The sequence below is a fragment of the Notamacropus eugenii genome, chromosome 2, assembly GCF_028372415.1.
Source record: "Notamacropus eugenii isolate mMacEug1 chromosome 2, mMacEug1.pri_v2, whole genome shotgun sequence".
Lineage (NCBI taxonomy): Eukaryota > Metazoa > Chordata > Mammalia > Diprotodontia > Macropodidae > Notamacropus > Notamacropus eugenii.
Window position 1 is genome coordinate 176,359,675 of NC_092873.1, and position 139,638 is coordinate 176,499,312.

The window sequence follows — 139,638 nt, forward strand, 5'->3', positions numbered from 1 at the left end:
AGTATGTCCATCAATTGGGGAATGGTTGAACAAGTCATGATATATGAATGGAATGGAATTCTACTGTTCCATCAGAAATGGTGAACAGGCAGATTTCAGAAAAACCTGGAAAAACTTGCATGAACTGATGCTAAGTGAAGTGAGCAGAAACAGAAGAACACTGTACACAGTAACAGCCACATTGTACAGTGACTAACTTTGTTAGACTCAGCTCTTCTGAGCAATGCAGTGATCTAAAACAATTCCAAAAGACTCATGAGGGAAAATGCTTTCCACCTCCAGAGAAAGAACTATGTAGTCTGAATGCAGATTGAAGCAGGTTATTTTCTCTTTTTTGTTTGGTTTTTTTCTTGTGGTTTTTCCCATTTGTTCTGATTTTTCTTTCACAACATGACTAATGTGGAAATATGCTTAATATGATTGTACATGTATAATCTATATCAGATTGCATCCCATCTTGGGAAGGGGACATGGTGGGGGATTTAGAACTCAGTCTTATAAAAGTGAAAGTTGAAAACGAAAAATCAATTATTTATTTAATTAAAGAACTAACAAAGGAGACAGAGAAGGAAAAGCCAACAAGTAGAAAGAGAACCAAGAAGGAACAGTGTCATGAAAACCTAGAGAGAATCAGGGAAGAGAAAATAAGAAAGAGGAATAGGGTAGGTGCCTGAAAGCCCCTAAGAGAAGAGAGAGAAGGGTGACATGAAACCAAGAGGAGGGCACCTGGGGGGATGGGGTCAGGTGTTTGAGGGCAGAAAGATGTTTACTGGAAACAGCCCTAGGATGCAGAAGAACAAATTTTGAACCTTAGCTTTGCTATTTGAGATCTCTGTGACTCTGGAAAAGTAACTTCATTTATCTGGGCCACTTTAAAATAAATTGAATGGCTAGATTATAAAAACAAAAAAAATCCATTCTATGTAATCATAATAATAGATCGTGCCTAGGCCAAGTAGCACTAATAAATAAATAGATAGATGGATGGATGGATGGATGGATGGATGGATGGATGGATGGATGGATGGATGAATAAATAAATGTGCCTGAGATAAGGATAGCTAGGTAGCCCAGTGGATAGAGTGTTGGATCTGAAGTTAGGAAGACACATCTTCCTCAATTCAAATTTTGCCTCAGACACTTACTAGCTGTGTGACCCTGGACAAATCACTTAGCCCTGCTTGTCTAAATTTACTCATCTGTAAAATGAGCTGGAGAAAGAAATGGCAAACCATTCCAGTATCTTTGCTTAAAGAAAAAAATCAAATGGGGTCATGAAGAGTCAGACCCATCTGAAACAACTGAACAACAACCTAAGATAAGGGGCATGAAATGTGTTTAAAAAAAAAAACAAATGGGTAATAGGTGGAGCTCATGGTAGACGTAGGTTTGCCAGTTCCGATAGCTTCCTATTTTAGCTAATTATTATTGCTAAGCAGGTACTAAATCTAGTTTCTACTTGCTAAAGGACTGCACATGCTATTAGTCCCCTCTCAATTTCAGTAGTATGGGGCAAAGACCAAGTTGTCCCTAGGGGAGTTACAACTCTGTTGCTGTTTACAAAGACAAGATCTTTTTTTTCTTTCCCACAAGAGCACACTAAGTAGATCTCACAATTATTAGCATGATCATTTAAGAATAAGGAAATTAAGACTCAGAAAAGTTAAGTAATTTCCTTAAAGACATATGGTTATAAGGTAAATAGAGGCAGACCTTGAACCCAGGTCTCCTGACTCCCATTTTCCACTACACCACATTGTGGATAAATCCCTTTAACTGTAGTAATTCCAAAAAAAAAAAAAAAACCAACCTACTGTTTTCAAAGTAAATTGTACATAAATGAGATAGACAAGTCCTGGCTTAAAAGAGCCTTCATGAAGGACCAAGAGTAAGAAAGGACTGTTCAACACAATTCAATAAGCACTTAGCATGATATGCAGAGTGCTATGGTCCTATATGGCATAGAAGGTATCCTACTTATCTTCCAAAAAAGTGAGGAAAAAAACTTTTTCTATGTTTTCTATGTTTAGAATAATAAAATTTTGGAGCTGAAAGGCATAGCAGAGGGGGAGTTGAATCTGAGGAAATATATGTTCATAACCCTGTCATGCTACTAAATGACTTTTTTTTCTGTTTCTGCTTCACAGGAAAAAAATTTCAAAACAGGAGTTGTGAGAGCAGGAAGCTTCCCTCTGATTAGCTCAGAAGCAATGAAAAGGCTGGATCTTCAACTCAACTAAACAAACGTTTATAAATTGACTTGTGTGTACCAAGAACTGGGGACTGCTACGGGAGGGATACCAGACCCATGCTTTTCTTTTATGTGTAGAACTCCCTCTCACATTGATGATAACTGCTCAGCAACTTACAGTCTTAGGGAATTGCCTAGGTAGGGCATTAAGAAGTTGAGATGCTCAGCTTCATATCAAGAGTTTGCATCAGAAATGGAACTTCAACACAAATCTTCCTAAATCCAAGGCTGGCTTTGATTCCATTAGGCCAGTATTTCTCAAAGTTTGGTCTGAGTCTTCATAATAATACCAAGATATATTCATTGTTAACATAAAAAAATATCAACAGATATTGTTGGAAACAAGGAAGTTCTGTTTCCACCGAGTTATGACCTAGCACAGGCAGGAAAAGGTCAGAAACTTGTGTGCAGGCTTGATGAGCTGTTCGAGCGAAAGCCTGTCAGAGAGGAGAACATGAAGTCACACGGCCAAGGGGTGGTGGGGAGCTGAGTTCAAAATTAGGATCACTACAAGAAGCTTCCATTATTCTGAACATGTTGCAGTCTTCCTGTAGCCCTACTGTAAACTACCCATTCATTCAAGGGAATGAACATAGAAGGTCCTCCCTCCTCTGAACTCTATTTTAATAAATTTTCCTGGATACCCTTTTGTGGGGCAAGTTCGTCTCTAACAGATATGTTCCTCATAAGCAAAAGATTTTTGGGAGGTCTATAATTTTTAAGAGTATAAGGGAGTCCTGCAACCAAAAAGTTTGAGACCCTACTATAAGATAAGTGGTCTTGAGACCACCATAACAGTCTTCTCTTAAAGATGGTTGATGTTAGTTGACCTTCCTTCTCAAAGAGGACCATGGCATCAGGAAGGTGATGCCATGACTTGCAAGTGAATTGGATTTAAGTAAGGCAGGGGCTGTGCAAAGTTGCCAGCCTCTGGAGCCATCTGGGTCCAGTGGCAAGATATAAATCAGGACAACTGGAGATGGTCCAGCTCTCTTAAGGAAAGCTGTAGTTCATAGCATCTATGCATGCCAACCATTGCTATAAAATTAGGCCATGAAAAAGTACTGACAATAATATTTTAAGGTTAATACAGCTGTGAGTCCAAAGCTAGTATCTTGCCAATTACCAGTATGTCTTCCCCCACTCCTGTACCTGTGCACCTCAAAAATCCTTTATGTGCCCTGAACATGTAAACCAGCCAGCTCCAGGCAGCTACCAAGATCAGGGTTTAAGTATCCCAGTCTCAGAAGAGTACTGGGGGAATATATCTCTCCTCTCAGGAGAGTGCCATTCCTATGCAACCATGCCTTTCTACCTGAATGGACAACTTGAATGGATCCATTCCCCTGTGATCTTCAGTACAATGCCACCCTTATGTGAATTTTATTCTATGTTTACAAATATATGTATGTCTGTTGCTTGTATATACGGTCCCCTTCTCCCTTCCTCTCCCATTTTTCTCTATTATTTGTCGATAAAATTTGAGTATTGAATTGACCCCTATTATTATGACAAGTATTCGCAGCAATCAAACTCATTGAGAGGCTTGTTTTTCTCAATGTCTCTGGCTAGCCAAAGGGACTTTCTTAGAAATAAACCTGGTCCCCACACAGGGACTTTTCCTTTCAACAGTCACACCTCAGATGGGGCCTTGGACAAAAAGGGGAACCTCCCCTTTCCCAAGAGGGACTCCCTTATACCAGAGGATTGTCACAAACCATATCTCCTATCAGGGAAAACGACCAACAGCAGCAGCTCATATGACACATATACATTTTTAAAAATGGAAGATGATTTGAAAAGGAGAACACAAGCAGCTGGAAGATCAGGGAAGGCCTCCTTGGAATAATAACTTCTCTGAGCCTTAAAAGAAAGTAAGAGGAACATAATGAGGGAGGGAGGACATTCTAGGCAAGAGTTACAGTGTCTGAGACACAAGGAGACAAAATGTCAAGTCTAAGGAACACAAGTAGGCCAGCTTTGGCTGCCTGAAGGGGCGCCATAGCTGGAAAGCAAGATAACAGCCTAAGTGTGGGAAAGTTTTAACACTATGCCAGAGCTAGTAAGTGTCTGGGGTCACATTTGAACTCAGGTCTTCCTGATTCAGGTCCCATACTCTCTAGGCGCCTAACAAATGGTGGCTGACTGACTACATAAAATAAAATACATAGGATTACAGAGGAAATATGGCTATCAAAAAAGAAATTTAGAGGGCATGGGGAGGAGAATACAATCCGAGGTCGACACTCATGGGGAGGGAAAGGATCATAAGAGAATAGAAGTAATGGGGGTCAGGATAGGATGGAGGGAAATATAGTTAGTCCTATACAACACAACTAGTATGGAAATCATTTGCAAAACTACACAGATTTGGCCTATATTGAATTGCTTGTCCTCCAAAGGGAAGGGGTGGAGAGGGAGGGAGCTAAAGAAGTTGGAACTCAAAGTGTTAGGATCAACTGTAATGTTCTTACCACTAGGAAATAAGAAATACAGGTTAAGGGGTAAAGAAAGCTATCTGGCCCTACAGGACAAAAGAGAAGATGGAGACAAGGGCAGAGAGGGAGGATAGAAGAGAGAGCAGATTGGTCACAGGGGCAATTAGAATGCTTGGGTTTGGGGGGGGGAGGGGACAAAAGGGGAGAAAATTTGTAACCCAAAACTTTGTGAAAATAAATGTTAAAAGTTAAATAAAAAAATTAAAAAAAAAGAAATTTAAATAAATTCCACAGACCCCAACTTAAGAACCCCTGTCCTAGAGGCATTAAGGAGCCATTGAAGATTTTTTGAATAGAGGAATGACAAGGTCTACCTGTCTTAAGTGGTAGTCATATGGAGAATGACTGGAGACTGTAGAGACAAGAAACAGGAAGACCAAAGTGGAGGCTATCATAACAGACTTTAGGAAATGTGATAAGAGCCTGTTCTTGTTTGGTGGCTATGATGAGTAGGAGAAATGTTGTCGAGGTAGAATCCACAAGACATGGCACTATATTGGAAATGGAGAGTGGGATTCTTTCCTGAAAGCAGGCAAAGTAAAGACTTGGCCTCAGTATGCAAAGCCATTGGAAGAACTGCCTAGAGGTTCTGTGATGCTAAGCTAAAAGCCCAGAGGCACAAGACCCTGAGGAATTTTGACTTCAAGTTAAGACAAACAGGCTGGCTTTCAAAGTTAGGTATTTTTATCAGGATCTAAATATAATATCAGATTCAGGTTAAGTTATTCAGCGGTATACTGGAACCAGCACCCAGAGAGGACTGCTAAATTTTCATGGGGAGGGGGGAGGGAAAGAGGGTGATGGGGAAAAAAGTAAAAGTGCACAAAGGAAAACAAAAGAAAACCCAGACTGAAGCATAGAAAAGCTGCAAAGCTTTGAAAACAATGTGTGGTATTTATTATACAGGTTTTCTTGAAATGGAAATGCATTGTTTTATGTTGAATCCTCTCTTACGTTCTGTTGTGTACATGGAGATCTTCCTTTTTTTCTCATTTTGTATTGATTTAAAATGAATAAAAAAATTTTCAAAAATTCACTGTGAGCATTCACACCTCAGAAATTGGCAAAGGCTACAAATCAGAGCTTATTTTATTGCTTAGTTCATTGTGATGAAAAAACCATCACTAATGCAAATTAAGCTTAAAAGCATGTCTTTGCCTTTGGAGAGCCAATCATCCAACATTTACCTGAACAACCTTGGCATTTATACCAGTTACATGATACTGAAAAAAAATCACCTAATATACTGTAAGAGTTTTTTTGGTTTTGACCAAAATTTTATTTCACTGATACAGGGAATCCCCTGGGAGGAAGCTCCATCTGTCAATGCAGATCAACCCCTAAACTGCAAATTGTAGTCTAGCCATATTGCCTGAGGCAATACTGAGAAGTTAAGTGACATGCCTAGGGTCGCATAGCCAATATGTGTCAAATAGGTCTTCAACCCAGGTGTTGCTGACCCTGAGGCTTGTTCGCTCTCCACTACACACCACAGCTACTTTTCTGAGTTGTTTTAAAAGTTTCTACAAAATACCTGTAAATTTAGTAGTTGGGTAGTTTTGTTTCTTAATGTAAAACTTTCCTTTTTATTAATACTCAAATGTACCAATGAACCTATAAGTTTATCAATGTGAGCATTCCCTCTAACAATGCAGATTGTAAAATCATCTTTTTCTTTCTAGCTTGTCAGGCCCTCCATCCATATCTTTCAGAGCAGAGAACCACAGTCTTGGACTCAGGAAAAACATACACCTTACCAAGGAGATCCTGGGACTGTGACAAATAATTGCCACTTAGTGACAGTGTATTCAAAATGCGAGAACAGTAGCAAGCAAAAAATCAGCCTCTTAATTTAAAAGTTGTGAAGTTATGACATTTATCAGACCACACCTGGGTGGGAATTAAGGACTGGACAGTCCAAGCTCAACCTCAAGATTAATGTATAGTGAGACTTGTAACTGTTCTTTTTAATTCTTTGTAGCTGGGTTTCCGGGAGCAGCTAGGTGGCACAATGTAATACTCATATTCCTGAGTTCAGTCTGGCCTCAGATACTTAGTAGCTCTATGTCAGAAACAGAAAGAGTTCTGTTTCTCCAGGAGTGACCCCAGCACACACTCCCAGCTTTGCAGGAAAGATAACAGGATGTAAGTCAGAAGTAACCAGTTCCAACAAGAGATGTGACTTAGCAGAACCATCCTTCTGATGGAGTAAAAAAGGTCAGCAGCTTGTATGCATGCTTAACAAGCTGTTTAATATTAGCCCACACAACACTGGGTGGAACAAGCTAATTTAAATACATATGTAATGTATGACAAGGAAGGGGAAACACATCTCGGAGAAAAATATGGAATAGGCAGTTCAGGATGTTGTATCCAGCCAATGTGGGGTGTGGGGAAATTCGAATCAGGAACAGGGAATAAACAGCCTTGCATTAGTCTGAGTTCCCCTCAGGGAGGGTTACCCATCTGCAAGAATGGAAAATAAAATAAGAGCTCTCCTGGCTTCAACAATGAGTGTTGTTCTTTCGAGAGCACCACAGTTCTCACCTGTGTGTCCTTGGGCAAGTCACTTTACCCTGTTTGCCTCAGTTCCTCATCTGTAAAATGACCTGGAGAAGTAAATGGCGAACCACTCCAGAATCTGTGCCAAGTAAACCCCAAATGCGGTCACAAAGAGTCAGACACGACTGAAAAATGTCTAAGCAACAACAGCTGGGTTTTCATACCTGAAAGGTGAGAGAAAGTGGCCATATTTAAATTACACTGGGTCTTCTTCTCTTTTCCCCCTACACTACTTTCCTTGGTGATCTCATCAACTCCATGTCTATGCCAATGATTCTCAAGTCTCCCTTTCTTGCCCCAATCTCTATGCTGGGCTACAATTTCTCATCTCCAACCACCTTTCAAATATCTGGAACTGGATGTCCAATAGATATCTTAAGCTGAATATGTCCAAAACCAAACTCATCATCTTTCCCCCTAAAACTCTCCACCTCCTATCATCCCTATTACTGTAAAGCAGCACCATTCTCCCGGTCTCCCAGACTCACAACTTAGCAGTCATTCTGGATCCCTCACTATCTATCATCTCCCATATCCAAGCTGTTGCCAAGGTCTGACAATTTCACCTGTTGCCAATTTCACCTTTGCAATATCTCCAGACCATGCGTTTCTCTTTTGATAAAGGCACTGCTCTAGTGCAGGCTCTCATCACCTCACATCTTAACTACAATAGTCTGCCTGCCTCAAGACTCTCCCCACTTCAATCCATTCTCCATTCAGTCACTAAAGTAAGTTTCCTAAAAAGAAGATTTGATTATGTCTCTCCCTACCCTCCAGTTCAATAAACTCTACTCTCTATTACCTCCAAGACCAAACACAAAGTACTCTATTTGGCATTCGAAACCCTTTATAATCTAGCTTTCTAGTCTTCTTACACACTACTCTGCAACCTCTACTCTTCAAACCAGTGACACTGGCCTCCTGGCTGTTCCGTTCCATCTCTTGGTTCTGGACATTTTATCTGGTGGTCTGCCATGCCTGGAATGCTCTCCCTGTGCTCCAACTACTGACATCCCTGACTTCCTTTCAGTCCCAGATAAAATTTCACCTTCTACGGGAAGCATTGCCTAACATTTATTAATTCCAGTGCTTTTCCTCCCTTATACTTCATTTTTGTCCTATCCACAGTTTGCTTTGTATATATTTGGTTGCCTGATTTCCCCTCACTAGATTGTAAGCTCCTTGAGGGTAATAACTATCTTTCGCTTTTGCTTAGAACAGAGCCTGGTATGTAATAGGTATTTAATAAACATTTAGTGAACTGAACTGAATTGGTAACCAGTGTATTAAAGCCCACTAACAGTTACAGATGAAAGTTCTCATATAGAATATATTTAAATTTCCCGATTGAAAACAAGACACAAATAAAAGGGAAAAAAAAAAAGGACAGGACAAGGACTATTGGTAGCAATGAGTGATGTCATTCCCCAAAATATCCTTAAAGGAATGTCAGGCAAGCAACTGAGGAGCATAGGAAAGAGAGGAGGAAATCAGTGCTTTTCCAAGGCAAATTTTCTTTTTAAAATTATCAGAGTTAATGTCCATTAATTTGATACCTGCATTAATCAGATCAAGAACCTTACAAGTACATAAATATCCCACCAACACAAGATCTATTCATCTATGGGATTAAGAGGATGTTGGATGTGGAAACTCATTACATGTATAATTAAAGCATTTGCAAAAGAGAAGCACATTTCCCCATTACCCAGTAAATGATCAAGAGATATGAGCAAATAGCTCCCAAATGAAGATTTACAAACTATAGATGACCCCATGAACATCAGTAATAGCAAAAAAAATACAAATTTTTAAAACAGATTTTACCTCTCACCCTATAAATGGGCAAAGTTGAAAAAACACAGGAATACTTCATACTGGAGGTTCTATAGGAAGAAAGACACACTATTACACTATTGTTGGAACTGTGAGTTGGTCCCATGATCTAGGATATCAATTGGGAATTAAACAAAAAAAGTGACTAACATTTATACTCTTTGTTCCAGTGATCCCACTACTGAGTGTATACTCCAAGGAGGTAAAATAAATAAACAAAGGTTAAATAATGTATACCAAAATACTGATAGTAGCTCTTTTGAAATAACAAAGAACTGGGGGCAGCATAGATGTCCATCAATTTGGGAATGAATAGCTGAAAAAAAAATGTGGTACATGGATGTAATAGAATATTATTACACAGCAAAAAAAGGGGAGCACAAGAATGTAACTGAATATTATATAGCTAAGAAATGTTTCAATGGGAAGACATATATCAACTAGTACAAAGTAAAATAAGCAGAACTGGAAGTCTTGTTTTCAGGGTTTATATACACAGCACTGAACACCATGCCTAGAACATAGTAAGCACTTAATAAAAACTTCATCTATCTAAGAAAAATGATATGTACAATCAAGACCATAGACATACAAAAATCAGTAAAAGGAAGACAAACTGAGCAACTGAAGAACCGAAATGGTTCCAGGAAATACATAATGAAACCTTCCTTTCTCCTTAAGAGAGGCTGAGGACTCCTAGGGTACAATGTTATATACACTGTCACACTTGATCACTGTATTTGATGTTTTTGTTGGAGGTTTTCAGGGCGGGGGGTGGGGTGTTAGAAGGGAGGTTTCTGTGAGGGCAATTTTTTCCAGAAAACCAAAATGCATCAATAAAATTTTGTTGTTGAAGTTAAAGAGCTGGGCGCATTTGAAATAAAGACACAGAACTCAAGCAATCATATCCATTAATGATCATTTACACATCAGATACATGGAGCATTGAGACCAAATATACAGATTTCCACAGATTTATATACATAGTGATCAACCTAATGCACAATTCAAATCTATTTTACAATCAAGTGTACAAGTTTAGGTATGGCTTTATAAACTAGTAGTAATAACAGTGCTAAAATAACTCATCTCGTTTAGGTCAAGGAACAAACAATGGGACACAAGTTCCACTAATTAAGAGTCCTTGGTTAGCAAAGTGTTCTTTCATGATTCTTACAAAAAGAGATTGTACAGCTGTCTGCCCAAATCACACTCCAGGCATCACAGGAATAGGGATTCCAACTAATTGCAAAATTATTGTGTCTGCTCCTTTTCAAATGTTCTGAAAACTAAAAACCTGTCCAACTTAAGGACATATGAACATACTGAATTACAAAACAGAAGACATGTATGCTAGTCAATATCTTTATGAGGCATGTCACAGGATTGTTGATTTAGAGTGGCAAGGGAGCTTAGAAGTCATCATTCATCATCTATGGAGTCCAAAATAAGTTTTCTTAAAGAGAGGTGGCTAGAAGATGACAGCTGAGATTTTTAGAGGATCCAGTCTCCATATACACTCTTGATTTAGTGTCTGTTTTGTTCAGATCAGGGGATTAAATTACAAACATCTCCAACAATGTTGAAGACATACTTAACCTGGGGTCTGAGAATTTTTTGAAATATATATTTGCATAAATATTTCACTATAATTGGTTTTCTTTGTAATCCTGTGTATTTTATTTTATTCATTTAAAAACATTTTCATTACAAAAGGTCCATAGGCATCACCATTTTGCCAAAGGAGTCCTTGACACACGCAAAAATGGTTAAGAATCCCTGCTCTAAACCATCTGGTACTAAAAAATGAAGAAGAAAAAGAATTCACAGAAGAGTTACTTCAAATCATCCCCCTCTCAGAAAAAGAAATATATTTTTAAGTGGAAAACACAATATAGAAATCCCACGTTTCCTTTCAACCAAGGTCCCATTGGTGGATCTTCCATTTTTGCCATTCCCTCAGACCACTGAACAGTTGCTGACTGACTACTTAACTGCCTCACATTCCAGAAAGGCATCTTCTTTGTTTCTTTAGCCTTAAACAAGTGACCATAGGATCTTAGATTTAGAGGTGGAAGAGACTTTATGGGTGAGCCAGCCCAATCAAAATCGCTCCCCCATTTTACAGATGAGAACACTGAGTCCTAGCAGGGAATATGGTACACTGGGGAAAGTGTTCATCCTAGAGTCAGAGAACCTGTTTCAAATCCCAGCTTTACTGCTTACTACCTATTTGACCCTGATCAAGTCATTTAACTTCTCTGGGCCTCGATTTCTTTATCTATATAAAAAGACAATTGGTCTAATTGACCTCCAAGTCCCTTTTGAGCTCTAAATCTATGATGCTATGACTGGCCCAGAGTTACCCAGGTAGTGAGTAGCAGAGCTGATACTCAAACCAAGGGCCTCTGACTCGAGATCCAGCACTCTTTCCAATGTACCACCTGACCTCACATACTTGAGGATGTCTTCAATTATCTCTCAAAGTGTGCTGCAAAATTCTCAAAACAAAAATTGCTGAATTGGATTTTTAAAAGATGTATGCAATGTAGCATTTTTAAAGGGGTAGGTGGTTATCTCAAAATCCAGTGATAAAGAATTATAACTGCCCAAAAGACTGGGGTCAGTGTTCTAGAGGTCTAGGATAAATAGATCCAAGACACAAGTGGGGTAGGCCATATACATGTGTATGTGTATATCTGTGTGTACATATATATGTGACTATTTCTATACAGTTATGTGTGTATATACATGAATATATGTACCTCTCAGGATATCCCTGGTTTCTTAACTAGTAAAAAATGAAGAATAATTACTTTAATGAACCCCTGCATTAGTCATTTATATACATATTAGCAATAACTCTACATATTAAGTACATTCATTTTCAACTTCCCAACCTGCAGGTTTTCATTTGCTTGAGAGAAACAAAATCCCAAGAAAACATGAGTGGGAGTTACCTGATATGAAACACAGACCTCAGTTTCTTCATCCCTGGAGTTCACATTGATTTAACATAATTATTCCCACTCCTTCCACTTAATGTTCCAATGCTACCAAATAAAAGACTCAGACAATCATTTTTCTGACCATCATCGTCCAGAAATCCCAGCCATCAGAGAAATTCCAGTTGTCAGGCATCCTGCACAGGGCAGTTCTTTGGGAATAACCTACGTGTGCACTAGACCTGATTCCATAAGGTGTACTTACTTACTCAAGGTAAACTCATTTTGACAGAAATAAGACGAAGTTGTCACCACTGCTGGAGCCTTATCCCTTGCAAAGTTGAAAATTGTGTTTAGCCTACTGCTGCAAAACATTTCAGATGCAATTTGTCACAGGTAAACATGAAACCAGGGGGCCATGGTTCTTGTTTTAATGAGGAAAAAGTGACTTCTCATGGAGAGCTCCAATCAAACAGAAAGGGATGTACCTCATTCTACGCAGCTCTAATTAAATAATAATAATAAATCCAAACAAAGGAAGGCCCTCTAAAAACGTAATTGTATTGTATTTCCTCTATAATTCTGCTCAGTAGCAATTAATTAACATGGCATGTCAAGGTGTTGGAGCCTACAAGAGGAAAAAGAAGCTGGTCACCATGAAATTGTAAAGCAAGCAAAAGAGATGACTGTTTCTTTCAAACGAAGATAGTTATTTTGTCCATGTACCATGCTGGATAAAAATCAATGTCTGTCAACAAGAAGAAAAAACTAAATGCTGCATAAATGCTTATGACTGTGAAGTTAATAGTGATAAATATCTATTTACTGTTTTAGATAACAAATGGCTTATTATATTCAAAGCTATAAAGAGCAGCTATTTTCCAAAACTTCATAAAGCAAGAGAAGAAGGCAGCCAAGAACCACAAGGAAAGGATTGTCCAAGCAACACTAACAAAACAAAAACAAAATTTGAGACAAAGATGTCAGATTCAATCAGCTGGTTCTTTTATCTACCCAATAGATTTCTTTCATTGTATTGGACAACTGTTTGTGGTTTCACGGACCTTGTCTTGGAATTGTACAGTTATAGTTGTTTATTTTCACACTGAAGATGTTAGCTTTTATTGTGAAGATAGAGGAACGTGGCCCGGCTTCTATGACTTAATACAAAGTGAAGTGAGAAGAACCAGGAAGACAACGTGCATAACAACGACAACATAAATGGAACCAATAACAACCACAAAACAATTGAATATGAAGAGCTGTAAGACTGATCGATTCAAGGACCATTCTGGACTCCTGAGACTCAATGACGCAACATGCTACCCATTACAGAGAGGTGAGGGATTTAAGGTAAAGAATGAGATGCATATATATTTTTGAACACAGTCATTTGGAGAATTTGTTTTGCTTGATGATGCATATGTTAGAAGAATTTTTTTTCTTTTTCTTTTTTTGCGATGGGGTAAGGAGTGGGAGAAAGAGAAAATAGATTTGTTAAATTTTTTTTAATTAGAGAGGTAATGTGAAAAATTGCATGCACTTTCCTATGAGGTTGTTCTATTATTAACTTTACTGGCTTTACTTTGTTACAAGAGAACTCTCGCAAAGTGGGGGTAATCTGTAAATGTATGTAACATAAAAGCAAAACATATCAATTAAACAGAAATTGGCCCAAAAAAAGAAAATTAAGCTTTTAAAATTATAAAGAACAAGCTTGGCCCCAAATAAAAATTATAAAAAGATATCCCCCAAAAAATCCTTTGCAAAGGTGAGGGTTGGCAAGTGAGGAATTCTATATATAATCAGATTTTTTTTTACATGTTGATTGGTTCTGCTGAACATTTTTTCTTTTTAAAAAAAATCTCTATTACAAAAGATGATTCTTGAAGAGAGGGAAGAGGTTGTATGGGAAAATATAGGTCATGTAAAAACAAAAGATGTCAATAAAAATCTATTTTTTAAAAAAGAAAGTGTTGCTTTGGTTTATCAAGAAATTTGAGAAGAGGAAAAGAACAAGGGCAATCCTTGGGATGTCTTTTTTAGGGCAATTCCTTTTATTTGGCAGAACTCCAGGGAAGGCTTTGCTCTAGTTCCTAGATTTAGTCCCAGCTTCCTATGGGCCAGAAACACTGGGGTGCCAGAATTCCTGAGGAGGCCACATTCCTAGCCCCAGTCCTGGGATATGCTGGAATCACTCCTCAAGACAGTCTTCATAACTGACACCTGCCTGGATTCCTGAGCCAAGAAACTTCCCAACAGAGCCATGAAGTAAGATCTGGGAAAGCTAGGAAACCAAAAAAGAGTAGATTCCTTTGTAGGAATGTAAAGGAAACACACACACACACACACATACACACCACAGTTTGAGCTGTCTACCAGCTAGAAAACTTGCATTCATAAAAGCATTCATCTGATACTGAGTCTAACTTGAAAAAAAAATGAGCTCTTTGAATCTAATTATTCTCCATAACCATCCAGGGTCTTTCTACGTTACACCCCCACGTACACTCTACGGTTCAGCTATTTTGGCTCCTCATCCCTGGAATGCATTCCTTCCTCACCTCGACCTCTTAGATTCTGATTTCCCTCAAGAATTCAACTCAATGACCACTTCTACATGAAACCCTTATTAATCTCCCCAGGTGCTAATGCTCTCTCTCCAAAACTATATTCTGTATGTACTTACATAAAGACGTGTTGTCTCCACCTCTGGAATATATGTTCATTGAGAGCAGGGACTGTTTCACTTTTGTCTTCATATCTCTAGCCCTTGGCATGATGTAGTTTTCTTGGCAAAAATACTAGAGTAGATTGCTATTTCCTTCTCTAGCTAATTTTGCAGATGAAGAAACTGAGGCAAAGACAGTTGTGACTTACACAGAGTCACATAGCTAGTACATCTCTGAGACCAGATCTGAACTCAAATCTTCCTGACTTTAGGCCTGGAGCTCTATCAACTGCGCCACCTAGGGCCCTTCCTCACACATGGCAGGTACTTGATAAATATTTATTAATCACCTACTTGATGATCAGGTGGATCACAGGATCAAGAACTTGAAGGACTGGATCCAACCCCCTCATTTTTCAGAGAAAGAAACAGGGGCAGAGTGAAGTGGCTTGCCTGAAGTCATCCAGGTAATAGGAAACAGCTGAAATCTGAATCTAGGTCTTCTAACTCTAGGGCTAATCCACACAGCCTTTCACTATACTATCTGTATATGTGGGGTTTTTCAAACCACGAATTTTTAAAAAGTTCAAATTCAAAATAAGCTTCTTTACTAAAATATTAAACCTGTCCTTTAAATCTGAAATTCAAAACCCCTCTATTTTCCCTCTATTATCTTTTAGGACAGTCCTCTCCCTACCCCCCAACACACACACAACTTTGCATTCCTGTTGGGTTTCATTTTGCTTAATTCTTTTCCAATATTTTTCTCCTTCCTGCATTATGGGGGGAAAGAATGCATGATGAATGTAAGTGGCACAATTTAGTGCTAAAATTTGAGTTCCATGTCTAGCCTTAAATGACTTTCTTACATAAGTGTTCTTTCCACTGTACCATGATAATACATGCTATAAATTCAAGGGATCACTGATAAACTGAAGTGGTCAGAGGTGGCTTCGTGGTAGAGAAGAATCTGGTACTGGGCCTTAAAGGATGGTTATGATTTATATAAGAAGAAAGAGATGAAGATGATCTGGCAGGGTAAGTGGTGTGATCAAAGATACAGAGGTTGGAAAATGCAAAGTGGGTTCAGAAAACAGTGGGTAGGACAGTGTGGCTAGGGGGAGAAAAGGCTCATGTAGAGGAGGAGTGATGGATTAGGAAGCACTTGGAAAGCTTATTTGGGGTCAGATTAGTACTGGGCTTAAAAATTAAGTCAAGGTTTTGAATATCTATGGCTTCTATATGGTAAAGGTCTTTGCCCAAGGGAATGACATGATCAAAGAAGTGATTTTTGGAAGATTAATCGGGAAGGACTGGAGTAGGAAAAGAGACTAGAGCCAGAGAGAGATTAGCAGAAAAGTCTGGATGTGAGACGGCCTATCAGGGCCTGAACTTTGGTGAGAACTGCTGTCCAGGCATTTCAGTCATGTCCAACTCTTCATGATCCATTGTTAGGTTTTCTGGACAAAGATACTAGAGTGGTCTGCCATCTTCTCCAGTTCATTTTACAGATGAGGAAACTGAGGGAAGCAGCATTAAGTGACTTGCCCAGAGTCACACAGTTAGGAAGTATCTGAAGCTGGATTTGAATTCAGGTCTTCCTGATTCCAGGTTCAGCACTCTATCCACTGCACCTAGCTGCCCTTTTGATAGGAATTACAAGAATATAACTGAGGGACACTGAAGAAAGACTACCAGGACTTCACAGCTGATTCAATATAGGAACTGAGGTAGAGGTTGGGAAACCAGAAGAATGTTGATGTCATTAAAGTAAACAGGAAAATCAGGAGAAAGTGATTTGGGGTTTGGGGGAGCAAGATAAGTGTAGTCTACTAGAAAAAAATTAGACTAGATGTCAAAAGACTTCAGTTACAGTCCATAACCTGATACTTTCTAGCTGTGTGATCTTGGGGAAATTCCTCACATCTTTAGGCCTCTGAATTAATCATTTATAGAATTATGAAATAGGTGCAGGTATGGTGAATTTTAGCTAATATATGACACAATTTGTAAATGATGCTCCTTTGATCTTTGGGATGGTTTGCACATTCCTTCCAGGTTCCCCTTTGCCATCTTATTTCCTGCTAAAACCCACTATAATGAATAGAAAGGGGGCAGGGGAGGAGATAGTCAGATGCACCAGAAAAAGATATAACTTTAACAGGGTCTTTAAAACAAAGGACCTCAATTAGCTGATCTCTAACATTCTTTGCCATTCTAAGAGGCTGATTTTATGCTTCCTTTCAACTTGTCAAACTAAAAACCTTGACATATTTTTGTCTTTAAATTCCACCTACTCTGCATTTGTGCAGATATCCTAAAATACAATATGTGAGAGGTATAACTAATAAACTCCCAACTGCTCAAGTCTGGCTTACAAATGTGCCCAGTGGTCCACAAAGTTAGCTCAGTCAGGGTTTACAAAATGGTAACGTTACATTTCTTTGTTAATATATGACAATTATTATGCCTAGGATAAAAGAGAAACTCATTTGTTTGGCTTTTTAAACTCATTCACCACTTGGTCTCAACCTACCTTTCCAAAATCTTTATAAATGACTCCCATTTCCACACTCTACGAAGCAGCCAAAATGGCTTTCTTGCTGCTGCTTATACACAGACAGCACCCCCAGCTCCCATCTCCGTGCCATTATCCTGGCTGTTCCCTCCACTCTGGAATGTTCTCTCTTCCACCTCAGAATCCCTTACGCCTTTCTACTCTCAGCTTAAGCACTTCTCCTGAGTCCTTCCGGATCCTTCAAACTACTAGTGCCCTTATTACTCTGACTACTTTCAATTTATCTTGCTTTATTCTGCTTGTCCTTAAATGTGTGCACCTTATCTCTTCTGAGAGAACATAAAGTCCTTGAGAGAAGGTACTGCTTCATTTTTTACTTTAAATGTTCAGTACGTAGCATGTGCATGGCACATGGTAGATTCTTAATAATTGCTTATTGACTGGATTAATTTCTGCATAAAGGAATGATGCCCTTTCATCGGTGTCTCATTAAAACAAATACTGTCCTGCTCTTTAATTTTAATAAGATGATCACAAAATTAGAGATTTAGAGGCAGAAGAGATCTCAGAAGCCGTCTTGTCCAACTCCCCTCATTTACAGAAGAGGAAATTGAAGTCCACAAAAGTTAAGTGACTTGCCCAAGGTTACACAAGTAATTACTTACTACTTATAGAAGTACCCTTTGAACTCATGTCTTCTGACTCCAAATTCATTATACCCTCCCCTCTACCAGGTTGATTGGGGTTCATTTTTGATTGTCATTGTTTTTTGCCAGGGTAAGTGAATAGAATGTAGGTTCAAGGGTCTTCTGACCTTCCAAAAGAGATCTATGGGAAAAGTCCTCCAAATGTACACAAATGATCCAAGTATTTAAAAACAGTCCCTCTTATCAGCCTCCCAAATTCCAGGTCATCCTTGAAAATATCACTTTTTCAGGAAAGACAACGAAATTCCAAACCCAGAAATTAAAAAAAAAAATGAAGTTCTGAAAAAGTATGCAAGACTGCTTCAAGTTACAGATACTTTGTGAATATTTGTTTTGCTTTAGAATTCATTTTGCAGAAGTAATATATGGTTATCTGAGTCAGAAGTCAAAGTCAGATTTCCATCTGCATGAACAACTGTCTACAGAGACATGAACAATCGCTGATGTTCCCAAACAGAAATTCTGATCCAAGTACCTATGTAAGGTAACCTGAGCAAATAATCTGAATTAAATTTGTTTTCCATCTACCCTTTGGAAGCTGGGTTTCCATTTTAATATACATCAGGTTAAAGAGATGTTCACAGTACATAGGTGTGTATGTAAGTGCATGTTTAGCACTACATACATGAAACACACATGTATATACATATACACATGTGGCACTATTCACAGACTCATTGATTTAGACCACAAAGGGACCTTAAAAGTCAGTCCAAACCTTAATTTTACACCAGAACAAACTGAATTGCTTGAGTGACTTGCCCAACGTCACGCTGCAATATGTGGCAGGCTAGCCAGATCCTCGGACTCAAATTCTTTTCCCTTCCCAATGAACCACACTGTCTTCCTCATATCGTAAGCAAACTTTCAGACAATTTTATGACCATCTCAAAGACTAAAGAAGATTCCCAACCCCACCCTCACATCATCACCTATATATTCACTAAGTTCATCTTTCCTTGTCAACAGTTTATCCATATTTCAGTCAAGTTTATCCATGACCAGCCTGCCCCAGCAGCATTTTATGCCTTTTCTGAAGGTTGATGGGAGAACAGTACCCTCAAATAAACTTCCAAAGAGAGATTCAAAATAGGGTTGGTGAAATCAGTGGTACCCCAGGCTCCAATTGCACTTCATACATTTGCTCGGTAAACACCAAAAAAGTTTTGTCAGACATGAATAGTCTTGATCAGATGTTACCCTACAATCTTTTTCAATAATTCCTGGAGGCAATTACCTATGGAATAAACCTCCCTGATCTAGCACATTCCTATTTCTGTTTTCATGACTTTAGCTATATGTGCCCTACAAAGGCACTAAAATAGTTGCCTATGGAGATACAAATGCTCTTTCCTATTTCCCTTTTATGATTCAACGGTAGTTTCCTAGGGATTTTCTTGCAATACTATATTTGAGATGTAAACTTCAGGAAAGAAGTTGGTCTGCAATCACCATTTGGGTCTCATGATACAAGACACTGCCTCTCTAGTGGCCCCCAAATCCCAAAAGAATCATTGCCTTGTAGAATCCTTATCCCTTGCACGAACCCAAAGAAGGAGAACGATTGATTAATTTGCAATTGAAGGTACTGCCTGATGGACTAGATCTCTTGAGACGATTCATCCAAACCTCTAGCTAAACTATCTGAACCAGTAACTTGAGGTGATTCAATGACCTTTAAGGTCTCTCCCGACTGTTATTCAAAGATTCTCAAACCCATGTTCCCATGAATCAACAAAAACCATCATTAGCAGAAGAGAGGATACCTTTTTAAAAATTTCAACAAAGTCCAGCATTTCAGATAGAGTCTATGGGGAGAACAAATCATTAAGAACACTAGATTAGCCTCAGCAGCTGCCCTCTCTCTTTGGGTTATAGGCTAAAATAGCAGAAAAGTCACATCTGTAGAACCATGTAGCACCTATCTATCATTGTTGTGCCTTAGATGCTCCAATACGAATAAATTGGCTCCCGTCCTACTGCAACTTTTCAGTATCTCCCACAAAGTCTTAGATTTGGTGTCTTCTTTTGTTTTTTTATGGAATGCTTTCTTAGTAGGCAAGCTCCTGCATACTCAAATCTATAAAATGTTGCTTCCGTCATCTCCCTTAGACATATGGTCTTTCTGTGCCATACTACCTCTAAATAAAAAAATGGCAATCTAATGCCCTGGGGGTGGGGGAGACAAGATTATTGAGCCCAGAGGAGAACAGACAAGAAAAAGAACATTACTCTTCAGGGACACAGAAAAATACCAGAATGTTTTCAGCTATCCTGTGGTTTACAGCATTCTTTCAAAGAAAGATTTCAAGCAAAGTCAAGAAAAGGAATGATGGTAGATGGAGCCACAAGAGCCCCCACCTGTATATACACTTCATCTACTAGGATGGTGCCCCTGACTGCCTGGACAGTTGATGAACTAAAATTCCTTTCCCTCCCTCAGTGTCTCACACATACGAATCACGAAGATAAATGATATTTTATGTCTATGTAGCGCCTTTCATCCCAAAGGTTCAAAGCGCCTTATTGTATATCATCTCATGAATCCTCACAACATCCCTGTGAGGTAGGTAGGTGGAAATTATTATAATCCCCATCTTACAAGCAGGGGAGACTGAGGCACACAAAAGTTAAGTGACTTGTCCAAGGTCACACAGCGAGTGACTGGCAGAGCTTAGAAGAAGCATATTCCTGATTAGCACCTAGCACAGTGCTTTGCACATAGTAGGAGCTCAATAAACATTTGATTTGATTTATGCTGCCTCTAGGAACATGTAATTCACATACACACAGGACAAGCAATCACCAGGGGAAAAAAAATCAAAAAACCATACACTCTTCCATTTTGACATCTTACAACCACTTCCAATATAAGCAGGTATAGGAATTTCAAGGCCTCCTCTTACAGCTAAGCCCTTGGCCTCTTCTTCAAAGAAGCTCATCATGTTTACTTTCCTATAGGCTCATCTCTCTGTTCTCCCTGCACCCAGGGCACCACCCAGATTGACTGAGATACTAGTTTTCTCATGAAAACAAAAAAAGGATTTCAGGAACCATGCTGACTTTGTTGGCTGTTTGTGTTTTAAATGGAGCCATCTGAACAGCTCTGTTTTCAGCTACTTGTGGGTTCTGTCATTGTTGTCTTGGTCTTTTGTTACAAAAAGAAATAAGGCTGACCTAGTCCAGTTGACGTGGGAGAACTGGATGGACCACAGACCGGGAGCTCTCCCTCCCTGGAGGGTGTGGTGGTCTACCTGGGAACACTGGACTGACCCCAAGAGGTGACAGCTCTGAGAAAGGAGGGCCAATATATTTGGGCATCATTTGCATTGTTCATGGTCTGTATAGTCATCCATGTCCACATCAGAATCAAAAAGGGAGTGTCCAGTGAAGTCTGTGTCAGGCGTCCGGGATATACTGTTCTCTGCACCTTCATCATCAAAGGTTTCTGTCCTTGAATAAAAGCTGAAATCCGGCAGCGGGGTCTGGCTCTTGCTGCCTTCACTGCTTTCCTCCGACTCGTAGATGGTATTGTCATCATCATGGTGCCACTCTGGCCAGAATTTCCTCCTTATTCTTTCACAATACATGGCAAGGTTAATTAGTTCTCCTGAAATTGAATAAGACAAAGGTTAATTCTCACAGTCATCAACCTTCCTGTCCCTAATGCTCCTGAGGATATTGGAGTTAACAGACCTTTTAATAGGTAGACATTTTCAAATACTGGTCATAATCCATATAAAGAAAAATATGGATGGAATGAATTAAAGATAAAATAGAGACAGACACACAAACAGATGGACAGATAGACACAGACAGACAGACAGACAGACAGACAGACAGAGATAGATAGATATATCAGTAACATGGTATACCAAATAGAAGTCCAATCTTAGAATTATGAAGACCTGGGTTCACATTATGCCTCTGAAGTATATCAACTGTGTGTCCACAAGCAAGCCTCACAGGGAAGAAATGATCAGGGGCAGGAAAGTATATTGGGGAAAAACCCTGGATCTGGAGCCAGAAAGTCTAGGTTCCAATCCTGCTTCTAATGTTCACTACACCTGTGTGAAGTTGGGCAAGTCACAACCTCTCTGCACCTCAGTTTTCTCACCTGTACAATGAGAAGGCTGGACTATATGATCTCTGAGGCCCTATGACCCCATCTATGATCCTAAAATGTAGAACAGATGATTCAAAGCAGCAGATAAATGCCTATCTGTGTGACTTTCTAATACATTTTATGACTGGGGTGAGGGGTAAATAAAATATATCTTGCTTGGGTTCCTATCTGAGCATGTTCTCTGTGAGGATTCATGGAATGCTTTAAACAAGCATCTCAAAGTATAATGCATGAATGGTTCATGATCTCAACCACTAGAGGGACTCCTGACATGGAGGAGATCACATAACCATGAAAAATATTAAAGTTAAGTTCTCAGGAAATATAAACAGAGAATCATCCAAAGAAAGCCCAGAAACATGCTATTAGGTAGGAAAATACCTTTCTAAATTAAAAGTGTGGGCAAAAATAATCCACAAATATTGACTTTATAGATATATGACCAACAGTGAATTTTCTGAAACAACCACACCCAATTACAGATGGTTATTGAATCACCAGAATCAATATCTTCATTCCCTCAATCTGCTCTTTTAAAAATATGAGTCAAAGGAAACTAATTCTAACTTTGTGCCATGGGAAAAAAAAAACAGATATTCAAGAGATAAGCAATCAAGGTTTAGGAATAAATAGTTTTCAGGAGAAATGCAGGTAATAAACTGTATTTTCTAAAGTGCTCCAATTTATGAATAATAAGAGAAACTGAAATTAAAGCAACTCTGAGATTTCTCTTCAAACTCATCATAATGAAAAAGAGGATAAAAAAACCAGAAGCAGTCGATGTTATAGGCAGGTCATGGGAAAGCAATAATCATGATGAATTCTTGGAGAGAACTGTAAAAAATAACAAATAATGATGGTGATGAAGATGATGAAAATGACGGTGATAATAATGAAATCAAGCATTTCCACACTGCTTTAAGGTGTGTAGAGCATTGTACATGTCCTATCATTTGATCCTCACAACAACCCCAGGAGAGAAGTGCTATTATTATCCCCTTTCTTACAAGTATGGAAACTGAGGCTGAGAAAGGCTAAGTGACTTGTCCAGGATCAAACAACCAGGAAGTCTATGAGGTGGGATTTTAAACTGAGGTCTTCCTGACCCCAAGTCGAGCGCTCTTAACCAACGTGTCACCTAGCTATGAACTGATTCAACATTCTAGAAAGCAATTTGTAATCAAAGAGGCACTAAATTATTTTTCCCCTTTTTTCTTAGTTGTTCCATTCCTAGGCAAGTACACCCAAGGAAGTCAATGACAGAAAAGTCTCATCTATGTCAAAATGTGCATAGCAGCCATTTTTGTGGTAGCAAAAAACTGGAAATTAAGGGAGTACCCATTGATTAAGAAATGACATCATTATGGGAAACAACTATAAAATGGAAAATTATTGCACTATAGGAAATGGAAAATATAAGGAATTCAGAAAAACATGAGAAGATTTGTATAAAGGAATATAGAGCAAAAAGCAGGAAAAAAGGAATTATATACTCCCACATATACAAGGAGCATAATAATGTAAATGAAAGCAATTTATGATATTTACTGCCTGAATGACCTTGGGCAAAGTCAGTTAATCTCCCTGGGACTCAATTTCCTCATTGATAAAGTGAATGGGTTGGATTACAGAGCATCTATGGCCCTTTCCCCTTTACATCTATTATTCTCTGCTCCTACAAACACTAAAAGGCAGCTGAACTTGGAGTACTTCGAATCAATATTCTTGGTCCCAGACAACAGAGGATGAAACCTATTTGTCTCCTCTACTAGGAGGACCCGGTGCAGCACTGCAAGTACATTCTGTGAGATAGGGTTACTTCATCAGTCAGTTTTATGTAACTTTTTTTTTTCAAAAATAAGAGTTCAATGTGGGGAAATTATATTGGGAAAATGGGGGAAAAGTGGGGGTGGAATATGCAATATACATATTTTTTTAAAAAAGGAAGAAAAAGTAGATAGCCAACTGATTAAAAAATTACATCTAGTAGTATCTGATTTTATATGATGAGATAGAAAAAGACATTCTGCTTTTGTTCCACCAGGTGGCAATATTGCTCATAGCAATGTATAGAGTGTGTTCCAAAAAGTCTAGCATCAGTACAGTTTTAAGCTACTGCAGGACAATTTTAAGCCACAAAAGCTTAAAACTGCACTAGCAACAAGACTTTTGGGATCACACACACAAACATACGCATATTTACATATGTGTACATGTATGTCTACTGTTTATATCTGTATATGCATATATACAGATATGATTTTCTTGTGTAGAACTTCACACCTGATCATTTTCTGATATCTTTATAAAAAAGTAATATGCATTTAGCATAAAACAGGTGGACACTCTAGGAGCAAGAGATTTTAAAATATATTACTCCTACCTATAGGTTAAAAGAAACATTTTTATGCCTTGGCCATCCAGAATTCAACAAACTAGGAATCTCAGATAAATAGACTGTTTACTGCACTCAACTTTTAGGAGGAAAAAAAAGATAAATTTACAAACAAAAAAAAAACTTTCAAGGATACATCCTGAAGTGAGTATGTATCCAACCCAGTTGCCTTCATCTTCTACACTAATGACCCTGAGGCACTATAAAGTCCTGAATCATCCAGAAATAATCCATATATACTCAATAGCCTCTTACTTACAAAAGCAGAAGAGTGAACGAATGCATTTTTACAATAATGCATTATTCATTTAAACACCAACAAAATTAATATATTTAGAGTTGCTTATATTTTGAAACAAATTTCTATGGATGATATGTTCATAACAGTTTATATTTTAGTTTCTTCTTCTATAGACTCTGCTCTATCTTTATATTCATTATCTGTACACAACTTCTTTTTCTATAAGTTTAGAAATAATAATTTTTAAATATTTGTTTTTAAATGTCTCAGTGAGTTAAAACAAAAAGCTTTTTAGTTAACCCTCAACCAATCGAATTTTCATAGGATTTATAACTAACCTGTATCCTTAGGGATAACCTAATCCTACCCCCTCATTTAACAGAAAAAGAAACTGAGGCTCTAAAAGATCGAGTGAGACTTGGCCAGGGTCACATAATAAGTGAGTAACAAACACAGGTCCTTAGACTCCAAATGCAGGGCTTTGTCCACTCCCCATACTGACTGTTATCAGCTATAGTACCCTGGACAAATCATTTAACTTTTCTCAACCTCAGTTTCTGAACCTGTAAAAAGGGGATAATTATTCAAAAGAGTTCAGCCTAACCAACACATAGGAAAAACTAAGTGAATAAAGAATGACTATCCCCAAGGTTATATATACAACTGAATGAACAACCTACAGAAGTCATCTAACAGAATAAATATCTCTTGAAGAGAAATTGAAAATGAACAATGAGTTAGGTCCAGAATTTAATAGGAAGGAAGTAGGCTGGATTATCTTTGGGAATTTGGAAGATCATTTTAATGATCCCAAAAGTTTGGGGCAGCTACGTGGTGCAGTTAGTAGAGTAATGGCCCTAGAGTCAGGAGGATCTGAGTTCAAATTCGGCCTCAGACACTTGATACGATTACTAGCTGTGTGACCTTGGGCAAGTCACTTAACCTCAATTGCTTTGCATTATCCCCTATAAAAAAACAAATGATCCCAAAAGTTTCCCAGGAAAAAAATGGACCACCTTTTTAACAAAAGAATTCTTTGGGTGATGCTATATAGCCGAGTCATGGAACACTACTCTTTAAATTATTTGAGGATCACCTACAGGCAAATGAGAGGCTCATGGAGTGCTTAAGAAGGCCACAACACATTGCAAATAAGAAATTATAAAGGAAAAGTATAAAGGTTACCATCAAAGAGATGTCCATGATCTTACAAAAGGCTCACTAAACAAAAGCAAGGGATAACTTACAGAAAGTCCACATTCCTCACCTGGTATCCTTGAAATATGAAGAAAACAACAGGAGGATCCCCAACATGCTGGGCAGACTTAGTATGGTAAATTTATGGGATTTGTTGTTGTTCAGTCATGTCTGACTCTATGTGACCCCACGGACTTTCTGTCCATGAGGTTTTCTTTGCAAAGATACTGGAGGGGTTGGCCATTTCCTTCTCCAGCGTGTCTTCATTTTATAAAGAACCGAGGCAATTAGGGGTTAAGTAACTTGCCCAGCTAGTAAAAGTATGAAACTGGATTTGAACCCATATCTTCCTGGCTCCAAGTCCAGTGCTCTGTCCACTGCACCACCTGGTTGCCCAAAATTTATGGGAACACATGGATGAAAGTTGCAAAGGATAGGCAAACACAGGTTGCATTCGGTATCATTGGTACAGATTACATTGATGAGATTGTAGATCCAATTAAATACATTAGAATAATACTTTTTCAAAGAGAATTTTTATTTATTTTAAGAGCCTCTTTGAAATTAAAACAGTTAGACCTATTTATTATTGGAAAATTTAGCTATCATCCTTTGAGTCACCACATCTGTTCATAGCATCCTTTAAAAAAAAAAATCATAGGATTTCTAAAACCTCTCAGTATGTATGCTGAAATAACAGGGTTTAGATCAATGAGTGATGGAACAGAATCAGAATATGTGAGCTCTGTTCCCAGGGCTAATATTCATTAGTTATGTAACCTTAAGCCAAATGTTTAATGTCTCAGGAACTCAATTTCTTCACCAGCAAAATACATCAGAGAACCTTTTCTAAAGAGGGACACCACCCTAATGGGGCACAGTAGTTCCCTAAAGGTTATAAAAACCATTTAGATTTTACTAGCTTCTCCAATTTTCCCTGCTGGGGTCTGAGGAAGACAACACTGAGGGGCTTCCGTACCCCATGAGGGGCCTCTGTACCCCATGAGGGGCAGGAGGGCTAGGAGTAGAGGAAAGTCACAGTTGCAGCCACCATCAATGTGCCACAGTATCCTTACCTCCACCTCTAAAATATCACTGGACTAGAAGGATACTTTAAAAAGCATCTTGTCCATTCCTACATTCATCAGTTCCTTATGCCACATCACACAAAGGAAATCAATCTTGATGTGCATCTGTCTATGTGTTTCATAGATGTCCTGAGAAAGATTCCACAGTCTCCCTAGATGACGGATTTTTATGTTCAGAAACCCTTCACTTCCAAGAAATTCTTCCTTATATCTGATTTGAAGCACTTGAACTGCCTTGTAAAAATCCATTGCTTTTTTGTTTTTAATTAGACCAGTGATTTCACTGTTTTAGGGAACAGCCCTAAATGAGGAAGAAATAAAGAATTTCTTCTCTCAATGGCACCAGTCAATTTAGTCTTAAAGAATTGCCTAGGGGGGCGGAGCCAAGATGGCGGAGTAGAAAGACGCACATACACATAGCTCCGAACCCACAGCCCATAGAACATCTGTAAAAAGGAACTCATGGCGAATTCTGGAGCAACAGAGGCCACAGAACAGTGGAGTGAAGGAGATTTCTGTTCCAGAGGGACCTGCAAACCTCTCACAAAAGGTCCTTCGCACCACGGACTGGGAGCCGCGGACTGGGAGCTGAGCACGGCCCTGGCCCGGCTGTGGCACCGAGAGGAGCTGATCCGAGCGGACTTCAGGGACAGGATCTCCAGCAGCCGCGTGGGTCCCTCCACCCACAGGTGATGGGGGTCGGTGAGAGGGTCTCTTTGGCGGGTCGAGAGGGGAGTGGGGTGCCCCCATAACTCAGGCCCCCTCGGGAGGCAACAGCAGAGGCGGGAGCAGACCAGGGCTCCCCAAGCAGGCAGGAGCCTGGATCCATTGTTGAAGGTCTCTGCATAAACCCCCTAAGGGAACTGAGCCCGTGAGGCGGCCCTGCCCCAACCCAGGCAGCTGAACTTGATCTCACACTGAATAGCAGCCCTGCCCCCGCCAAAAGCCCTGAGGCTGGGAAGCAGCATTTGAATCTCAGACCCCAAGAGCTGGCTGGGAGGAGCAGGAGGCGAGGTGGGTGTGAAGAGAATATTCAGAAGTCAAGTCACTGGCTGGGAAAATGCCCAGAAAAGGGAAAAGAAATAAGACTATAGAAGGTTACTTTCTTGGTGAACAGGCATTTCCTCCCTTCCTTTCTGATGAGGAAGAACAATGCTTACCATCAGGGAAAGACACAGAAGTCAAGGCTTCTGTATCCCAGCCCACTCAATGGGCTCAGGCCATGGAAGAGCTCAAAAAGAATTTTGAAAATCAAGTTAGAGAGGTGGAGGAAAAGCTGGGAAGAGCAATGAGAGACATGCAGTCAAAGCATGAACAGCAGGTCAGTACCCTGCTAAAGGAGACCCAAAAAAATGCTGAAGAAAACAACACCTTGAAAAATAGGCTAACTCAATTGGCAAAAGAGGTTCAAAAAGCCAATGAGGAGAAGAATGCTTTCAAAAGCAGAATTAGCCAAATGGAAAAGGAGATTCAAAAGCTCACTGAAGAAAATAGTTCTTTCAAAATTAGAATGGAACAGATGGAGGCTAATGACTTTATGAGAAACCAAGAAATCACAAAACAAAACCAAAAGAATGAAAAAATGGAAGATAATGTGAAATATCTCATTGGAAAAACAACTGACCTGGAAAATAGATACAGGAGAGACAATTTAAAAATTATGGGACTACCTGAAAGCCATGATCAAAAAAAGAGCCTAGACATCATCTTTCATGAAATTATCAAGGAAAACTGCCCTGAGATTCTAGAACCAGAGGGCAAAATAAATATTCAAGGAATCCACAGAACACCGTCTGAAAGAAATCCAAAATGAGAAACTCCTAGGAACATTGTGGCCAAATTCTAGAGTTCCCAGGTCAAGGAGAAAATATTGCAAGCAGCTAGAAAGAAACAATTCAAGTATTGTGGAAATACAATCAGGATAACACAAGATCTAGCAGCTTCTACATTAAGGGATCGAAGGGCATGGAACAGGATATTCCAGAAGTCAAAGGAACTAGGACTAAAACCAAGAATCACCTATGCAGCAAAACTGAGTATGATACTTCAGGGGAAAAATTGGTCTTTCAATGAAATAGAGGACTTTCAAGCATTCTTGATGAAAAGACCAGAGCTGAAAAGAAAATTTGACTTTCAAACACAAGAATGAAGAGAAGCATGAAAAGGTGAACAGCAAAAAGAAGTCATAAGGGACTTACTAAAGTTGTACTGTTTACATTCCTACATGGAAAGACAATATTTGTAACTCTTGAAACTTTTCAGTATCTGGGTACTGGGTGGGATTACACACACACACATGCACACACACACACACACACACACACACACACACACACATAGAGACAGAGTGCACAGAGTGAATTGAAGAGGATGGGATCATATCTTAAAAAAATGAAATCAAGCAGTGAGAGAGAAATATATTGGGAGGAGAAAGGGAGAAATGGAATGGGGCAAATTATCTCACATAAAAGAGGCAAGCAAAAGACTTATTAGTGGAGGGATAAAGAGGGGAGGTGAGACAAAAACATGAAGTTTACTCTCATCACATTCCACTAAAGGAAGGAATAAAATGCACACTCATTTTGGTATGAAAACCTATCTTACAATACAGGAAAGTGGGGGATAAGGGGATAAGCAGGGTCGGGGGGATGATGGAAGGGAGGGCATGGGGAGGAGGGAGCAATTTGAGGTCAACACTCATGGGGAGGGACAGGATCAAAAGAGAGAACAGAAGTAATGGGGGACAGGATAGGATGGAGGGAAATATAGTTAGTCCTATACAACACAACTATTATGGAAGTCATTTGCAAAACTACACAGATTTGGCCTATATTGAATTGCTTGCCTTCCAAAGGGAAGGGGTGGGGAGGGAGGGAGGTAAAGAAGTTGGAACTCAAAGTGTTAGGAACAACTGTCGAGTAATGTTCTTGCCACTAGGAAATAAGAGATACAGGTAAAGGGGTATAGAAAGTTATCTGGCCCTACAGGACAAAAGAGAAGATGGAGACAAGGGCAGAGAGGGATGATAGAAGAGAGAGCAGATTGGTCTTAGGGGCAATTAGAATGCTTGGTGTTTGGGGGGGGGGACAAAAGGGGAGAAAATTTGGAACCCAAAATTTTGTCAAAATGAATGTTAAAAGTTAAATAAATAAATAAATAAAATAAATTTAAAAAAAAAAAAAGAATTGCTTAGGTCAGACAGGCAACGGGTCAGAGGGTAGGTACTATCTTTTTATTTTTATGGGTATCTTCAGTACTTAGCATTGTACCTAACACGTAATAAGTGCTTAATAAATGTTTGTTGTCTGAATGGATTGCTACCATGTCTTTCCTTTCTGAGGCCAGCTCTCTACTCACTATACCACCCTATGTCTCTCATTTTCTTTCATTATTGTTTATGAACTCTCTAGGATCAAACAATGGACCGAATCAAGATGACCACTATTTTGACTATTTTTAACAAACTGAATTTCTATCTGATCTTTCTCCATTGATTTTGATCATAACTTCTTTAAAGAGTGATACATTATGTTAGTGGATTTATTCATACTAAATAACTTCAATTTTTAAAAATTGTAATTGCAAAAATTACAACATGGACAATCTTTGCTCTGTGACCTCAGAAAGTCATTTCTCTCTAGACAGAATTTCTAAGAACTTCTCAAATATTAAAATCCAACAGTTCTATAAAATTGTCCTGAATTATGAATCTCCTCCTAACTTTTGCTGCTTCTCAAGTCCAAACACAATTTCTGACTGATGAAATCAAATCAGTGATGAGTGGAATACAACTTGGACTAGTTAGCAATCTATTCAAATAAAAAGCGCTTATTAGGAGAAGGGGAAAAGAAAGGCATAATCATTTATATGGCAACTACTATGTGCCTGACACTGTGCTAAGGGCTTTTTAAATATCCTCACAACAACCCTTCAAGGTAGATGCTACTATTATCCCTGTTTTACAGTTGAGGAAACTGAGGCAATGGAGAGGCATTCCCCTCCCAAACAAGGGGGGCAAGGAAGAGATATCAACATCTTCAAAATTCCACCATTAAAATACAAATACCCCTGGGAGTGTGTTGACCTTGAACCATTATCAGGTAATATCTTAGTTACTAAGGAACACTTCAGGGATTAGATGGAAGGCAGCTGAGGGCAAAAAGTAGACCTGCAATCAGTTACTACAGGCCAGATAAGAATGGGAACCCTAAGAAGGGTTAAAGGGTACATTGACATGAGCAGGAGAGAGAACCAAAGGCAAACCTACTTTTATTACTTTATCATTTGGCCCAAGAATATACTACTGTCCATGTTTCTCCTCATCCACCTCCATGGCAAAGGTGACAAACTAGACATAAGTGCTGATCACTACACGTTCCACTCACTACTGTTTGTCTCTGTGGCAGTAGGGGATGCCCAGAAATGCGTAGTGGAGAGTGCCAGACACAGAATCCTCAGCTCAGCTGCCACCTTTGTCTCTTACTCGCTGAAGGACTACAGATAAGTGACTTAATACCTCTGAGTCTCAGTTTCTACATTTGTAAAATAGAGATATTTCAATTTTCAATGTTTAACATTATAATTATATAAAATGCAGTTTTAAAAAGCCCAATGGAAATATACAGTGTAAACTGAAATAATGTGATGACATAAAGGGAGTCATTATTCACACCAAACAGATCCTAACCGCATAGTAACTACTTCAAAGGTTGTTGTGAGATTCCTATGAAATAACATACTTCCTTTGGAAACCAGAGATATAAATGTATTATTATTATTTTGATTCAAATAGGTATATGTACTCTTGCAGTCTTTTTCCTCTTTGGAGTATTTTTAGGGTCTAAAAAACAAAAAACATAATTGCTTCTATGTCAATAATGTTCTTACTTACACTTTATTCTGCAATCAATCAGTTTATATTTTTTTAAATGTACTTCTTAGACTGTAGGCCTTTAGTAAATGAAAACTCTTGGTACTTCATTAGAAAAATCTGAATTTTACAACCAGCAGTCAGATCAGGGCTATTAATCAAATATTTTCATAGGGTAATGGAGGACTAAAGCCTTTGTTAGCCTTTAGAATAGAAGTGTACACAAACACATGATGAATTTGGTGATTCCTTCTCACTGTTCTGGATAATAGTGTGTGGTTGGCTTTATCACTGAACCACATCACTATGGAGTAGAGAGAGAAGTGATACTTAGTCAAAAAAACTGGATTCAAATTCTCCCTTTGACTTTACCACTTGTGTGACTTTAGGAAAGTCACTTTCCCTCATAAGATCATAAATAAAGAGAAAGGAACCCTAGAGACCATCTAGTCCAATCCCTTCATTTTACAGATGAGGAAACAGAGGCTCACACAGGTTAAGTGACTTGCCCCGAGTTACACAGGAAAATAAGTGAGTTTTTTTTTCCTACCGTGCTATCCCTCCTTTCTAGGCTTTTGTTTCTTCATTTGCAAAATGAAGGGACTAGTCTAGATGAGATGACATCTCAGTTCTCTATCAGTTCCAAAGTCTCTGATCCAAAAAATGTCCATGTTTAATTTTTAGATGTTTAAACTTCTTCACTTTAATATAAAAGATTTTGTGTATAAATACCATGAAGAAATGCCACTTAAAAAGAAGTGGTTCACTGAGACTTCAATTTTTGCAGTCTCTGAGAAACAGTTTAACCTCTCTTAAAGGAACAATTGTTCATTTGTCCCAGGATGTGAGGGGGGAAAAAATATTCCATCTGTTTGTCTAATCAAAGCAAGTCATCAAGCATTTATTAAGTGCTTACTGTGTATATATAATATCACTAACTTCAACTTGAATAAATTTTCTTTTAAATGCCTGTTTTCACATTTTCTATGAAATTGAATTTGCTGTTGATTAGAAGTAACTAAACTTTGGGAAGACAAACCTAAACGGTGACCATATTGAAAGGAGACTGGTTTTGTGCAGGGATGGTTATCCCTCTGTTGAACAAACTCTATTTATTGGTTTTCTCTAAAGAGATGAATATTACATTCCTACTTATAAATACAAGGAGAGTTTGAATGACTGACAATTTTGCTAATGTTAACTTTGGAGGGAGTACTTTCAGTTAAATAAGGAGATAAAGGAGCCAGACTAAAGAGTCTCAGAACATTGAAAAGCCTCCTAAAAGAGATCCAAAATCATTCAAAAGAGTTTGGTCTAACAATCTATACAGGAAAAACTAGGTGGATAAGGAATGACTCTTATCTAGCCTATGATCCACAGCTGAATGGGCAGACTCTTGAAGAGACATTACAAATAGACAATGAGTTGGACCTAGAATTGAACAGGAGGGAAATGAGCTGAACTATCTTTGAAAAATTAGGTCATTTTAATGATTCCAAAATTTTTCTAGAAAAACTGGGTCAGCTTTTTCATACAAGTATTCTTCACATGATCCTATATGTCTGTGGATAATGAATAGGACAGTCTCCAGATAATTTGAGGATCACCTAAAGGCAAATGATGATAGATGTTACCCAATATTTAAGTGCCTACTATGTGCCAGTTATGTGTATGTTTGTCCTTCATTGCTGAAGAAGACCATGCCATCAGAGAAATAATGACATGACTTGCCCTTGACTTTGTTCTGAGTGAGGGAGGGCTGTGCAGGTCACCAGCCTCACTTCCCCTCCAGAGCCATCTGACTCCAGTGACCAGATATTCATCAGGATAACTGGAGATGACCCAGGATGAGGCAATTGGGGTTAAGTGACTTGCCCAAGGTCACACAGCTAGTGAGTGTTGAGTGTTTGAGGTGAAATTTGAATTCAGGTCCTCCTGACTCCTGCACTGGTGCTCTATCCACTGCACCACCTAGCTGCTCACCAGTTACTGTTTTGGGGGTTAGGGATAATAAGACAATGAATGCCATAATCCCTACTTTAAAAAGAGCTTCAGCTCCAGAGTCTAGACTACCTGTTGGCCCTTCCTAAAGCCCTGTGCTTACCTTCTAGATTGTCAGTATTTTTGATCAAAAGAATCACCCTCCTTCCCTCGAGGGTTGACATGACCTTTAGAATTCTGAGATATGTCCATGAATTTTACTGATTCATTCTTCCCCCCACAATAACTTCAGCTCTACTTTTCGTGAATATTAAAATTTAAATTTATGTCCTATGAGCCAGGCACAAAAACTGGAGTTAGTCAGTAAATAAGAAAGTTCTAGGCACTGTGCTAAGCACAGGGAATACAACGGCAAAAGACAGTCCCTGTCTTCAAGAAGTTTAATCTAATCGAAGAGACATCCTGTAAACAACTATGCACAAACAAGTTATGTAGAGGATAACTAATAAATAAACAAGAGGAAAGACATTAGAATTAAGAGAGAGTCAGAAAAGCATCCTGTAGAAGATGAGACTTTAATTGGGGCTTGAAAGAAATCAGGGAAGCCAGAAGATGGAAGTGATAAGAGAGAGAATTCCAGGCATGAGGGCTAGCCAGTGAAAATGCCAGAGTTGGGATATAGAGTGTCTTGAGGAACAGCAATATGTGAGGAGGTGAGGGGAAAGATGGATATTAAGGTCTACGAATGTCAAACAGAGGATTTTATATTTGACCCTGAAGGTGACAGAGAGCCACTGGAGTTTATTGAGTAGGGGAATGACATGATTGAACCTGTCCTTTAGGAAAATCTCTTTGATAGCTGAGTGGAGGATGAATTAGAATGGGGAGAAATCAGTGGCAGGCACACCAACCACCAGACTATTGCAATAGTCTAAGTGTGAGATGATATAGACCTGGAACAGGGTGATGGCAGTATCAGATAAGAGAAAGAAGCATATTCAAGGGATGTTACAAAGGTAAAATCAACAGATTCTGACAACAGATGGGATATGGAGAATAAGAGATCAAGGACTCAAGGATTCATCCAGCACGGGGGACTGGGAGGATGGTGATGCCCCTTTATAGTAACAGGGAAGTTTTGAAAGGGATAGGGTTTTGGGGGAAAGATAATAAATTAGCATTAAAGTAATCCAAAACATAGAGAATTAAAGTCAAAGAATGAGGAAGGGCAGAATGAATGTTAGAGGCTAGGCGCACAGTAGATAAGAGTGCCAGGCCTGGAATCAGGAAGACATCTTCCTGAGTCTAAATCTAGCCTTAGACTAGCTGTGTAACCCTAGGCAACTCACTTAAGCCTATTTGCCTTAGTTTCCTTATCTGTAAATGAGTTGGAGAAGAAATTGGCAAGCCATTCCAGTATTTTTCCTAAGAAAAGCCCAAATGGGGTCACAAAGAGTCTGACACAACTGAAAAAAAACCAACTATCTGAACAACTAGCTGCCTCAAATCCTTTCATTTCATAGTAAGCAGAATAAAAGTCTTAAGCAAATTATCATAATCAAATACAAATACAGTTATAAATTATGTCTTTAAAGACAAAGTCCCAGTCTTCTTTAGTAATTTCTCATAATGCTTAATACAGGGAGAGCTGAGCACACAATGGACAAGCTAATACTATATATATAGACTAGGTAATAGCTGATTTCCAATCCTATACACTGTAAGGGTTTAAGTAATGGTGATTCACTTAGTATAGAAGTAGTGAAGGAGAAGCTAAAATACACACTCTTAGTTGATCTGTAGAAGGAAAAAATTTGAGTGAGTGAGTGTACGTGTGTGTGTATCCAATACCTTTTAAAGATCTGATTAGAAGAAAATTCAGCAAGTATTTCAAGATCATAGCATCTACAGCAGGAAGGGATTTCAGAGACTATTATTTTACAAATGAGGAAACAGAGGCCTAGAGAAGTAACATAACTTTCCAAAGGTAATCTAACTGATGAGCTAAGAGAGTTAGGATTTGAACTCAGGTCCTCCAACACCAAATCTACAGGTCCTTTCATGAAACTATGGCTATGGCATTAAGCCATGTCTTCAAAATTGATGAAGTACAAAATTTATTTATCTCCCAAACCACTATATGAGATGAAAAACTTTAATATAGTCATTCAGGAAACAGATTTTTTTTTTTGGCCAAAATATACATATATCATCACAATTATTAGGTAGCAAGGAACTGGTCAATGAACATAGTTCTTAAGAGCATGCACAGAGAAGCCTGCTTTTGAGAGTTGTAATAACGTATAATGGAAATGCACTGAAGACATTTGGAGACCTTCTTTAACCAGCTCTCTGCTGCTAACCAGTTAGTGAACAGGACCCTTTCATAGATAAAACTTGGGGTACACTTATAAGGCACTAGTTGACTTCATCTCTTTTCTTGGTTTTTACTTCTTCTAGTACAACAGCCTTCTAGTAAGAGAAAATATAGTTCTAAATGAGGAGAATTCTCAGGTACCACCCATCCAAGCAAGACAAGTAACCTGTGAATACACACCGTTGGTCCAGCACCTATCTCACAGAGTGGTTGTGATGATCAATGAAATAATATTTGTAATGCACTTGGTACATTATAGGTGCTTAATAAAGCACCCCTCTTCTTGGCCTTGACTTCTGTTCTTTTGTTTTAGGTAAAGATTGGAAGGTGAGAGCTTGTGAATTTCAAAAGGTCCGGAGAGCAAGTCACTCAAAGTCCAGGAGCCCAGGAATGGAGCACAGGCCAAACTCTATATCCCAAGGATACAAGAATAGCCTTGGGGACCCAGACCTATTCATTGTTGCTGAGAAATGGATTCATCCAGCAGATGATTCTGTATGACATGGACATTTTCCCCCTAAAATCAAGATAGTATAGTGGAAAGTGTGCCCCTAAGGGGTAGGGAAGAAATATTTTAACTTCCTGCTATATTCCAAAATAAAATCTCTTTGAAAAAGCTAATTGATATCTATTGGTTAAATGGAACTGGGACTCTAGTCCAAGTGTGAGGGAACATATCAGAATGTGGACTCAAACCAAAGGCATTAGAGAAGAAATAACTTCCAACCCCTCTGGAGTACTCATAGAATGGTCTTGATCTGGAAGAGACTCACTGCAGTTAATAGTAAGCACTTTTAAAGTATATATAGTACTATAATCCTGCCTAACTGGTGGAAGGAATTGCCCTATTACTAATTACCATATGTGTGTGCTGCATGGGGCAGGGGTAGGGTAGGAGATAGGTTTAAATATTTTTAAACCTATACTAGATAGAAGTCTAGAAAAAAAGGGGAAAAAAAACCATCCCTCCAGGAGGGGACTTGACCAATGAGACTCAACAGACAAACAGGAAGGTAGGTGGCCTTGGTCCCAGGGTGTGTTTGTTATCTCCATTCTGTAAAGCAAATTTGATTCATTCAATTCAACAAGCATTAATAAAAGGCTTACTATTTACCAGGCACTGAAGGCACAAAGACAAAAACAGAAATAGTCTGTACCCTCCAGGAGTTCACATTCTTTGGGGGGCATTATATGCATAAAAACAAATGCAAAACACATATGAAACATGTAGGGCAGAGTGAAATTAAAGAATTGCTGGGCCTTTGCAGAGCAGGACGGCTGTAGCAGAAAATAGTTTTTATTGAAAGGAATTTTTCTCTAATCTCCACCCATCTGCTCCCTCCAGGGAATCAGGTATTGTTGATGAATATATAAAATGTGAGCTTTTCATGCCTGTCCTTTACCCTTATTTTCTCACAGCAGAGTTGCCTAGCAACAAGGAAGAAAAATGAGGAGAAATACTTAGCATCTAAGAAAAATCAACCAAATTTTATTTTATCCTTCTGGGCCTAGAAAAAGGGTGGGTTCCCCTTGCCTATGCTTGTATTACAGAAATATAGATGTAGAGTTAAAAGGGACCTAAGAGGTTATCTAGTCCAGCCCCCTTATTTTACAGATGAGAAACTGAGGCCCAGTGAATTGCCCAGAGTCCCACAGAAGAAGAAAGTGGCAGAGCTAAAATTTCATATTCCTCTTCTACTCCACCTATGGTGACATTACAAGAGGGTTACAATCTTTGTCCCAGAAGTGCTACATGCCCAAATTTAATGGAAATACTGAGATATAAAAGGACAAGAACACTAAGGAATAGTGGCATAGGGTTCTCTCTTCCTGGAGGCTGAGATATTTAAAGATTAAGGGATTTTATACTCCTACCCACAGGTCTTCTCTTTTGGGGAACTCTGTTGAAGCTGGAATGGCAGGGGCCTTGGAACTGTGGGCTCCAAGGTCATGAAAATCAAAATTCTGTAGGGAGAAAGTCTTTCTCCTTCCTGCATTTAGTCTCTGCTTGCTTTCATGTACATTAGAATTTTTATATTAATAATAGCTAATTGCTAATGTTTAGACTGCACTCACTATATACCAGGCACTGTGCTTTACAGATAATGCCTCATTTGATCCTCACAACATCCCTGAGAGATAGGTGCTAATTAAAACATATATGTCATGCAAAGAAATTGTCTGATGGATTGGCACGTTCATTTTTTAGCAAAAATTTTACACAGTAATCTGGTACAGCAGAAAAACTCTGCAACTATAATCAGAGGACCTGTTCTTAAAGACCAACTTTCAGCTCCATATTCCTTGGTATTTTGCCACAGATGATAGCTGACTCCTGGAGGGGGCAATAAAAGATCTTTCCCCTTCCCATCTAGCTCAGGCCAGTATAGGAATGTTCCCCAAAAGGTCATGAACTGAGGGTGTGGTTTCTATGGGGAATACAGAGTAGGATCTTTATGATCTTATGACGTCAACAATGAAACCCATGGACTAGATTAAGAAGGTGGTTTATTGATTCTTAATGGGTTCAAACCTTTCCATTCATAAATAAACTAAAGTGGCTGGCCAGTTCTAGTTGGGCAGTGCAGCTCCCTCCCTCTATTCCTCCTTTCTTTCCTTCCTTCCTCCTTCCCTCCCTCCCCTCATCCTTTCCTCTTTTTCTCCCTCCCTCCTCTGTCCACACAAAGAATTATCACCTTACCTGTGGATACTTTGCCCAAAAGAATATAAATTTCAATGGCTGAAACCTCACAAGATATTTTGGGGTTTAGGGCCTAGAGTTCTTTTTTAAGGACCATGGCTTAAACACAAATCACTGGGGCTCTCACAGATTGGCCAACAATAGGTCCCAACCCAAGCCTCATTTGGTCACTGTTTGGGCTCTGATTGGCTCAGAATGAGTGTAAATAGCAATTATTTCTGTTTTGGCCAGAAACCCTGAGGGTCTTCCCCTTTCAGGTTGATATTTTTTTTTCTAACTAGGTAAAAGAGGTCATTCTTTGCCACATTTCTTCTTACCTAGCCTTAATCACTGAATGGGCATTGCCTCAGACAAACTGAGGCCTGGGAAAGACCTTAGCTTAGAAAGGCCAAGGTCTCCCACTGCATCTGGGGTCATCGCCAGTCATCCTGATCTATATCTCATCACTGGACCCAGATAGCTTTGGAGGAGAGAGTGAGGCTGGTGGTTCTGTACAACCCTGCCTCACTTAAATCCAATCCACTTGCAAGTCATACCATCTCATTCCTGATGTCGTGTTCCTCTTTGAGGACAAACAAGTGCAGTTTGCAACAGGAAGTTCTGCCAAACTTGGGAGTGGAACTGAGTTATAGCTTCACTTCCTCGCTTTGGGCCACGTACTTGAGAGCACCTCACCTAGTTTGACTGGAAGCAGTACACCTGACTTCATATTCAAGCTCTTTGGAATGTCTGCTCTTGACCTTTGATCTCTCTTCCATTTAGATGAGCTTTGAGTTAAGAGTTGTCTGAATTGGCTTATAAAGCAGTACTAGAGACTAGTAGGTAGATACCCTGACTTCTCTGTGAGCAGATTTATCTTCCAGTGACTATAGAAATGAGTAGTCTGTCTATCTGTCTGTCCCTATCATAAGAGCTGAAAGACAACTGGGAGTCACGTTCAGAGAATATTCATTGGGTCAAGGAATTGCATTAATCTACTAATAATTAGTCATCTTATGGATTTAAGATTATTGTTAAAGTTTTATTTTCATTTTATGACACATTTTCAATAGACATGTATTACTGAATTCATTACTCAATTCACCTGATAGCCTATCTCTCCTCAAGTGCCCTAGCATTTTCAAAGAGATACCAATGATCCCTTAGTCATGAAGAGAGGTGCTTCACAAACAGCTGTACCAACCCCACAGACATATGCATTGAATTTGAAATGAAATAGTTGCAATAAAAAGAAAAAATTATTTCCTAGACAAGAAGCTTTCATTGCTTACTTACCTTTGATTAGTCTCTCAGGTCTTGTTCCTGGTAAGGTCCACATTGCCTGTGCCAAGTGTCCAAAAACAGTGGCATCAAGAGTGGAAAATTTTGGTCCCATGATGTATTTTTTATCACCTATAATAAAGAAAGAGTAAAGTGAGCAGAGCCAGTCTCTGCTTTTCTCAGATGATATTAATGACTACATCTTAAATCATTTTTTAAAAGTTTATAATCCATTCTATTTCATATTTTATTTATTTGTGGATGGTCAAAAATCATTCATTTTTTTTGGAAAAATAATAAATATCAAATTATGAGGAAGAAAAGCAAAATATAATACTCAAATACAGTCAAATATGGCAATGACCCTGAAAACTCTGATCTGGATCCACACCAACAGGTGAGAACTTGAGCTAAATAGAATGAGAATTACTAAAGATGATGTCTCTAGGAGAAATTCCTTTCTTCAAACCCTGACAATTAATTCTTGTAACCAGTTATATAACTGGAGCTAGAGTGGGGCAAGCAGAGCTTTGCATAGTTAGCAAGAAAATTTAATCAAAATAAGAGATTACCAAATGGATCCCATTTTCTCTCCCTTCCTCTCCACCCCCATTTCAGTAGAATGGTTATGTTGTGCAGGTGGATCTGCTAGCAATTCTCTCTCCCTCTTCCTCAACCAAAGTGAAATGGATTTGAGAATGTGGTCATAGGGCTTGCCTGGGACATTTTGTGAAGGTCACCCTGGGCAAGAAAATTCCAGCTATGATTCTGACTCATTCTACCAGAAGAAACATAAAGAAAAATTCTCCCTAAAGTAACAAAAGCCCAAAAGATCTAAATATAAAGATGCAGATCTTTAGATGTAAGTCTAATTCATGGCCAACAATGTCTATGAAATATCACCTTGGTTTTTAGCCAAGCTATAGCCATCCTGAATCCACTTTTAACACCTGTTTCCAGGTATTCCTTTAGAAGAAATTCCAAAAGAAGAATTTTTATGATACATTGTAGGGTTAAAGGTGCGCGCACGCGCGTACACACACACACACACACACACACACACACACACACACACACACACACACACACACACACACACACACACACACACCCAACTTCACTTGCGTGATCAATATGCTTTCATTAGGAAAGGCGGCATGGCATAACGAGTATATGGAACTGGTCTGAGAGCCAAGATCTATGTTCTTTTTCTGCCTCTGATTATTATTAGTTTAGTGGCTTTGGACAAATCACTTAACCTTACAGTGCCCCAGGCACCTCTCAAACTATGAACTGCAGAGAGAATTTCCTCTAGCAAAAGTTTCCTAGTCCTAGTTCTCATCATTAAAAGAAGACTTCCTTATTTAAAGGATATTCTACAATGTATGTTACATCCTTCCTTTCCATTGCCACCATCACCCTGCTCCTTCTGGCTCTCATTCTTCATGTCTAGACTACTGCAACAACTTCTTATTGTTAAAAAGCTTCCATCTTCTTGTCCTCCACCTCTTCATACTCTACTCCCTTCTGTACACTTCCTACAATACTCAAGTACCCAAGGTTGATTGGCAAGAGCACTCTTTCTATTAATACAGACTGAAAGGTGTTCATGCCGTGGTAGTTCAAATCGTTATGGACTGATATGGCCAGGAAAAAAAATTATTACCTGGTAAATGTGAGAAATTATTATTAATAACCAATAATTTGGGGGGAGATTCAGAGCTCTCCTCCTCTTCTACAATCTTTTAGAAGTTCAGTCTGAAGGGCATTACTAATAATAGAGAGAATTTTTTTTCTTTTGGGCTACTTTTGAAAATATATATGTATGTATATGTATGTGTATGTGTGTATGTGTGTATGTATATATAAAACAGCCATAACAAACATATGTATATATAAAAATAACTATAACAAGACTGATGGAATGACAATTCACTTAATGTCCCAATGCTTCCAGGAAGCTCTTTAAAAAACCTAGTTGCACACCAGAAAACATTCATTATTGGTAGGAGTTTTCTCACCAGCATTTCTTCATATCAACAAAATCTCAGGTCTCTATCAAAATGTTAATACAGATAAATATATATTGGATAGGTGACAGATAGATACTCATATCTTGTACAATATATAAATATGGAGTACAACATTTCGATTCTCCTGACTCCAATAATGACATACTTTTACAATTCAGAATCTAGCTCTGATAAATACAAATTTTCCCCAGTCATACCAAATTCAGATAAATGGTTCTTAGGATATGTTTGCCAAAGTTGGAAAAACTTTCCAGAGAACTAAAGGTACTTATAAAAATAAATTCTCAGCTCTCTTTGCTGCCTGGTCACTTCCAGCAACCTCCATAAGCTCCATTTCTGCCCTCTGGCTACAGTCCCAAGTATTCTAATTGGCAGATAAAATAGCTCAGCCAACCCAACATGAGACACTGCGGGAGGGAGGTGCGGGGGGGGGGGGGGGGGGGGGGGGGGGGGGGGGGGGAGAGGAGTCTGAAGATTCTTTCCATTAATGGAAATTGTAGAGGCACACCAATAAGAAACGGACTTGGATTTTTCAAGGACCTAAATTCTTTTCCATTATCTTATAAAATAAAAATCAGTAATAATGTTTTCCACCGAGAGACCAAATCTTATGTCTGGATGTCAATATTATTTATAAACAATTCCAGTGACACCACTTCCATCCTTTTTTCTAATAGTATAAATGAAGAGCAAAAAGTGCCTTTCCAAGACCAATTAGGGAGTGTGAGGCCACAGAAGACTCAAGAGGAAAGGTAAAAGCTTGGCTTCTAACTTCATTTGTTAGCTATTAAATCATACACAATTCCAACACTTTCCTAAATCTGAATCACTAACATCCTCTCTTAGCATGTGAGACTGTGGTCCACTCTAAGTTTTCAATGTACATTACTATGTGGATATATTATAAGGGGAAAAAAAATCTATTTCCCATGACCCCTCAACTTCACAGATAGACCTCACTTCATTGGAAATAAGGGAACATTCCATTCCACGAGTGCATATTTATGTTCACAGTGACCTGTGTAATCATTTTAATTCTCTCTGCTACACTATGAGACTCAAGAAGGAGCAAACAGCAAATAAACAGCCTGATACTTTAGGACATTAGCTCCTCCTCAGTTAAATTTACTGCCTCTTCAGAACAGCCTAGGTGACCTATCCCATGAATTTTAGCTCATATAAAAGCCAACACAAAAATCTTCAGATGGAGAGTAATTTCACATATGTCTCCAACTAGAACACAGCATTCTTTCACTCTGTGGTCTTCTATATTTAACACATACAAAAGGGAAGGAAGAAAAAGATATTTACCCCCTGCTTTGTTGCTATAAGTACCCTAAGGACCATGGGATGTTTCCTTCTGACTTGCAGCTGAAACCTTCTATATGTGTCATCTTCCCATTGAAATGTGAGTCCTTGAGAGAAGGGACAATCTTACTTTTGTAGTTGTACTAAATACTAAGCACAGTGCTTTCTTAGTTTATTAAGTGCTTAATAAATGCTTTAGCCATTTATAAGTTGTTGCTTAACACATAACTTCTCTGAGACTCAGAAATGAGGAGGTTGTATACCAGGCTGCTTGCCATCTTGGGGATGGGGGGGAGACACAAGGGAAAGAGGAGAGGTGGGAGAGAAAAATTTGAAACTCAAAATCTTATAAAAAATGAATGTTGATAACAATCTTTATATGTATTTGGAAAAAACCAGAATACTATTTATAAAAAGAAAAAAAAAATTAGGAGGTTGGACTACATGGCCTCTAAGGTCCCTTGACTCTAAAACTTAAGAAGTTAATTAACTAGATACGTTTACCAATTTCTGAATTTTTATTTATCTGTGTGTGTATGGAATTAGAACCCTGAAGTTTAAAAAAACAAGAATGATGCTCTGCAAATAGGCCTACACAGTAAAAACCTGTTTCATTCCCCATCAAAGGTGAAAGTTAAGGAACTCTGTAAGCAGAGTAAAGATTATCGTACAACTGTCAAGGCTCTCCCTCACTTGGTGGTTAAATAGAGCTTCCTGGCTCTCCAGAATCTCAGCAGAGTGCTTTTGTTGAGTGTTTGTTAAAATGAATGAAATAAATGTCACATTTTGGCTAATATTGATGACAGGAACGAACATGGAAGGCAATCTTCTCTGCCAAGGGCTTTGCGGAGGGAATCCCTGAAGTGCACCATGGAGTCAGTGGGTTCAAACCTCAGCAGGGTCCTAAAGGGCTCAATGCCAGTATCCTCCAGTGCCACCAGGATCCAAATCATGTAACTATCATCTAGGATTATCTTCTTGCTTGAGGATTATCTGCATTAAGGATTAAATTGAGTACCTTTACTATGTGACTACTGAGCTAGGTCCTAGGACCCCTCCTCCTAAGAAGAGGAAGGATTTTCCTGGAGTCCCCTTCTTCTAACTTTGTAACTGCTTTACATTTGTTGTTTATATGTATACATTTACTTGCTGCCTCCGTCCTTGAGAGGAAGAATTGTTCATTCATGGGATTTGTATCCCCAGCATATAGTAGCTAATTCAAAGCAGCGATTTAATAAATGCTTGTTGATTTATTGACAGAATGTATGAGGCACATTTGAACCCATATCTTATGGATTCTCAAGCCAGCTCTCTATCCTCCTACCATTCTGGGCAAGCCAGCCAAGCTAAAGCATCAAGACACCATAAAGAACAGAAAGGAAGCAGTATGTTCCAGGAGGGTAAAACCATCTCCCTTCATACTCCAGGTCCTGGAGCCCAAGAAGCCCAGGAATAATGCCTCAGTACTGGCTCTGCATCCAGCTCAGCCTTAGGAGCCATCACCAAGGGGAGGAATTCTTGTGGAAAAGGTGTCCGCCATCTCTGCCACCACCAACACCAGTCACTGACCAAATGCCACCAACCGGCTCAAGAGCCCTAGGAGCTGTATCAGCATCCCCTCCCCAGACTACTGCCTCTGCTTCCTGTTTGGCCCTCCCAGCCATCATCCAGGCCACAATTACTGAAGACCCAGAAGAGAAAGTTCTTACTGTCAAAGTCCTTAGCAATGCAAATGGTTCAAAGTCAGAAACTATTATGGTTTTATTAGTAGAAATGACACTAACACTTTGTTACTGAAAGGAAGAAAACAAGCATTTATTAAGAGCCTGACTACAATATGATAGACACTGTGCTAAGAGCTTTACAAATATTATCTCATTTGAGACTCAGCACAACCCTGAGAGGTAGGTGCTGTTATTGATTACCCCCATTTTACAGCTGAGGAAACTGAGGCAGAGAGTGGTTAAGTGACTCTCCCAGGATCACAAATCCAACATCTAAGGCCTGATTTGAACTTGGTTTTCCTGACTCCATTTTCAGCACCCTGTCCACTGTGTCCTTTCTGTACCTAAGCATCTTTCAATGCGACTTGCAGCTCCACCCTCTTGCTTTTCTATCCCTAGGGCCCAGCCTTTAAGATTTCCAAATAATAAGTGCTTAATAAATTATTTCTCATTAATTCATTAACCTCCCATTAGTAGTGGTGGGCAGTTAATACTTTTAACATATTCATTCACATGATACCCTCCATTAAAAGGTAGATAGCAATATTCACGTTATGTTTCTAAACAGTAACACAGTCAGGATTTTTAAAAGGCAATTATCCCTCCTTCCACTAGTAAATAAAGGAAATCAAAATCTTCAGAAAGGAACACTTAAAGTGAGGTGAATTTAATAGTATGTGAAGTTGATTCTCATGATCAATACACACGCCCCATTTAAACAAATACAGATTATACCCAATAACAGCCACAGCATGCAAGAACTCTTTTTGATAGACAAATGTGAAAACATGTTTAACAGGAATACATGTGTAGAACCCATATAAGATTGCATGACATCTTGGGGCAAGAGTGGGGATAGAATGGAGCCAGACTGTGAAAGGGATTAAATGTCAAATTCAGAAGTTTGCTCCTGCAAACAAAAAGAAATCACTAAAACAACTTTCTCTGAACCTCAATTTCCTCATCTATACAATAATAGCCATCTGGTATACCTCATAAGTGTGTTCTGAGAATCAGTTTAAAGAATGAATAATGATTGTAGTAGTAGTAGTAATAGTAGCAGTGGTAGTAGTAGTAACCGACATATATGTAGAGTTTTAAAAGTTTGCAGTGTTTTACATGTAGTATTTCATTTTAACCTCACAAGTCTATGAGGTAAGTATTTTAGGTATTTACCATTAATAATAATACTACCTAAAAGTTATATATCCATTATGCCCATTTTACAGATGAGAAAACTGAAGTTAAGTAATTATGACTTGCTCATGGTCTTCCACACAATAAGTGTCAAAAAGGAGTATTCTAAACCTAGGTCTTCCTGATCCCAAGTCTAGCACTATAACCACTATGTAACAGTATCCTACTCTCCTGCCTTCTTCACTGTTCTCCCCACCCCCAAAAAGTCCTGACATTTATGTGGCTCTTTAAAGTTTGAAAAGCACTTTGCATATATAAAATTATTTGAACCTCTGAATAACTGTGTGATGTAAGTATGGTTAAACTGAAACTCAGAGAGACTATGACTTGCCCCAGGTATCATACCTACTAAATGTCAGAAGTGGAATATGAACCTGATTGTTCCAAGCTCCATGTCCAGCACTGTTCACTCTGCCCCATTGCCTCTCTTGGGAAGAATATGCTTTGTAAATGAAAAATTTGGGAAAAATATGCATTGTACTTTAACTGCTAAGGACACACTCACCCTGAACTACTTGCTGATGGAGGGACAACTTAGCCAATCAAGATTTCTTCTCTGGGCATTTTCAAATATGTATCATTAATGGCAGAAACTATATAGTTAAGCAAGGTAGGGAGCACTATTGTTAAAATAATTGTTTTCAAAATCTGCAGTTCACTAGCTTTTGCATAAAGTCCACATCAAAAGCTGTGGAAAACTAGAAATAAACCTGGAAATAGCTTATCATACAAAGCACTGAACAAGGAACAGTACAGAGTGTCAATACAAAAACGCACGCTAAGTAATTTAAGACATTTTGTTCCTGGGAAAGTCATAATAAGGAAAATCGACCCAGAGCACCAATACACAAGTACCAGAACTTAGGGACTTTAAACCCCATCCTTGCCTCTGTCTAATATACAAGGTCTATGTTTCCTTCTCAAATTAATAATAACTAGCATTTATACAGCACTTTAAACTTTGCAAAGCACTTTACATATATTATCCCATTTGATCCTCAGAATAAACCTGGAAAGTAGGTGCTATTATTATAGATGGAGGTTAAGTGACTTGCCCAAGGTTATTTGGTAAGTAAAGAGTTGAGGTTACATTTGAACTCAGGCTTTCCTGACTGAAGCTCCAATACTCCACTTCGCTACCTAACTGCCTCCATTCATACATACATACCTACATATATACATACATACATATAATGAATTTCCTATGTTTTACATGATTGCTTATGTATAACCTATATCAAATTGCTTACTGTCAGTGTGGAGGGGGGCAAGAGGAGAAAAAGAGGAGAGAGAATTTGGAACTCTAAAAAGTCTTTTTAATGAATGTTAAAAATTATCTTTACATGTAATTAGGAAAAATATTATTTAAAAATAATAGGATTTCCTTTTAAAGGGTTAATGCACAGATTAGAATGATAGAGCCATTAAATATTTTTCATTCAGAAAGTACTTTTCAAATAAAATAAATGTATATACAATGGATTAAGGAAAGTAAAATTTAACTATAAAATCAGAAAACAGTCATCTTTATATTACAGAGCCAAAGAACCACTGGAAGGACTTTTGAGATCATGTAGTCCACTTTTCCCAACCTACAGATTGTAGAATCATTCCAAAGGACTATGAAATCCCACACCAAGCACTGATATTTACTTAGTGTAAATACAACCTATAATATGACTCACCACGATAAATGAGCATCTTATAGACAGAACACATGTCTCACTTGTACACATGATATGTATGACTGTTTTCCATGTTTATAGATGCTATTATGATGTCAAGCTATTAGGAAACACCCTGTTTTCCAGAGCTAAGGCCCAGCAAGCAAGCTGTTCCTTGAGCTTGGCATAACAACAACCCTTTGGGCTCAGTGTCTGGGTGATCTCAGCCACAGCAAACTCCCAGAATTGTTTCATATAATTACTGTACTGCTTTGATCAGCACCAGGTCTTCCCTGAGCTCAGACAAGCACCTGCTGTATCCCATGTTCTGGTTGGGAGGCCTACTTGGACTCAAATTTGTCCCATCGTTGTGGCTACCCCTCACTGTCAGGGGTACAGCTCATTGCTATGAGTACTGAGATTTGGTCACACTAAAGCAGGTCCCCCCACTAGCTGTGAGACCCCAACATATGTGCCCTTGCTTGTAAGCCATCTCCCTCACTTTGAAATAAATTTCTGTTGTATTCCTGACTCTCCTGTCCTTATCCTGCTCTGTTCAGCTGTGGTCATCCCACAAGTCAGAGGCTGATTTGGTCCAGTTGACAGATGTAAATAAATAAAAAATAAAATAAAAATGTATGTGTGAGTATTACAGAATTCATAGTAGTTTTTCCCTCATAACATATTCTCTCAACCAACTGATACTAACAGTACCGCTACTATCATATGGTAGTCCAAGAAAGATTCTGACATTAAAAAAGGATCCTCATTAGCAATATGCTGTAGCCAGCTCAAACCAGCTTACAAGAGTTCACTGATTGTTCAATTCTCAGTGCGAGCATTTATGCCTCAGAAATCTGCAAATGTTACAAACCAAGGGCTTTATTTTTTGTTTTGTTAATTTTCTAGACTTAAGTAAGTGATAAGAGAAAATGTCAATGATGCAGATTAAACACAAAAGTATATCATGTGTAGATTTTTTTTTTTGAAAAGCAGATTGTTAAATATTTACCAGCATATCTTTGATCCTCGTATTCAGAAAGGTTGAACCATTTCACGAATGAGCAAACTGAAGCCCACAAAGATTATGTGAATTGTCAAAGATCACACTTTTAAGGGAATTGGAGACCATGTCTCCCAGGTCACACTTGCCCTCCTGTATCATGCTACCTCTCATGTGAAGTCTGAAATCAACTAAAATAGGAAAATGGCATCTAAGTGACAGTGTATAGAGCACTGGGCTTGGAACCAGGAAGACTCATTTTCATGAGTTCAAATCCAGTCTCAGACACTTACTAACTATATAACCCTGGGCAGGTCATTTAACCTCTATCTGCCTCAGTTTCCTCATCTGTAAAATGAGGTAGAGAGAGAAATGACAAACCACTCCAGTATCTTTGCCAAGAAAATCCCAAAAAGGGTCAAGAAGAGTTGGACATGACTGAAAACAACTGAAAAATACCAGGAAAAGAGTACATCTTTCCTTGTTTTCAGCTTTCAAATCCTCAGAATATAATTCTGATTCAATACTGCTCACAAAAACAACAGAGTTCTCACACATTGGAGGTACAAATCAACAAAAGTATATCTCCTCCATTTGTACTTTCTCACACTATGTCAATCTGCAGGATAATAGTTCTGGCTCAAAACTTAACATTCATTTTCAGCTAAAGGGAGCCCCTAAAGAGCTAAGAAAATTATCAGCATATCCCCTTTCCTGAAATCTTTGCTCATCGAGAAATAAAAGTATTTGACATATGAGATAAGCCAATGGCAACAAGAAAGGTAAACATTTCTTTATCAAAGACCCTCAGTCATTCTCTATTGCCAGGACCAAAGAATCATAGATTTCACACTGAAAAGCCCTGAGTCCAATTCATTTTACAAATGAAGAAACTGAGACACAGACAGATTAAGTGATTAGCCCGGCATCACAGAGCTAGTAAGCACCAGAGATGGGATCTGAACCCAGGGCTTCCTGATTCCAAGTCCAGTGCCCTAGCCACTCTTTCATGCTACCTCTAATAAGAGATGGGTCTTGGACCTACTATTAACACCTAGAGGACAAGGTATGGGCCGAGCCCATTCATTTATCCTTCAGCAAACCAAGGTGTCACTCTGCCTGTCAGGTCACTATTTTCTACTCAGCACTGCACTGACAACATGTCACAACCTAAGAGAGAGCTGGGGCAAAGGAGGAATGTTCTTCCTTTCAATGTTTCTAGTCACTCATTTTTCAGTCGTATCTGACTCTTCATGACCCCATTTGGGGTATTCTTGGCAAAGATACTGAAACCTTTTGCCATTTCCTTCTCCAACCCATTTTACAGATGAGGAAACTGAGGCAAAAGGGGTTCAGTGACCGGTCCACAGTCACACAGCTAATAAGTGTCTGAGGCTAGATCAAACTCAAGAAGATGAGTCTTCCTGACTCTGTAGCCTGGACCTGACATTCTGTACACTATGGCAGCACCAAGCTGCCTCACTTCCTTTCAACAGTCTTACCTTAGGAGCGCATCCTGGCTATGCTTATCTCTTAGCAAGTCCCTCACTTCAACCTTCTTCTATCATAAAGATGTTCTCACATCTTCAAAGGAGAAACAAAATCCTTTCAGAACATTGTATGGCTTTCAGAATAACTCAGAGAAAGACAACAAGCACGAGAAGGGGGCAGCAGGGCACATTGGGGAGAGTCCTGGCAATGGAGTTGAAAGACCTAGGTTCTACTTTTGACTGACCTGTCTATGCAGCTGTGAGCTAAGTCACTTATCCCTTCTAAGCCTCAATTCCCTCATCTTCAAAATGGGGATAATAATATTTGCCCCCTCCTCCCCTATCTCATAATGTTGTTATGAAGAAATAATAATAACTAACATGTGTACAGTACTTACTATGTGCCAGGTACTGTGCTAAGCACTTTGAAATTATTATCTCAGAGGCAGGTGGATGGTGCAGTGAATGGAGCACTGGTCCTGGAGTCAGGAGGACCCGAGTTCAAATTTGACCTCAGACACTTGACCCTTATTAGCTGTGACTATTATTATCAGGGAGTCCCAAAGTCTCAGGGTAATTTTAAACATTACTTGAACAAGAGTGAGGTTTTAAGTTTTAATAACTGTTAAAACTTAAAATTGTCCTAAGACTTTTTTTTTTCAAGCAATTGAAGTTAAGACCTTGGGCAAGTCACTTAGCCCCAACTGCTTTGCCTTCCCCCCTCCAAAAAAAATTCTCACTTGACCGTTACAACAACCCTGGGAGGCAGGTGCTGTTGTTACCCCTATTTTTACAGATTAGAAAACTGAGGCAAACAGATTTTTAATTGACCTACCCAGGGTTACAGAGCTGATAAATGTCTAAGGTCAGATTTGAACTCAGGCCTTACTGACTCCAGACCAGTGCTTCTATTCACTGTGACACTTAAGTTGCTCCTATTTCTTTAAAATATTGTAAGAAATGCAAATTATCACTGTTACAGTCTAAAAGACCAACCTGCTCTAACTGCTGATACTACCAGGATAGGTTTTTTCAGATTTCAGATCTTATCTTGCTGACTATATATCGTCTCAGGTCTCTGATAGCTAAGGTTAAAATATTTCATCAGCCAATCTATATTGCATATAACATTTTCAAATGGAAAAAGAAAGAGTTCTTGAAGTTGGTTAGTGATAATTTAATAGCAGTATGTGCAAAACTCGAATGTATAAAGCAGCTTGAAGACAAGAGTAAAACTAAATGAAAGTGTTGTTTCTAGAGTCAAAGGTTCAAATCCTGCCTCTGAGGCTCTCTGTGACGTTGGACAAATCACCCAATCTCCCTAGGCTTCAGTTTCCTCATCCGTAAAAGGAGAGGGTGGGTCATACTGGGTGGCCTCTGGGGTATCCTCCAACTCTAGCACTATAATCAGTGGCATGTTGGTAAATATTTAATAACTCTCTGAGAGAATAAAAAAAAAGATGATACATTCTTCAGTTTCATCTGCATTATTAGTATCTTCTCTATCACTTTGTTAAATCTAGATAATCAATAAAACAATATATTAAGTCCTGACTTGTAGTTCGCGAATTTCCAAGGTGTAAATATTCGTACTGAAAATTTAACAAACAAAAAGCTGGTTGGAGCTGGCTCCAGCATACCTTTATCTGTAATCCTATAATTATAACCCTTGTGCAGAAATTTAACAAGGTAGGCAATCCTTTAAAATTCTAGAACATTTTAATCTTCAAGTCATTAGTCAAAGACATCTGTGTGCTCGAGGAAAAAAATTCTGATGCTGTTGTTTTAATCAGAAGTTATCTCATGGTAAAAAAAAAAAATCTACTGTCTTATAATTACATACACAGGGTGTCCCAAAAGTCTTAACATAATTTTAAACAATTACTTGAACAAGAGTGAAGTTTTAAGTTTTAATAATTATTAAAACTTAAAACTGCCCTAAGACTTTTTTTTTCAGGGCAATTGGAGTTAAGTGACTTGCCCAGGGTCACACAACTAAGGCCACATTTGAATTCAGGCCACAATTGAATTTGAATTGAATTGAATTGAATTCCCTGACTAAAGGGACTGTGCTCTATCCACTGTGCCACCTTAGCTATCCCTGTACTAAGACTTTTGGGACACACTGAAATATGCAAGCCTTGAGGGAAGATCATAAACTAGAAACTTTTGTTTCCTATAGGCTACTATTACAATGTAAAATGATACAAACATGTCTTTTTCATTATCAAAGAGCTACAAAGATATTGAAGTGGATAGAACGTTATACTGGGAATCACAAAGTCCTTAGTTCAGATTTTCCCTTAAACACTGTCTTAATTTCCTCATCCATAAAATGAGGGAGTTGGCTTCTAAAGCAGGGGCCCTTAATCTGAGGTCTGTAAACTTGTTTCTTGTTTATATTTTAATAATTGTATCTAAATACAATTGATATGACATTTGAAAAGTTCAAGAGACATAGTTTCTGGGTAATTTAATCATTTTATTAATAAGACTAGTATGTTTATTAATAAATAGATGTCAGTGACACTCTGGAATGCCAAAGACCCCTCATGGTGGCAGGCTCACAGTTCATATGCTCTAGGAAGAGTAGCAATTCCTGAGTGGCAATCAACTCTCATTGGTTAACAATTAATGAGAGAATGAATATTATAATGAGAAGTGGGCTCATTCCAGTGAGGGTCTTGGGGGTATGTGAGCTGGATCACTGAAATATTGGTCAAAGAGAGTTATCAATTCCCATGTTACCTGTCTGATAAAAGGGAGAATCCACATTTTCCCAAACCTGTCTGAGTAAACACAATGAGTAGGAATCCTTCCATTAGCCCAAATTTAGAATCTGTTTCACTGTCTAATTAGATCTAAGCCTGGGTAAATCTTTGAGCAAAATTTCCCACACTGGCTGATTTCTGGATGAGGAAGCAGAAAAGGGAAAGAAATCTCAGCCCTTATTCAATAATTAGTCATTAATACAAGAAATAAATAATCCTTTCTCTCATTGATTTCCTTGTAATCTTATTTTATGAACTTAAAAACATTCCAAGACAGGGTCTACAGACTTCACCAGACCAAAGGGAGCTATGGCCAAAAAAAAAAAAAGAAAGAAAGAAAGAAAGAAAAGACCTGCTCTAAGGTCTCTTACAGCTCTGAATCATAAACTATATATTCTCCTCTTTTCCCCAATTCCAACTTTCTTCTAATCTGGCTCATGCCCTTCCTTTCTCAAACACTCTCTCCCTAGCTCAACTGTCCCCTTTGCACACCCAGAGCCTTCTGCTATACACAGATCATGAAGTTCAACGTTTATGACTCACATTTATGTAGAGCAATGGAGAACAGGTTTGGAAGTAAGAGGAACTGAATTCAAGGACCAACTTGACCACTGTAGGACCTTGGACAAATTATTTAACCTCTTAGCTTCAATTTCTTCTTCTGTTAGATAGCAGGACTGGACACAATGACCTCCAATGTTCCTCTCAGCTCTAAATCTATGAACGATATGCCTATGAACAAGATCAAGGGAGCTTTTGACCTTTTGCTCCAAATGCTTTCTGTCATTGTTGAGTTCATCACCAGAACTGAGGTTTGAGAGGTATCCTTCCACAGTGGACTCCCCACTTGACATTTGTTTTTTGACTTCTACTCAAGTCATTTCTTTAACATTTCAATGTGGGTACTCTCTCCATTAACATAGATCACCATCCATTTCTATTCATGCCTTCTCATCCCTAGGATTCTTGTTCGTGCCTCCCATAAATTCTCCCCAAAGGACTTATCCAATACACTAGGGCCATCCTCTACATCTTTAACATTCTATGAGTACCAGTACATTTAGGTTGTCTTCTACCACACTTCATTCTCAATGTATGACCAGCCCACTTTCTTTTTCAATAATACACTTCCATGATGATACTCCCAAACCACTTAGAATCAGGATGGTAGATTGAGAGCTGGAAGAGCCCTCAGAGGACATCTAATCTAGTTCCATTTTACAGATGAGTAAACTGAGGCCCAGAGAAGTTCACCAACTTGTTCAAGATGACTAAGGTATTAAATAGTACAACTGGTACCTGACTTTAGACCTCTGGCTCCAAATCCAACACCCATTCAACTCTATTATGTTCAAGTGATCAAGTCATCATTGAAAGTATGCTGTAGTCACTTATGCACAATAGGCATTCCTCCATTACTCTTTCGTGTCGCTCAAAGTCTTAGCCACATCACTAATAAGGTCTACAAAGTCTACCTCTTCCTTCAGTGGAAGTAGGAATTCTCAAAGATGCCCCTTAGTTTCACTTGAAAAATGAAAAGAAACCACTAATAATCACTTTCTTTGAAGCTCTAAGTCAACTATGAAAAGCAGTACATTGGAAAGGGCACTGGCTCTGAGGTTAGAGGACCTGGGTTCAAATTCCACATCTGGCACTTCTTACCTCTGTAACTGTGGGCAAGTCATTGAACCTTCCAAGACCTCAGTTTCCTCATCTGTAAAATAGGGGACCAGGTGGTCTTTAAGGTCTCTTCTGCACTAGGTCTATGATCCTAAGTTTATTTTTCACTTTTAGCTCCTTTTCTATCTCAGAAGGTCAGAAAGATCTGAGTTCAAATCAAGTCTTGGATACTTACTAGCTGTGTGACCCTAGGCAAGTCACTTAACCTCTGTCTCATTTTCTTCAACTGTAAAATAGGACCAATTATTATTACATAGCGCATTATCTCCCAGGATTATTGTGAGTATAAAATCAGATAATATTAGTAAAGTATTTTGCAAACCTTAAAACACTATTTAAATGCTAACTATTATTATTAGAAGACTAAGCAGAGAGAGTAAGTGCTAGGTGTGATTTAAGCCATCAATTAATTAAGTAGTCACCAATACTGAGACTCTACTACTTCTCCACACAGCTTCAGTCTGATTCTCCTCAGGTCTAATTAAAATTGATCCTATAAAAAAATGTCCATTGAAGAACATCACTGTTCATTACCTGCTCATTATCCATCTATTCATTAACGTCCCAGTAGTTCTTCATTATTAGGAAAATGTTGGCTTCCAACTATCTCTAGAAGATTCATAAGGTTCTATACCATCTGATATTATATACAAGGTCCCTTTAAGCAGATCATGTTTATCTAAGGCCTAACTCTATGAATTTGCTGTTCTCTATCCTTGTGGTGTTACCTAAATAAAGTAGAATAACATTTTCTAATCCAAATATTAGACTTTGTTTATTTGCTGAGACTGTTATTAGGGGTTCTTCTATGTGCACCAGTCAATGGAGAAAAGAAAAGCCAACCAAAGAAAGACTCATAAATTAAAGAAGGCAGGGGAATTTATACATAAAATTCCTTTATTAAGAGCTGAAATAATACTCTGGGAGCTATGCCCTAGCTCAAGAAGAACTTCTATATCATGGACCCTTTGGCAATCTGGCAGAATCTTTGGAACTCAGAATATACCATCCTCTTATTTTAACTATTATTCTGGATAACCAGGTGCTACATTCAGTTATTTTCACCCACTGAAAAAGCACAAATACTATAGCATCTCTCTAAATCTCAGGACCTGAGGAAAAGCCCCTGCATCCCATCCAGGTCAACATTCTGGTTAAATAATGATATCACAAAGTGCCTCATAAAGGAAAGAAATACCTCCCCCACCAAAAAAATTATGTCAAATAAAAAATGCTGCATAAAATAAAAGACATTGTACATTACCCAAAAGCCCTGCTAAAGATCGCATGTCTTTCTCCATCAACATGTAGATTTCTTCCTCAGAGAAGCGACCAATGCCATGGCCATACATTTCTCGCTTCACAATGCCTTTCGTTAGGTGGCAGAGAATCCACTTGAGCAGGTCACTAAAGGGGCCACTAAGAGAAAGCATCTTCTGTGTCTCATGGAGATTGTCCACCCACTGGCAATATGCTAATGTCCTAAAAGGATGCAAAAAGAAATTAATAAGAGTGTCAGAAAATGTTTCTCCAGAGACATTTGCCAATGATTCTTTAAGAATTTAAAACAACTTTTTCTGGCCTCAAAATGTGTGTGTCTGTGTGTGTGTGTGTGTGTGTGTGTGTGTGTGTGTGTGTGTGTGAGAGAGAGAGAGAGAGAGAGAGAGAGAGAGAGAGAGAGAGAGAGAGAGAGAAAGAGAAAGAGAAAGAGAGAGAGAGAGAAAGAGAAAGAGAGAGAGAGAAAGAGAGAGAGAGAGAAAGAAAGAGAAAGAGAGGGAGGGAGGGACGGAGGGACGGAGGGAGGGAGAGAGAGTATGTGAATGCAACGGAATTGGTCTGGTTGTTGTTTTTCATTCTCCGAGAGGACCAACATGACATCACTGTTAGAGTGAAGTTTCAGTGTGTCCAACTGTGGCTGGTCAGACCACTATCAGCCTGGAATGTTCTATCACAGATCAGGCACAGAGAGTTCATGAGAACATTTGGGGTGGATTCTCTAAGTCTCCACATCCTACATTTCTCTTGAGCTGTTTCAGTTCTGCTCTGCTCATAGGGCACAGCACCTTCTCTGATGTGGGCACACCATGCCGAGCAGTCCTGTGCCAGTGTCCCCCACGTCACACAATCAATTCCAAAGTTCCAGTGAGATTAGATTTAAGAGACTATGGAATAAAATTGAAAATTCAAATGTGACTGACAATGACCAAATGCTGAGCCATTTTGTATTCATAGACAATAACAACAAATAACATTCACGTGTCGCTTTATAGGCCATGGCACCATTTTACAAAACCTGTGCAATCAGGCCTCCTTGCCTCTCTCTTCTATATGCTTTCTGTTTCCTCTCCTGCTTTTCCAATTTTTTTTTTTACTACAGAAACATCTCCCCTCAAAAGTAATAATAATAATTTTATAGGACTTGTGATAATTCCATTTTTTTAATGAAACTCACCTGTCCATATCTAGCATATAGAGGGAATTTTTTCATTTACTAGATTTATCCAGCCCCAGATATTTTCTAACTGTGTGACCCTGGACAAGTGATTTAACCTTTGCCTCTGTTTCCTCCTCTGTAAGATGGGGATGATAACAGTACCTACCTCCCAGAGTTGTAATAATCAAATGAGATATAATTGTAAAGCACTTAACACAGTGCCTAGCACACAGTGACTGCTATATACATGTTAGCTATCAATAGCAATAACAGTAGCAAGAGTATTTATTATTCTTCAGGTCAACAGCTAATTGAGGTTTTCTTTCTAGTGTGCTACAGCCAATATGAACATAAGAGACATTTGAGTGAATTATTTGGATTGTTCCTTTAGGAGTTCATAAAAATGGTCTTCTCCTAGGGACTTGTGTTTAATTTGTGTTATCCTTAAAGAAACCATGGGATAAAATTAAAAATTCAAATGTGATTGACAATGGCTAAAAGATGTTAGTGGGGTTTTTTTTTTAACACCAATTCAATAAACTATTGTCTATTATCTATCACCAAGACATACTATTTTATTCTACAAGAGCTTGATCTAATGATAGACAAAAGAATTATAATGAGATTAAAGGTCATTCATGTGAGGTAAACTGCTTCTTTCAGAGTAGAATGACTACCACTTATGGCTGATGAGAACTGGTTTCTTGAAAAAGGTAATTTAATTAAAGGAACTCTGGTGTCCTAAAACAAAATAATTTACATTCACAAGATCTGAGAGAGACAGCCTTGTAAGCAATCTAGTTCAACTCTTTCATTTTATAACTGAGGGACAAAGGCCCCGAGAAAAGTTAAGTGACTTGCCCAAGGTCACACATATACTAAGTCACAGAACCAAGCTCATATCTGAGGCCTTTAACTCCAAACCTTACACTCTTCCTTTGTACCATGTGGCTTCCCCAGCCTATATTTACTCCCTAGGAATATCATACACAAAGAGGTTTCAGCTGAATAAATTCCCAAACATTCCTACTTTGGGCCAAAGTATTTTTAAGAGATAAGGCAGGAAGAAGAGAAGTAGCCTGGGGATTAGAGGGATGGGGAGAGAGTTTGCTTCCCCCATGTCTCTTCTGGAAACTGACGTTCTGGATGCTTCCTGTTGGGCAAACAGCCCATAGCGCTTGAATTATTGACTGTGTCTTACGTTGTGGGCCAATTTGTAAACAAATGTTGGCTAAGCAATTAACATCATGTATCATCTTGTGAGCCTATTTCAGGAAGCTGAGGCACTCATTTTCCTGAATTTTACTGATGTTTCTGATTAGCCCAGAGAAAGGGGGCCAGAGACAGAGGAATTAAATGGCTCTAGGAGTCAGAAGAGAAAGGAAAGAGACCACCACAGAGTGAAGGAAGGTGCTTAAATTTCTTAAAGGAAATAAACATCAAACCCGATTTTTCTATTATCTCTTAACAAAACTGGTGGGGTTTTTGATGGTTTGTTGTTTGTTTTTTCTGTGATTTTGGCAATGTAGGGAACCAACAGAATAGAAGCTGCTAGTCAGCAAATGATTTGTAACTTAGAGAACTGCCTGGGACATGGAGAGGTTAAGTGACTCACTGTGGGTCACTGAACTCACGACTTCTGGACTCTAAGGACAATCCTCTATCTACTATACCGCATTAATTATCTACCACAAAAGAACCGAATAAAAATCAAACCAAGGAAGGGTTTTGTTTAGTTGGTTCATTTGGATGTTGTCATTTCTTACTTTGGGGCAGCTAGGTGACATAGTAGAGTGCTGGACCTGGAGTTCCAATCTGGCCTCAGACACTTACTAGCTGTGTGACCCTGGGCAAGTCACTTAACTCCTCTTTGTCTCAATTCCTCATCTACAAAATGGGGATATAATACCACGGACCTCCCATGACTGCTGTAAGGAGAAAAAGTGATAATATTTGTAAAGTACGTTGCAAATCTTAAAATGCTATATAAGTGCTAATTATTATTATCAATTTGATTCGAATAAGTTGCCCCTGAATTCTTCTAATTTCCTTTTACCCACACTTGTCTGCATTTAGTCTAACAGGCATGAAGTGGAATGAATAAAACGGAAGCAAGAAACTAACGAAATTCTACCTTCCTAGACTTCAAAAATAGCTCTTATAATACAAGTGGTATAGAACTGCACAGATTTGAAATGCAAAAGAAAATTCATTTTGCAATTCAGTGTGTATATCTGAAGAGACTTCAAATAGAGTTTCAGAATCAAAAACATTAGGGTCACAAAGAGTCAGACATGACTGAAATGATCAAATAACGAACAACAACAAATAACAACAAATGTGGTTCTGTGGAAGAAATATTGTATTTAGAGTTAAATGAATCTAGATTCTGGAAATTATTAGCTGTGTAAATTTAGGCAAAGCATTTAGCCTCTCTAGAGCTGTTTCCTCCTTTGTGAAATGAAAGGGTTGGATTAGATCAGGCATTCCTAACCCCTTCTGTGCCATGGACACCCAAGACAGTCTGGCAAACGTAACCAAAGATCCCTTTCCAGAATAATGTTTTTAAATAATTGAAGAAAATGCTATGTCCAAGTTAGAGGTTAGCAAAAATAAAAATGTAATTTGTTCCATCCAAATTTGTGAACTCCCTGAAATCTATCTACAGACTCTAGGTTAAAACTCCATATATTAAATATCCCCTAAAGTCATTTTCTATTCTAAATCCATGCTCCTAGTCCTAAATTAGGACAGCTAGGTGGTGAAGTAGATAGCATGGCAGGCCTGAAGTAAGAAAGACTCATCTCCCTAAGTTTCAAATCTGGCCTCAGATACTTACTAGCTGCGTGACCCTGAGCAAGTCACTTAACCCTGTTTGCTTCAGTTTCCTCATCTGTAAAATGAGCTGGAGGAGGAAATGACAAACCACTCCAGTATTTTTGCCAAGAAAAGCCCAAAAGGGGTCACGAAGCATCAGATGCAACTGAAAACAACTGAACAACAACAAAGTCCTAAATTATATGAAAAGCGTAATAGAGACTGGCCAGTCTTTATGAGCATGCACCATAGGCTCTGTTGGATGCAATTCTCAAAATGGACTTTGGATCATGCCCAAGTACTGGGCTTCCAGTACACTAATCACATGGTGAAGAGATGGGTCTTCTCATTGGATACTGAATGGGAACTGGGAATCCATATAAAAGACATTTCCAGGTGGGAGTTCTCTCCCACCATGAAGCCAAGAATGTGTAACCCAGATGTTTTTGAGAGAAGCAGCTCTCACTTGCCTATCTACCCACTTGTGGCCCATTCATATGGGCCTCTATCTTTTGTTTGTTTGCCTGTTTTATTGGTGTTTTTGCCTCTTTGCATTTGTTCTTTCCCATTGCTACAATCTTATGTGCTTTAAAAGGTAGGAATGGCTAGCCACCAGGGGCCCAGGATCCAAAGTACATTCTAGATTTTGCCAGAAACAGAGAAGGGAGATGTGCCAACACTGCCCTGAGGGAGTGATCTTAGGGTACCTCTGAGACTTCAGGTTGCTGAGGATGGGACTTCAGCAGCAGCTATGTCATATTTAGAAGTGAACTCCATATGGCAAAAGTGTTTTTTCAACTGCTTTAATCTTAAGGCTAATCTTCCCAGGAATTAATGTGATAAAAGGGAGAGTTCAGAGAATGGTCTGTTTATCCTTTGTTCTTGAAGAGGACATGATATCAGAAAGATGATGCCAGGACCTGGCAAGTGAATTAGATTTAAGTGAGGGAAAGCTATGCAAAGTCACCAGCCTCACTTTCTCCTCTGGAGCCATCTGGGTCCAGTGACAAGATACAGATCAGACTAGAGATGGACCCTCTGTTCATGCTCTATATTCTCAGTAAATATCCCTTTGTAAAAGCTACTTGATGTTAATTGGCTAAATGATGTTGGAAGACCAATCATTGGCAGTTAACATTAGGGAGAACAAGAATGTGAGATCAAGCCAATAATATCAGAAAGAGATCTTAATCCCTCAGGGGTACCCCAAGAATCCTGAGGGGAGATATACATAGCTGGCCTTTTTGGGATCTCGATTTATTGGTGAGGTTTGGGATATGGATAATTATTCCTATATAGAATATATAAGCAACATGTTCTTCAGAAACTCAAGACTAGAATATATCAATAGATTTTAGGCCTGTGATTTCATTGATATAAGGAACTCCCAGATGTGGGAGCTTCTCCACCAATGCCAGTCAACACCTTCTTTGCAACTTTTAGGTTTAGACAACTGCCTAGCACCCTAAGAGGTTAAATGACTTGCATAATCATGGAACCACTATGTAACAGATGGACTTGAACTCAGCTCTTTCTGGCTTTAAGACTAGCTTGACATCCATTTTACCACATTGACTTCTACTCTGTGACTTTAGGTGCCCCAAAAAGGACACTTTAACTGGAAACAGGCAAATAAGGCAAAACTGGGAGGAAGGCTTACATCATTATCTGGATAGCTGCTTCAATTTTCCCTTTCATTTTGTGAGAGTACACATAGCCTCATATTTTAGCTTTACAGAATTAAGCAATATTTTATTATAAGACTAATTTCATAGCCTCTGGTACATCCTTAGAATCACTGGGTTGGATTTTTACCCCCTGAAGAGAGCACACATAGTTAAAATTCACAAATGGAGGAGAAATGCCCACTGTGAGATTACAAGAAGGAAAAATGACTATTATAGATTCACAGGAAGAGAACAACCCTAAACTCAGCTCCTGGTTTTTTTTATGACTCTGTCACTAAGTCTATTTGGGTTTATATCCAAGAACAGAAAAAGAAAAGGGGAGGGTGAAGCCCTCCAACCAGCTCAAATGATCCTGCCTGTGGTTACCTAGCTCCTGGGACCAGTTATGTTCATGATTTTTAATAAACAAAAGTCTTTGCTCAGTGTCCCCAGAGCCTAGTGGCAAGAGTGCTTCTTTAAAATATTCAGAAAAAGATTTTCTTCTTCAAAATAATTTCCCTCATGAAAAACAAATACACAAAAAAATTGAGTTGCATTATTTAATGGAAAACATCCAATTAAGCTTTCTGAATTATTTTTAAAGTAAAAAAAAATCAGGTGCAACTACTACCATCTAAGCAAAAGAATATATATTGGGGGGCCCTGAAAGTAAGACTTTATTTTACTCCTATCCCACTGCAAGGTGCTTCATGAGGGTACCTGTGTACATTCCTTCCATGGCGGCTCAGAAACTAAACTTAAACCAATTAAATAATATGGATGCTAAAATCAGTTGTGGCTTTCATCTGGGGTCCCCCAACTTTCCACTACCTCTAAGGAAGAGGTGATCTGTACTCTAGAAGGTGATCTGTACTCCAGTATTACTCTCTGGTCAAGCACAGATCAAAGAAAACTCTTACTTCCATTGTAAAATGTTCCAAGTTATCATTGAGGTATATCAAAGTCAGAAAAGGGTAAACTGGGACTTAGTGGGCAGAATTGACCTGCAGGTCACAGTCAAGATCTGGGTTCAGATTTTACTTCTGATACATGATGGTTGTAACTTCAGTTTGTTGCAGGCAACTTCTCAAGACTCCAAGTTGAATCTGCCTTCATAGCATGAGTTTCCTTACAGGGAGTTTCCTATGTCAATTAAATCACAAGTCACATCCAAAAAAAAAAAAAAATATATATATATATATATATATATATAATTTAACCAGTGGTTGCTCAGTGATTATCTACTTGAATCTTGAAGAGTGATGAACTGACAGCTGAATGCTCAGCTTCTCCTGAAGGGAGAAGGGATGAGCAAGAGACATCTTCTCTGAGATGCCTCAGGGAAAATATAAGCCTGCAAAGAGGTAGTAGTGAGAAGCCCCAGGAAGCAAAGGAAAAAGAATCATAACTTCAATGACATATGGAATCAAAAGAATGGCTGTCAGGCCTCACCATAGCCTCCCAGTGGCTTAAACCACAGAATGACCATTGGCTAAAAATACAAAAAAGGATGGGAGAATGGCATGCTGGCCATATAAACTCAGCAATGCTGCTGCTGCCCTAAATAGGGATGAAAGACTAAGAGATAAAAAGGGATAAAGACTAGAGATAAAAGACTAAGGCTGAATAATAAGGGACTACAGAGCCAATGTAGAATGGTGATAGAGCTGTCCCTATTTGCAGAGAATGGCAATAGCAACGGTGAGACTCTTTTCTCTGCATTTCAGAATTGATCGCTGTTTCTTAGAAGTCTATTTTGAATTTCTCTCTACCTAGGTAGTACAATGGGATAGAGTACGGGGCCTGCGATCAAAAAGACACAACTCCTTGAGTTCAAATCTGGCCTCAGACATTTAATAGTTGTGTGAACCTGGGCAAGTCCCTTAACCCTGTCTGCCTCACTTTCCTCATCAGTAAAATGAGCTGGAGAAGGAAATGGCAAACCATTCCAGTGTCTTTGCCCCTAAAACCCCCAACGAAGTCATGAAGATTCAGACCTGATGGAAAACGACTCAACAGCAATCTCTAAAAGCCAGCGGAAAGACAAAGCTCTGATTAACCCAATGTATTACTGTATCATTAAATGTCTACATATATTTCATTTGCTCAAAAGCATTTCAGAGAGAAAGAGACTTTGACTGGCCGCACAGAGAAGATTCTCCTTCCAGTTGCTAGGATTTCTACTGGATGAGGGAATTAAAACAAATCAGAGGTTTATGCTGAGAACATATATCTTAGAAACAGGGACCTGGCCTACGATTTCATTAGTACAGGGAACTTTCAGGTGAGAAAACTCCCTCTACCTATATGCAGGTCAGTGCCTTTCCTCAAAATTAATAGTCTTAGAGCTGCTTAGAGCACTGAAGGTGACTTGCTCAGGGTCACACAGCCTGCATGCATCTGAGCAATGAGCCCTCTATCCACTTACACCAAACAGCCTCTCCTAGAGCATATTATTAAACTGCTTTTAAACAGAGATCACAATGAATTCTAATCATCCCGGATTCTCCTGGGTATAAATGGGCCAACTATGTGACAGAAAAAGAAGGCCTGGTAAATGGAAACAGGAGAAAGTCCCTTTTTAAGGCAATGGGATTGGGCAACTCACCTCTCCAAGATTCTATTTCTACTTCAGATTGAAAGGAATGCACGGCCCAAAGAAGGATCTTAAAAGACTAGAAATGCTGGCCATATAAACTCAGCAATGCTGCTGCTGCCCTAAATAGGGATGAAAGACTAAGAGATAAAAAGGGATAAAGACTAGAGATAAAAGACTAAGGCTGAATAATAAGGGACTACAGAGCCAATGTAGAATGGTGATAGAGCTGTCCCTATTTGCAGAGAATGGCAATAGCAACGGTGAGACTCTTTTCTCTGCATTTCAGAATTGATCGCTGTTTCTTAGAAGTCTATTTTGAATAGACTTCTAGAACTAGACTAGAAAGAAAGCCATGCCTGAAGGTGTTAGGAACACAATGGCCCCATCTCCACAAAGTTGGGGAACAGAGAGAGGGAGTAGCTACTTTCCCTCTTCAGCCAAATGCCATTATTGTTGGGTACCTATCAGAAGTGAGAATTCTCTAGTATTCACTGGGGACAATTTTTCAGGCATCTGAAAAGAAAAAGTTCTCCATCAATGGACTTGTCAGTCACTTTCCCGAGCTACATTGAGGTTCCCCTTCTTTAAGGATAATTGGGAATGGGAGAGAAATGTTCTGAAAGAAGTCTAAACTTGTATCTGGGAGGTCAGTAAGGCAGATACATTTCACAGGACTTTTTTCAGAAGTCACATAAATGTTAATGAGGAAGGCCAGTCACAAGGGAAACATTGCTTTTTTACTGAAGTCTGTCCCAGTTGTTTCCATGCCCAGAACATTTGTTCAGTGAAAAAACTCTTTGTCTATCTGTATCTCCTCCTCCCCTCAACTTGGTCTTGTCCTCCTGGCCTCTTTACCCCTTTCATTGGAAGAGTAACATTTTGGACATTTAAATGACTCCTGAAAATCTTTCTTCATCTTCCCGTAGCCAATTCCATCAGCCTCCCCCTTCCATTCTCTAAACCAGCAACTCAGAAACCAGTCCCACATCTGTGCTTCTCAGGGGAATAGCCTCAAGTCAACCCAAAAGGAAAGGGAGCCAAAAGTAAAAACAGAAAAATTTAAAAGAGTGGGTATTTTAAAAAGTAAAAAGCCAGTAATAGCAAGGTTTCAATCCCAAGAGGCAGATGAATAGATCACACCACAAAGACTACAAGAAAATAGAAGGAAAAGATAGTTTGCCATCCTGAGCCTAAAATAACAAGAGAAGGAACAGATTCCCACCCTAGGTAATTCTTTAGGACTATTAAATAGAATCTACTTCATTGTGGTCCAGTGGATAAAGTGCTGGGCCTAGAGTCAAGAGGACCTGAATTTCAATCCAGCCTCAGAAACTAGCTGTGTGACGTCGGGCAAATCATTTAACCTTTGTCTCAGTTGCTGTATCTTTAAAATGGGGATAATAATAGCACCTACCTCCCAGGTTTGTTGTAGCAAACGAAATAATAATTGTAAAGTGCTTAGCACAGTAAGCTCTATATAAATATTAGTTATTATCATTATTGTTACAGGAATTACATTAATGCCAAACAAGTCAAAGGGCTTTTATATCTATGTCCCTAGACAAAGTGAAAGTTTGCTTAAAAAAGAAAGCTCCCAATTCTATCTAGGGAGTCAAAAAAAATGCCAACACATTCTCCAAATAAAAGATTTAAGGGAAAGGGGTGAAAAATAACAAATAAATGTATAAACTATACCAACTTCATTTATACCATAGAGAATTTAGCACAGCCCTCAGGGTAGCACAAGGGCAACTGAGAAGCATTATCTTTTGATGGAAAAACAAGAAGTGGGAGGTTCTAAGGTACTCAAGAAGGAGATGCTAAATCTGCAAAAAAGAAAAGTAATCAAAATGATCCAGGCAAAACTCATTATTAAGACATAAAATGCCATATGACCGGTTCATATAATCATAGAATTAACCAGATAATAGATTTAGAGTTGGAAGTAACCTCAGAGGCCACCTTGTTCAAAGTCCTTGTAGTCCAATACAGAAACCAAGGCCAAGAGAGATTAAGCGGCTATCCAAGGTTACACAGGTAGTAAATATCAGATGTATTGGCACATCATCTGATTCTAGGACTAGTGTTCTTTCATTTGGGGGTTTTGAATTGCTTCATGAACCCTCTAATGGTCTAATGTAGCACGCTGTATTCTTGAGTTGTCATTAGGCCAATTTCATGAAGTCTTTCTATCACCTCAACCCATTCCAGGTCTTCGAGTATGAAGTTTGGGTCCTAATTAAATTTCCCCTCCCAAATTCATATGCAGGAAACTTTTCAAGGAATGGGAGAATGTCTAGAAATGGAAACAGGCAAGCATTGAACATATTCCTTTGGAGGACCCTAGGAAGCTTCCTTTTCTTGACTCACCCTAAATCCACTACTCACCAGACATATCTCCTTTTCCTAATGCAAACTTACCAATAGAAGTGCTCCTCCACCATCTTGGTCACGGCTCGGGACACTGCTCTTTCATGGGGGCCAAGGTTTTTATTTAAGTTCACTCCAAGTTTTTCTTCCAAAAAGTCAATAATGAATTCCGTGCCAGATACTTTTTCCTGATTGTATTCAATCCAAGGCATTTTCCCTTGAGGGGAAAGCTTTCCATCAAAATAATTCTAAGCAAGTGAATGGAAAAAGAAAATGAAAATATTAATAAAAACACCTTCAACTTCTATCTGATTAAGAAACAAGCACAGAAACTATGGGATGCAATAGAAAGAGTGCTGCATTTGGAGCCAGAGGGCCTGGTTCACATCCTGACTACCATTTGCTATCTGTACAATCTTAGAAAATCACTTAACTTCTTTGGGTCTCATCTCTAAAATGGTTGGATTAGATTACCTCAAGTTCTCTTCTAGCTCTAAACCAATGCCTCTTAAAGTCTATGATCTTAGCTAAAGGCTTCACTATGCTAATAAGACAAATGAATTCAACGTGCAAGTCCTTCAAAAAATGAAGGTATGTGATGGTAATTTAAATGGAGAGATCTTTCCCATTCATTAATAGGCCCATGTGACCTGTGTAAGTCACATGGAAGCCTAAGTCACATGAGTTTGAATCACATGAAGGAGCAGGAAGGGTGGAACAGGAAGAGGCAGAGCTAGAACAGAGCTGAGAGGAAGTTATTTGAGATAGCAGTTAGAACTGAAGGATGCAGGCAAGCCTGCAGCTGGCTGTGTGTGAAAAGAATTCTGTTTAAGGGAAGCCCATTTGTGATTTATTTAAGGAAAGCTTGTTTGTGGAAAGCCTAATAGAGGGATGGTGTTGTCCCCTGCATTGTTACTATGTATAGATTTTTGTTGCTATGATGGATTTGGCTTTCTGGTGTCTGAATAAATGTTTTGGTTCTGTCTTTCATGTGGAGAGTCTGTTGTATTTTGGGATTCAGAATATTTGGGATGTTCATGGTCACCATGAGTGCTGTGAATACTGCATTGGCACTACAAGGTATTACTCATATCTAAATTATGGGATAGCTTATCTCACAGACAGAAAGAGTGGACTTAATAATAACCTAACCGTAAATAGTTACTGAGCAAGCTTGGTTGTTCATAGTGATGTTTAATATTCAATTTGTAATGAAAATGTTGAATTTAAAATAACACAATAATAATGAATGACAAGTATTGATATAGAGTTCACCAAGTACTTTAGATGTATTATCTCATTTGAGCCTCAGTAGAATCCAGTGCTACTGGACCACAAGTATTTATGACAGTCCTCACATAGGGAAGGAAGTCACTACAATGGACTGAATGCCTTGCTCTGGAAGATCAAACCCATTTCCCTAAAAATGAAGTAACATTCAATTTTTTTTTTGACAGAACCATGAATTCAATCCAATCCTATCCAACACAATAAACATTCAGCAAGTGCCTACTGTGTGCAGACCAATATGATAGGCAGAAGAAGTACCTACTGTGTGCAGAACAGTATGATAGGCAGAAGAAGATAGGTTTCAATAAGAAACTGTCCTTCCCTCTTGGAGCCTATATCTTAGAGTGAAACATGCAAAAATAACTATAACACAATATATAAATGCATGACAGATACAGCCAAAAATAAAGAGGGAGCACTAAATAAAGACCTACACTTAAGATATAGCACATGAGATAAAAGTCACTGTTATGAACAGACTTTCAAAGAAACTATAATACTGAGGTCCTGAGGAGAAAAAATAAAATCATAGACATACCAGGTGTATTAGGTGTTCTAAGAAGCCCCCATACAGCAACGGGATCATACTGATCATGGTCAAGAAGAGGGATATTAATACACTGATCCCAGCTTTGTCACTCACTGACTATGTGACCTTGGGCAAGTCATTTCACTTCCCTGTGCCTCAGTTTCCTTATCTATAAATGTAATATCTATAAAAGGAAGAAGCTGGACTAAATGATCTGAAAGGTCCTTTCCAACTCTAAATCTGTGATCCTTTGATGGACCTGGTAGTATATAGTGACCTTCACCTTACATTAATGTCAAGTAAGTGACTTGCTCAGGGTCACACAGCTAGTAAGTGTCTGAGGCTGAATTTGAACTCAGGTCTTCCTGATTCTAGACTTGGCACTCTAGCCACTGCACCACCTAACTGCCCAGCATGACTACATATATAGCCTAAATTAAATCTTCATTTTGTATTGGGTCTATCCTTAGATTGAAGGAACTCCATAAATATCCAAAACCTCTAGCAATCTGTCTAAAATCACTCTATCTTTCCATTAAGTAAACAAAAAAATTGTTTATCTCACAACAGGGAAGCTCAGTGATAGTTTTTTTGTTTGTTCAGTGGATGGATGGAGGGGTAAAGGATGGTATTGGAAAGAAGAAAAAGAAAGCTATTTGGGAAAAAAAAAATGATTCAGGGTTTTAAAAAAACTGTAATCCATTTTCATTGTCAGCCTATAAAAGTGACTGGTTCTCTTCAGATTGAAGCTTCAGACACCATGCTCATCTATCAAACAGGGCTCTGAGAAGTTCTGTTTCAGATTTCTTTTGAAAACAAATGGCTATGCCCAAAGAGCTATTAAACTGCGCATACCGTTTGACCCATCAATACAGATTCTAGGTCTATACCCCAAAGAGATCAAAGGAAAAGAAAAATGACCCTTATGTACAAAAATATTTATAGCAGCTCTTTTTGTGGTAGCAAAGAACTGGAAACTGAAAGAATAATCACCAAGTGGGGAATGGCTGGACAAGTATTAGAATGTAATAGAATACTATCATTTAGCAAGAAATGATGAAAAAGATGGTTCCAAAGAAATCTGGGGAGATTTGTACGAAATGATGCAAAGGGAACAGAACCAGGAGAACAATTTATATGATGACAAAAATATTGTAAAGGACAAATAATTTACTCAGATCAACACAATGACCAACTACTATGTTTGTTCCTCATTCTCAAAGAGGACCACGAGAATCAGGAAGGTGACACCATGACTTGCAAATGAATTGGATTCAAGTGAGGCAGGGCAATACAAAACCACCAGCCTCACTCTCTCCTCCAAAGCCATATGGGTCCAGTGACAAGACATAGATCAGGATGACTGGAGATGGCCCCAGATGCAGTGGGAGAACTTGACCTTTTTAAAATAAGGTCTTTCCTAGGCCTCAGATTGACCCATTCAGCGATTAAGCTAGGTAAGAAAAGAGGCAGAGAATGTCCTCTTTTACCAAGTCCAAAAAAAAATCTGGGAGAGGAAGACCTTCAGGGTTTCTGGCCAAAACAGAAACAATACCTGTTTACATTCCCTCAGAGCCATCTGAATCCAAACAGTGACCAAGTGGGGCTTGGGCTGGGATCTATTGTTTGCCAGTTGAACAGAGCCACAGTGATTTGGGTCTAAGTCATGGTCCATGAGGTTGCAGTTATCAAAATTTGTATTCCTTTGGGCAGAGCACCAGCAGGTAAAGAGAGAGAGGAAGGAGGAGAGGAAAGGAGAAGATAGTAGGGAAGGAAGGAAAGAAGGAAGAAAGGAAGGAAGGAAGGAAGGAAGGAAGGAAGGAAGGAAGGAAGGAAGGAAGGAAGGAAGGAAGGAAGGAGCGAGCGAGCTACACTGCACTGGAGCTGGCCAGTTGGGTCCCCAGTGGAGCAGCTCATACTACTCACAGGTAGTTGTTTGTCCTTCATTCTTGAAAAGGACCATGACATCAGGAAGGTGATGCTATGTATGGCTTTAAAGTAAAGTAGAAGGCTGTGAGGGCTGTGCAAAGTCACCAGTCTCATGTTCTCTTCCAGAGACAGTTTGATTATGCTGTCAGATGGGGTGCCTGTATCAGCTGATTTTAAATGTTTTATTTGTTACAAGGAAGTCTACTGGGAGTGGGTGACATTTTAAAAATCTTTTTAAGTCAAAGACTATAACACTTTGCCAAGAAAGGATCAGTAGTAGCAGCCATGGAAAGCAGATGGCCAGTTTGGAGGCAGTGATGAAGTCCAACAGCAGCAGAGCAACATAGCGCCCCCATGCCTTAATGAAAGACTCAGCGGCCCTGAGCTATACCCAACCTGAAGCTAGCAATTAATGCAACACAGATCTGAAAGACCTGTAGACAATGGGGCAAAGAAGGCATAAAAGAAAGGGAGCAATGGAACATGAAAAGACAAGGAACTGGTGGGAAATGGAGGTAGAGTCATAAAAATCAAACGAGGGCCTGGAACTAGAAAGTTATAAGGCCTAGATCCATGAGGAAGAGCAAATCTGAACCTTCTTCTTCACTGATTCAATGAATCACATGGACTGTGCAGGTCCAAAGGAGGGAAGCAATTCTCTAGTGACTCCAAGTTATTTATATACTTGGGAGAACATCAACCCTAGGGTTATGCTATAGCTCTGGAACAACTATATAGATTACTAAGGTAAATAGAGCCTCTCAAAGGGGTGGATTACCTAAATACCTAACAACCCCAAGCTGGGTTCCCTGCTTAGAAGGGAGCCACAATCCCAGTATAGTACTCTAAATGTAAAACAAATGTGTAAGTCCTTGGGCAAGGTGAAACACACCAAGCGGAAAGTATTTCTTAATAATTTGTATTCTTTGTCACATATAATGAACTTTTTTCCATGTTTTATGTCTTGTCAGTTAGGTCTTCAGAAGGGAAGTGAGAACATCTAGATAAGAGCCAGAAACAAATCCAATTCAAATGTTGAGAAAACATTTGGGATGGGATGGAATAGTAGTACTATGATCCACAGAGCTATTATTGAGAAGCCTTCAAGATTACCATCTTGAATGTATGTTCAGAACTTGAGTACTGGGTGATAAGTTATAATACCAGGTCAACATAGAAAGAATGGAGATCTTCGTTAGGTTACTTAGTCTTATACAAGGGATTAACTCTAGTGCTAGAAGTGATCTATGCCTTCTTAAATCTCTGTGGCTATTTGGTTTGATCTCTCCTTTCATTTTCTAACTTGGATTATACTTAGGTATGTAACTGTCCTATACCCATACTAGGTTATGAGCAGGGGCTGGGTTCTTCTTAATGCTGGTATCCCCATGCCTAGCATAATGCCTCACACATAGTAAGAGCTTAATAAATATTTGTTGAGTTACATAAGAGCTCTCAAAAAAGGACTAAATACTATTTCTCAGGATTCAAGAGCTGGAAGGGAATTAAAAGATTATCTAATCCAACCCAAAGAAGCAGGAAAGCCTTCTGTACTATCCCTCATAAGTGGGCTTCCTGCCTTAGCCTGAAGACTTTCACTGATGGAGGATTCACTACTTTCTGATACATGGCTGATAATATTCCACTTTCAGAAAGCGCTACGTGTAAAGAAGTTTTTCATTATATTAAGCCAAACTTTATCTCTCTATCCACTTCTATCCTCTATCCTCTGCTTCTAGTTCTAACCTCTGAGATGAAGCAAAACAAGTCTAGTATTAGCCTCATTCACATGAGAACTGTCATGTGCCCCTAAATCCTCTCTTATCCAGTCTAATGAGTGTTCCCACCAATTCCTTCAGTGAATCCTCATTTGGCATAGTATTCAATGCTCTTACCACCTCAGTCATCCTCCTCTGAAAATGTTAGTATTTATCAATGTCTATCCTAAAATATGAACTGAGCATAGTCGTAATGTAATCTAACCATAGAAGAGCATATCACATACCCCACTCCACCTTCAGTTTGGACACTATATTTCTATTAGTTCTATTAAAGCTTCTATTATTGTAGCCTAATGTCACTTCAGCTTTTTGGTGGCCATATCACCCTACTGACTTACAATATACTTGTAAACCACTAAGACCTGCAGATCTTCTTCATACAAACTATGGTTGACCATATCGCCTCAATCTTGTATTTTTACAGTTGATTTTTTGAACCAAAGTGTCTAATTCCTCCTGAGCAACTTCACCGTTAAATATTTACAGGGTAGCTATATAAAAGATACACTTTTTCTTTTACCTCTCTGTAAAAGTTATGTACAGGAGGAGGTTTCCATTATAATTTCACATAAATCAGAACACTACTTGGGTATTTTAAAGCATTAATCAGAAATGGTTCTTTTCAGGGAGAGGGAGAAAGGAGGGGAAGGAACCCTTCTACTTTGCCAACAGTCTCTATGAAAATAAATCAGTGTCCAAACCATATACTTCCAAGAACTGCAGCCTAGTGCTGCTTTCACAGTAAGGTCAGTATTATTCCACCAGACGCAGGGCAGCAGTTAAGTTATATTCCTTCAAAGCAGCTGCTGGATGGAAACCAAGTAATCAGCCCAAATAACGACTTGGTCTGCTCCGCCCCCTCCTCCAACGTGGTCAGGAGGAAAGAATGGTCAGGCTGAATGACTCAAAGAATGGTCAGGCTGCAATCACAAAAGGCTTCCCTTCTGCAGAGAGGTAAATGGGAGACTCACTTGAATGTGGAGGAAAAAATCTACAGAAAAAAGCACCGGAAGCAAAGAGAAGCTGCAAATTGCAAAAATTCTAGAGCTTCATTCAATTGTCAACAACACTGCAATTAAATGTGGCAGTGTTTGGTACAGCAGTTATAGTATTAAGACAGATGGATGAGTAAGTGGCTCACTCGTTCCTTAATTAACATTTCTGCGTCTCCTGCAGAAGGCTGAATGCCAACACCTGAGCCAAGCAATAACCCACAGAACCTAATCGAGGCAAACAGTCAAGGTGGACCACTTGGGTAAAAACAAACTGATATCTGACTTTTACAGGGAACACTTTGGAGTTTACAGAGTGCCTCACTCATTTCACTTCATCTTCACAGGCACCCACTGAGGAAGGTAGTATAAGTATTACAAGCCCCACTTTACAGAGCAAGAAATGGAGCTCAGAGAAAAGTGACCTGCCCCAAATCACACAGCAGGTCAAGTACTCCTTTGGCTCCAAGTTCTATGTTCATCCCACTATACCAGGCTGATGAACAAAGAGAAAAACTCTAATGTTTTTTCCTTCAGAAAAGAGAGAGAATAGCCATCCCAGTCACCTTACCCATCCATTACATTATTTTTCTGTGCAGAAACAGATGGTTAGCATGAAACAACACAGCAAGACTTAACAGCCTGCTGTTTGCCAGTTTCAGAAGACCTGTAAGAACCTGAAAGCCTTGGCAGAGAGGAGTAAGAGATTGTGCTAATGGAAACTCTGGTTATTATTATGGTTGCTTGAAATGAGATTTCAAGTTGTTTCAGGTAATAAAAACAATGCTTAGCATTTCTAATAGCTCTCTTGGAATTGCCAAGTTCTTTAAAATAAGCCAGGTGACTTCAAAGCTCACCAATTACAGCTGATCGATCAGTGGGCCAAATTCAAGAAATGATAGTGCTCAGGAGGCCAGCCAGACCTGGAGTTGGAAGGGATGGGCAGCTATGTGGGTTATCTCTCTTCTTCTGTGCTTAAGCTCCAGGGAAAAGTGAGCATCCCTCAATACCGCCTCCCTCCTTCCCTACTCTAGAGAAGTACCTTACCTGAATGACCACAAAATAATCGCAGCTCCTTCCTGCTTCTTACTGTTCCAATTATCCCCAGCAAGTGGAAAAATCAAGATTTTTAGAGACTTAAGGGGGTGCAGTTTAGAGGCACTGTCATTTTGTAAAAAGAGCTGATAGAAGTGTTCTAATTTTCCCTTGAGGAAACTAGATGGTGCAGTAGTTAGTGCTGGGAGTTGGAATTAGACCTCTATCCAAATCCTGCCTCTCATACTTAATTGCTAACCCTTATGTAGTATTTTGCTAGCTGTGTGACCCTGGGCAGTCACTTAACCTCTCTGAGCCTCAGCTGCCTCATCTGTAAAATGCCAATAATATTAGCACCTCCTTCTTAGGATTGTCTTGAGAAACAAAGGACTTATGTAACATAACTAATTGTTCACTCATTTTTCTGTTGTGTCAAACTTTTCATGATCCCTTTGGAGGTTTTCTTGGCAAAGATACTGGAGTGGTTTGACATTTCCTTCTCCAGCTCATTTTGCAGATGAGCAAACTGAGGCAAACAGAGTTAAATGACTTGCCCAGCATTACATACAAATAGAAAGTGTCTGAGACCAGATTTAAACTCAGGAAGTTGAGTCTTCCTGTCTCTAGACCCCATAGTTCTAACAACTATACCACCTAGCTGCTCTAACATAGGTAAAGGGCTTTGCAAAAAAAAAAAAATACTAAGAACCATATACATATATATATATACACACACACACACACACACACACACTAGCTATGATTATTGTTATTTGGACTTGGGGTTTTAACACCAGATATTTCTTTCACTGTCCAAATTCAAGTGTTAATGGACACACCCCCATTTTCCCCACAGCAAACCCAGTTTGCCTCAACTAACATTTTCCAGAACAGAATTTGAAGACTTCAGAAACTCAGTTCCCATCTTCCTTGGAATGACTAAGGTGTTCTGCTGTATAATTTCAGTTGTTTAAGACATAGAATGATAACTTCTGGAAAGTATATCTGTAAATGGATTGTGGCCAATAACCAGGGGTATGCTGGCAAATGTTTAACAACTAACTCTCTGTGGAAATAAATCTACCCATAACACACTTTTAAGTTTAATCTGTATTAACACTTTCTCCATCACTTTCTTAAATTTGGACAATCAACAAAACAAAAAATCAATCTGTTTTAACAATCAGGTGGTGAGATTCTGTTTGACCTGGGTCCAGCACACCACTGCCAACTATTCTTTACAAAACAAAAGTGCTCAATGTTTTTAGGCCTGATATAAAAGGAAACTTCCTAACAGAGACATCCACAAGTGGGATAGGCTTCCTTGGGAGTCAGCAGCTTCCCTCCCCACCACCCAAATCTTGGAGCAAAGACAGGGTGGCCACATGTCCCATGACTTAGACTAGTGTCTCCTTTCCTGATAGGGGCTAGACAGGTTAACCACTGAGGTTCCTTCCACTTCTGCAATTCTGTGACTAAAAGTGGAAGCGAAGATTATTTTCAAGACATTGCATTGCTCTTCAAGGTCAAGTACAATTGCAAACATATATGCAAATACATGTCTATATGCTGAAGACCAGAACCTAAAGACCACTCTGTAATGCCTCTGAGAACCTAGAGTGACCTCTGAGCCTATGATGAGGCAATACTAATGGAACACAGGCTCTGATAGGTTCTACCAAGCTAGAAAGATCCTAAGAATGAACTGGTAAGTCTGTCTGATAAGACAGAGAGGATCAGCCTAGCTGATTCAAAGTGTTTCATCACCAGCAGGTGGACCAAGAGGTGATAATTTCTTTTTGTCCACTCAGAAAGACCATCTAATAAATAGTTGGTCAGTATTGGCAAAGGGAGTACCAACAGCAATGAAATCACGTAACTATAAAGTATTAAAGAAAGAATCACCCAAAAGCAAAGGGCTAGCAAATCCAAATGGGATGACGTTGCCAGGGTGATTCTCTAATGCTTAATGATGAAAATTATTAGGCTATCTGACATTTATAAAAATACTTTTTAAGGTTGGTTAAGTGTTTTTTCATAGGCTCTCTCACATGATCTTATTAACTCTGTGAGAGAAATACTATTATTATCCCCATTTTACATAGGAGGAAACTGGGACTCAGAGAGGTTAAATTATTTGCCCAAGATCAGAATTAAGTTTCTGAGACAGGATCTAAATCCAGTTTTTCCTTACTCCAGGTCTCTACAATCCAAATCATTCAACTGCTACTTGGTGCTTAGGTTTGCATCACCAGCCCAGGCTGGGCAACCAAAGAACTCTATTTCTAAGGGGCACATTTTGAACAAGCCAGGTGGTGGCTGCCAATGAACAGGCTGCCGGGACTAGAGTCAGGAAGACCTAAGTTCAAATCTGGCCTCAGACACTTACTAGTTGTGTGACCTTAGGCAAGTCTATCTTCCTCGGTTTCTTCAACTGTAAAATGGAGATAAAAATAGCACATACCTCACAGGGTTGTGGTGAGAATCAAACAAGGCATTTATAAAGCACTAAGTGCAAGGCCATTGAATAAATATATGTTCCCCTTTCCCTTCCTCCCAAAACCTTTCTATTCAGATGGACCAAAAGAATCAGAGAAACCACTCCCTTGCCCTCAGTCATAACAAAACAAACCTAAAATCCATTGAAGGCACATGCACAATCATCATGTAACACTATTATTAGATTTTGGCTAGATGAGAAGGAATACCATTGACATATAATGAAACTTTTCTTCCACTTTTTCCCCTGTCTTTTGGCAGGGGACTGAATGAAATATTGCATGGTACAACTGAAAGAGCACTAGGTTTTGAATGAAAAGACCCAGGTTTGAATGCCAGCCCTACCACTTACTCTCTGTGTGACCCTGAATAAGTTGTTTAACCTGCCTAAATTTTAGCGTTCTTCATCTATAAAACTGGGGGGGGGGGGTGTTAGGCTAGAGGGCCAGTAAAGTCCCTTGTGTCTCCAAATGGATGATTCTGTGATCTACATGGAAGGAAAGAAGGAAACAAGCATGTGTTAAGCATCTACTGTGTGCCACACATTGTGCCAAACACTTATAAACATTATCTCATTTGATCCTAACAACAACCCTGGGAGGGAGATGCCATTATGATCCCCATTTTACGGTTAAGGAAACTGAGGCAGACAAGTATGACTTGCCCAGGATCACACAGTGATTAAATGTCTGTGGTCACATTTAAATTGAGGTCTTCCTGACTCCAGGCCCAACTCTCTGCCCACTGCACCACCCTGCTGCCTCAATCTGCAAAATGTGGAACTAAATCACCAGGAGATGACAACTGAGGATACCTACTATGCCAGTCTCTACAGCACTTTAATGTATGCAAAATACTTCCCTCATGACCACACTGTGGGGTAGGTAGTACACAGTAATTTACTGCTTTTACAGCTGAGATAACGTGGGTTTCTAAAGGTGAAGTGACAGGATTTTCACTCATCTCCTTGGCCCAGTAATGCATCTAGCTAAGTGCTCCAGGTGGGATCCTTAGAGGGTTAGAAGGGTATCTTTCTTGGTCTTTAGATGAACTATTAGAACCTTTAACTACCTGTTTTCCTGTCAAACAAGTGGCTAAAAACTGTTCTCAGAATCCATAATGAAAAAGGGAAAGAGAAGAAAGAGAATGAGCAAAGACTAATCAGGAGAGAATCGCAGGATCATAGATCTACAAGGCTAGAAGGGACCCTCTAGAGGCCAAGTCCAACACTTTCACTTTACAAATGAGGAAACTGAGGCCCTGAGAGGTTGTCCTTTGTCCTAGGTCACATACATTGTAAATAGTCAAAATGGGATTCAAACTCAGGTCCTTTCACTCTAAAACTATCACTCATGCCACTGTCACTCTAAAACATTTAATTTTTAAGCAATCTACCAGCATTCTAAAAATCAATTTCCATTCTTCCCCAAACCTGCAGTAATGGATGGAGTCATGGTCTTGGGGTAAAGAAAACCCAGGTTCAAATCCAGCCTCTGACACTAAAAGAGTGACCACAGATAAGTCATAACTTTTTGTCCGTTTCCTCATCTATAAAACGATTACAATAATATCTGTGATAATCTACCTCTCAGGGTTGTTCTGAGCCTTAAGGGAATTTATGTGCATCAGGAACATGGCAATTTTGAAAGCAATGTAAAAATGTTAGTTATTTTTAGAAGGAAACCAAATAGAGTAGAGAAGCCCTTTGTCTACAAGGCAATGAAATCAAGCTGCTTCCAGGGAAACAGGATCTTTCCGGTACCACCATCCCTCTTGAGATACCCACTAACTAAACTCATCCACCTGCCCCATATGCCAACAGGAGTTCCAATCCAAGGTCAGTTATAGCCTTTTGAGATGAGGAGAAGCAGCACAGGAAACCATCATGGGCTATCTGACATTTGGTCCATCCCAAACACTCTGGAAAGCTTTCAAATGTAATGGTATTCCCAGCAGAGCTGCCACAAATCAGGAATGTTCATAAATCATTCATTGAGCAACTCTGCTCCACCCTTATGAATCAGCTGGATGGAGCAGTGATACATTCATCAATCAATTAGTCAATCAATAAGCATTTTTCTGAGCATCTACTATTTGCCAGGGCACTGTGTTGGGCCCTGAGGCTATAAAGATAAAATGAAACATTTCCTGCCTTCAAAGAGCTTAAAGTCAATTGGAAATATCTTAAAAAGGTGGTAACCAAAGGCTACAGAAAACAACAGGTACTAATCAGGTTCTAAACCCTTTTTCTCAGTTTCCCATAACAACTAGGTAAAGGAAGATTTCTTGTCTGTTATTATCTCTTAGTTATACAACAGACATTTATGATATATAAAAACAATGCTACTATTTGCCATTATATTTTTTACAGCATAGAAGAGGTTGTACAATGGAATTTCCTTCTCTTGAGGTTCTTAATAAAGGGTTGACAGTTATCATTCCAAAGTGGTTTAGGTACAAGATTGCCTGGAGACTGCAGAACAGAATAGATAACCTCTTCAGGTTCCTGCCACCATGATCCAATCAAACCTTTAGTTTCTCCCATCCTATCCCCCAAACAAACAAAAAAAATTAAGTAGAGCGATGTGTGACTTTTTAGAAATAGTTAAGCTTAACTGTCACCCAGAAACTTCATCAGAAACAATGTCTTTTTATCTTAATATCATCATGACAAGGAACAGCCCCTTGGTATCATGGAAAATTAAAAATACTGCCAGGAATTGCTGCTTACATGACAAGAAGCAAGTAAGTTTCAGAAATCTCCACAACAGCATAAAAATGGAAAAGAGAGGAAATGTTGTTGAAGCTAAAGCAACCTACAGAAATGCCATTTCTTGAATAATGACAGGTTTAAGAAAAAACACTATGTTCAGTCAGCACCAAAATCTGGAACCAACATTCAGTGCCTTAGCCCAGTCACAGCAATGTCTGAAAGGGCAAAACATTTCACTACAAACACTTCAAAGAGAGTAAGAAATAGTATACACGGCCTCAGAACACAGCTAGAAATATCATTCTGTCCTTCAGTTCCTGGAATCCAGGAGGGAAAAAAAACATCATCTCCAAAGAATAAGAATAAAGAAAAGGCAACAGCAGTACAGGAGAGTATTATCTATGTGGTTAGCACAGTGAGCCTGGTCAGATCAAAAGAGTGCTATTTTATCTCAAAAATCACTTCAGGGTGCAACAGGCCACTTTATCAAAGAATCACAAAATCCCAGAATTGGAAAGCACTTCAGGTCATCTAGTCCGACCTCAACATGAAGCACAAATCCCCTCCATAATACCCCTGACAAATGGTCATCTCCCCTCAGACTGAAGTGATGGATAACTTCCAGTGATGGACAACTCACTGTCTTCCAGGATAATCCATTCCATGTTGGGATACCTCTATATGTTAGGAAGATCCTCCTTATATATTGGACTGAGATATGCCTTCCTGTAACTTTCACCTGGAGTTCCTAGTTCTGCCCTGTGGAACCAAGCAGAATAAATCTAATCTCTTTTCTTCACAAAGAAGGATTAGTTAATATAACCCTTAGTGCCATACTTAAGTTAAGTATCTGAAAACATGATCCGTGAGATCTGTGATGTCTATACCTAAGAGCACACCACAGTCTGATGAAGTCTAAGAGCGTGCCAAGCATACACTCAACATTTCTGCTGAATCAAATTAAATTCTCTGCCACTAGTAGGTCCTGTTAGGGTGGGAGTGGAGGTGTAATGAGGAAACCTCATAGGCACAGAACATGCACAGATGTACCTGGTAAGGTAAGTCGGCCATCCTTAAATAAGTTTCCATTTTCAAACAGAAAGGAGACAAACTGGGGACACCATTGTTTGGCCTTGAGAACTGATGCAAAATAATAGCATCTTTGGAGTCAACCTCTTGATCTTTCCTGTCAAAACCAGAACAGAAATAAAAAAAAACAACAATAGAACACGTGTTATACATTCAGCAAACTGAGTTCAAAAACTACCAAGGCACAGCTCTTTAATGAGACAGTAGACCTGTTTTATTCATCAAGCCTTGACAGACTCTAAAGCACTTAACTTACAGAAAGGAAGCTTAGCCAATACATCAGAAAAGATCAGGAAACTTTAGAAGTTCTCCCTAATAGACAGTACCTTAAGGGTTTAGGAAAAACTGTTTTTAACCTTCTTTGCTTAAGTGTATAATGATAAAAATGACGACAGTGACAACAAAAAAGACTGTGATGATGACCTTTATATAGCACTTTTGTATTTGCAAAAATGCTTTACACATATCGTCTCACATGAGACTCATAACAACACAGAAAGTGTGGAAAATTCCCCATTTTACAGATGAGGAAACGAGTTCAGAGAAGTAATTAATTGACTTGTCCAAGATCATCAAACAGCTACTGTCAAAGTCAGGTCTTTCTGACTTCAAATCAGGCATTCTATCTACTATACCAGACTGTCTCTCCTCAGATATAAGTAGGCCCAATGAACAAGAAAAGTATTTGCAAGAATAAATCCATTCCAACCACTATGGATTATATTTCTTCTGTCAGGGCCATATTGGATGAGACTGAAATATTCAATCTCTTACAGATCATCTATAAAAATGCATCATATATAGAGACCCAGAAATAACAGTCTGGCTATGCATAAGCCACCAGAATTTCCTAGAGGAAACTAGTTCAGTTTGATGGTTTGGTCCCAAAGATTCAGGTATCATGAAGATCTGGCTCCTCATCACTTTCCCTTTGCTCCCAATATCAGTTGCCTTAGCAAAGTCCTTTTCCCTCACGTCCAAGGTCCATCTCTCATCTCCTCATTTTCGGAAGCCTGTCACACCCTCCCTTTTTGTTATGCCTCACTCCCACACTTTTGTCTTATTTTATTTTTAGGCTTTGGTTACTCTCTTCTGGAAAGTAGTAAACTGCTCACTGGTTTCCATGAAGCACAGGTTATTGATAACAAGAGATTAGGTGTTCTTAATTGTTACTTTCTCATAAAGGCCCCCTAGATCCCTCCCACTCCATTCATTTTGGGAACTGATTTGAATTGCCATCTGTTTTTTACTCTATATTCTTTGCAACCCAAATGACAGAATTTACTGATGCTAGCATTCTCTTTGAAGCTCCTAACTCTCTGGTTTATTTATTTGTCACTCTTATTTGGGGCAGTATTAGTCAATATACCTCCTCACAGTCTCCTTAACCTGAGTATTTGAAAACATCAACAGACACTGAAACCAACTATGGCCATCTGGTTAAGAGCAGGCCATAGTTCTATGAGTTCTAAGCATTTGCTGAACTTGGAGTCATAAGAACTGAACTTGAGTCCTAACTATGCCAATTACCAGCTGTGAGACCCTAGGAAAATAACAACTTTTTCAGACTTCAGTGTCCTTATCTGTAATCAGATCAACACTTATAAATATATGCCTACCAGGGTTGTTATAAGACTCGTAGAATGTTCAAGTTGGGAGGGACCTTACAGATCATCCCACCCAAACAGATGGGGAACCAGAGTGGAAAAATGATTTGCTCAATGTCACCCTTTTAGTTAGTGGCATAGACTGGGTCGGCTAGTTGTCTCAGTGGATAGCCTGGAGTCAGGAAGACTCATCTTCCTGAGTTCAAATTTGGCTTCAGAAACTAGCTGTGTGATCCTGGGCAAGTGATTTAACCCTCTTTGCTTCTGTTTCCTCATCTGTAAAATAAACTGGAAGAGGAAATGGCAAACCACTCCAGTATCTTTGCCCAGAAAACCCAAAACGGGGTCATGAAGAGTGGGACAGGACTGAAAAAGGACTGCACAACAAAAGAGCCAAGAAAAGTACTTGGACCTCCTGACTCCCAGGCCTATGCTCTTTCCACTATACTCTGTGCTATGAGATAATTCAGGCAAAGGCTTGCTTTGTAACCTTAAAGTGCTCTATAAAAGCAACAAATTCAATAAACATTTACTAAGTATCCTGCACAAAGTAGGAGCTTTATAAATAATTGAGCAGTTATTTGTTACATCTACTGAAAGGCATTTTCTTCTTTACTGCTCTTAGGCTTCAACTACATTTGAAATCATTCCACTTAAATTAAATGCAAGTTTTGGTTTTTTGTTTGTTTGTTTTTGTTTTTTGGCTTTGCATAGATATTCACTAAGGATGCCAGTACTAAAGTAAGGGAAGCATAGTTTCAAAATGTCTGCATTTTCAAAATTTTTGCCACATTAATGGACATAAAACTGAAGTTAATGAGTGAAACATTTTGAATACTCCTCTTTACTAGACCAAAAAAAAAAATGGAAATAAGTTATTCTTTCTGGAGATCCAAATGCTTTCTTTTAGAGGATGCTTTACCTGGTAAGATACTAGCATACAAATGATTTATTTAGGCCATTCTTAAAAACTACAAAGTAGAATGTGGGGCAATTATCTAGGTATCTAGTCCAAAGAAGACCAGACCACAAAGGGAATACTTTTAATTAAGGATAGACTATAAGCAAAAGCCATATCAATTCTGGAACATTTCATCTTCTAGATAAAGACAGAACCTAGTGTTGTATACTTGGTAAATGCTTGTAATTAATTCACGTAAAATTTTCCTACATCTTACTGCTAAGTGACACAGTGGATCAAGTGCTAGATCTGGAGTCAGAAAGACCTGAGTTTAAATCCCACCTTGGACAGTTACCAGCAATGTGACCCTGGGTAAGTAATTAACCTCAGTCTCCTCAACGGTCAAATGCAGATGACAATAATAATAGCATGTACCTCACAAGGTTGTTGTGAGGATCAAAGGAGATCATATTTTAAAGTGTTTTACCAAACATAAAGCACTATATAAATGCTAGCTATTATTATTTTTATTATTACTGAGTAATTCAGGTTTTTTTCCTATTTTCCCTCCCCTCCCCTCCTCTGGGGGTTTAATCTAAACCCAGTCTAAATTCACAAAGTCTGGCTTTGTTATAACTCTATTTCCCTTTTAGCACATTTCTCCTCCTTTTCAGCTATCTTTTGCCAGGCATCCACTGAAAACGGCATATTACAAGAGAAAAAGTAGTGATTCTAGAAACACAGGACATGGGTCCATATCCTACCCTTAGTATTTATGTGACATACAGCAAATCAATATTCTCATTTGTCAAATGGAGGGTGGAAGGGGTAGATAGCTTCTGAGGTCATTTCCAGCTCAAGATCTAGGCTACCTAGGGGACATTAGGTAACCCACCTGGGTCTGCCTTCCTGGGCAGTACTCTATCAACCAGACCTTTCTTTTCCTCTTTCCTCCATCAAAACTTTCTTCAGAACCTACAACCACTTAGGGATAATATTTTCATCACAGAAGGAATTTCTAGAGACATAATGCCTTATCCCTCTGAATTTTTGTCAGCAGTGAGACATAAGGAATACAAGGGAATTTCTCTCTGGCCAGTTCTGACCACTAAAATATATTTCAAGGTTACTTTTGGATTATAATAAGCTGAATAAATATTTTGAGGCTACATCTACACATATAAATGACATGGAGAACAGAGCCAAACAAGCTATAGGAGAGGGAGAAAAAGAAAACAAAGAAAGAAAGAAAACCTTATGGCCTGAAATCTAATTAAGATAAAATTGGGTTCCTGTTTCAATTCCTCATTTCTCCCTCCATTAAAGACCTACTCTAATGACTAATGGTGGCCTGTGTTTTCACATGCTTTGCCAGAGGGGTGCAAGTTCAATTGAGACTCCCTGATAAGCTGAATGGTTCCAGTGATAGTCTACCTATGTTACATTCAGACCAGCCTCATAGGGTGTGGAGAAGGGTGGCCAACAGGTGATAAAATAATGTCCCCAAAACAAATCATGAAAACCATCTCTAAAAGCATGGAGGAGTTGTAATCTGCATCAGCAGAAGGAGTCCTTAAATGGATAGAACCATAGATTATTGAAGTATTTAAGTATGAAATGCCTAAACCATTTGAATAAATTGCTTCAAATCTCTATTTTATTTTGCATACATCAACATATTCAGATATAATTTCTTGTGTGAGCAAAAAGTAGGCACAAATATAACCTATAATGCTAAGAGAGTCAAATAGCTATGCAGCTCAAAGCAGAAAACTCTGCAGATGTGGATATGATGGCTTAAAATCCAAACTCTTTCCCTATAGCTATGCTGTATAAAATTCCCTTCTGCAAACTGAAAAATTCAAATATACAAGACAATGTCATAACACATTCTGTTCCTCAAATGTGAATGTTCCAGGTTTTTGTTTTCTGTAAAGATTAACAGGCTTTCTGGAAAGGGGATGGGAAATTGGTTTAAGTGGTATAAAAACAAAAGATAGTAGAAAAAAATTAAAAGGTCATTATAGAGCCTCTGTTTACACCATATTGTGGAAGATTTGCCCCCCCCACTGGAAAAAATATGCATATGATTATCTTTATAGGAGTTTGCCAAAAAGACATCGAAGATGCTTTATGTAAAATTGGCCAACGTGTATCTTGGTTCCAGCGACCTTTCAGCAATTTAAGGAAGGTTTAAATACAGTATAATTTCCATCATGACTCCAAGCACCCATGAACCGCCCACGCAGGACACCCGCCACCACCACCACCCCCCTTCTCCCTCAAGATAAACACCTTCCTTTCCAGTTGGCTCCATCGGCCGTTAGCTGAAGCCACCATTTTCGGAGATTTTCCACATCTATCCCTGTAAACAAACTGCAGCAACCTCTACTACCATTTCTAGCACTTCCAGCTTTTCTGGTAAAGGCAAACACACACAATATGTGATGGCCTGACTCAAATACTCAGTGCTCACAAGGTTATTCAATTGGAAGTTGAAGCTGGCAGTCCCAGCAGCCTTATCCACATGGTGGTGAGCGTGAAACAAGGACGCTACCCTGTTCTTTCTGCAGGCAGCTCTAAACAGGTTAATACTGCATCATTTTCCAAGGCTGGCCAAACATCTGCTTAAGCTTAAAAATAGCCTTTCAAAGACACTATTACAATAAGAGTTGTTGAATTTGCAACTGTAACCTCCCTGAAATTGAAAGAGGAGCCAGGTGGGTTAAATTGAGTGCTCAAAACTCATATTGCAACCCAGCCTTCCAATCAAGCGCTGCAGCCCGTTTCATTTGGTTCACTGAATAAACAAATCCTCGGCCTAAAGGGTCCAAAACCCAGGCCAATCAATATCATAAGTAAAATTAAAAAACTCAAGTGTCCTGCTATTCTCCTTCGTGAGGATCATTGCCCCGGGCTACTTGTGCTTAATACCAATATGGGTTTGGGTAGGTTTGCTGGTCACTTTCCCCTTAGTTTATTCAGCAGCTCAACCTCCTGGAAACTCAAAAACTCCACGCACCGCCAGGTGACCCCTGAGACTCCCTCGGGGAGAACGACTACCCAGAGTGCGGGCATGTCTGCGACCTGGCCTGGCTTAAGGAAGAGAGGAAGGGCTGAGGCGGCCTCAGCTCTCACCTGGTCTAGGGCAGCGCGCCTGGCTCGCCCTCCCCCCCGCGTCAACAACGCCCCTGACTGCAGCAGCAGCAACCACAGGAGCAGCAGCAGCCACGGCAGCCTGCTCAGGGGCCCTCTGCCAGCCTCCCAGGGCTCGCCGCCTCTCGGTCTCACCTAATGGCCAGGAGCTCGTGGAGCAGGTACGCCGCTGCAGCCAGCAGGGCTCCCCCAGTCAAGTACAGGGTTTTCTTCCACCAGGAATCCGAACCCAACCCTGCCATGATCCCTCCGTAATCCTGCAAAGGGAAAGCGATGATGTCCCCATAAAAGGTATAGGGCTCCTCGGATCCGGCCCACAAGCCGAAGGAGATGCTCTGGTTCCGGCTCAGATCCACCACACACGACCTGGACGAGGCAAAGCCAATCCCCCAGTGCATGCTGCGCGGCTGGCGCCCGGCGGCCCTCGGCTGGCCAGGGCGGTGCGCATGGGACAAGGAGGAGGAGGAAGAGGCGATAGAGGAGGGCTCCGAGCCGAGGCGTCAGGAGCGCGAGCGAGCTCAGCGAGCAGCTGGCGCGGAGAGAAGTGGAGGAGATGGAGGAGAAGCAGCAGCAGCGGGAGAAGCAGCAGCAGCGGCGGCAGCACCTGGCCGGCGTGGCTCTGGCTCTCTCCGTAGCTGCCGAAGCCGCAGCCACCACCGGCGCATCCTCCAGCTGCTTCCTTCTGCCTTTCTTTGTGCCCAGAAGAGCCTGGGTGATGTCATTGCTCCTCGGGGCAGGAAAATAGATGGGGGAGAAAATCACCTCCGTACCTGCCCCACCCCCACCCTTCACCGCTCACTTCTCAAGTCCCTCTTTCTCTTCCTCCTCCTGCACCAAGCTCCTCGGACCCAGAATGGAGAAGCACTGGAGAGGCCATGTTTAAATTTGGGGCTGAGCCCGCACGGCCCCGACAGTCCAGTCCATGGTTTCTGCGCCTCTGAGCGGCGCTCGATGAGAGGCACGCCCGAGAAAAGATCTCTCTGGACCAGAGGGGCTGGGGCAGGCTGGGAAGTCTGCCTGACAACCAGAGAGCTTCCTCTCCGCATCCTCCAAGGCGGAGCGGAGAGGAAGCAGGGATCTGGCAAGGGCCCTACATCCTCTCCGCCCTCCGTGCCTCATCCTCCTCCCGCGTCCTGTCTTCTGTTCTAAGTGTCTGGGAAAGGTCACAGGCAGAGGGCATAACTCACCTCAAACTAAGAGGGATATTCGGACTAGCAGCCCAGCGCTGCTGGAGCTGGGGAAGGGGAAAGGAGAAAGGGAAGGGGGCAGGGCCGGGAGGGGAGGACCCGGATTGTTGTCTGGAATTAGAATGATTGCCCACCAAGGAACTAGTTTTCTATTTGAATTGAAGAGAAAGTCTGTCAGTCAACTAACATTTATTAAGGCCCCACTATGTACAGAGCATCGTGCTAAGTGTTTGGGGAGGGAAGACAGAGTTTAGGTTTTGTTATGTATTCTTTCTGATGTGAGGGGCGTAAGCCTGTTTTGACCTTTCAAAAAAGAATAAGAGTAGGAATGTTCATCCCTAGAAAACCCCCTCAAATATTGGGAAGAGACTTCCCAGATCCGTATCCAATATCTTTTGGTTTAGAAAAATCTCCCATAATTTAAAGTTGTGAAGAACACCAACTAACTTTTTTTAGGTGTACAAAACACTCTGCTGGGATTTATGAAAAGCAAAGAGAAAAAGTTTTCAGTGAGGCAGGGGGTTACTGGAATTCAAAATCAAGAACTTGATGACCTTAAAGAGAATAGTTTCAGTGGTGGAAACAGAAATCTGATTGGAGTACTTGAAAGCATAGGTAGTCTGTCCTTTTGCTGTGCTTTGTCTTTCAGTGGAGTCAGATTCTTCATGACCTCTTGGGGTTTTCTTGGCAAAGATACTTGAGTGGTTTGCCCTTTCCTTCTCCAGCTCATTTTATAGATGAGAAAACTGAGGCAGATAGATGTTAAATGACTTGCCCAAGGTCGCATAGCCAGTAAGTGTCTGAGGCCAGATTTGAACTGAGATCTTTTTGACTCCTGGCCTAGCCCTTTATCCACTGCACCACCTAGCTGCCTCTAGGTAGTAGGTAGTGTCTGACCCCCCCCCCCAAAAAAAAAGTGCTGTACTCTCTTTTTGGGAATAAGCTTGTCAAAAAAAAAGGCATAATAAAAAATTATCCTAATGCAAGCATTTTTTCTGCTTATGGAGAGAAATGTCCAAATTGACAAAAGTTTCTTGAGACCCTCCAACCTAGGCACAAGTAAAGCATTTTGAAATCACAATTTATAGGATTCTTTAACAAAGACTATTTAACAGTCCAGACTGAGCAAGAGTTCAGAGTTTAGGTGACAATTAAGTTGACATTTTGTTTAATCTACTGGGATTTATGAGGAGTGGAGGAAGAGAACTGACTGGATTTATATCACATAACCTCAGTCTTCCTAATGAAGTAGAAGTATAGGTTGGATGCTCTTTAATGTGGAGGTCAAAGTGAAGGTGAAGAAGAAAGGAGAGAAAAGTCCCCTTCTCCTTAAAATGAAGATGAAGGCTATGAGATAAGGAATTTCTTTGGGAATAGTGCATGGATTGTCTAACAGCATTAAGGGCCCAGTTGAGATGGTGCAACTTTAATTTGTTGTGAGTGAAACTGATTCAGTTACATGACTTTCTCTAATGATTCTCTACAGTCCTAAAGCAAGAGAAGTCGAGAAATAAAAGTAGTCCCGGAAAGGGGTTTCTCTAGTCAAGTTTCAGGTCATGGAGGTAGACCTTCCTGCCTTCAGAAAAGGGAGAGATCACCATGATAGTGCTTAGATTAAGTAGGCTAAAGAAGACCACTTGAGCTGAGAAATTGTGTAGTCAGTTGGCTCCAGCAATCATCAAAATGAATATTGAAATTACAGAAGGTGACAGCAAAGGGAAGATTGTGAGCAAGCACTGACAGTCTCAGACAAAGGAGAAAATCAGAAAAATAACCTGATAAATAAGAATGAGAATAAATTAGTCAGCATAACAAATATTTTTAATCTACCATTTTATATCAGGCACAGTGCTAAGCTTTAGGAATACAATGAAAGAAAAAAATTAGTTCCTGCCCTCATGGAGCTCACAATCTAAAGGGAAAAGACAAGCCAAAAGGGGAGGAGGAGGATGGGAACCTAGCTCAGAGCCTGATGGGAAATGATAAGATGTTGATAGTGGGCCCCCTTCTTAAATAGAGGAATTCTCCAAAGTCCACCTTCCATCCTCTCCAGTCAGAGGGAGGGAGTTATCCCAGGGCCTTTCTCCAAAGCACCCAAGTTTGCAACCTCAGCATTATCCTTGTAAACCAAGGCATGTGCTCTCTTAAGGGAATTTAGATGTCTCCTGCAAAAGGGGAAGATGCCTGAAGAACACAAAGACCAGTTCTTGGAGATTTAAATCACCCTTTTCCCCACAGGGAAGAAAACAGAGGAAGACAATGCCTATGAAATTAAAGAAAGGTTTTTATTAAGCAGGAAAGTAAAACATGCACATGGGGATGTGAATATTAGGAGACACCCTGCTTTCCAGAGCTAAGACCCAGCAAACAAGCCATCCCCTGAGCTTGGCATAACAGCAATCCTTTGTGCTCACTCACCCTCTGGATGATCTCAGCCACAGCAAAACCCAGAATTGGGATTATGATTTTAACTATTTAACCCCCCCTTTCCATGAGGACGTCAAGCTCAAAAACTTTTTTTCCTCACTTTGAAATTAAACTTTTGTTTGATTCCTGATTCTTCTGTCTCTAGCCTGCTTTGTTCAGCTTGGGCCACCCACAGGTTAGAGAGTGGTTCAGGTCCAGTTGACAGGGTCTATGCTGACAGCCCTCTGGGTAATGGACAGGGAGAGTTTATAATCTTTTGAACAAAAGAAGGTAAGGAATTTGGTGGAAAGGTAGGCTTAGAAAGGAATGAGTCAATGAGCCCCATCCCCAAGGGGAGGAAGACTGAGGAATTCCAGGTGTCAAGGCTGTGGTCCTTTGATACACAAATCAAATAAGCAATCTATAGTTTAAGGCTTGATAAGGAGATATCTCCAAAACCAGGATATTTCTGAGAGCCCCCAACCAAAGTTAGTATAGTTTTTGGAGATAAGGTTGTCTTCAAAACCCATAAAGTCTTTGAAGATAGAGATGTTTCTTGAAGGTCCATAAACCACCAAATGGCTCAGAATCTACTTCAAAGCTGGTGTGAGCTTAATTGGCTTCAGAATTGCTGATTTTCTGCAAGTGCAGCTAGATTTACTCTCAATCATTGAAAAGAATTGTTGGTATGTCAGGTCAATAAAGCCAGTCCTCCTACAGTTTTTCTGTTTACTTGCATGACTGGAGGTGGGGGTGGGGAGCTCAAGCAAATCAAGGCATCCATTTTTACATCCTGGGCTCCTCACTCCACCTCACCCCACATATCCAGTGCTTGCCCAGTTTTGTCATTTCTGCTTTCACAATCTCTCATACATCTGTCTTCGTCTCTCAACTCAACCAACCACCACTTTAGTTCAGGCTCTTACAACTTCTCACCTGGATTATTGCAGCAGCCGTCTCATTGGATCCTCAGCACAAAATCTCTCCCCACTCCAATCCTTTCTCCACACAACTGCCAAAGTGATTTATCTAAAGAGAAGGTTTGAACATGGCACCACCCTATAAACTAAATTCCAGTGGCTTCGAGTGTAAGCTTCTGTACTGGCATTTAAAGCTCTTCATAAATTGGCCCCTTCATTTCTTTTCAGTCTTTTAACAAGGTTAGTCAATAAGCTTTCATTAAGTGCTTATTATGTGCCAAGCATTGTGCTAAGCCCTAGGAATGAAAATAAAAGCCAAAAGAAAGAGTCCCTTTCCCTCAAGGAGTTTACTTTCTAATAGGAAAAGATAGCACATAAAAGAAAACTGAAAAGGAAGAGGAGATACCTGCTTCAGGGCTTGGTAGAGAAAATTCAGAGAGGGAAACTTAGAGAAGAATGAAGAAGACATGGCTGGCCTTGGCATTTTTTCCTTAAAATGGAGGCTCTGGGAGGAGCCAGCCAATTGGGGAAAGGGGTCCCTGGGTCATGGAGGCTACACATTAATCCCCTTCATATACAATGGCACAGCCATAATGGCTGCTTTATAAAATGGCTCTCAAGACTACATATGAAGGAAAGTAGGGATTTAAAAGAAGGCAAGTAGGGAGTACATTCCAGGCACTGGGGACAGCCTGTTTGAAGGCACAGAATGCCATGTATAGACAACAGTAACAGTTTGGCTCGAACATAAGGGTGCATGAAGGTGAGTAATAGTTAATAAAAGTCAAAGGAGTTTGTATTTTGGAGGCAAGAGGTAATTTCTTGAGCAGGGGAATAAATGACGTGGTCAGACTTGTGCTTTAGGAATATGTTTGTTCTTAAGCTATAAGTAGCAGCATCCCAATGAAAGAATACCATTTCATTAGAGGACAGGAGAAGAAAATGATAAGCAGGACATGTTCAACTATTTTTATCAGGCTTGAGTTGATACACTATCAAATAAAATTGTCACTAATTGTTGCAATTACTTTATAACACATTAGCTAGCAAGATGAATTTATTTTTTTCCTATGTATGACTTTGGGCTTACCTATTTCATTTTCAGAGGAATAGGCCCCTTCTTTATCTAAGTCTTTCATATTCTATTTCAATAAATCCTCCATTTTTCAAAAAAGGGAATATCAAGTTGGTAGGTCTATGGTTTATGAACTAGAGAGGCAAAAGACTAGGCAAGGAGATCAACTGGAAAGCAATTATGACAATCTAGTTAAAGTCAAGTCAACAAATACTTATTTATGCCTACTCTGTCCAGGAACTGTCCAGGAACAGTAGGTTACAATAATTAAGAAGTGATAAAGAGTCTGATCTAGGGTAATTCCTGTGTAAGTGGGGGAAAGGGGACAAAGGCAAGATATATTATTGAAGTAGAATTCAAAGATTTGTCTATTGCATGTGAAATTTGAAGGAAAGGAATGTCAAGTATGAGTCCAACACTGAAAACCTGGGCTCTTGGAAGGATCATCATCCTACCCTCAAAAGAAATAAAGTTGTAAAGAGCAGAGAGTTTCACAGAGTGAGGCAAAATAATGCATTTGTTTTGGATATTGCTTGAGTACTTCCAAGAGGAAAGATGGAATCCACCATTTCTCAAGGCAGCCCTTTCCAGTTTTGGCAGGTATTTCCACTTTCTAATTATTGGGAAGTGCTTTCTGATATCAAGCCTACATTTTCCTCTTTGCTTGACTTCTGCAAGGATGAAGGGTGAGAAAAGTTCACTGCATTGGAGTTAGAAGCCAAGGGATCATTGGTAACCTTGGAGAAAGTTTCAGCTGATTGATGCAATTAGAAACATGGGATTGAGAAATAAGTTTGGAGTTCAGAAAGTGGAGGCAAGAAATGTAGAAAGCTTTTTCCCAGGGGTTTGGCTGAAAAGGGAGAAGAAAAAATAGGACAACAGCTTGAGGGACCTGGTAGAGTCAAATGAAAGTTTGTTGTTTTTGTTTTGTTTTGTTTTTTGTTTTTAAGAGAGATATGGGCATATTTGTAACATTAGGAGGCATTGGATAAGGAGAAATTAAAATTAGGGAGAAAATGAGGATGATCAAAGGAGCAAACTCCCAGAGGAGTGCCATCCAATCAAGCTTTTTTTTTCATTTTCTAGAACTAGAAAAAAATAATATCATAGTTCATCTGGAAGAACAAAAGGTCCAGAATATCAGAGAAACCAATGAAAAGAAATGCTAGGGAAGATGACCTAGCCCTACCAGATCTCAAATTATATTATAAAATAGTAGCAATCACCAAAACCACTTGGCACTGGCTAAGAAATACAGAGGTAGACCAGTGGAATAGGCTAGGTACTCAAGACAGTAGTCAATGAATATAGCAATCTACCATTTGATAAACCCAAGGACCCCAGCTTCTGGGATACGAACTCACTGTTTGACAAAAATTGCTGAGAAAGATGGCAGAGTAACAATGCAAACTTTCTAGAGCACTGCCCCCAAGCCCAGCCAAATATCTGTTTAAAAAATGGCTCTAAACAAATTCTGAAGCTGCAGAATCCACAGAATGACAAAGTGAAGCAAATCTCCAGCCCAAGACAGCTTGGAAGGTCACTGGGAAGTGTCTATACTGCCACGCTGGGAGCAGAGCACAGTCTAGTGTGGGCCTATGAGAGGATCTGAGCAGGCCTTGCAGAGACTGAGTCTCTTACACCTGTAGTAGTTTCCAGACTTCATGACCCCAAAACACTGAGGATAAATTGAAAGGTCAGTGGGAAAAACCTGTGGGACCAGTGCAGGAGAGTGGAGTCGTCTGACCCCAGTCCCAGGGTGGCAGAGGGGGGAGAGGGCAAAGGAACCCATGGCGGCCATAGCAGCAGCAGGGGCAGCTGCAGCCACTGTTTCTGGAGCTCTAGGCCCACAGACTGTGGGGGGATCAAGTGGCTGACAGAACACTCCCCACCCCCACTGGAAGCAGAGAACTACCTTGACAAAGAATTCAGAAGTCAAGTAAATGGCTGGGGAAATGAGCAAAAACTGGAAAAAAGAATCAGACTATAGAATCTTACTTCTGTGACAAGGAAGACCAAAACATGCAAACAAAAAGAAAACAAAATCAAAACTCCTCCATCCAAAGCCTCCAAGAAAAACATGAATTGGTGCCAGGCCATGGAAGAGCTCAAAAAGGATTTAGAAAATCATGTAAGAGAAGTAGAACAAAAATTGGGAAGAGAGTCAGTTGCTTACTAAAGGAGACCCAAAAAATGCTGAAGAAAATAACACTTTAAAAAATAGGTTAACCCAAATGGCAAAAGAGATCCAAAAAGCCAAGGAGGAGAAGAATGCCCTAAAAAGCAGAACTGGCCAGATGGAAAAGGAGATCCAAAAGCTCACTGAGGAAAATAATTCCTTAAAGTTAGAATGGAGCAGATGGAAGCTAATGGCTGTATGAAAAATCAAGAAATTATAAAACAAAACCAAAGGAATGAAAAAAATAGCAGACAATGTGAAATATCTCATTGGAAAAACAGCTGACCTGGAAAATAGATCCAGGAGAGACAATTTAAAAATTATGTGACTACGTGAAAGTCATGATCAAAAAAAGAGCCTAGACATCATCTTTCATGAAATTATCAAGGAAAACTGCCCTGATATTCTAGAACCAGAGGATAAAATAAATATTGAAAGAATCCACCAATCACCTCCTGAGAGAGATCCAAAAAGGAAAACTCCTAGGAATATTATAGCCAAATTCCAGAGTTCCAAGTTCAAGGAGAAAATATTGCAAGCAGGCAGAAAGAAACAATTTGAGTATTGTGGAAATACAATTGGGATAACACAAGATCTAGCAGCTTCTACATTAAAGGATCGAAGAGTTTGAAATATGATATTCCAGAAGTCAAAGGAGTTAGGATTAAAACCAAGAATCACCTACTCAGCCAAACTGAGTATAATACTTCAGGGGAAAAAAAATGGTTATTCAATGAAATAGAGGACTTTCAAGCATTCTTGATGAAAAGACCAGAGCTGAATAGAAAATTTTTAGACACAAGAATCAAGAGAAACATGAAAAGGTAAACAGGAAAGAGAAATCATAAGGGACTTACTATAGTTGAACTGTTTACATGGAAAGATGCTATTTGTAACTCTTGAGACTTTTCTCAGTATTTGGGTAGTTGGAGGGATTATATACATATAGACAGAGGCACAGGGTGAGTTGAATAGGAAGGGATGATATCTAAAAAAAATAAAATTAAGGGTTGAGAGGAATATATTGGGAGTAGAAAGGAAGAAATGGAATGGGGCAAATTATCTCTCATAAAAGAGGCAAGCAAAAGACTTTTTAGTGAAGGGAAAAAGAGGGGAGGTGAGAGGAAAAAAGTGAAACTTACTTTCATCACATTTGGCTTAAGCAGGGAATAACATACACACTCATTTTGGTATCTATCTCACACTACAGGAAAGTAGGGGAGAAGGGGTGGACTGGGAAGAATGGAAGAGGGTTAGGGAATAAGAGTAGAAGTAATTGTGTTGAAGACAAGCCCCTTGATTGACTGTCACCAGAGAAGTGAAGGGAAGGAGCTGGTCATCTTCTCACCTTCTGTTTGATCATGAAACCCTTGGGATCAAATACCATGGTCTCACTTTGAAGACAATTGATATAGATAAAGAGAGGAGATGGGGGAGGGAAGTGGAGGGGGTGGATAGTCTCAAAATAAAGTAAAAATGAAATAACAAGTTCAGCATAACAATGGATCCATGAAACATTCTAATACTAATAAAAATGTTATGCTTATATACATAATTATAGATAACAAGTTATCATAAAATTAATACTAATAGCAGTCATTCACAGATTGAGAAGATCATTCTATTCGTTCTAACTTTTCCTAATTATTCCTAGCTGAATTAACTGAATGAACAGGATAATGGCCTAATTGTGTAACTCCTCTAGAGGGGACAGAGATATTCTAGATTCTCATGGGCTACTAGGATTTTGAGTTTTCATTCATCTACTGAGGCAAGTAAATGTCATGTGTTTTGAGACTCTGGCAAAAGAGAGACAATACACAAAGACAAAGGAAATAGGTACATTTCTCCCCTTTTCAGTGATATTGACAAGAGGAACAGAGCAGTTTTCTAATGACAGTCTGGCACTTCCCCTCCTCAACTCCATGCTACTGGAAAAGCTGGTGAGGTGAAAGCTAAAGGTCCAAGCATCAGGACTGCTTTTGTCAACACCAGTCACTCTGGTGCCTGGAGCACTGATAAAAAAAAATAGATGTGATGCTTGGCTTACCTTTTTCCACTCACAAACCAGTTTAAGAAGCCTTGAAGGAAAGACTGCATGATGGTCCTTATTCCCTTCTCCTGCCCGAATCTTACATCTATTTTTTTTTCCTATCTTTGATTTTGTTTTAATATTTCTTACTGTCTCTTGGAGCAATTTATTTCTGTTTAGTCTATTATAGTTTTTAGGAAGCCTGTTAGTTGGATAAGATGTATAACTTTCACTTTTAAAGCTTATTCCCTCCTCCAAAGCTTTTATTTTTTTTTAACTTGCTTCATTTCTTCTAGGCATTCATACAGACCTTAAGGAAAATCCATGTTTTCCTTTGAATTGTTGCTTTCAGTTGTTAGGGCATTACTCCCTCCTTTTGGGAAATCTCTACATCTGTGATATTTTTTTATATAGCTCAGTATCTTTGATTTACTAATCTCTCCATCTCTAGCTCCAAAATATGGCTTTGTTCCAGGGCCAGGCTCTGCCCCACGCTATGCATCTGGTTGGAGATGGTTTGTCTTGTTTCATCCATGCCCTTGATCCATTGGGGTCCTGAGCAAATCTTCACCCCCTGGGTCTAGCCCAATATTGATCTTTGAGGTTCAAAGGGCTAAGTCTTCAAGAACTTCTATGGCATATCAGAATAGAATGGTAGGCTGGTGATGGAGATGTGAACTGATCCAACCATTCTGGAAAATGATTTGGAACTATGCCTAACTATAGAACTGTATTGACCCAGCAATACCACAACTAGGTCTGTATCCCAAAGAGACTTAAAAAAAGAAAGAAAGAAAACCTATCTGTACAAAAATAGCAGCTCTTTGTGGTGGCTAAGAACTGGAAATCAAGGAGATGTCCATTAACTGAGAATGGATAAACAAGTTGCAGTGTATGATTGTAATGGAATGCTATTGTGCTATAAGAAATGACAAGCAGGATGATTTCAGAAAAAAACCCTAGACTTACATGAAAGGATACCAAGTGAAATAATCAGAAGCAAAATATTGTACACGGTAACAGCAATATTGTATAATGAACTGTGAATGACTTAATATTCTCAGCAATACAATGGTCAGTCAATTCCAAAGGATTCATAATGAAAAATACTATCCACTTTGAGAGGAAGAACTGATGTCATCTGAATACTGACCAAAGCAGACTATTTTTCACCTTTTTTCTTGCACAAAATAACTAACAAGGAAATGCTTTATGATTGCATATGTATAACCTGTAACAGATCACTTACCATGGGTGGGGAGGGGAGAGGAAGAATACAATTTAGAACTCAAAATTTTAAAACTATTAGAAATTGTTTTTACAGTAATTGGGGAAATTATTTAGTGCTAGGAAGCTCAGCACTCCTGGGAACCTGGGCTGTCTTGGTCTGTGCATTTTTGCCACGACCCATTAATCATTACCACTCCCCAGTGCTTCCCAAGTTCTCATGCTGGGGCATTATGACCATCCTGGGACTTTTTCATTTCTGCCCTTCACTCTTGCTACCTACGAACAGAGCCCTGCTAACTACAAATATCTCTAACTACTCTGGTTTTGTTGAAAGATCACCATTTTGTTTGCCTGAACTGGCTTTGCTGGTGCCCACTTTCCTATTGTCCATAGGCATCTGGCTGGCTTTTTGCAGAGTTTTAGGGCGGATTCTGAAGGAAGAAGTAAATAGGATCAAAGCAATTGTTCCTTTGTTCAGGAAGCTATCTTGGCCAGAAGTTCTGAGAAGTGTTTTATCGGCATCTCAGAAATTATGGTGATCTTCTCTTTTATAGTCATTGTCTTCTTCTTTGACCCATTCATTACTCAAGATGTTATTAAGTTTCCTCTTAGGTCTTTACCTTTTGCTTGCAGCTATGATCTATAAGGAATGTTTGGTATTTCTGCTTTTATAATTATATATAATTTATCTGTGCCCTAGAATATGATCTATTTTTGAAAAGGCATTCATAGTATTGAGAAATATGCTTATTTTTTATTGCTTTGTCATGTGACCATGTGCCATCTCTGGCACTATGTCTTCTTTTTTCTCTATATCTGATCCAGTTAAGGGTTGGTGGAGGGAGCGATCCATTATACTATTCTGTCCTCCTGCCACCAAGGACTGGGTGTCCTGAGTAAACTCCCTTAAACAACCCAATTAACCCTAATAAAACCTATTTATTACCAAACTGGTATGAACCCTTCTTTCTTTGGTATCTCACTCAGTATCTTCTTGGAGGGTCTATATGTCTACAATGGGCAGGACTGATCAGCCCCTTCCATATATCCCACAACTGGCATAGCTGGCAGGACAATCTGCCCCACTACAAATCTTATGTCCTTATGTCCCTCAGTTAACCTTTCCTTTGTGAAGGATGCCATGCTATCAGGGACATGTATTCTTTTGTTGATAGTGGCCACTGTCTATGGTTTCTTTAAATTATAATTCCTAAATCACTACCTTTAAAAGATATCACTTATATTTTTATTATATATAAGCTATCTCTTTTTGTGCTAGGATTCCCCAGGTTCAGCCAACTCTAGACATATTCATTTTAAGAGGGAAAAAATTATGATACCCATTGTACCCCTTACCCTTTCATTCAAATTTGGTTAAAATTTTCTCCAAGACTTATCCTAATTATGTGAAGAAAAACTAACTTTTTAATAAACTACCTCTTTCAAAGTAAACCACAAGTAACACTAAAGCAGAACCAAACTCTTATTGCCATGACTAATATTGGTCTTGGAGAAGAGGTAATGAAATACATTTCTCTTAGGTCGGAAGAGTGGAAGATTCTACATGCAGAATTTTGTAGATGTTTTGCTTATTGGTTTTGCTTAACTTTTTCCCTCTGCTATAAGGGAAGATTCAATGTAGTGAGTAAGGGTGTATATTCAGAAATGATCATGACATAAAATAAAAAGCATCTGTAAAACTTTGAAATAAAACAAAACTGAACATGTATTTAATAGGAATGTACGTGTAAAACCTACATAAGATAGTACACTGTCTCGAAGAGGGAGTGGGGATGGAGGAGAAAAAAAACCTAAGATATATGGAAGTGATTGTCAAACACTGAAAACAAAATAATTTAATTAAAAAAATAAAAGTGAGTAAAAAAATTGATAATTGATGATTATTGTTATTGGTATCATTTTTACAGTTATTCCACTTAGGAACCACAGCTTCAAATAAGGAAGTAAGCACTTGAAATTTTTTTTATCCCCTTATTCAGTAGTTCATAGTTAAATAAAAAAGTGTGTTGACGTAACTTAATCTCATTTGAAATTATACTGAAAGGCTGCAGATGGAAGCTGTTACAGTAAAGCCAAAAATGACTCACAAAGAAAATACTTAAAAAATTCCTGACTGTTTTGGCTGTTCAGTTGTTTCAGACTTGTCCAACTCTTCCTGATCCCATTTGGAGTTTTCTTGGCAAAGATACTGAAGTGCTTTGCCACTTCCTTCTCTAGCTCATTTAACAGATGAAGAATTAAGGCAAACAGGGTTAAGTGACTTGCTCAGGGTCACAAAGCTAGAAAATGTCAGGCTGGATGTGAACCAGGAAGATGAGTCTCCTTGACTCTAGGCCTGGCACTCTGTCCACTTCAGACACCTTGCTGTCCTATTCTGACCGCAGACTGTGGAAATGCTACTGGCAACCCCAAATGACTGAAGTGGATGAATATTATACTGTCGATATAAAAAAAATCAAAGCACAGAAAAATTACAAACTGACCATCTAGATGTGACATTATTCTTCACTGTGAACTTAATGGCAGTAAGCAGACATTCCACTATTTCTTGGTGTCCATCTGCCAATCATAATATTTTGTATACAGTATTTGAGAACCAGAATAATGTAGTAGATAGTGAGCTGGTCTCAAAGTGAGGAAAACCTGGATTCCAGTCCTCCCTCTGTTTTATACCCTTGCCAAAGCACTTAACCTCTAAGTTACAGAGAAGGGGTCAGGTCAGACTGCACTGTTAGAATAAGACTCTTCCATTCCTCATACCAATGAAATCACATATCCAGCCCTAACCTTATATAGTATTTAACTCAGAAGGTACTTCAAAATGAATTTTTTCACTCGGTAGTTGTACCTGACAAAGAATGATTAAGAATTAGTTCGAAGTAAAGTTCATTTGCTTTTAAAAAATGCAATTTGTACAATTGAATTACTTTAAAACCCATTTCAAAGTATAGATCACTTGTTACAATGAACATTTGTGGGATTTCTATAAAAAGCTGCTTTTAGTCGTATCTAAACTAATGATTTTAAAATTTAAACCTAATTTTAATACAGAAGCAATAGTTGTTATCCAAAAAAGGAAAAAAATCTGTGGAAGTCCAAAAAGGTTTCACTTGGGCAGGGGTGGGAAGAATTCCTAGCTTCTTTTTCTATAGACTGCTTCAGCATCAGACATGAGACCCTTCTTTTTCTTGCTGGAAACTTCTAGCTTCTTACCTAATTAACACCCATCAAGTAACAGGCAGTTGGGAGACTAATTGCACTAAAACAAGACCTTGCCTCTTGCTATAAAATTCCCAACCCTTTCCCATATTTCTGAGCAGTGTCCTTGGGGTAAGTAACCATATCAAACTGAGAGGAGGGGCAAGAGCCTGCAATAATTTGGGTGTGGAGCCAGGAGAGAGCCTTTCACATAATCATCCATCCTCTTTCTCTCTTCTCTTCCCATCACCTTATATAAGACACAAATGGCTAAGTCATGGATGTATCCTGCTCTTCTGGAGATCAAATTTTATCCTTGTATCATGAAATGAAGCAAGGCATATTTGCTCTCCACTTCCCAACCCCTGCTCTTACATATTTAAAGCTGTCACAAGGCCCTCCCTCATGAGAGAAAATATGCCAAATAATAGGTGATTGCTTGTAGCATCCTTAACTGGTTTTTTGGTTCTACAAAAATCTTTGGGTCTGTCTTTGATCTTTTTGGGGTATAGGCCTAGCAGTGATAAAGCTGGTTAAAAAAATATGCACAGCTTCGTTATTCTAGGGACACATTCTAAATTGTTTTTGAAAGTGACTAGACAAATTCACAGCTCCACCAATAGGCATTTATGTGCCTATTTTCCAGCAGGACTCATATGTACAAAAATATAGCAGTTCACTGTAGTGGAAGGGAACTGAAAATTAGTGGGGGTAGGGCGGTTCTCAGTAATTGGGAAATAGCTGGACAAATTTTGGTTTATGAATGTAATGGAATACTATGTCGTAAGAAATGATGAAAGGGATAATTTCAAAGAAACGTGGGAAGACATATATGAATCAATACAGAGTAAAATGAGCAGAACCAGAACAATTTATATAAAAACAACAACACTGTAAAGACAAGCAAATTTGAAAGACTCAAGAACCTTGATCAATGCAATCACACATACTACCTACCTCCTGATGGAAAGGTCACAGACTAAGACTGAAAATTTAGACATCTATTTTTGGACATGGCCAATGGGGGAATTTGTTTTGCTTCTCTATGCACGTTTGTTACAAAGGCTTTGTTTTTGTTTTTCTTTTTTTTCCAATGAGATAAGCATGTGGTAAGAGCAAATAGATTTTTTTTGTTCAATGAAAAAAATTAAACTAAATTTTTAAAAAATCTGTAGGTCCCAAGAAGTAGCTATAATGGACTGGGAAAACATCCATGTATCTTCCAAATATATCTGACATAAAGGATGTACTCTGGAGAAATCTGCCAAATCTTTGCTGTCAGTTGCATGACAATTTAAAATTAAGATAAAAAAAGAGTAACGAGGCATTTTAAAAAATTAAAGACAAAGATAAAATTTGATATTAAACATTTCTACAAGGTGAAATATTTAAAGTAAATACAGATTATATTTTTAAAGAAAGGGAATGAAAACATGCCAACCTGAAGAAAACCTTCTAGCTTATATATTACTTTAGCAAAACTAAGATTTTAGTGTTAAAACAGGCATGTGAAGGTGGCTATAATTTTGAATAAAAACTTTTTTCCTGTGTTTTTCTTCTTTTCCTACATGATTCCTTCTAGAAAGTTAATTTTAAAAATGTTCATATTCAGAAACATTAGACTAGCAAGTAACATTACTAAAATGTGTAGAAGTGATTCATTTCTGGGATGCTTCCTGGCCTTCTACATCAGGAACTTTAGTATGGCGCTCTTCAGTTTCCACTTGCGCACTAGATTTTATGGCATGAGCTGCATAGTTAAGGCTGGTATTTTCAGTCCATCTCCAGTAGCCTGAGAAAGGATTGTACAGCATTCCTCTTATTGTCTGGACCAAAAGACCATCTAAAAAAAAAATCACAAAATTAGTTTAATAAATTATAACCACTAAAGTTCTCACAATGTTGATATAACTATTAGTAATAAAAAAGCAAGGTTGAAATAATATACATATAATCTTCTTGAATGGCACAGCCATACTTTCTAATCAATTAGAGAAAAGAGCTCACCTAAGAGGAGACCTCTATAAAGACAGCTTCTTAGGTATGACTTTTAAAAATAAGGAATTTAAAAGGAATTTAAGGAATTTAAAAAACAAACCATTTCTAATCAGGAAATTCATTTCAATTCAATAAACACCTACTTTCAATTCATTAAGCACCTACTATGTGCCAGGCACTGTCCTAAGCACTGGGGTTACAAAAAGAGGGAAAAGACATTCCCTGCCCTCTATCCTCGTGAGGGGATAATATTTGAACAAATATAGACAAAGCAAGCTTTATAAAGAATAGGAAATAATTAACAGAAGAAAGGCACTGGAATTAAAGAGGGGTTAGGGAAAGCTTCCTGTAGAAGGTAGGATTTTAGTTGAGATTTAAAGAGGAAGGCAGGGAATTCAGAAGGCAGGGGAGTAAAGGGAAAATATTCCAGGCATGGGGGACAGCCAGAGAAAATACACAGAGCCAAGAAATAGAGTGTCTTATTCACAGAATAGCCAGGAGGCCAGTGGCACTAGATCAAAGAGTATGTTTTGGGGAGTAAGGTGTAAGAAGACTGGATCCTAGGTTTATGAAGAGTTCTGAATGCCAAACAGAGCATTCTGTATTTGCTCCTGGAGGTAAGAGGAAGCCAGTGGAGTTTATTGGGGGACAAGGTGTGTGTGACATAATTAAACCAGTATTTTAGGAAAATCACTTTGGTGGCTGAATGGAACATGGATTGGAATGGGGAGAAGTTTGAGGTAGGTAGACTTATCAGCCGGCTATTGCAGTAATTAAGGTGTCAGGTAATGAGAGCCTACACTAGAGCGGTACATCAAATAACATGAAATTTAAACATTTAACATCACAACCTGGGCAATATGTATAACAAATTTGTAAACAAGTATATTGGTCACAAAATAAATGGATCAGGGCTTAATAATGGTCAAGTAGCTATGAAGCCTAGTAAGTTCATCACAGTATTTTTGGTATAAACTTGTCCAACATTGTTGAAAGTTCTCCCCATTCCTTTGTATTCTTGGTTTACTACCTTTTGTTAAAAAGAAGAACATATATAAACATTTTGCATGATTGCACATGTATAATTTACATCAGAGTGCTTGATACTTCAGACAGAGGGGTGGGATGAGACGGAACGATAGAATGTGGAACTCAAAACTTTAAAAAAAAAAAGGTTAAAAATTGTTTTTACATGTAATTTGGGGGAAAATTAGATATTAAAAAAAAAAGTCCATCTTATTCAATAGTGCTTCCAGGTCTAGGCAGAATAGGGGATTAGTATGAGGGTTCTTTGGGATTTGCCTATACTAGAAGTACTTCATCACCTGAGGGAATATGAATGAGTGGGGAAATTAATAAAGAGCAGTACAACTAAACATGGGGGCTTCATCTGCTGAAGGTGCCTATGAAATGCCCTGGCCCAATGTGACTAGGATCACAGAACATCAGAGTAGTTGAAAGGGCTCTTGTAGGTCATTTAATCAGATGCCCCAATTTTCACAGACTGAGAACTGTAATTTTAAGTGTACCTTAGAGATAACCTAGTCCAACCTTCACATTTTACAAGTGAGGAAACTGGTCAAGTTTGGAAACTCAGAGATAAAAGAAACAAATGAAGACATTGCCCAAGGTCATATAAATATCAACCAGTGCCATTTTTTGTCTCTAAAATAGCGTTCTTTCCACTAGACCAATGTAGTGTCCATGGCCTTATTTTTTTTAATATTCTGATAACTGTATTCCAATATAATTGGTTTCTTTGCCATCCTGTGTATTTTATGTCTTTAAAGACATTATTCTGAAAAGTGGGCTATAGGCTTCACTAGAACGACAAAGTGGTCCATGAAACGAAAAAGGTTAAGAATTTCTGCACTAGGCCAACCCTGCCCCAGAGATAATTAAAACGAGGTCCAAGAACCTGAGTTGATTAAGATTAAGCTTGTTAAGAGACAGAACCAATACCAGAATCCCGGTCCCTTACATCCCAGATTCAGTTCTTGTTCTCAATACTGCACAGTTATCTCTATTTGATGTCCTCCTGAAGATATTGAGGCTTTTCTGCAGGTCTTATGTAATTCTAACTTGAGTCTCAATTTAGGATTAAGATCAGTGCCCTGGAAAGTCATATTGCCTTTTCCCTTCTAACTCTCTTATCTTTATCTCCTTGAAAGCTAAAAAATACCCTCTTCAATTTAAGAGTTTGTTCCTCCTGAATTTGTTGGGCCCTGTTTTACTGCTTTATGTGTCATCTTATTTATAGCAATAAGTAAATCATAAGACTTCATTAAGATCACATTTTAAAGAATGTTTTATGTTTTGGAAAGAATTATTTGTACTTAAGCTGGTAAGATTGTTTTAATACTTACTTGATTCTAAAAAGCTCTCTAATTCTTCTGGTGAAACAAACTTCTCCCAGGTATGAGTTCCTTTAGGTACAATGCCTGCAATTTGTTCTGCAAAGATAATTCCTAAGACATAGGAAAGCTGTGTTTTGTTGATTGTAGTAATGAACAAAGAGCCTCCAGGCTAATAAGACCAAAGAAGAAACAAAAAAAGTAGTAAAAAAAATTTAGAAGGAAGGGTAGCACCAGTCAGGTGAAAGATTTGAGATTGTTTCATGGTAAGTTCACAACCAGCATAACATATAAGAAAAATATAATATAATAAAATAATATTCACTGTCTTCGGGGAAAAAAATCTATCTCTTTCTAACCATCATCAAAAATTACCTTCATATACAAAGAGATATTTTTATTAGCCCTGAATCCACAACTCTCACAAAGTTAATCACCATTACTTTTTCTAATTTTGGGGCACATGAATTCTGAAAAATGGCACCTGAAAATAAGGTAACAAATTAAATCAATATTTAGATTCCACCTAATACTCATCAGATTGGTAAAGATAGTAAAAGAGGAAAATAATGATGATTGGAAATCTTGTAGGAGAACAGGAAGATTCATGCACTATGAGTGTGGAGCTGTGAACTGGTTCAGTTATACCCAAAACGTCATTACACCAAACATACTCTTTAACTCACCAAACCTACTATTAGGCTACTATTCTATACTGAAGAAATCAAAGATAGAAACAAAGAACCAATCTGTACAAAAGTATCTGCAGCATCTCTTTCTGTAGTAGCAAAGGAAATGAAATAGGTTCCCTTTAATTGAGAAATAGCTGAAAAATTATGGTAATATAAACCTAAGGGAATATTTTTGTACTATAAGAAATTATGTATATGACAGATTCTGAGAAACATGGGAAAACTCTTACAGACTGATAAAGAGTGAAATGAACAGAACAAGGAGAAATATTTATGAAATGACAATAATAATATGAAGAAATACAACTTTAAAAGACCTCAGAACTCTAATCAAAGCAGTGAACAGTATCGATTTTAAAAGACTGACAATGATACCTTTCACATCTTGACAGCGAGGTTAGGAATTCAAGATTTTAAATGAGATGCACTCTCAGACATGTTGACTTGTTTTGCTAGACTAGGTATACATTTGTTTTAAAAGAGAACATTTACCGAGGAAGGGGGAGGTGAAGGTAATATATGAGTGAACAATGACTGGTATGCAAAAAAAATTACATTAATAAAACATCCATTTTTAAATGATCAGAAGGGAAAAGAGTACATAATGTAATAAAATAGAGCAGTTTGGTCAAATTTTATAATTATATATGTATGTGTGTATTTATATAATTTTTTTAAAACATGTATATGTATAAATATATACATATATATGTCTTCTAAAAACACACACATAACAGAAATTTAATTTCTTATACAATCCTCTTTCTTGCTTTTCTTTGCACACTAAAATTTTTGTGTTTGATGATCAAGTTCACAACGAAAAAGAAACTTAAAAAATAAGGTGACAGGTACCTTTAAAATGGTGGACTCATAGACATTTAAAAAAATAATCTAGAAAATGAAACTGAAAGAATAATAATGTTTCTCAGTACAAGCACTTTACATATTATTATCAGGCTTTTAATAATGTTTAATAACTCAGGCTCTTAATAATGTTTTTCTCTGTGAAGCAGCATTCCATAACATCTTGTGCAAAAATTACTGATTGACCTGCACAATCTATTTACAGCACAATCTTGTTATAGAAGGAATGAGCTGCAACACACATCATACAGATTTCCTGTGAAATATGAATAAATACATTTCTGTAAGAAAACGCTGTAAGAGGTAGAATAAAATGCCCAGTTTCTACTATGAAATGAATTCTTAATACCCAAGAAAGACTTGGAGAAAGAGAAAGGAATGAGGAAGCCTCTATCATAGAATGATAGTTGAGAAATGTACCCTGGGAGAGAGATTCAATTAGGTTTAGTTTTCTTCATGGGAAGAACATATATCTTCAATTTATGAGTTTCTTAAATCAGAAATTCAACAAGTGTGCAATGGAAGCTTAGGTTTTAAACTTCGGAGAAAGTAGTTGAGGCACTGAGAGATTTTGCCACTGCCAGGATTTTAGATAGACCTGAAACAAGATTATCTCAGCTACTAATTCTATTTTTCTAGCATTCTTATTAAAATGGTATTTTAGAAAAACAGAATTTTGCTAGTCTACTAGATTACGCGAGCTAGGAGGGAAAAGGGTAAAATGACCCCCAAATAACAGGTTAGTCAAAGTAATTTATATGTAGCTTTGTAATGTATTCTTATGCATCAAACAATATGGGAAATCAAAGAACTTAAATGCAATAAATTACAGGGAGATGGTGTTTCTGGATATTGCTTTTATCCAGTTTCTTCCTAATGCTTTTACTATTTGGGGAAAGTATAGCACTACCTTTCAGACTGATGGATATCCTTAAATTTATTAAGAGTCACTCTTTCACTAGATAAGTGAAAATAGAGGAAAAGTAATTATTTTTGTTTTAAAGGTGTTTCTGGTGAAAAAAAAAGTATGTGTAGCAAGAGACAGCATTTACTTTCAATTCTTTCTGAGTTACAGAATTTGTGCAACAAAAGTTCAACAAGGGAAATGAGAAAGTAAACAGAAGGTGGAAGCCAAAGCAGTTGTTTGGCTCCTGAAATGAAGATGAATAGATCTAGCTATTTTTTTTTCTGGAATATTTCAGCTACACATCATATACCTCTTCATTTTAATCTTATTTGCACAGGCACACAGATTCTCAGCAGGCCCAATGTGTGGGCTCAACAATAAAGTGTGAGATTTAGGATTAAGGAAACACTAGTTAAAGAAGTATTTTCTAGAAGTCAGTGAAGGAAAATTGGGACAGCATTCCACTGTTTTGGCGCCTGAATCTAGGAAATTCTCTTGAACAACATATTGTTTAAAATTCAAAGGTGAGTGATGATGGCTCATATAGACTTAGTTTATATGGCTATATTTACTCAGCCTTTACAAGGCTCAATAAAAAAAAATAACAAAATAATCTCATGAGCCCCTCATGAATATCAGTCCCACCATTCCACATTTAGCTTCAGACCTAACATTTTATATTGAAGGTACTTTGAGAGGTAGTATGGTATAATGCGATGCAATGAGGCCTCATTTTAAAAGAAACTTTGGAACATGCACTTAGGCTGGAGAGCCCAGATTGAACTATCCTGCACAGGATCTTGAACAGCCATATATGTGAGTGTGTGTGTGTGTGTGTGTGTGTGTGTGTGTGTGTGTGTGTGTGTGTACAGAATTGTTTGGCATATACAATTTAATAACTGAAATTACTATAACAGATGTGACTTTTTTTTATTTATTACAAATCAATGGTTCTAGGAATTTTGTTAAAAGTATCCTTTCACTTTTTAAATCTAGTCAACATTACAGGAAAGAATAGTGTTATAAATGTGCATAGCTTTCCAAAGTTGCACCTGTCAAAGGGCATTTGCTTCCAATAAGCAACGAGGCTCCATATGTTTCAGTGTCTGCTTTTTCGTTGGCTAACAGAGACAGCAACCTGGATTTCAAGATATCAGTTCTCTACTGAGTGGTATCAATATTCAGAGCCACCCAAGAGCACATAAAGATATAGAGAAGAAGCACCACCAAGCTCCCCAAGACATGCTTGACTTTCAAGCCTGAAGCTGGAGTCTGAATGTCTTCAGTTGCAAAAGGAAATCTATTATCACATGCACAAAAAATCCTTTCCCTGCCAAGACCTGCTTGAGTATCTGTTTCTTAAAAGAAATAAACAGATGAGAACTTTTTGCCAATCAAGACAATGCTTACTTTTAATACTTGGCAGCAGCACTGAATAAAGGTTTCCAAATCATTCACATGCTCCACAACCTCTGAAGCTACAACAGCATCGAAAGTTTCTGCAGTCTCTTCTACAATGTCTTCCAGGGAACATGTTTTGTACTGGATTCTCTTGTCCAGGACTGGATCAAATGATTTGTGCTGTTGTGCTATTTCAATATTCTCATTCAAAGGATCAATTCCAGTAACAGTAGCTCCCAGTCTCCCTAGAGGCTAAGGACAAAAAGGATTATCACCCTCTGAAAGAAAATGAGATGCCTATACTATCAGCTTAAAACTTTTAACAATTTTCTAAAAGGCTAGCAGTCAGACATTATGAAAAAAAACTTTCTTTAGCCTCTGGGCAGATGGCACTATATTTATTTTCTATAGTCACAGCAGCAAACAACCAAAAATATACTAAGTTTATGTATTTTTAAAATAAAGGCACAGTCTTTGAGTTCTCTTAACTACTTTAGGACTGCCCCTTTCCTCTGAAAATAAATCATCTGATGTGAGCTATTCTCTTTTTTACCTTTGGGAATCAATGAGTATTTTTATAGAAAAACCATACAGACTTAGTTTATGTTTCTATAATCACTTAGACTTCACAAGGCTGGATAAAAAAATACACAAATTCCACGAGCTCTGCATGAATACAAGTTGCATCATCTCACATTTAGCTTCAGACCTCCTAACATTTTATATTAAAGGTTCTTTGAGAGGTAGCATGGTATAAACTAATGGTTTCTTCTTGCCTTCACTATTTGCATGCCATTACATTGTTGCCCTTGAAACTTGGCAGAATAATTACAATGTCTTTTCACAAGATTTTTTCAACATGAGACCAGAACAATGTTTCAACAAGATTCTTCTAAATTATGGGTTCTACAAGAAAAGTACCCAGAATACAGAATGAAAGGCTCGTTGCTAATCCCCAAGGCCTGGTACAATATAGCAACAAACTTTAATTTCAAAATTACAATTCCATGGCCAAGTTAGGTGATTGTATTAGAAGGACTTTTTTAATCCCAGTCTTATCCCCTTATCATAACATGTATATTATCATTCATTCACTCCAATGTTTCTTAAAAATAGTTAATGAATACTGTATAAATCTGTTCCCCTCCCTCTTAGGCTTCTAAGTTGGGTTTAAAAGGGAAAAAATAAGTGAGATAATTATAAACCAATAGGGGTTCTTACTTCACATAACAATCCACCTCCACAGCCAACATCCAGAATCTTCATTCCAGACAACGGGCTTTCCAACTGATGATTAGTAACCATTTTCAAAAGGTTATCTCTATAAAAATAATAATAATAATAAAAAATCTGTGACTGGCTTACCTCTAAAAAACACAAAAATATAAAAATTTAGTGACTGTCTTATAAATAAAAAGTTTTAAAGTGTGCCATTCTTAAAAAACTGCTGCATCTGCAATTTAAAATCAATTTGTCTGGAAATATTTTTAAAATTTTATTTAGGAACATACAGAAGTGTTTCCAGTGATCAAAACCAGAAAAGCTAAAGAGTAACTTTGAAACTGGAGGAAGAGAAGGAGGAAGGAATAATGCAGAGCAGAGGCAACTAAGTTTTTTTAATAGTGGACCACATGATCAGAAATCCCTATGTTACTTCATATCCAGCCAACTTACAAAGATGATAAAAGACAGTAACAGACAATGTTGAATGAGTTGTAAAAAGACAAATAACACTAACAGGAGGTCAGTAGAGTGAGTTAGTCTAAAACTTCTGACAGCAAGGGGGAATTATGCCAAGAAAATGACAGCAGTGTCACAGAAATCTGACCACTAGCCATAACACCTCAAGGAGGTCCCACAGAGAAAGAAAGATGCCATGTATAATGAAATGTTTATGCAACACTTTTGTGTACAGCAAAGAACTGGAAATAAAGTCGTTTCCTATTAATTGGGAAATGGCCAAACTGCAGTACCCAATGACAAAAGAATATTAGACTTTATAAAAGTTCTATATGTGATGAGTTCAAAGGTGAGAAAAAATTCCAGTGAGAACCAAAAGGGAGAGTTGTCTTAAGAGAATAAAGAGCCCACCAGAAAACTTAAATCTTAAGACATGTGCAGAAGATAAAAAAGAAAGACAGGCAACAAAGAAGAAATAGAGAAATGTATCAAGTCCTGTACAATTAGTTTTAGGAATGTAAATGCTCAAAACCAAGCGAGGCTGGGCAGAAAAGTTAATGCTAACACAAAGTATGGGGGTTTTTAAACTATACCGAGGACTCTCAAAGAGGTTCATCTTTTTAACACCAATACTCTTATTAAATAGATAAGGAATGGATTGCTGATTTCAGGGTCATAGGATACTTCTCTACCAATGCAAGTCTACACCTTCTCTGCACCATATAGTCTTAGACAGTTGCGTAGGGCTTTGAGAGGTTAAGGTACTTGCCCATATCACACTGCCAACGTGGCAAAGGCAGTACCATACCTCAGGTCTCCTTGGCTCCAAAACCAGTTCTCTATCTATATACCACCATGCCTCTCAGAATATACTGTTGCTATGATACAGCCACAAATCATAGTATACCTCAATCTTAGAAGAACTGAAATTAGAAAGAAAAAAAACCAAACCCCAAATCAAAAAAAAACAAACTATGAAAGTACTAAGAATGGGTACAAAGAAGCTACCACATATTACCAAAATGTGACGCTTTTAAATTACGAGGAGCACAAAATTTGCCTTCTCTACAATCATAATTGTGGAAAAGCTATGGAGAAAATGATAAAATCAGGAAACCAGGGTTTCTGGTCCCTAATCTGCCACTTACTTACTGTGCAGTTTCCTAATTATTTATGACTTTTTTTTAAATTTGAGTTCCAGATTCTCTCCCATTCTCCCCTCTCACTGATAGAGAAGGCAAATAAAGTGATGTAAATTAAACACATGAAATCATGTAAAATATGTTTCCATTTTATCCACTTGATAAAAAAACAAAAAAAAACAAAGAAAGTGAAAAAATTATACTTTGATTTGCACTCAGAATTCATCAGTTCACTCGAAGTAAATAGCGTTTTTCATCATGAGTTCCTTGGAATTGTCACTGTAATGATCAGAGTCTCACTGTGTATTCTTGAACAAATCACTTGGAAGGGGACTTAGAGATTATATATTTTACAGATAAGGAAACTGAAGCCCACTGAAGTTTAAGTGACTAAAATCATAAATCAAGTCACTTAAATGCTTGCATGGTCTGTTTCCTCATCAACAAAATGAGCAGGTGGATAATCTCAAAAATTCAATAATCACAAAGTATCAACTTTCACAAAACACTCTATTACTCTGTCAATTTGTTATTGTTTTCAAATAAAAAATGTAAGGAAGTCTGTTTTATGTAAGCAAATTTTGAAAAACAACAACAGTATGCTTGTTGGGCATTTCTGGGATTAATCCAAAGAGTGGTCACAGTAGTCTTAATAGGAAGAATGGAAGAAGAAATGCTCATTGAAATGGTGTTTGGGGAATATGTGAAGGGGTGGAATGACATGGCCTAGATGGAACAAAACTGAAAAAGGTTTAGGAGCCTCCAAAGCAACAAGAGAAAATGAGCACAAAGGGAAAAATAGTACCTTCAAGTCGCAAATGATTCCCCTACAATGAAAGGAAGTTAAAAATCATAGTCATTGATTCTTAGAGCAGGAAGGGACCTCAGAGATCGTCCACCAAGATTCCTTCATTTTGCAGACAAGGAAAGAGTGGTTCAGAGAGGTTAAATAATTTGCCCAGGGTCACAGAGTATAGGTGGTAGAGGCACAATTTGAACTTTTGCATGCAAATTTCTAATCCACTGTTCTTTACAACAAGAAGAGACAATTTGGATAGTCATGGTGCTGTGAGGTAGAAATCAATATATTCCTGCTGATCAAAATAAATAAGGCAGTCCTTTTTTTTTTTTTTTTAAGAAATCACATCACCATTTATCAGTTAGTTTATCTGTAGACAGGAGAGGCATATATATTTCACTATTTATGGATCTGACATGGTCATTCATTACTTTCAATAGTTCATGGGTTTTTTTAAGTTCAATTTTGTGTGAAGCTGGTGGACAAGATTTCACTTTACAAATGTTGAAATGTCATCTACAGGTAAAAGAACATTTATGTAAGCTATATGTACATATATACATATATATATGTATGCTAAATACAGCAATGGAGGAGAGGGGAAAGAGGGGAATGATCTATTTTTTTTTCCTGTTCTGTCTTCTTAATAGATTTTCATTGGACAAAAGATCACAGATTTAGAGTGAAATGGACCTCAGGGGTCATGTAGTTCAATTTTTTCACTTTAGTTGATGAAACTAAGTCCTGAATGAGACTGAGTAAGTCATTTCAGCTCTTACCTTGTGTATAAACCTTTTCCTCACTTGCAAACTGGCTTTCATCTTCAATATTTTCCTTCTCATTTCCTTTCCTTTTCTGGCTTTCACTGAGCCCTGGCTCCCTCCTGATGACACAGCCTCCCTAACCTGCCCCGTTTGTACTGGTTGCACTTTCACTTATTCCTCCCAACTCACTGGTCATGGTAAGGGAACTGGCATGTTCCTTGTCCCTCAATGCCTTTCAAGCTTCAACTCTACCACCACTCAGCAATGTCTTCTCCTTTGAGGTTCACTACCACTAAATCAAAATCCTGGCAGCTGCTGTCTACTGAACTCCAAGTCATTCCCTTTCCTTCTTCAATGAGTTCAGCGCCTGGCTCAAAATCTTTCTCTCCTCCCTAATTCCTGTCCTTATACTAGAAGTCTTCAACATTTACAATTATAGTCCCTCCAACACCCTAACCTCCCAGTTCAACTTACTCATTTTCCATAATATACTCTTCCACCTGACCTCAGTTACATACAGAGATGATCATACCCTTGACCTTACTATCACCCACAAATGCACCACTTACATGGTCATGAATTTGGAAATTTCCTTATCTAATCAAAAACTTATTATTCTACTTCTCCCTCAGCCTCTGCAAGTTCTTCATCCTCACTGTGGCCTCTAATCCTCCCACCTCTCATTCCTTCCAAGCCATCACTACTGCACTGGGTACTCTCTCTTCCCTTCCCTATTTTAAACCAGTTCAACTCTATCTTACCCTCTTCTGTCAAGTCCCTTGTTCCTTATCCTATCACAAATTTTGTTCCTACTCATGTGCTATTGAACAAAACTGGACAAAATCATAAAACTATGGTGAATGAGAATCCTACAAATTTATGTTGTATAATCTCAAGTGGGCTCTCACCACAGCAAGGCAATTCTTTTACATCTCCCTAAGTGACTCACCACCTCAATCATCACAGGAGCTTTTCCAAATCTTTTCATCTCTCCTCAAATCTCCCAAAGTGCCTCCTACCCCTACTCTCATAGCTAAAAATCTTGCTTCATATTTTACTGAAATTCACCAAGAGTTCCTTTTTCTCCCCGTCCTCTTCATTTCATATCACCCAGGTGTCATGCTTTCTCTTGAACATCTCCTGACTCTGCATTTCCACTGGCTGTCCCCTATGCCTAGAAAGGCTTCTTGGAGAAGGTGGGATTTTAGATGGGACCTGAAAGAAGCCAGGAAAGTCAGGAGGTAGAGATAAGGAATGAATTTTTTTAAAAAATGTTTTAAAGTATGATTAGGGGGAAAAAAGCTTGCTGAATTGAAGTGAAAATGGGGTCTTACAGAAAACCAGCAGAACAAGAATCAGAAAGTCTAGGTTGTAAGTTACTTAATGAGGTACTAAAGAAAAGATTATCATATTACATGACCTTATTGATAATATAATAAAATAACAGAAACATTCAAATAGCTTTGTAGAGATTCTAACTTCAAAAGCATAATAACAATGTATACCTTTCTGTGCATTTTTTACATACAATTTATACTTATGAAGTTGAGTATATATTAAGAGAAAATAAACTTAACAGAAGATCAAGCACTAAGCAGAGAATCATTTAAGAAGACAGAGAGTTTACCAAATAGTACCTAATAAATGGTACCCTTAAGTCATTCATAGAATGAAGAGGTGCATATGCTCCTTGCTCATCCCACCATTTATATGCCAGGGCCTTAAATGTTTTCATCTCTTTTGGATCCACTGTTGTTGAAGTGTTATACAATCTCATTCCAACGTGCCTGAAGAATGAAAATAATGAACATATGAAATATCAAAGGTCTTCAAAACATAACATAGGTGATATTGCATTATTACTTATAATTCATAAAATATTCCCCCCATATTCCTTCTCCATATCCCTTTGTTTTATAAGGGAGTTCTGTTAACATCATCATGGCTGATTTCCTTTGAAAGCAAATCTTTTATAGTAACATATTTTCACTGTGCCATTAAGTACAGAAAAAAGTTTGCTTTCCACCTAAGTTACTTCTACTAATTTGAGGCTTTCCAGGCTCATGCCACCAGACAGCATGAAGATGATTCTGAAAAGCCCAGTAGATAATACAATTTCTGGCAACTTTGGGCAAAAGGGAATGCAGCATGTACTACTGAGCAACAATGACTGGGGAATGGGTTCTTTAATGATAGAAAATAACTAGACACTGTAGCATAAACCTACAAAACTGGATTCTCTAGTCCCTCTTCCAAGAGAGCTAGGCTACAGAGGATTGCTATGTTTATTTAACCCAAGACCCAGGGGACTATTGGTGTTGGTTTGGGCTCACAACATTTTAAACCTTTCTGGAAGCTCCTACCTGATTCTCTGAATAAGACCATTAAATGTTTATAATTTTCCAAAAGTTTTTAAAATTTGGGATCCAAAAGGTATCTGTACCATTTTGAGTTCCATGCTCTAGCAGAGTAAAATCTGTAACAGGGAAATTCTAATTTATGAAATGCTGGGTGATGCCAATTAGGTTTTAGCATGTCACATTATATTCAGCAATACCTATGAATCCTGAAGGCTAAGTATATAACACACATGTCCCTTTTAAGATACAGGTGGAACTCTTCTTTAATATTACGTTCATCCACCTTTTTTCATTCTTCGTTACCTGATTACTTTAGAAAGACCTTTATGCAGGAAGCAGGGCTAGCCACTTAGAAAATAGAGCCCAATCTGAATACTATTTTCCATAAAATTGTAAATTTCATTTTGTGAAACTAATACAATTATGCAAAAGCTTTTAGTTTAATGTTAACTGTATGGATACATATCTATTTTCTCTTTGACTAAAATAATTTATGGTTTCACGTGACATTATTATATAACTATAAGAAAATACTGAAAGAAAAAGTGATATATATGTATGACCTATTTTGAATTGCTTGTTTTCTCAATGAAGATGGGTAGGGTGGGAAGGAGAGAATATAGAACTCAAAGCTTTAAGAATAAATGTTAAAAAATTGTTTTAGCATGTAACTGAAAATTAAGTTATACAGGCAATGGAGTATAGAAATCTATTTTGCCCTACAGGAAAATAGAAGGGAAGGGAGATGGAAGAAGGGTGGGTAATAGAAGGGAGGACAGACTGGAGGAAGGGGTGGATGGGGTGCATGCTGTCCTGGGGTGGGACGTGGGGGAAGATGGGGAGAAAATTTTGAATTCAAATTCTTGTGGAAGTAAATGTTAAGAACTGAAAAATAAATAAACTATATATTTTAAAAAGTGACATAAATTCTGCATTTTAAAAATTAAGAAGCCCCTCAATTAAAGTATTTGACTATCACATAAAGACAAATTAGCAAACATCATCTCACTTAACAGTGACAAATCATTACATTTCTCCTCCAAATAAGTAATGATTCTACTGACCGGTCAATAAACATACCTGTAATTTTTCATTTTATCTAAATAGGCAAAGGTTATATTGTTAGATTGTGAGCATATGATTTCTTTGTCACTGAATCTCCAAGGTGTCATCAGTAAAGTCTTACTGGCGCACTTCCCTGAATAAACAGGAAAATAAAAAGCAATGAAAGGCAAGGCAAAAAAACAAAACAAAACAAAAAAATCCCTTCCAAAGAACAATCCTTACTGATGGACAATATAATTTTATCTTGAAACTAACCAACACAATTCATTCCTCTATTATATCACAACTGGTAAAAATTTAGGTAGATTTTTAAGATAAAAGGAAAAAAAATTTCAAACTATACTCATTTTTAAAAAGCAGAATTCTAGTTATTGCCATTTAACCAAAAATTCAGCAGCTCAGTGGATAGAGCACTGAGCCTAAAGTCCCAGGGAGACCTGAGGGCAAATCTAGCCTCAGACATTTACTAGTTATGTGACCCTGGGCAAGACACTCTATTTGCCTTAATCCACTGGAAAAGGAAATGGCAAATCAGCATCTTTGCCAAGAAAATTCCATGGTGAGTATAGTCCATGAGGTCATGAAGAATCAGATATGACTGAACAACAACACTACTACTTAATAATGAAAATAATTAACAGTCTACCATTCTTCCTTTTTTGAACCACTGCTATTTAACACAGTAAAAACACTATTAGTAGCATCATATTCAAATATGAAAGCAAGGAAGTCTTCTGTTCTGAAGTCAGACTTTCTCTACCCAATTATATGAAAATGTGTATGTTCAAATTAGTCCCTATTCTCCCTTACTCACTTAGAATTCATTGTATAATAGAAACAACTATGTGAAACTGGGGAAGTCATTTAGCTTCTCTGAGTCTCAGTTCTCTCATCTGTCAAAAGGGGATGATAACCCTTACACTAACTACTTCCTGGGATTGATACTTTACAAAGTGTCCCAAAAGTCTTGGTGCAGTTTTAAGCTTTAATAGCACTATGACACACATTTAAGCTTTGAAAGCTTACAACTGTAGTAAGGTTTTTTTAGACACCTTGTATAAATATAGAGTAGTAATTGTAATAGTAGCAGTATTCACTACTCTTTATTCCATGGACAAGACAATTATTCAAAATCTTGACATATATCCACCCATCAACATTCATTAAGGAAAGTGGTCTATTGTTTTCTTTCTGCTTTTGCTCTCCCTAGTTTAGGTATCAAAATCATATTTGTGTCATAAAAGGAACTGAGTAAGACTCCTTGGCCTAGTTTTTTCTTCATATAGTTTGTATAGTATTGGGATTAACTGTTCCTTAAATGTTTGGCAGAATTTACTTGTTAATCCACCTGGGATTTTTTTTTCTAAGGGAGTTCATTGATGACTTGTTCAATTTCTTTTCCTAAGATAGGGTTATTTGAGTATTCTATTTCCTCTTATGTTAATCTGGGCAGTTTATATTTTTATAAATATTCATCCATTTCACTTAGCTTTTTCATTTTACTGGCATATAATTGCTTTAATGCCATCTTCATTAGTGGCACAGTCACCCTTTTCATTTTTGATGGTTTTTTTTTTTTATCAAATTAATCAGTGGTTGATTTTATTGGTTTTTTGTTTTCATAAAACCAGTTGCTAGTTTTATTAGTTCAACAGTTTTCTTCCTTTCAAATTTATTAATATCCCCTTTGATTTTTCTGGATTTCCATCTTGGTGTTTAATTAAAGATTTTTTAAGATGTTCTTTTACTAGTTTTTTTTTTTTAGTAATATGCCCAATTTATTGAACTACACTGTCTCTCTTTTACAATTGCAATTGCAATTAATGATATAATTTTTCCCCTAAATACTGCTTTGGCTACATCTCACAAATTTTGTAATGGTGTCTCATTTTTGTCATTCTCTTTAATGAAATTATTGATGGTTTCTATTTGTTCTTTGACCTACTCATTCTTTAGGATTATATAGTTTCCAATTAGCTTTTAATCTATGCTTCCATAGCCCTTTGTTAAATGTCATTTTTATTGCATTATGGTCTGAAAAATGATATATTTTGTTTCTGCTTTTTTGCATTTGGTTGTGAGGTTTCTATGCCCTGATACATGAAAAATTTTTGTGACGGTGCCGCACATAGCTGAGAAAAAGGTACATTCCTTTCTATTCCCATTCAGTTTTCTCCAGAGGTATATCATATCATAAATAACTTTTCTGAGATTTTTTTTATCTCCTTGACTTCTTTCTTATTTATTTTATGGTTAGATTTATCTAATTGATAATATTTATCAATCTGAGAAGGGGAAGGTTGAGGTCCCCCACCAGTATAGCTTTACTGTCTATTACTTTCTACAATTCATTTAACTTTTCCTTTAAGAATTTGGATACTATGCCATTTGGTGCATTATGTTTAGTATTAATATTACTTCACTGCAGTTTCCCTGCTTATCTCTTTTAATTAAATCTATTTTTGCTTTTGTTTTGAATGAGATCATGATTTCTACCAGCTTTTTTTACTACAACTGATGCATAACAGATTCTGTTTCAGCCCTTTATTTTTCTGTATGTCTCTTTGTTTCGAGTGTTTCTGGTAAACATATTCTTGGGTTCTAATTTGGAATCCATCCTGCCTATCTGCTTCCATTTTATTAGTGAATTCATTTCACTCACATTTAAAGCTATCACAACTAAGGGTGCATTTCCCTCCATTCTATTTTCTTTTTTTTTATTCTTCTCTCTCTTCTAAAGTCTGTTTTGCTTCTGACCACTGCTTTCTTTATCTGTCTTCTCTTCTATCACCACACCCCTTTTCTCTTATCCCCTTCCCCCCCTACTTTGCTGTTGACTGATAGATTTTTATTACCAGTTTGGTGTGATTTAGTGTGTGTGTGTATGTATGTATACCCACATATACATAGACAGACAGATAAGATTAATCAATTCCCATTTTGAACCACTTTAAATATGAGTGAAGTTCAGATACTGTCTACCAGCCCATCTTCTCCTCCACTGTAAAAAATCTTCCTTTCATGTCTCTTTTATGTGAGATAATTTCCCCCATTCTTCCCTTCCCCTTATCCCAGGGTGTCCTTCTTTCTCACCCATACATTTTTTACTTCATTCCCACCATACCCACAATCTTTTTTGATGTAGAATTCTTCTAACTACTCTAATAATGATAAAGTTCTTACAAGATATATGCATCACCTTCCCATATAGAAAGGTGCACAGTTGAACCTTACTGAGTCCCTTATGATTTCTCTTTTATGTTTACCTTTTTATGCTTCTCTTGAGTCCTGAATTGAAAGTTCAAGTCTGAAAGTCAAATTTCTGTTCATCTCTGGTCTTTTCATCAAGAATGCTTGAAAGTCCTCTATTTCATTAAATATCTATTTTTTTCCTCCTTTGAAGGACTATACTCAATTTTGCTAGGTAGGTTATTCTTGGTTGTAATTCCAGCTCTTTTGCCTTCTGGAATATCATAATCTAAGCCTTCTACTCCTATGGTGTGGTAGATCCTTAATCTTGTGTGATCCTGACTGTGGCTCCATAATATCTGAAAGGTTTCTTACTGGCTGCTTGAAGTATTTTCTCTCTGACCTAGAAGCTTTGTAATTTGACTATAATTTCTTGAAATATGATGTCTAAGCTCTTTCTTTGATTATGGTTTTCAGGTAATCCAATAACTCTTAGAGTATCTTTCCTCGATCTGCTTCCCAAGTCAGTTGTTTTTCTGATGACATATTTCACGTTTTCTTCTATTTTTTTCATCCTTTGACAATGTTTTATTGTTTCTTGATATCTCATGGAGTCATCAGCTTCCACTTACCCAATTCTAATTTTTAAAGAATGATTTTCTTCAAAGAACTTTTGTTCCTTTGCTTCCATTTGGCCAATTCTGCATTTTAAGGAGTTATTTACATCAGCGAATTTTTCCACTTCTTTTTCCATTTGGCCAATTCTGTTTTTTAAGGAGTTATTTTCTTCAATATTTTTTTCTGCCTTTGTTACCAAATTGTTCCCTTTTCATAATTTTCTTCCTTTGCCTTCATTTCTTTATCTAATTTTTCCTCTACCACTCTTATTTCTGAAAATCATTTTTTAGTTCTTCCAGGAATTCTTATTGGGTTTGTGTGCAGTTCCTATTTTTCTTTGAGGTTTTGCTTGTAGCTGTTTTGACTTCATTATCTTCTTCTGAGTTTGTGTCTTGATCTTCCCTATCTCAATGGTAGCTTCTTATGGTAAGGTTTTGAGGGGTTTGTTTGCTCATTTTCTCACCTTATTTCTTGATTTGGAATTTTATGTTAATATTGGGCTCTGTTGCTATGTGAGAGGCTTTGACTCAAGTTTCAGGCTTTTTTGTACTGCTGCTTTCTGAGCTTGTTCTGGGATGTTTACAGTGCTTCCAAAGTGGTGTGATCTGGAGAGAGGTGTGGTCATTTTCCTCTTGGCTTACACTCTGGCCCTTACCCAGAAATGGCCCCTGATTCCTTGGGATTGCAATAGACATTTTTCCTCCCTTGGGAATGGAAATGATACTGTTCCTCAGGGTTTCTGATCCCTTGGGGTCAGAGGTGATATTGCCCTTAGGGCTTTTACTCCCTCTTGACCAAAAATGCTCCTCAATGACCTTGAACTATGACCCAGAATTGGGTGTAGTAAATAGAGCTGTCAAACTACACTTGGTTCTGCATCTAGTACTAGTACAAGGGTACTGTGCAATCTCTTTCTGACCAGTTGTCAGGTCCCCTTACCACCTCTGGCTTTAGAGCTCCCCAAACTGCTACTACTTCTATTACCACCACCTAGTCCCTGGCATTTCATCCACATAGGCCCCATCCAATCTGTTCCCCCTTGTCACAGACTTCTCTTTCTGAATTCCTATGTTGATCTGGGCTGGAAGAATGCCTCACTCTCACTTTTGTTGTTTCTGCCACTCCCAAATTTGATCTGAGATGTTACTTTTAAAGTTGCTTGGAAGAGAAAGTTGGTAGAGCTTGGCTTAGTGCTTCTCTATTCTGCCATCTTGGTTCTGCCTCTGGCAATACATTGTTTTATAAGTCCAGTGAGTTAATCTCTGGACTTGTTTTCTCATCTGTGAATGAGGGGGAGTGCTGGAGTTCCTGGCCAACCACTTGTGGCTAATACAGTCTAGCAATACATTCCCACTCCCCACTCCCCTGCAGTTGCCACCATGTCACTCTAGGGCTTAGGATCCTTTAAAGCAGGCTTTAACCATGAATGGTAGCATGGCAGTGAAAACTATATTCCAAAGAAAGGACACCGAATGTTTCCCCAGCCTTAATTATGTCTTTGGAAATAGGAAAAGAAGGTGAGCTGGTCATGTAGTAAGAGCAAGGAATAAAATTCAGACATCTAGTACTGTACTAGTGCCCAAAGACATTTAAAAGAACTAAAGGAAGTCCCATAGTCTGTTGGGTATCTCTTCTATGGATGATTTAGAGAAGGCCATGAACAAGAAGAGGATTAGAAAGGGTGGATTACTTACAAAGATAGAGGAAGTAACTTTATCAATAAAAGCCCCAAGCCATTAAAGTACTGGAAATATCACTTTGGAAGAGATGATGGGCTAGTTGGGCAAGCCCCAGAGTGTAATGTCACACAAAATATATTAGAATAATAATGTAAGAAAATGGTAAAAAAATTTTTGTGGGGGGAGAACCTCCCAGTTTTAACCTCCACTGAACAAAATGAACAGTATGAAAGTTTTAAAACCAAAAGCTTTTTGGGGTGGGGGTTGAGGAGAAATATGATAGCAAAGTTGTTAAATCAACAATTCTAGCAAATTCACAGGTCAGTGTGTGTGTCTGTGTGTGCGTATACATATACACACATATACGTACACATGTATATATATGTAAATAAATAATATGTGACATTTTAATGTAATATTAGCTTTTTTGGCTCTCATCATACTGTTTACTCATATATAGTTTACAATCTACTAAAACCTTCAGATCTTTTTAAAATCAGCTACTGAGTTACTGTATCTTTGGAAGGGAATTACTGAATCATTAATAACATTATATACATGTATACACATAGTTGGTTGGTCATTGTCCTTCATCTTCGAAGAGGACCAAAATGACATCACCACGATAAAGTTAGTTCAGAGAAAATCTAGAGAAATTGAAAGTCAACAGACATGCTTCCAAAATGTCTGACCATTAACATACATACATCTTTACCAGAGAGGGAACATAGGAGTTTCTCAAAACCAGGGCGCTTTTTAGCAGCTTCCCAGAGTCCTCTTCTGGCCAAACAAACACTTCTAATCTGTAAGACCCAAAGTAAAACCTCACCCTCAGAGTATTTATACACTTTTCAGAGCCAGAGGGCATAACCCTCTGACCCAGTGCCTGAGTAGAAAAAACAAAAGGTACTAGAGACCCTCCTACAAAACAATTCCCCTAATCAAGCTTCCTACTACAGGGAAGTTATTTAATCACATTATTCAATCAGAGGCACTGTTACTAAAACAAAAACAGCAAAAAATCCTAATTTGACTGCCCTCATACCTTCTTATTAGAAATATATTACCACAATAAAGCTAGCTTGCTTTACTGTCCTGTTGTGTACTACATGTTTCCATGTACTGGATTTTTGGTATATCCCAAACCTACTGGTAGAGCAATGAAGTGGTTATCTATTCTGAAAAGCAATATGGTGTTATACCCCCAAATTTATTAACTTTTCATATCCTTTGACCTAGTAATATCACTACTATGTCTATACCCCAAAGAGATCAAAAGCACCCATATGTACAAAAATATTTATAGCAGCTCTTTTTATGGTAAAAAAGAACTGGAAACTAAAGGGATGCCCATCAGCTAACGAATGGCTGAATAAATTATAATATATGAAGGCAATGAAATACTACTGTGCCACAAGAAATGACAAAATGAGAAAGTCTCAGAGAAACCCAGGTCAACTGATGCAGATTTAAATGAACAAAGCATGAAGAACAATTCATATAACAACAATAGTGTAAAGACAAACAACTTTGAAAGCCACAAGCAGTCTGATCAATGTAATGACCAAGATTCCAGAAGACCAATGATGAAGTATGCCACCAAGCACTTTGCAGAGAAATAGACTTAAGGTACAGAATGATATATTTTTGGATATGGCCAGTGGGAAAATTTGTTTGGTTTAACTATGCATATTTGTTACAAGGATTTCAAGGATTCAAGGGTTTGTTTTGGTTTTTTGTAATTGATTGCGGGAGTGCTGAAGAATAAAAAAATAGATCTTTGTTCACTAAAAAAATTTAAAAGAACATAAGCTCCTTTAGTACAATGACTGTTTTTGCCTTTCCGTTTACCTCCACTATTGCTCAGATCACTGATACACCATAAATGCTTAATAAATGAAATGCAGTCTTATTTTTAAATGAAAACTGCTGTATTTTATTTATAATGTCAAAGAAACGGAAACTAAGGGAGTGACCACTGAACTGAGAAATGGCTGAACAAATAATGATCTAAGAATGATAGTTTATGAATGTAATGAAATATTATTGTGCAACAAGAAATGACATGAGTTGAGACCACTGAAAAGACTTGTATGAACTAATGCAAAGTAAAGTGAGGAGAAACAGAAAAATTTATACAATATGAACACTCCTAGAGAACTTTGTCAAACTTATAAGCATATGAGTTATTTCCCAACTGATAAATGGTAAAAAGGATATGAACAGGCAGTTTTTAGGTGAAGAAATCAAAACTATAGTCATAGGAGAAAGAGCTCGGAATCATTATTGATTAGGGAAACAGGAATTAAAACTATTTGAGGATGTCATCTTACACCTATTAGATGGGCTAAAATAATAGAAGGGGAAAGTGAAAAATGTTGGAGGGGATGTGGAAAAATTAAAACACTAATACACTGCTGGTGGAACTGTGAACTGATCCAACCATTTTGGATCCTTTCCAATCTGGAATTATGCCCAAAGAGTTCTAAAACTGTATATAGCCTTTGACCTAGAAATACCACTATCAGACCTTCTTCCCAAAGTGACTAGAGAAAAAGGAGAAGAACTTACACGTTCTAAAATATTTAGAGCAGTTCTCTTTGTGGTGGTGAAGAGCTGGAAATTGAGGGGATGCCATCAACTGGAGAATAGTTAAGCAAGGTGACTTGCTTCCATCACATGACTGTGATGGAACATTACTGTGCTACAAGAAACCAGCAGCTGGGTGATTTTAGAAAAACACGGAAAGGCTTCCATGAAAAAGGAAGAGTGAACCAAGAGACTGTTGTAGGGATAAAGTAACAGCAATACTGCTCTAAGAAAAACTGTGAACAACTAAGTCATTTTGAGTATTATAACTGTGAAATCAAGTACAAAGGACCCATGGAGGAAGAGGCTGTCCGCCTCCAGACAAAGAACTGATAAATGGATGTATAGTATGTTAGATAGATCTATGTGTATGTACGTATACACATATATATGCATATATATATATATATGAATGTAATACCTGCAAACACATATGCACCTAAGGAGTGGCCTTCTCTAGTACAGGGTGGGGAGGGAAGGAGAAAAGAAGGAAGGGAAAGGAAAAGAAAGCAAGGGAAAGGAAGGGAAGGGAAGGGAAGGGAAGGGAAGGGAAGGGAAGGGAAGGGAAGGGAAGGGAAGGGAAGGGAAGGGAAGGGAAAGGGAAAGGGAAGGGAAGGGAAGGGAAGGGAAGGGAAGGGAAGGGAAGGGAAGGAAAAAAGAAGAGAGTGCTCAGCAGAGAACAAAAGAAAACTCAGAGGGAAGCACAGACACCCAGGGTAGCTTCGAAAATTATGTGTACTCTTTTTTAGATATTTTACAGAAAAAAGGAAACAGTGTGAGACGGGGATTCCATGTTCCCCACGGAAGCTCTCGGTCGGCACCGAGCAGGCGGAGATGGCTTCTTTCCCTTTCTGTATTTCGGTTCAGAACGCGTCAGTCTTAAGCCTCTCGAAGGCGTACGGACGGCCCGTAAGGAGCACCGTCCCGGCACGAGCCGGGTCCTCTACGCCCCCGCCCCGGACGGAGGGGATGGATTCGGATGCAGGGCGCCATAAGGCACTTCTGGTCTCCACCCATACGGGCATCTGCCTTGTGACTGTGAATGATGGTTACAAGCGTTTTCTTTCTTTTTTTTTAAACGGGGGGAAAGGAAAGAAAATAGTATTTGCTCATATAAAAAATTGAAGGGTATAAAGCAGAAGAAAATAACTCTGCAGAGGTAGCCTGCGGCCAGGCGGCGATCTCCCAGGAGCCCCGCAAGGTCACCCGAAGCTGCAGGAGAAAAGTTGGCGGCCGGGGCGCCTCCGGCCCCGCCCCGAGGCTGACGTTTCCGCCGCGGTTCTGGCGTTCCGCCCCGGCCTCCGCGCCCGCGCCTGCGCACTTACCACAAGCCGGCCCGCTCTGCCCTAGCCGCCCGCTAAGCGGGTGCCCAAGGGGCGGGAGCCGGCGCGCTCGCCACCCACCTTCTGAGGCTGCTGCCCTTGGAGGTTCGGCCCCTGGGCCCGGACTCCGGGCTCCGGCGAGCCCCCAGCCGCGAGCCCCCCGGGCCCGCAGCCCGCAGCCTCCCCACATCGCCCGTGCTCGTGTCCCTTGTCCTTTCCGGTCCCTCCAGCACACGCGCAGCGGCTCCCCGAAGGTTCCCGAGCCAGGGTGCCCGGCCGCCTCCCGCCTCCCGGGACGCGAGTGCTTCCTGGCGCCTTTTTTGGTGGTGGGTGGGCCTTCTCTAAAGGGGAGGAGGAACAGAGGAGAGGAGCCAGGCCTGGCCTTCCTGCTGATCCTAGAACGTCTCTGGTGTCCGCGTGGTTGAAATCACGAAACGCTCTTGTGGGAGACTGAAGCCGGACTGGAGGACGCGGCTTGTCGGATCCTCCGAGGCTGATGGCTGACGACAGTAGGGCAGGAGCCCAAAGAACGTGGTTATTCGGTTCAAGAGGAGCCTCCGGCCGAGCAGGGTTGGCTCAGGCTCCGCAGGGCGCGTAGGGCACCGGGCCGGAGGGCCGAGGATCTCCGCCACTAGATCCACAGACCTGGCTACCACGTGGTGGGCAAGGGGCTGGGCTACACACGGACCGCCGGGCTACGATCGGCAGAGGGAGGGCTTCGTGGTGTGTTGGGCGGAACCGTCTTCGAGAATTCCGTCGGACCACCTCCAGGCCAAGGGTAGACATTTACTGAGACTGACACCGGGAGGAACCAGCCACTTCGGAAAAAGCGAGGTGGATTTTTATGGGGTAAAGGCGCGGTTACGTAACAGACACTGACACAGAATATAGGAATGTGACTCATATTAAAAAGCAGGAGGATTAGGTCGTGAAGGAGGGGTCCCGGCTTGGGGGGACTGGGCGTGGGATTGCCCACAAAGCACACGGAGAAAGCCAGGTGGAGGGGTAAGTGTATATGGGAATGACGTGATGAGTTTACTCTGATTGGCTGAGCATTGCGGTCCTGCCTAGCGCTGGAGGGACGTGGTTGTGGTGGAGTGCATCGTACACACCTGCTGTTTCTGTGGGAAATACGAGGAATGGGTCGGGGGCAGTGCCTAGGTAGAGACCATGGCTGGGTTCTCATCACGTGGACACACTTGCTGTGTCTGTGGGAGCTCAAAGTTCAGGGACAGAGCTATTATTCTAGAGAGCACTGAGGCATCAGTTAGGATGGGGGGTAGGTGGGTACAGTGGGCCTAGAATAAAGTGAGAATATCGGGGCTGGGAGCAGCTCTATTAGGACTCCACCAATCTGACTCCCAGTCCAGAGCTCTTTCCTACATGACATGCATGCTATTTCCAGAATCACTCCTTGAAATGACAGTGAACGGTGTATAGGTTCAGGGAACCCCCTGGAAGCCTCCTTGAAGCTTCCCATGGATCTGGCCTTGGCCTGAGAACATAAACCTTCCCTCATCAGCTAAACCCAAATCTCATACCCTTAACCTAGCCTAGCCCTCCTCGTCTGTTATCTCCAGGTAGCCTCCAGCTGCTTTCACCCTTAATCCCATTCTCTTGGTTCCTAGTGTCTGACCTCTAGTCACCTCAGCTACTGACCACTCTTCCTCAACATCCTTCCTGGACCCCTTCTCCCATCACCCCAGACTACTTGGCAACCCCTAGATCCCTCCTGCATTCTTTCTCTAGATGAGATCCATCTTGCTCCATGAAGGTGCTCAGATTTAATCTAGCTCAGGTTCATTCTGGCCCACCTGTTAATACAAGGGTCACAAATGTTCAGACTCCTTATGAGTCTATCCAATATGGTGGATCTTTAATAAACTTTGTTTCTCTGGCTGAAAGAAGGCTTGGGTCAAATTCATTCAGGAAGGACCCAATGTGTTACTATTTTGGGGTCCTGAGCACCCTTAAACCTCAACAACAGGATCATAGACTTAAGAGTTGGAGGGGGATTTACACAAAATCAATCCTCTCATTTCCTTTCCCCCTAAATCCTCCCCACCTCCTACTTTCCCTTTTACCATAGAGGACAGCCCAGTCATCTCAGTTCCTTAGACTCATACCCTAGATGTCATCCTCAATCCTTCAATATCTCTAAATACCACCCCTCTCCACCATATCAAATTTGTTGCCAAGGCCTATAGATTTCACTTTTGCAATATCTTACATGATCCTTTATCTCTTCTGACACTACCGTCACTGGTGCAGTTCTTGATCCCCTCACACCCAGACTATTGCAATAACCTGTCTCAAGTCTTTCCCCACTCCAGTCAATCCTCATTCAGCCACTAAAATGATCTTCCTATAGCACAGATCCTACCATGTGACCCTTTCAACTCCAGTGGCTCCCTATTGTGCCCAGGATCAAATACAAAATGCTGTTTGACATTCAAAGCCCTTCATAACCTAGCCCCCTCTACCTATTCAGTCTTCTTACACCATTCTCCCCATACTCTTTGATCTAGTGACATTGGCCTCCTGGTTGTTCTACCAAGACACTCTTCTAGGCTCTGGGCATTTTCTCTGGCTGGAATATTCTGGGTATTTTCTCTGGCCTGAAATATTCTCCCTTCTTTGCTCTGCTTACTGACCTCTCTAGCTGATGGGGTACAGACTCTGGAAACTCCTTGAACTCCCTTTGAATCTTCCCACTTAATCTGGCCTTTCATACTCAAACCTGTTACCTATAACCTATCCTGACCCTCCATCGTCTGTTACCTCTTGATTGCCCCACTTGCTTCCCACCCAAGCCCTCCATTGTCTGATACCTCCCAATTGCCTCCAACTGTTTCCAATCCTTGATTACATCACTAATGACCCCAGTCTCATCAAGATCCTCCTTAGACCTTCCTCCCAGACTACTAGGCCACCTCTAAATCTGTCTTTCTGTATATAAATTCCATCTCGCCTACATGAAAGCACTTAGATTCAATCCAGCTCTGACTTTGTCTAGCTGAGATTTTATCTGGCCTGCTTGTTAATACAAGCATCACAGATGGCGAGGCTCCTTAAGAATCAATCCAATATGGCGGACCTTTAATAAACTTTGTTTTACTTTGGCTGGAAGAAGGCTTGAGTTGATTTCATTTGGCAGGACCTGGTGTGTTGGTATTTTGGGGTCCTGGGCACCCCAAATCTCAACATAGATTCCTTTAAGTCTCAACTAAAATTCTTTTATTGAAGGCTTCCCAATCCCTCATAATTCTTATGCCTTCCCTCCATTAATTATTTCTAATTTATCCTGTATGGTGCTTGCTTTGTATAAGAATGTTTGCATGACATCTCTCCTCATCAGATTCTAAGTTGGAGGGCAGGGACTGTCTCTTGCACAGTGCCTGACATATAGTAGGCAATTAATAAATGTTTATTGATTGATTGATTTCACAGATAAGGCAACTGGGGCCTTGACTTGCTCAAAGTCACAGAAGTAGTAAATTGCAGAATTGGAATTCAGATTTAAGTCCTTTGATTCTAAATTCAGAATTCTGAATTGATATGACTTTACAAAATCTGATTAAGATGAATTCCAGAGAACTATTAAGTATCTGAAGAAGGAGAGCCAAGGTGACAAAATAGAGAAGCATTCAGCTGAGTTCTCCCAAATTCCTCTCCAAATTATTCTAAAATAACACCTTGAATTCTATTTGAAGCAACAAAGAATTAGGTGAAAATTTTCCTATTCAAGACAACTTAAAAGTTGTCAGGAAAGGTCTATTTCATAGGAGCGGGAGTCAGGCCTGAAGCAGAGTGCAGACTATGAAGGGTAATCCACACCACAGCAGCGGAAGTGACAGCAGCAGTTTCAAGAGCTCTCAGCCCATTGATGGTGGCAGGGTTGGACAACCAGTTGGGAGGAGATTGCAGCATACCTTTTGCTGATGCTGAGTTCAGGACTTGGTTGTATTGTCCATATGCAGTGCAAGGTGAGGTTGAGCAATAGCACTTGCAGCCACAGGGGAGAAAGAACCCTGGTCACTGTTTCAGGGTGGAGAGGAGTGCTTGTGGTCACTCACAGGGGAGTAGAGACCCTAGTCTCAATTCTAAGACAGCGGGTTGTTGTTCAGTCATGTCTGACTCTTTGTGACCTTGTGAACCATAGTACTCTAGGCTCTTCTATCCTCCATTATCTCCCAAAGTCTCCAAGTTCATGTTCATTGTTTCCATCGTGCTTATCTATCTCATCTTTTACTGTCTCCTTTTCCTTTTGCCTTCAATCTTTCCCAACATTAGGATCTATTCTAATGGTCCTGTCTTATTATGTGGCCAAAGGATTTAAGCTTCAGCTTCAATCTTTGACCTGCCAATGAATAGCCTGAATTAATTTCTTTAAGTATTGACTGATTTGATTTCCTTGCTGTCCAAAGGATTCTCAAAATTCTTCTCCAGCAGCACCATTTAAAAGCATTCATTCTATGACACTTACCTTTCCTAACAGTTCAACTCTTATAGCCATACACTGCTACTGGAAAAACCATAGTTTTGACTATACAAACCTTTGTCAATAAACTTCTGCTTTTTAGTACGCTGTCCATATTTGCCATAGCTTTCTTTCCAAGGAACAAGCATCTTTTAATTTCATGGCTGCAGTCACCATCTTCATGTTATTAAAAGAGGTCTGAGGCACTATTGAATACCAAAGATTTGTACTCTGCATATAAGTTAAATAAATGTGACAATATACAGCTTTGTCATACTCCTTTTCTAATCTTAAACCAATTAGTTGTTCCATGTTTGGGTCTAATTGTTGCTTCTTGGCCTGCATATAGGTTCTTCAGGAGACAAGATGACCTGTACTCCCATCTTCTTGAAGACTTGCCACATTTTGTTGTGATGCACACAAAAACTTTAGTGTAGTCAATGAAGCAAAAGTAGATGCCTTTCTGGAATTCCCTTGTTTTCTCCATGATCCAGTGAATGCTGGCAATTTGGTCTCTAGTTCCTCTGGTTCTTCTAAAACCAGCCCAGTTTTCTGGTAATTCTGTTTTCGTATTTCTGAAACCTAGTTTTCATAATCTTAAGCATATCTTAAGCATAACCTTAAGCATGTGAAATGAATACAATTGTTAAGTAATTTGAACATTCCTTGGCATTGCCCCTCTTTAAAATTGGGGTGTAAATTGATCTTTTCCAGTCCAGTGCCAAATTTGTTGGCATATTGAGTATAGTACTCTAATAGCATTTGTATTGATAATTCATTTTTTGTTTTAGTATAATCAGATGCCTCTGATTGAATAAAGTGATTAAAGAAGATCTTCCCTACCCATTAATGGGCCTGTGAAGATGTATCAGTAAACACCCTGACATACACAGGAGGGTGTGGGGTGGTGGAGGTTGCTATCACAGGTTCTTTGATCTGCTTTTCTACAAGGAAAGTCTACTTTTGAAGGGTTAACAGTCTCCTTTAATCAAGCACATACATCATTCACTTACTTCAGGAAATCAACAGACAGTACTTCCAAACTACCTGACATAAGCAGTACATATATCACAAATCAACAGACAGGTCCAACTATCTGACCATAGTTGCCAGAGAGAAAAGCACCAACATCTGGGTGGTGGGGCTCCTTAGCAGCTTCCCAGAGTCTATTCTGGCACACAAAGCTTCTTCCAAAAACTAAGCCCCAAAGTAAAACCTCATCCTGAGAGTATTTATACCTTTTTTAGAGCCAGAGGGCATCCCAAGCCTAGATAACCAGTGCCTCATTAACAAAATGTGTGGGCCTTCCCACAAATCTTCCCTAATAAAACTCCCCTAAATAGGCAGGCCCACTAATGAGTGGGGAAGATCTTTAATCACATTAACAATACAAATACATATACTGTTTCTAGTTAAAGAAACTCTTGTTTCTACTTTACTCGTAGTAAAGACTCTTGGTTGATAAAGGCAAGATTCAATTAGAGGCACTTGATTATACTAAAACAAAAACAGCAAAAGATCCTACTTTGCTTGCCCTTACAGAAGATTTGTAGGAAGGCCCATACCTTTCGTTAATGAGGCACTGGTTCTCAAGGGTTGTGATGCCCTCTGGCTCTGAAAAATGTATAAGTACTCTAGGGTTTACTCATTGGAAGTGTTTGTTTGACCAGACTTTGGGCAGCCACTATGGAGCACCCTGCCTTGAAAAACCAAGATGTTGGTGCTTCTCTCTCTGGTTATTATGTATGTATGTAATGGTCAGACAGTTGGATCTGTCTGTTGATCTTTATTTCTCTATATTTTCTCTAAAGTTCAAGGTGCTGTCTTTTTACCCTAAATTAAGTGAATGATACATGTGTTTGATTAAAATAATTGTTGACCTCTCAAAAGTTGCCTTTCATTTTAGAAATGCAGACCTAAGAACCTGTGATAGCAGGCCCTCCTGTGTGTGCCAGGGTCCTTGCTTTTACAGCATTATCTTTTAGGGTGTAAGATAGCTTAGCTAGAATTCCATCACTTCTATTAGTTCTATTGTTGGTAATGATTTCTAAGTCCCATTTGACTTGACTTTGTTCTCCAGGATGTCTGGTTCTAGATCAATAACCACACCATCATGGTTATCACTAATGTTTAGATCTTTCTAATATAGTTCTTTTGTGTATTCTTACCACCTTTTCTTAATCTTTCCTGCTTCTGTTAAATCCCTACCATTTTTGTCTTTTATCATACCCATTTTTTCATGAAATGTTCCCTTGATGTCCCTAATTTTCTTAATGAGATCTATCTTTCCCATTCTGTTATTTTCTTCTATTTCTTTGCATCGCTCATTTAAGAAAACCTTATCTCCCCTTGCTATTCTCTGGAATTCTGCATTCAGTTGGGTATATCTTTCCCTTTTCCTTTCCGTCTTTCCTCAGCTATTTGTAAAGCTACATCAGACCTCCAGTTTGCTTTCTTGTTCTTTTTCTTTGGAATGTTTTTTGTTGCTGCCTTCTATAAAATATTGCAAACCTCTATCTATAGTTCTTCAGGCATTCTACCTGCCATATTTAATCCCTTAAATCTATTCATCACTTTCACTTCATATTCTTAGGGAATGTTATTTAGGCCATATCTATATAGTGATAATCTTCCTCACTTTCTTCAATTTAAGTCTGAATTTTGGAATAGGAAGCTAATGATCTGAGCTGCAGTCAGCTCTAGGTCTTGTTTTAACTATAGAGCTTCTCCACCATTGACTGCAAAGTATTTAATCAAACTGATTTTGATACTGACCATCTGGTGATGTCCATGTGAAGAAATGCCTTTTGTGTTGTTGAAAGAGTGTTTGTTGTAATCAGTAACTTATTTTGACAAAACTCTATTAGTGTCTGCCCTGCTTCGTTTTGTTCTCCAAGGACAAACTTGCCTGATATTCAAATTATCTTTTGACTTCCTATTTTAGCATTCCAATCACCTATGATGAATAAGATGTCTTTTTTTGGTGTTATTTCTAGAAGTTGTAGGTCTTCATAGAACTGATCAGCTTTGGTCTCTTTGGCATTAGTGGTTGGCATAGACTTGTATTTGTATTATTGTGATGTTTAATGGTTTGATTTGGATTTGAACAGATATTATTCTGTAATTTTTGAGTTTATACCCCAGTACTACTTTTCTCACCCTTTTATTGACTATGAGAGCTACTCTATTTCTTCCAAAGGATTCTTGCTGACAGTAGTATATGTAGTACCTCAATTAAACTCACCCATTCCCATCCATTTAAGTTCACTGACACCTAAGATACTGATGTTTAGTCTTTCTGTCTCCTGTATTACCACATGCAACTTAACTTTATTCACAGATCTTACATTCAAGGTTCTTACGCAAAACTGATCAAAGGGGAACACTAGCAATTGTGGCTACAGAAAAGTAGGGGACCTGTTCACAATCCCAGGGCCAGGAGGAGTTCTAGCTTTGGTAGCTATAGGGGAACAATGTTCCTTCCTGGATAAAGACCAGAGCACAGGCCAGGAGAGCAGCAGCTACACCTCTCCTTAAGTCCTACCACCCTGTAAACACTGAAAACCTAGAGGCCCCCAGAGCTAAGTATAAAAACAAAAGTATGAAAGGCCTGAAACATGAGACATTGTGTTCTCCATGCCAGGAGCAGAGCTCAACTTTAACATAAAGTTAAAAGTCAAATAATAGGCTAAAAAATAAGCTTACAAAAATAGAACTTAACCATAACAAGTTACTATAGTGACAAGGAAGATCAAAACACAAAATCAGAAGAAGACAATGATGTCAAAGCAGCTTCGTGCAAAGCCTAAAAGAAAAAAAATACATGAATTGGGTATAAGTCCAACAAGAATTCTTGAATGAGCTCAAAAAAGATCTTGAAAAACAAGAGAGGTAGAGGAGAAATTAGGAAAATAAATGAGAATGATGTAAGAAAATTATGAAAAGAATCAACAGCTTCATAAAAGGCACAAAAATCCATTGAAGAGAAGAATACTTTAAACAGCAGTTTCAGCCAAATAGAAAAAGAGGTACAAAAGCTCACTGAAAAAAAATCATTCCTTAAAAATTACTATTGGGCAAATGGTAGCTAATCATTCCATGAGATGCCAAGAAACAAAACAATACCCCCCATCCAAAAAAAAGAATGAAAAAACAGAATTATGAAATGTCTTATTAGAAGAACTGACCTGGATAACAGATAAGGAGAGATAATTTAAGAATTACTGGACTACCTGAAAGCCATGACCAGAAAAAGAGTCTAGACATATGTCAAGAAATTAGCAAGGAAAACTGCCCTAATATCCTAGAACCAGAAAGTAAACTGTACGTTGAAAGAGTCTGTTGATTACCTCCTGAAAGAGATTCCAAAATGAAAACACCCAGGAATATCACAGCCAAACTCCAGTGCTCCCAGGTCAAGGAGAAAATATTGCAAGCATTCAGAAAATTCAAATATTGTAGAGTCACAGTCAGGATCACGCAAGATTTAGCAGTTTCAACATTAAAGGATCAGAGGTCTTAGATTATAACATTCCAGAAGACAAAGGAGCTAAGATTAAAACCAAGAATAAACTATCCAGCAAAACTGAGTATTATAATCCTTCAAGGAAAAAAATTGGCATTTAATGAAACAAAGGCCTTTCAAGCATTCCTGAAAAAGACCAGAGCTCAACAGAAAATTTAACTTTCAAATATGACTTAAGAGAAGCATAAAAAAGGCAAACATGAAAAAGAAATTATAAGAGAATCAACCAGATTAAAATGTTTGTATTCCTATATGGGAAGATGATTATTGTAACTCTTAAGGACTTCATCATTATTACAGCAGCTAGAAGGAATATACATAGAGAGCACAGGTGTGCGTTGGCTTTGATGGGTTGATTTCAAAAAAAAACAAAATTGAGAGGAGAAAGAAGGATACACCGGGAAAAGGGGGAAGAGAGAGGAAGAATGGGGGAAAGTATCTCACATAAAAGAGTCATGAAGGAAGCAGCAGTCATGAAGGGAGAAGATGGGGAAAGGAAAATGTTTGAACCTTACATTCAAATTAGCTCAAAGAGGGAATAATATATACACTTAATTGGATATAGAAATCTGTCTCACCTATAGGAAGATAGGAGTGGAAGATGAGAAGGGGAGGACTGATGAAAGGGTGGATTAAGAGACATAGTAGTCAGAAGCAAAACAGGAGACAGGATAAAAATGGAGAATAAACAGGGAAAAGTAGGATAGACCTATGGGTTAAAATTCTGACTATGCAATTTAATAACCCATATAACATTGGGCAAGTCACTTAACTTCACTGGGACCAGTGTACCATGAGAGATTGAACTAGGTTATCTGAGGTACCTTACAGCTTGAAAAAACATAAGTCTTACTAGGATACCTCATCATGACATGGAAATAAGCCTGGATTCTCAAAGGCTATGTGCCAGCAGAGCACCAGAGAAATTAAATGAATCCAGTAAATGAAGGCATCTATCATCTGAGTACTAACCTAGAAAAATATAGGGGCTTCAGTCTTCAAGGAGAATTGTGAAGAATCATCTACAGTTCTCTCTTCCACACTGCAGGGGTTAGGAATGCGATGCTCCCATGAAAATCCACATAAAAATTTTTGGCCTCCCTTCATACCAGATTAGTCTGAATTTTTTCTTTTAATGTTATGTTTACAGTACCTTATTGTAAAATTTGGGTTATTATACAGTATTATCCATATTTTACGCATTCCTGAATTTCCAAACTTTTTCTGTATTGTCCGTGGCTTCTGCAAAACTCCCCCCAAATTTGCATTTATTTTCTTATGCTGACCTGTGATATAGCAAAACTATGATGGGGAAAGTCATGATGTGGAACAGATGACTGTATTAAATCATAGTTTAAATCAATAAAATCAGGTAAAATCAAGGCTCCTCATTTTAAAAAATTAAATTTAAAAAAATAACCAAATCAGGTCTGTCCTTTATGGTAAGACAGTACGATATTGTAATAAGGTCAATGGGGTAATTAGGAGATCCAGATTCTGTTACCACTAGCTACCTAACACTGGTCAGTCTTCTCATGGAAGAAACAATTTGTTGTCAGTCTTGTTTTTTCATCTACAAAATAATGGGATTATATTAAATGACTTCTAAAGTCCCTTCCAGCTTTAAAACTCTGATCCTATGAGTTCTAGGTCCTCTCCAGCTGTAACATTTTGATTTGGCAGGACAGTCAATGGGGTGTAACTAGCCAATTGAACTGTTAGAGTACATACTTGGGTCTCATGAAGTTTTATCAGTATACTGATACCTCCAAATTGAAGCTAATAACACCGCAGTAGGGAATAAAACCTTCAATTTTAGGACCTTAGGCCTAACAACATTAGATTGGGAGCTTCTTGAGATCAAGCAGCCTTTTTGAGATGCTTACTAAAGTTTAAGAAAATGCATGTTGCATACATATATGTACTGTATAACCAGAGGGTGTTTGTGTTTTATAATTTGAGGTAGAAAAGCAAAAGTAATATTCTGACAGCCTTAACAGGTATAAAATACCACTATTTATTGATAGAAGATTTCAGGAAGATGCATGGCTGGTAGGCTGTTTGATATGGAAACTGCAATTCTACTCTTTTCCAGCTGCAGTACTTCCTCTTTATTCATTTGGATTGCTTGCAGTGACTTTTTATATGGCATAAAAATATATGGTTGAGGGAGCAGTTTCAGTAGGAACTGACAACTAACTCTGTTTCCAAGTCAATGGCTGTCAAAACTAAGCACAAATGAGAATAAAAATCAAGAAAGGACTCAGTAAAAGTTCTTTGTGGCCCAGAGAACCAGGCAACCCTAATTATATCATGTAAACCTTACTGTCTCCTGCCTGAATTTGAGAATCCCACATCTAATTTAATGTAGTCTAGCAGATATAGTTGTACAGTATTCTATCATACAGTCATTCAATATATTTGTGTAGTCTATACACACGTGTATATATACATACATACACACACATATTTATTTATTGAACACTTGGTAATTTGGGGGAAATGACAGGTTGGACCACCATCAAATGACCATTATTACTTCCTTCAAGATTCAGCATGAAACTACAAAAATCAATACAATTTTGGTTGAGCATTAGGGACTAAGGGCAATCAGGAAAGGCCTCATTCACACGGGAGGTGGTACTAGAGCTGAATCTGAAAGGAAATGAGATCCAAAGCCAAAGAACAGAGGAGGGAATGGATTCCAAGTATGAGGGCACAGTCAATGCAAAAACATGGAGATGGAAGGTAGTGTCACATATGAGGAATAGCAAAGACATTTTGGATCATGGAATGAAGGAAGGGGAATAATGTAAAACAAATATGGAAAGGTACAAATTTTTAAGGTCTTTAAATGTCAAGTAGAATTTATTTACTCTAGATTCTATAGGGCGCCATTGGTTTTTATGGAGTTTGGGGGGTGATATGAGCAGATCTGTGTCTAAGTTGCTTTTTGCATCTGGGAGGTTGAATCAGACAGGAGACATGCAAGAATCCAATAAGGTTATTACAAAAATTCAGGCAAGAAGTTATGAGGAACTGAAATATGGTCATATGAAAGTGACCATACGTGTAAGAATAATATTAAAAAAAAAGTTGTGGAGGTAGAAACAAAAGTCAACAACTGAACTGAATATAGGAGAGTGAAGAGTCAAGGACAACTGGGAGATAATGATTTTGCTTTCTAGACAAAAACTGAGAAGTTCAGAAGAGGGGTGGGTTTGGGGAAAGTAATGAATTCTTATTTGGATATGTTTTGTTTGAGATGCTATGGGGCATACAGGCTGAAATCCAATAGGCAACTGATGAAGTGGAACTACAGCTTGGTAGAGAAATTAGGGATGGAGATGTAGACCTGAGAGTTATCTATGTAAAGATGACAAACCCATGGAAGATGATGAATTAACCTAAAGAGAATGAAGAAAAGATGCCTTAGGACAGAGGGTCATTTTGCTACTAAGTATCAGAAAGAAATTCACAGTGAATGACCACGTTAAGATCATTTGAACAAACTGGAGAGTCACCCTTGAGAAACCTTAGTAGGCACATCATTATCTTTCAACATGTGTATGGCTTTCTCATGGAAAAAGGATTAGAACTGTTCTGCTTGGCTAGAGAAGGCAAAATTAGAAGCAATGAGTGGCAGATGCAAAATGAAAATTCAGGCTTGGTATCAGGAGAAACTTAACAATTAGAGATCTAAAAGTATAATGGGATCCTAATAAGCTCTTCAGTACAAGAAAAGGGTAAATGATCACCTCTGTTACACTACAGAGGATTTTTGTCCAAGTATTGGCTGAATTAGGTTTCCTCTGAGAATCCTTACAATTTTAAGGTTCTGTGACTGACCCACCTCCTTTTCTAATTTTAGATTTCTCTGATACAAACAATACATCTCCTGGGTAATTCTTCATTGATGATGTCATATTCACTAAACCACTCAAAGGGCAGTGGAGAGGTGCTCAGTGGCTACGAGTAAGCTACGATGTTGAAGATGGCTATAAAAAGCTTAGCACAGTGCCTGGTACGTAGTAGGCACTTAATATTTGTTACTTCCCACACCTCAGTTTTTCAGAGGCTGTATTTTCCACAGCTCTGAGCCACATACGTATTATCGCTAGAATAAGGCCTTCATTCCTAAGAGAAACAATTTCCCAACTGCAATCTAATCTGCTGTGTTCAATTCTGGACTCATTATAGGCATTTTGTTTTTCTTTTCTGTTAGGCAATTTTCTTTTTATGCTACCTTCACTTCCCAGTGTATCCTTTCCTCCCACTCTCTCCACACATACATCTTTTATACTTTTTTCTTTTCCTTTTTTGAGGCAATCAGGGTTAAGTGATTTGCTCAGGGTCATACAGCTAACAAGTGTTTGAGACTAGATTTGAACTCTGGTTCTCCTGATTCCAGGGCCAGTGCTCTATCCACTGTAGTGCTTAGCTGTCCCCCTTGAATCAGTTTTAAAAGACTTTAAAAATTCAGAAAAATTTGACATATCC

At 38.8% G+C, this 139,638-nt stretch overlaps 2 protein-coding genes across 2 annotated transcripts; both read right to left on the reverse strand.

Moving 5' to 3' along the window:
• Positions 1-20,228: 20,228 nt before the first annotated feature.
• FAXC (failed axon connections homolog, metaxin like GST domain containing) lies at positions 20,229-87,529 on the reverse strand. Its single transcript, XM_072642915.1, has 6 exons — positions 86,598-87,529; positions 80,760-80,895; positions 66,993-67,189; positions 56,319-56,536; positions 40,200-40,316; positions 20,229-21,598 (listed from the first exon to the last, which is right to left on the reverse strand). The coding sequence occupies exons 1-6, from the start codon at positions 86,858-86,860 to the stop codon at positions 21,309-21,311; spliced, it is 1,221 nt and encodes a 406-aa protein (XP_072499016.1). The 5' UTR covers positions 86,861-87,529; the 3' UTR covers positions 20,229-21,308.
• Positions 87,530-101,563: 14,034 nt separating this feature from the next.
• On the reverse strand, positions 101,564-126,535 carry COQ3 (coenzyme Q3, methyltransferase). The gene is made up of 7 exons (XM_072642916.1): positions 126,215-126,535; positions 116,752-116,869; positions 114,949-115,098; positions 110,148-110,247; positions 108,936-109,178; positions 105,075-105,234; positions 101,564-102,553 (listed from the first exon to the last, which is right to left on the reverse strand). The coding sequence occupies exons 1-7, from the start codon at positions 126,321-126,323 to the stop codon at positions 102,369-102,371; spliced, it is 1,065 nt and encodes a 354-aa protein (XP_072499017.1). The 5' UTR covers positions 126,324-126,535; the 3' UTR covers positions 101,564-102,368.
• Between the last annotated feature and the right edge of the window lie 13,103 nt (positions 126,536-139,638).

Excerpts from the sequence above, each read along its gene's own strand:
- COQ3 (XM_072642916.1), bottom strand. The coding sequence starts at position 126,323 with ATGTGGGGAGGCTGCGGGCTGCGGGCCCGGGGGGCTCGCGGCTGGGGG. Across the intron at positions 110,248-114,948 it reads TTAAGGGTACCATTTATTAG|AGATAACCTTTTGAAAATGG; the intron begins GTACTATTTGGT and ends TTATTTTTATAG. Across the intron at positions 105,235-108,935 it reads GCTGCTGCCAAGTATTAAAA|CCTGGAGGCTCTTTGTTCAT; the intron begins GTAAGCATTGTC and ends TGGTCTTATTAG.
- FAXC (XM_072642915.1), bottom strand. The coding sequence starts at position 86,860 with ATGCACTGGGGGATTGGCTTTGCCTCGTCCAGGTCGTGTGTGGTGGAT. Across the intron at positions 67,190-80,759 it reads TGGCCGACTTACCTTACCAG|AATTATTTTGATGGAAAGCT; the intron begins GTACATCTGTGC and ends TCACTTGCTTAG. Across the intron at positions 21,599-40,199 it reads ACCTGAGAGACTAATCAAAG|GAGAACTAATTAACCTTGCC; the intron begins GTAAGTAAGCAA and ends ATTCAATTTCAG.